The sequence below is a fragment of the Liolophura sinensis genome, chromosome 6, assembly GCF_032854445.1.
Source record: "Liolophura sinensis isolate JHLJ2023 chromosome 6, CUHK_Ljap_v2, whole genome shotgun sequence".
NCBI classification, from domain to species: domain Eukaryota; kingdom Metazoa; phylum Mollusca; class Polyplacophora; order Chitonida; family Chitonidae; genus Liolophura; species Liolophura sinensis.
The window spans coordinates 32754283-32887771 of NC_088300.1; the positions used below are offsets into that span (position 1 = coordinate 32754283).

Genomic DNA, 133489 nt, shown 5'->3' on the forward strand with positions numbered 1-133489 from the left:
AGTCGTCATTCATAGGAAACTCTACAGGGTGTATCAAGACTCTTTAGAACTTGCAGGCGTCTTGTGGTGTGAATAAGCATTAATCAACCATGAACGAGTGGAGCAGAACAGCAGTGAATATAGATGCTCTATATTTTCCATTCTCTGAAGTATTGTAGTGTTTGTTCCCTAAATTACCATTGGTGGAGATACAAACACCGGAGTGAAAGGGTCCGTTTTGAAGACGCCAAGGTCACCTTCCTGTTCAAAATGGTAAAATATCTCCGCCATACCGATCATTTCCCTAAAGAGGCTGACACGTGATGCTGCTGGTTTCTAAAAGTATCCACAATCGCTTTGCGGGCGTTAAGGAGAACCTTTCCCTGGTTAAAGTAATTCGGGTCCAAGCTGTGTAATCTATTGCTTATTGCCGCTTTTTCAATAGCGATTTGTCAGCGAACATTTAACGTAGTACGCATGCGTTATTGGAGAAAAGCGGTTAGTCTGGCTTGGAAGGGGCCTCTGTAGACGAGGTGGCCTATGATCCAAGAGCCTCTCACAAATGCGGTGAGTTCAAGTCCAGCCCATGCCGGCGTCCTCTCCGGACATATATGGGAAGGTCTTCTGGCAACCTGCGGATGGCCTTGGGTTTCCCGTGGGCCCTGGCCGGTTTCCTCACACCATATTGCTGTCCACCGTCGTATAAGTGAAATATTCTTGAGTACGACGTAAAACACCAATCAAATAAATAAATAAATAAATCAGTCCGACTTGGACATAAATTGTCATTGCGTGGGAGAATGTATACTTGTAGTTTTTGTACAGAGAAAGGTGTCTTTGGAAGGAGCTTTAAACATGTTGTGTTCATATGCAGATGAAAGTCAAAGGCAGGGGGAGCACAGGGATAATGTATGCGTTCGATAAGATCCCATTGAATTTGTTTATTAGTTTATGTTTAAGAATAATTATTTTTCTTCGATGAAAGCTCAGTGGCATTATTCGTTTGTCCTCTAATTTACTTTTGAACAGGTATCATAGAGAAAAGAAGAACACTCATCAAACGCGATATTGTGATGTGCGAATAATACACGCCTGAAAACACCCCATGTCTTTGCTTAATGCACGAACAATACTCCGAGCAGATCCATTTTTTCGGCTTTTATGACAATTTTTTTTTGCTCCTTAGATCGTATTTTCTTCAGACATAAAGAAAGAGAGCCTTGTAAAGAGGAATCCATTACTCGCAGTTCTAGCACGCAACAGTTACAAGGAATATTCAGTTCAGGACAAATCAAGTAAAGTGTGTGAGATATTTCCTCTTTAAAAATCCAGCTGGAACGAATCCATTTATCAGCAGTATGTCTTCAGTCAAAACTGCGGTACATAAAGTACACAAACAAATGCAGGTATACTTTAGCTGTAATATTTCTGATCTATAGCAGGAATTTCTGATCTACACGTAGCTGTAGGACATAGCTAAATTATTACCATGGATATCTTTAAGATGTTCCTGAGAAATCTTGGACGTAGTTCGAGTGAAGGTTCATGTCGTTGTGTTTTTGAAGGGGCCTTTGCATCTTTGAATGACAAGTCATGAAATCACATGAAACCACATCGCGCGCACACACACACACACACACACACACACACACACACACACACACACACACACACACACACACACACACACACACACACACACACACATACATATATATATATCTTCGAGCAACCTGCGGATGACCGTGTGTTTCCTCTGGGTTCTGTCCCTTTTTCCTCCCATCATAATGCTGGCCTCCGCATAAAGGAAATATTCTTGACTGAGAACACCAATCAAATAAATAAATAAATAAATAAATAAATATTTATATATATGACATTGGGGTAATTATATAAATTGACGTCCAACACATTCACCACTGTATAACTGCTGGAGATAATTTTGTTCTACAAACGTAAATACTTACTGGAGCAGGCCATTTACTGACAAGGCAATCAATGCAATATCCCCGGATTCCTAACACCGAAAACATTTGATCTTTCATCAGGCCAAGTCTCTTACGTTTGCAATTGATTATTTGCAGAAGACAGCTTGTGAGGAATCAGTCGGCTAGAAGTGAGAGCCTCTCAATTAACTGATGATTTACGTGTCTCAAGTAACGGCAAGTGTCCTTTGACAGAGAAGATGTGACTTAATTTTCCATTGGTTGGCGAGGATTAAGTGCCTTTTTTCTTACAGCCCTTGGCTAATGGGAGTCGGGCTAAAGATATATGAACATAGGAGCCTCTGGCACATGTCAAATAAGCCAGAAGAGTGTCGCAAAGCCTGTGGTAAAACCTCAATAACTTCTACCGTGACCCAGCACCCGAGATGTAGTTATTAGGCCAGAGCAGAAAATCACAACCCATGTGCACATAATTCTGTTATTAACCTAGTAATCATCGTCATACTTTTAATGGTGCATACGTTTCTATAGGATGGATTGGGGTGCGCAAAGCACTCGATTGCTTGGTCTTCACCAGTTGTTTGACGCCAGCATCGGCTTCGCTGTCCTCGTCATCTCCGTCATCGCTGTCATCACTCCGAGTACCATTCCACAACAGCGGAGTGTTCATCGTTTCCCCTCGAAAGGTTTCCTTGGTGTTTTGATAGTTGAGGTCCAGAGTATAAGGTGGGCACTGTGATTTGTTACCGTTATTGCTCAGAATGCCACCCGCCAGATCTTTTCCGCGTCCCCAACTCTCCTCACGAGGGTCTTTGTGATTTCCAAGGGCCTCGCCAAATGAGGAGTCACTGATCACTGACATATCAGTCGTGCTGCTTATACTGACGTCTTGGCTTGTTTTTCGATTTGCATCGTTCAGATTTGTCCCCCTTCCTTTCTTGGGCAGAGAACACGAAAATCCGTATTCACTAACGCTTCGGACTCGAGAAGGGTGTTTACCGTCAGCGAACGACGAATCCGCAAATTTCTCTGACTTAGAACCCTGCACGTATTTCATGTCGAGGTCAACGTCGTCTGATACATGCGAGGCCTCCAGAACTGTGCTTAATTTTCTGCCCTCTTTGTTTCGCTCACTACCATGCGGTACTAAAACTGATAGTAAGTTTTTATCAGACGGCTGTGGAGAGGACTTGGGTGAATCCTGCGTTGGTGTATGAGGGCCACTCTGGGGTGTTGTTTTGGGGGTGCTGCTGCCCAGAGAGACTCTCGACCCTCGATGACATTCGGACCACTGTGTCGTTACGGACACATCCATGGAATTCTGCTGCATATTGTGCAGCGCTATACTGTTATTTCTTGAGTGGATGATAGATCTGGATGATACTGCACCTTTATATTTGTTGGCCTGCTTGGTACAAATGCCGTATTTAGCGAGTATTATAAATAAATCTCTCCTGAATTGCTTGGTCAAAATTGCGTACAGGAATGGATTGGCACACGAATTAAGTGGATAGAAAAACACAAGCAGAACTTTGGAATTGGTAATGTCAATAAGAGGCAGTCCTGCTGATGCCGTCAGGCCAAAAAATGCAATGGGTGCCCAGCAGGCAAAGTTGGTGAAGACTAGCAAAGCCATTCGCTTGGCTATAGTGGCGTCACTACTACGCGCGGTAGAGTCACTGCCCCTCACCCTCCAGTACATATTAACATAAGACGCGCAGATCACAATAAACGCTAGCCCGTTAAGAATGAGGATTGTAAGGACGTAAGCGATATCCGTATTGTTGGAAATTTCCATAGGCAAACAAATGCTCACAGTTCCATAGCCACTGACGCCTGCAAGCGGAAGCGTTGCCATGGAAATTGCGTACAGCCAGCCGACGGCCATGATGGCGCAGGCTTGGCGCATTTTCAGTCGCTTGGTAAGATGGATCGCGTGACTGATGGCATACCATCTTTCCAGAGTAATCACGGAGAGAGTGTAAACCGACAGCTCGCTTGAGAAGACGGTTAAAAAACCGGCGGTTTGACACCCACCTTCATTCTGCCAAGCTATAGCATGATTAAAGTATTCCCCAAGAGTATGAATGTCAATGGAAGCCAATATAAGAAGGTAGGCTCCCATGAGAAAGTCTGCAAAAGCCAAATTGCACATAAGAAATTTAGCCACGCTGAGTTTACTGTTGTTACTCAATAGCACTAACATGACGACGGTATTGCCTAGCAGAGCTGCCAGAAGAACGAACCAGACTATGACGCGCAGCCACTCGTACCCCATGACGTCCTCGCAAGGGTTGAAGGCGTCCGGTTCCGGAGTACACTCCACCTTGCGCACGTCTCGGAACACCTTGCCACAGTTCACCAGCGTGTGGCTGTCGTTAGGCGGAATCGTCGTACCTTCATGGTACAGTCCATCTGGGCGATTCGCAATCGGTTCTTCCTCCACTGGTTTATGGCTGTCATCCGGGTTGATCGGTACAATGTGACCAAAACCACCACGTTCGCCTCCGGTGTCCGGATAATGTCCGTCTAGAGACGGTTTAGGGGTGAGATCGGGAGGGAACAGACCGAAGTCTAAACCGGTGCCATTAGCATTAATATCTGGCGAAAGAAAGTCTCCAAAATCAATGGGGTCTCCTTTGTCGTCGAACCCCCAAGCATTTCCCTCGTCTGACACACGTTTCTTTCTGTGGACCCCTTTCCGACGTCCCCCGCCGGAAGCGGTCAACTGCTCCTCTCCGATGGTCGTGTGCTGGTCGGTGGATGGGGACATTGTAGTAGCGCACTTTGCCCTTACCGACTCTTGAAGTCTCTCGTGCTTCTCCCATTCGTCCGGGTTCTGGATCTCTGGGTTCTTGAATGCACAGCAATGGTGGGGGTAGGTAAGCTTGGCCACTGTTAACTTCTGGTACTTGACCACCGACGGGAAGTGCCTCAGGGACGGGGTGTTCTCCAAGAGGAGTTCCTCCAAGTCATCCAGACCAACAGTCGGCAGTGTCCTGATGCTAGTGGCTGACAGGCCCCTGGATAGACAGATATTGAGAAAAATTAGACAACTGTGTGATGCACAGTATCATTAAGAATCATAAGTCTAAGTATATTATGATATTCATACATATGTTTATTTATTTATTTGGTGTTTACGTCGTGCTCAAGAATATTTCACTTCTGGGTGGGAGGAAATTCACGACCATCGGCATGTTTCCGGCAGACTTTTCCACGTAGGACTGAACAGGAAGACAACACCAGCTAGACTTGAACTGACAGTTTTGTTAGCAACAGCCGATGTTGTTGAGCATTCCTTTAAATACCATTCTCCGCATGGGCAACATACGTGACAAACCTTGACGTCACGATAAACAATATGACGCGAAAGTTTTGATTAGTTTTTCTAACCAAAACCATGCTAGGGAGTGTCTCAAACATATAAAAGACGCATGAATGTGGTTGTCATAAAGAACTGGAAAACTAAACAGGATATGTGTGCGTGGACATTTCTTAAGAGTTCTGAATTGTAATTTTTCCTCTTGTAGATCAGGAAATGTGAAATTATTGTACAGTAGCAAAATCAGAAGAAAGACAAATGTGTGGGATACTGGTAAACAGCTAATTATGTTCACACAATACTGTTTTCAAAATTAAAATGATGTAGAATTTGTCCCATGCAGGATAAAATAAATAATGTTTCAACTTAGGAAATTTGTCTCTTCGGGGAAAAATGTCATGAATTTCGGAAAACAATTCTTGTGGGAGGGACAAAAAGTGCTTCAGTTGTAAATCCCTTATTTGGGACTGGAGCATGTTGAAAAATAAATAACAGTCGCAGTTCAAAAGGAGGGGAAAACTTTGAAACTATACTTACAAAGTATTGAGTTCCTTGACGCCTACAAAGGCCTCTTCACCTAGATCTGTCAAAGCCACGTTTCTGGTAAGATATCTGTAAAGACAGAAAGGGAAAGTTATTCCAAAAGTTTATTCGGCATCCAGTAACCCAAACGTAAACCAAAAATGAACGTTCCAACTCCATACTAACAACATATATTTCATAACACACCGATTCCCCTCTCCTCAAAAAAGATATGCATATAAAACAAGACTTGTAACATATCCGATAAAAGCTTAGGGACGCGATGCAGCTGGTTTTGGCCAGAGTCGGTGATTTTCGGACCAAAACACCCACAAAGGCACCGATTCGGAACATATGGAGGCTGAACACTTGTAGCATGGCGATGAATGAATGAATAGTTAACCTTGCCTGAACGCCACTTCGTTGGAATGCAATGGAGGGAAAAAAACACTTTTTGCCGCTGTCGAGCAGGGATGCTTGACCTGTTGCGCATTGTCGTGATGGACTGCGACTGGCGAGTACTACTGACAGTTTTCTGACAACGCCAAACTGCGAATAACTGGCGAAAGCTCCAGACAAGTTGAACCAAAACGATCAGTCTTGACTGAAGAGTTCATTTGGTCACAATATATTTATTCATTTCAGAGGTGTCTTACGCCGTACTCAAAATTATTTCATTTATACGACGGCGGCCAGCATTATGGTGGTTGGAAATCGGGCAGAGGGGGGGTGGGGGGGTGGGGGGAGGTGGAATCCCACGCTGACGTGCTAACCTCCTCGGCCACGGAGGCCCCCATTTGGTCATAAAGTCATGTGTAAGCTGAACTTAAGAATGTGGGTTTTGTATACATCAACTGAAGATAATTACGTGCTTAAGCAGCAAAAATTAAAGGTATACATGTGCCCTACTAAAGCTTACGAAATAATTTTACAAAAAATGATAAGAGCTGCTCAAAGTGATACCTTAAACAATAGTGTTTTGTAAGGATTATACTTAAACCATGCAGGTGTACAAATATCATTTAACAGAGTAGCTACGACACTATTTGCCTGCAAAATACGTCAGCATAGTGCTATGATTAATCTTTTCCCAAAATAAAGCTTTGCATTCTGGGTGGTATACGAATGTCTCTTTTGACACCTAGGTTCTCTCGATTTCAGTCAAAGAACATGCATATAAAGCACAAATTCAAACTTAACTAGAACACCAATATCCAGTACTAAACTACTTAGATCTAACTTACAGCTTATTAACAAGTGCTCCTCGAAATGCCATGTTCTCCACTTGTCTAATGATGTTATTCTCTAAAATTCTGAAACAGAAAAATATACATCTTTTGGATGTTATGGAAAGGTATTTAAAGAAATAATTCTATATAATAATAACAATATTTAAAGCCAGTAAGCATATTCACGGAAGGTAACCATGTTACCCCTCTATTTAAGCTCAAGGACTCATCCCCATTTAAACGGTGATATCATTTCGTCTTGTAATAACTCACAGTTTGAAGGTCTTGACTCCTTGGAAAGCATCCTTCTTCACAGAGGTGATGTGATTGACACTGAGGTCACTGCCAAGGAGAACAACATGTCACGTTCATGTTCATTATAGGGTGATATAGTAAACCTTGGAATAAACTTGATTAAGACTAAATCAGCGATTTATGCTCAAATGGAATCAGAACATTTTCACGGTTTTTTAGGATGAAAAGTGTTTTTTTCACTGTCAGCCAGCAACTTTTACCGTGCACGTGCATGCTTGGTATGAAGATAATGCAAATAATCTAAACTTTGGGCCGGTATGAGTTTTATTGATGAAAGTTTGAAATTCTTGGCGAGAGTGTTGAAGTTGTTAGCCAGTGATGAAACCCCGAGTGACGTCCCTTGCTCGGTAAAAGTATACCTCTCCTTGCTGTAGTAATAGGAAGATCTCGATTTTGACCTTCAACATATGGCAAGATTTTTACGCCTGCTTTCCCTGATGTCGGACATGGTATTCACCAGCGCGATGTCTGGGGCTAAGTTACAGAGCTAAACGGTAATTTTGTCGCTTATGCAAATTAACAAGGATCTGAGGCCAAATAGCAGTCCGCTTAATTCTTTTTAAACCCTAGATGCCGCTTACTCTCCGCCCCACTGCTAATTAGTGCAACAGTGATAAAATGCATTTGAAAAAGGAAATCAGTGAATAAAAAGACAGTGAAATCTTGGATCTGAGTTCATACATACATTTCTTGCATGACTCCAAGGTTCTGGTAACTTGTATTGAATAAAGAGAAATCAGGAACTTCCGTAAGTCCACTTCGGCGGATGTACCTGTGATAAAAAGGTAGATACGGTAAGAAGTCCGTGGATCCCTTGATAAGAAACCATGAAATATATGTTCTCATTCCTGATCTTGAACTGACAAACAAAATTAATACCATTCAACCATTTAGTTTCCTTAAGGGTATTTCATGGAGGCCAATTTTTACTGCGACTGCTTGCGTTTTTAGCTAACTATACAATTATTTATTTATTTGATTAGTGTTTTACGCCGTACTCAAGAATATTTCACTTATACGACGACGGCCAGCATTATGGTTGATAGTAAACCGGGCAGAGCCCACGACCACCCGCACGTTGCGGATAGACCTTCCCACTTACGGCCAGAGGGGAAGCCAGCATGAGCTGAACTTGAACTCACAGCGACTGCATTGGTGAGAGGTTTCTGGGTAGCTAACTATATAAGTTATGTTTAAACGTCTGAGGACTCATTTCGCACAGCGATTTTCGGCTTCTGCATTAAACTGTCCAGATTAAACTCTTAAATATAAGCATAAAATCGATATAAAAATTGCCTGATTCTTTGCTGTGGTAGTTCAATTTCGATCAAGATTGAGCACCAGTTTTTTCTTTTGTAAAGATCGTTACAGTTTTGGAGTTTAGCGCAAAATGGCTTTTAGATGGAAGCGGCCTCCAAGACAATTGTTGGCTTCAATATTCAAACTGACCTTTACAAAAGCATATTTACTATATATCATGTGTCCTTAAATGTGCCTACAGGGTGATCGTAAAATGGTGGATGTTCCTTGGGAGAAAATTAGCCACTCATGTTTTAACAGTTAGAAAAAGTGACGAAGCATACGCGACAGAAAATTTGTCTTCATGGAGCACTGGGTATAAGAATCTGTCTAATCTCGATCGGCTAGTATCTCTCCTTGTCCTGACAAATCTCCGGTTTGCTGTATCAATTTCCGGTCATCCCTACGGCTATAACTGTATGATAGAGTGGATTGCTACTCGCGTGTCCCCGTGTATCGCCACGAGCAGACAAGGGTAGAAAATCGCAAGACTGGCTAAACCGCTAGCATTTGAGTCCAAATAAATTTAGATGGGATGGTCATCAAAAGTCGCTAAGCACCCAAACGTTTAGCTCAGGAATTGGTCGCTCTGACGGGTCGGAATACTTGGCGGTCAGACACTTCGGCTACAGCTATACCGCCCAGACACGCAGAGCTCCTCGGTGTGTTGACACAATGCTGCCACAGTCGGAACCAGTGGATGGCATGCATAAGACGTTTTTTCTTGCCTAAGAAATGTTTCAGGCCTCTCATTTCAGGTGCATTTCTGTACATCATTTTTTGTTCTCCGGTCAGATACCACACACGGATTTATATATAACCAAGACTCAGTATGACAGTGGCATGGTTGAAATTTTAAAACCATTATTGCATCTGGGACCACTTTCCTTGGTTTGTGAGCGCAGTTCTACGCTTTGGGCTCAACATATCCCCAAGTTCATTATTGTTTGCTTCGTATTACATATATGCTGACGTGCCCTGATTCGATTCAGGATTTTTGCTATAAATTTTCCATTCAATATATCCCTAGAATAAAGGCGTAAAACTGAACATATTTGAGAACACTGTTTTTTTCAGCAGATATTTGGCGGAAAGTCTTATTTTTGTGGTTTATGAGGCGGGTAATGTCGTCCGATGTATATAATAAATGAACACGCTAAACAAAACAACAGCACAATTTTTAAAGCAGTAAATATTTGGGCGACAACGAAACAAAACAAAATCAAGGTAAAATGAAAACGACTTACTCTGAAATTTGTGTCCAAAAATCAAAGGCAGTGCGCAAATTCTGTACAGAGCATGAACAAGATTTGTCTGTTAACGCATAGTATACGTCAGCATATTTGCATGACAGCTCTAAGCTTGTGTTGAGCTACAGCTGTCGATATTGGTAATTGCTTAGTGTTAGTTGGCAGTTTAGTGGATGAAATGTATCTAAACGTCCCATACACTTACAGTGTGTGGAGTGACTGGAACGAGTTTAGGACGCCATGACCAATGCTTGTCAGTTTGTCACAGCCGTAGATGGATCTGAAACAGAGAATTTATTTATTCATTTGATTGCAGTTTTAGAAGACCATTTCACTTATACGACGGCATTCAGCCTTATTCTGGGAGGAAACCAGGCAGAGCCCGGCGAAACGCACGACTTTCTTGCTGGCTTGTGTTGAACAGCGATCGCATTGGTGAGAGGCTTCTGGCTTATTGTGCTGCGCACAGAGATCTAAATAAAGCGTACCGGTTTTAAAACACAGTACAGCACTATGCATCTCGTCTTATGAAAGGTCACCAACGACCGTCCGCAGGTTACTGGCAGAACTTCCCACTTACCATTGGTGTTTGACGAGAGAAAAGTATTGCGGCCCTTCTTCTATAATTCTCTCCTATTTGTGTTAATAGATCAAGATGACGAAAGACGCTAATAGACGCTAAACATTGTTTAAATCGTTAAATAAACAGTTCGTCATAAGGCAGCTTTTGAAGCAGACATTCTGTATTGTCAGAGCTTAGATATATAGATCCATTTTTCTGCCATGTTTCAAAGACTAGACACATTCTAAACTTGAGCTCTATGCTGTTCGTCATGTAGCTGTTTAATTACCGTTGGGGGTCTGAGACTGTAATTAAAAGCGATGGTCACATCACGATTTCTTCTGTGATGGATTGCCTAAAGCTGTGACAAGAATACCCGGGCTTTGTTTTCTTATTCTGGATCCCCTACTATGAAATAGCCCTCCCCCTTTACGCAAATCCTTGGAACTATTCCCTATGGCATCGGTTGCAGTCCTGAGAACAGGCGTCTGGGAAGGCAACTGATTGGCTTCCTTGCAGCGTATTCTGGCCAGAGAGACATGCCCGATGATGGAGATACCGTAGGCTAAAGACCATCTCTCGGGCTCTCTTTCTTTCTCTTTACAACAAACTGTGCCGGACCTTCTACAAAGCGTGACAAATGTCAGAGGAAATACCATATCCTAGTTCCCCAGACGGCACTTCAGTCAGCACTTCAGAAGCTGAGCGACAAAACAAACCGTCCAATTCTACAGGCTTAAACACCTCATGAATCACCCATGGAAAGGAGTTGTTACTAATTGAGATCGTGTGATTCGAAAAGTGCGAATCAACAAATTATACAATGACCGTTACTAAATCGATTCTGATTGACTGGTGTGAGAGATGGGCATGTCTAGGATATGCCAAGTCTAAGCTGAATTTTAGGTATGACAGAGTTATTCAAACGGCATTCCATGACTGTAGGGTTTAACCCAGGAAACCCTATCTCCACTGTTGGCCAGTCAGCGTCGATTCTATATCCCTGTGAGTAGTCATAGCGCCTGTCGCGTAAGGGGGTATAGTTAAGCAATTAGCACTTAGCATGAGGTAGGCCAAGTATTGTTCAACGCACTATACTCGAGGAGAGAGGTAAGCAATATACTCGAGGGGAGAGGTGCGGAGGCGTCAGCGTCATGTCTGGCGTCTCAGTATGTTGATGAAAGAATACTAAAGTATTTTAGGACCGAGTTAAACTTAACAGTGACGTTAATACGATACCAGCGAGAAAAAAGAAATTTTTACAGGTATAATGTTTAGGCGGAAAGAGAATAATGCAAACCCGGCATTGTCGCATACCATGCGGTTCGTAATCAACCGAAATATCAGGTTTACTATATTCACCAAAAAATTTCTCGAAAATATCTTCATGAATTCGTGAACCTACATGCTATCATATGAACTGTGATGAATTGAAATTTTCGACTGTGAGGCAGTGGCTTTGTGATAAAATCTGTGCTACGACACACCAAGGGTCAAACCATAGCCTTGACTTTTTTTATACATAAAAAGAGTCACTGTGATATATATATACGGAAGTGCTACATCTTCCAATAGGTGTTTTAGGCTTAATCCTCATCCCTTCCTTAGTTTGTTTCTTTCTACACTTGATCACGAAGACCTGCGATCATTAATTCGGATAAATGTATGTTGACGCCATAAATTTGGTATCTTAATCTGTTTAGACGTTCTTATTTTCTCGACATAGTATAAAACATCAAAGCCTGAAACCACAAAATCTAACTTGGTCACAGCTACAAACAGATCACGTTAGGCTTATACACATAATCACGGTGGTCGCTGGCGCTCAGACTTGCACGGGCTATTGTTAAAAAACAAACTACCTTGAGTGAAAAAGCGATATTGCGAGATATAAACAACACATTCTTAGTTATATAGTGTTAAGATAAAATGCTAAAGACTTGCGTTATAAAATCAAACCGACCAAAAAGAAAGTGGTATTGATGTATGGAAATAGATTTGTATATTATTTGGCCATAGGCTAAAAGAAGATAGGAACCATAGTTCCCCTCCCCCTTTAAGTAGTGTCTGGGTCTCGCTGACTTCCAATGTGTAATCGATGGAGGAGTTCTCAACTTCTCAACAACATCACGCATTCCTGTAAGATTTGTCAATCAATAAATCATTTCACTGATCACTGTCCTTACAGTCTGTTCTAAAACTGCACGGCTTAAAAAAAATGTAAAAGATGAAAATATAAACGCGCTCAATGTGCAAGGCGACACAAAGATCCACTACATTTCAGTTTTATGCTTACGAACAAAATGGAACTCTATTTTAGCTATCAGTAAATTGGAGCCAGAATTTATTCTTCAAAAAAAAAAAGAATGCCCTGTAAATTTATGTTTTATGTGAGCATGAATATTTTCTAAAACATAACTTACAGAATTTCCAACTTGTCTAAACCAACAAAGGCGTCCTGTTGAAACTCTTCGAGTTCCGTGGCATCTTTAATGTATCTGAAAAATTAGTAGGTTACATAAAAGCATTGTAGTCGTGGCATTCCGTGAGGTCTCTCATTAGCCACCATGATCTGCACTCCACCTCTAAATCTCCCAGATCTTACAACAATCGACAGTCTGGCAAAGATCACTTTTAGTGATGGCATGTATAAGATCCTAAGTACTGTCACGACCTCTTGAATAGTTGATGCTGTTGTTATTGTAACAAAGCTGATGCCTTTGTCTATTACTTCTTAAAAATACATTCAAGATTATTTACTATTCTTGAACACGGTGAAAAAAGCGGATTTTATAAATAAATGAAACCCTATGACGAACTAGATATGATACTAGTGCAAGAGTACTAAGACTGGAGATGAGCAGTACATATAAGCAGCACATACAAACAAAATAACACTTGAACTTACAGTTCCTTCAGTTCCGGAAGATGGACGAAAGCGTTAGATTTGATGACCTTAATCGTTGACTTGCTCAGATGTCTGTAAAAAAACATAAACTGTGATTAGTAAAACAATTATATTACAAAACACACTGGTAACCAGGGTGCCAAAACGAACACACATTGGTGAATTATCATGAAACAGATTTGATTTAGTTCAAAGCAAATTGAATAATAATTAAATTATTTCCTGATAATTTTCAGCAGATCACGTTACACAATGAGTAAGTTGGAATGTCATTAATCACAAAATAAGCAACAGACCCCGGGATCACGAAGCAATATTAGACTTAAGTCAAAATGTCGGTTATTAAATTTGATATTTTCCATTCTGTTATTTTGGCTGAAATTTGTCGTACAATAACTTACTATTGTACGACGGGGCCAGAAACTCAGAGAGCGAAGAAGTCTGGCCCCAACTGTTCAAAAGAGTACGAGAACTTTAATACACTTTTGAAGAACTTTTCCCTAGTCACAAGAGGACGATTATCGCATTGTTTGGCGTCACCACAATACACTGTCGTTTGTTTTTAGAAGACGGTTAGAATGTTGGGTATTATTGCCAATAAGTGTAAAAGGCACTGTCAATCAATAAATGAAATCAATCTTTCAGTTCACATCAGCAATAGGGTTGTGTCTTACTTAATATAAAACGCTACAGCGTGGACAGTAAAACCACTGCAGGAACGTCAGTGTGAAAGACGATAAACTGTCCATGTAAAAGCTAGTGGCAAATAGTGGCAAATTAGGGCAAGTGCAAGTCTTATGTTGTTAAATGCGGCCCTTCAAAATTTCAGAAAACTTATCTTGAAGAGCTAAACAAAAGACGTCCAAATGAAGGAACTAAAATCGGTCGATCAACTAAGTTTATTTCATACATTGCACTTTGTGTGCAGGCTTCACATAAATGTAGAAGACAGATGAATGTGGTGAAGTATACGACTTGGTCATTATCAGAGAGAAGGTTGGACACGAAGCATTATCTCATTACAGCGAATTGCTGGTCTCGATGGTCACTGGTAGAAGACGTACAAATGGATAGGCAATGTGCCAAACGGACAGAAAGCCAAACTTGTAAGGGCAAATGTTATGAGAAGACCAATGACCACATACGAACATCGACAAAAAAAGTTTCCCAAAATAGAAATGTAATCAAAAAGTTTTTGTCCAACCATGTGCGAGATTTTTACAGCTACTGGAAGGCAAATGTACTTGTATTTCCAACAATAACTATCATTTTCATTTCATTTCATTTGATTGGTGTTTTACGCCGTACTCAAGAATATTTCACTTATACGACAGCATTATGGTGGGTGAAAACCGGGCAGAGCCTGGGGGAAACACACGACCATCCGCAGGTTGCTTAAAGACCTTCCCACGTTTGGCCGGAGAGGGAGCCAGCATGTGCTAGACTTGAACTCACAGCGCCAACAATAACTATCTTTAGATAACTGAGAAATCATTCTACTTGACAAAACAGTAAAACTCGGTCCTTTTGACGGTATTACCTCACAATCGACCTTGGTCATGGCCTTATTTTCAAAACGATCACCTCGAAGAAAAAATTAATTGCATAATATTGCATTGTATTATCTTTGTTTTCAGGTTTTGTGACCTGCTTTAACTTTTCTCCATTACTTCTTTGTGTAACAATTCCTTGACAGAGGAAGTATTGATTTTTATAAAACCTCCATGACATAATTCACAAAACGTAACTCTTTTCCCGTCACGCTCGACGCCTTATTATGTAACCTCTTTACCGTTGTAATCCAAACATCAAACAAAGGTGATCCCGGTAGAGAGCTGTTGTTGCACCATGAGGAAACATAGCCTACATGTCGGATATTCCCTGACAGGGTTCACCCTGCCCAAATGGACATTGATTGCCCGTATTATGATCATTCGCGTGACAATCCACACCGTGTTTGGCTTTCACTATTGATTACTTTTCGTTGTTGTTCCAAGGAAGCTTTTTCAACTTAGCGTTTTACAGATATTTCCATAATCATTGATCTTTCCATCAGAGCTACCACTCTGGCTGCACTGAGCTTCTATTAAGTTCCAGTTTGCAAGGGACAAGAACTGAAGTACGTCTGTTCAGCTGGGAACTCTACAGCTGTTCTACCTTCATCGTTTGTTTTACCCGCCAAATAAGTCATTTTCTGACTGATATGGTTTTGTATTTATCACCCAACAGTTCATAACGCCAATACGACTGCAGGTAATTTCGAAAACATGCAAGTCTTTTAAATACAGGAAGTTGTGTTAAATGCTTTAAAAATAAAATGCAAAAATAATCTCCACATAACTTTCCGCGTTGGAAATTTGCAATGGTTAATAGATTTCCATCAGTTCAACCGAAAATCTAAAGACTAAATTTGGCAATATATTGCTTAGTTATATTTTCTCTCAATTTTCGACTTTCCTTTTGACTTTTCTAACAACTAAAATCGGAGTGTCCACCTTACTAAATGTCGACAGAACAAACAAACAAGAAAGGTAGACATTTATAGCTGGCTGCATGAGTTTTTCTTAATTTTGTAGCAACATTCGCCTTCTGTTATAACTCGTCCTCTTGCCCACAAGGAAATATCATACTGTCATGAGCTGAGACCCGAGATTTTCCATTACTACGTAACACCTGAGTCCTGAGACATGCGCTTCGCCAAGCGGTTCTTCTCTACCATGTAACTTCAATGGAAAACAGTTTCCATGTTTGTGCATTACGGATTAAACTGTTTCTGCTCACGAGTTAAGCAGAGTAAAGCTGTCGTTACCCATATGATGAACCATTTCACATGGTTACTCCAGTACCTTTCTACCTTGGTACTGAGTCGTTGTGTGAGCTGCTGGTGGACTAAACACACCAGAGGTTTGCCCTTTGCCTTGTTTTAATGCGATTATAATGCGATGACAACACATCATTTTTAATAACGCTAAGTAAGTGACGCCCTACAAACTGAGACTGCTTGGATTGCCTAATAGTGAGAGCATTCGACTCTAAGTCGGAAGACTTGGGATTAAATCCAGGTGGGGTCACGCTAAAAACAAGAAGACACGGCATATACATACACGTAATTATTCTTCGTTGTCGTATGTCTGCAGAATGGGGTCCTCTTTTTTATATTGCCATGTGTATTGATATTCGGTTCACCAGACCCAAGAGTAGGAAATTATTACTGCCAATCTGAGAATTGAAAAACAACCCTGTGCAACAGCAAACGATCAGCAGTCTGGAGCAATGTCCCCTGTTAGCATTTCATGTATTTGTGCAAACATATATTGGATTCATTTCTATTTCTATGTTCAGTGTTTCTATTACAGCTTAATGACAATCTGAATAAGAAACAACATGTTATATATGGTGCCTCTTGTAGCATGAGATCTTTACATACTAACGGGAAAGACGTAATCGTCCGTTACTTTTGAATCATAATCTGATCGGTTAGGGTCTGTAACGCTCGTCATTTTCAAACTGTATCTAATACCGCTTAACCTGGGGCTAGGGGCCGTAAAGGTAGCCATGCTAATTACATCAGCATGATGCCTTTATGAACAGTTGCAATTAAAGCGCGACTGAAATGCTTGTTTAGCTGTTATTTGACATAGAACTCATTCACGGACTACGAATTTGAACTTTGATATGAAATCCATGCCTGGAATATTCATTATCTGCCCGGCATCATTGAAAACTGATGATCGCTTCTCTCTTGTGTGTTACCGGCTTTATTTCTTATTTGTATAATTTCTTACATACCTTTGTCTTCGGGAGTTAGTGTGAAACGTTGTTGTGGAAATGGATCTTGATATTATCGACTTGGAACGCCTTTTACGGACTACGAATGGTATAGGAATGTCGGACTTGACGCTTATACGTATAATTATTAATTGTTATGACTTGTTTGGTTATTTTTATTATTTCTCGCATTTACAATCCTGTCACAAGCATCTTAATTCCAGTGCTCAGTATACAGAGACAAAATGATTTATTTATTACTTTGATTGGTGTTTTACATTGTACTCAAGAAAATTTCACTTATACCACTGCGGCCAGCATTATAGTGGGAGTAAACCCATAACCATCCGCAAGTTGCTGAGAGACCCCACGCACGACCGGGAAGAAAGCCAGAATGACCTGCACTTGAACTCACAACGACAGAATTGGTGAGAGGCTCCAGGGTCATTCCAACGCGCTGACACGTTCAGCACCTCGGCCACGGAGGCTCCCACAAATTGATATTCAAGACCGACAATGGTGTGTGACAATAGTCATTAAAATAAATTAAGCCATTGTGTACATGTTGCATTACCTTAGATAATATTCAGTTAGATCTATGGTCCGGTCACCATATATAGGGATGGGAAGAAATCTTGGAATATATGCACTTATCCAGCTATGTTTAAAAACAATGACAGCATTTCGTTATTTTGTCCAAAATGTCTTTATGTCTCAATAAAGTTACGGGCTAGGAATACACATTCAGTTTAGATAGATGAATTGATAAACGAATAGGTTTGCACTAGAAGTGTGGACTATCGAATGATTTTGAGATAGAGGTAGGTGTTATCAAATGGATTTGAACTGAGATAGAGGTATGGGTTATCGAATGATTTTGAGATAGAGGTATGGGTCATCAAATAATTTTGAGATAGAAGTATGGGTTATCGAATGATTTTGAGATAGAGGTACGGGTCATCAAATAATTTTGAGATAGAAGTATGGGTTATCGAATGATTTTGAGATAGAGGTATGGGTTATCCAATGATTTTGAGATAGAGGTATGTGTTATCGAATGATTTTGAGATAGAGGCATGGGGTATCAAAGCTTTTGGGTTAAGGTAGGTGTTATCAAATGGATTTGAACTCTTGGTTTGGGTTAAGAAATGAACTGAAATCAGGGGTATGACTTAACACAAGGAGGTGATACAGACCTTCGTGCATAGACGTGATTCATATATACATAATCGCAATGACTTGATCGTTGTATGTGTATAGTTGGGTGGCTATTGTGGCTTCCATAAATTTGGACTCAACGCTTTAGCAGCGCGTTGGATGTGGCGATTGCTTCTCGGATATGTTTTGTGATATTATATATGATGGGGAGTATCCTTTACATGCAAATGTATTACACAATAAACTCGCTGACGTGTCCAGTCATCTTTCATCGTGTTCAGATCTGCATGGCGTCTGCCAAGGTTATACTGACACGTGAAATCATATTATCTGAGCTGAAGACAATCACCTTTAGCAAAATGTTTCCAACCGTGCAATGGTGTTTCGTGTTCTGTCAGTTTGCCATGGGGGATCCGCACTCCGCAACAGCTCTTCTCGATAGCCCATACGCAGCCGCGGGCGTGTGGCTGGGACCCCTACCTATTAGAAGGCACGCCCTTGTTTAACTGTTATGTGGCGTCATTCAGATTTGCTAAACAAATGACAACTCATTAGCCACGCGAGATACACATATGTTACGTTAACAATTTCTTTTCAGAAACAACCTGGGATTCTTTATGGGTGGGTGGGGCTTGGGAAGCGATGTAGAAGACTGTACAGAGGCAATGAACTACTGTTGTATTCATTCATGGCTATATGATTATAACGCGTTATTAGATAATATAACGCTCATTTATTTTATCTCACTGGCCAGAACATCATGAAAGACTAAGTGCATCTTGCTCATGAAAACACAAAAGCATTTTACAAACACATCTACTGAAACCAGTTCGCCCACAGCTACAAAACTGCTACCCTTATATTGCTTGATCTAGCCATCTATAAGCACTGGCTATACTTGGCTATAAAGCCTAGTACATAGACCTTGCAAACATCGTTAACAAGGTACACCTGTTATCTCAACTGAACAAATTTACTCGGTTAAGCATACATATGATCTAAGATATAGGGCCAACACGTAGATATCAAAAATAGCTGCATAGTTTGCCCAATCCGCTTATCTCTTGTCTGCTGTTGCATAGCTACCAACATTATTCATTGCCTGTATGGTTACATGTACTTTGCAGACACAAAATGAATATCAATAGTTAATATTAAATCATAAAGGGTTTTTTTGTTTTTAAATTCACAACTACATGTTGTGAAGACTGTAAACTTCTGTATGCAATAAGGCTTCTGACAAAAATTATTAGACAGTCTCAGTTGCTTAAACGATGTAGGAAATGACATAATAAGTTAAATTTTGCAGAGGTTGTTGAAGGTGATACAGAAAAGAAAATATGCATGCAATTTCATGATCCATGCTTATTGCCAAGAAACATACGCGAAATAAACAATGATTTAATGCGGCATATACACTCAAAGCCTTATACGGATTCATCTTAAATATGTATACGTAGGATTGTACAAATACAGTGTTCTTATCCTTTCCTCACTAGGACGACATATATCACTGGTGTAATGAGATATATTGCACTCCCAATGTCACTGTTGTTCGAAATAACGAGAAAACCTCCGAATGAGGTATTTCTGTGTTCGCCAGAGGATTTTGACACGATTGTTCAAAATGTTTAAGAAAGTTAGATATCCTGCACGGTATTTCAGGAGCTGATTGAACTGATAGCGAGAGGGTTTGTATTACCCCCTGGTGTCACATACATCTGACAGGGGGGACGTGTGAGGGCTGATAACACAAACATACGATTCCAGGTGCTCGTCTCGAATCAAATTTAATGGCATGATTGCGGTAGACATCGAAAAACTTTTCCAGATGCTCGTTTTTTTCCACGTTTGAAATTTACGACTACTGCGAAGGGTTGACTTTAAGGACGAATCAAATCCCACGAGTTTGTGTCTGAGGCCGTCAGGGCAAAGGTCATCAATCCGAATTAGCTAAGGACTGCCTGCTGTCAGCAATACTTCGTCACGACAACAAGCCATAGCCTTGTATCTGTAAAACGGATGTGCACTGGTTAATTTCCCAGGCTGTGTCCTAACCCATGTGTCTTTGCAACGAGTAATATGTTTCGTTCCGGCCTTTAAACGAGCTTTTGTCCACATCATGGAATTATACATCTGGGACTTAAACCCGCTCTCCGAGTTCCGTTACGGCAATCTAAGGGATCTGGCGTAAATCTGCCCTTGGCTTTTCTTCAGGTGACGCCGCAAACATCTGAGCATGACACGACCGTAGAGGTCTTTACAGACTGGCGTAGTTTTCAGGAGCTTACATCTAGACGTCTGTAACAAGCGATTTGTAGTTAGTTTATAGATTGCACGCGATTTAGGCTTCAGTAGAGAGGATGAAACAATCTTGGAGTCAGTATGCAAATTAATCTATACTTTACCTGAATGGAAATGTAGTCTGGATAGAAGACGTGGACGCATAACGGCTGCGTGCAACACATACATGCTTCAGTATTTCAGTTCTATTCAAAAATTTTCTAAAATGACTCAAATAAGGCGAAACATGATTTAATATATAGATTTTGTTTATTTCATTTTGGGACATGGTTTAAATAGGGTGCGACTTGGTTCAGTATTTCGGTATTATTTAAACCATGTTAGACACTGGTTTAAATAAAATCGAAATATTAAATCATGTATCGCTTTGCGTGATTTGTTGGAGTGGGCACAGTATACTTTACACGGAGACATGATACTTGCATTGTGATGTATATGTCATGGTTAGTGTTAAGAGAAAAAAAAACCGTTTTGATTACGCAGGCAATTGCTAAAGCTAGTACGATTCACGTAGACTGAACTTCCCGTGATCCATCCAAACTCAAAAGCAGCTCGTTTGTAAACGATCCCAAAAAAAAAAACGCTTTTTATAACAGCGTGTTGTACTATTACTAATGTGTTATGTAACGCTGACTAAAACTTTCGTGATAATAATGATGGGTTTTGTCACAAACTTACGTCGATGGAATTGGTCGTTCCAAATTCAGGGATGTCAAAATACCTACAATTCCTATTTACGACCACCTCAGTTGTGAGAGGGTTAAGACTTAAGAAAATTTAAAACTCCTGGATCAGTCTTAAACCATTAAATATATATACAGTAAACAGACGCATGGTGGATGTTCAAAGTAACGGTTTGTACTAACCCATGTACACGGTAACCAGGAACTGAATCGCCCCGCGGATGTGTTTACGGTAAAGGCGAATAAGCGGCCGAACCGCTATGATACATTATTCCGCATCTGATCGAGGTGTTTGTGTAACACACTGAACCACAGCTGTCGTTGACAGGCGAAAGAAATGCCTCCAAGGCCTTCTCAGCAGCTTTTGCCGATTCCTCAGAGGCGAGTTCGGTGAACTCGTAGCCTGACAGAGTGCTTTAATCACATCTGTACAGTACACACACCGTGTCCCTAGACGTGCCACTTCACTGCGTGCGAGTCTCGACTGTACTATGACTATAAATCTAAGTAGTCTCTATACCAAGCAGCGCGTTGGGAGAATCCAAAAAGAACAACACAAAGATCAAAGAAAACTTTGTGGAATCAAATCTGAAAGAATGTAGGAAAATCTTTTGTTTCTTTGGATTAACTATATCTCAAGGAAAGAATCTGTAGTATGGTTTAAGCACCAGTGGCTTTTTTACTTAACAAATATCAGTTTTAATCACGACGGATTGAAAGTACAGCCCATCAATTCTTGTGTTAAATCTATTTAAACCATGTATTGTAATTTCGGATACAAGACCAGGACAATTTTAAAGTAGTTGTTTATTACTCCAGCCAAACTTTTTAACAAAAAAGTAAATTAATTTTACTCTGATGTACTTAAAGCTACCAGCCGCTGTCGTATTCGGATAATCTAATCAACTCAACCGTGTAATTGGGCACTCATAAATCACCAATTTAAACTCTACATTGTTGGCAAAACAGGTCATACGAGCCTTCCACAGCATGTAGAATTGGAATATTAGAACTCTGTGGATTTGTTGAGTTGCACTACAAAAGATTTCAGCAGCAAAGGGAATAGTTCTGGGTGGAAATGAAATTATTAACTTTGTCCAACAGCAATAGGGACCTTAATTTTCTCATCGACTGGATGTCTGGGCGACTGGGTCGTAGGTGTGCGAGATTTGAACCCTCAGTTACCCCGACTGCAGGGAAACACCGGTATTACCCTCAAGGGAGTCGGATGAAATACCCAATTTATCCAAGCTGACCATCGAGAATCGGAAATTGTGACCCCAGCGAATCTGGGAATCACGGAAGAGAGTACATCATTCCTGGCTGCAGCGACGCTAGGAGACGGCTTCCGAAAAAGCGCATGGCTGGAGGACTCCAGAACGTACTGTTTGCTCTAATATATCACAATGGCCTTTATACTCACTTTATTTCATTGCAATTTTTAATATGCTGTGCAGTTTGCCGGAAGGCAGGAGAATAGACTGTATTGTTTAATCGCCTTCTGTTCTCATATTCACCCAGTCCTAATCATGTGAGACTAGTCCGAGTCTAAAGAAAGCAAATGTACAGACATCTGATACGAACCCTTGTTCTCCAGGGTATACAACAGATGATAACTATTATAGTGCAAACGCCGTAAAGGCTAGTTTGCTTCCCGCAATAGGTTTGAACAAATTAAGAATTGAATTTGTCAATATTTTCATGTGAATAGGAACACAATCAAGGCGACAGCAGTTATTCCTCCTCAAGAGGCGTACTAAAACACGAGTCGCCAAACTCATGAAACACCGCGAGACTGAGACACGTCCTGACTGAGAGTCCAGCAAGGAACAATCCACAAACAGCTGAGCAATGGAGGTTTCCCTGCGCTCACCTAGATTGCTGGCTCTGGCGTGTATAAAACAGTTATTGATCCCAGGGGTATAGAAAGGTCTGAACTTAATATTTTCAACAATTGGTTGTCTACGTGGCGGGAACTGACGTGACTAGACTTTGTTTCGTGGAGATAGCCGCCTTATCGGAGCATGTTTCCTCAAAACACAGACCGTTCTCAGACCAATACCGATTCGCGCGATGTGAGCGGACAAAAGTCCAAACAGCTCAATAAATCTGCATACAAGGATGTACGCAGGCTTTGTTTATCTCCTCTTTCACTGAAAATCGTGATTGACCAAAATAATGTAAACATCACGACTGAGAATCCACCAGTTTCTCCCAGCTTCCACCACCATTTGTACAAAGCACGCTATTTCGGAATTCCAGAAGACATTTGTCCAATCTTTGACAGTCCTAATGCCTGACGTGCAAGACCACTTCCATTACTCATCGCGCCGATGTACCTCATCTATGATCGAGAAATACATAAAGCGTGGTGCGTAATTGATTAATTTATTTGATTGGTGTTTTTCGCCGTACTCAAGAATATGTTAAGAATATATACGACGGCGGACAGCATTATGGTGGGAGAAAAATTATGGTTGGAACCCACGACCATCCGCAGTCTGGGGACAAACCTTCCTACTTATGGTCCTTAATTGATCGAGATGTCGTAGAGTTGTGATTGTTGTCGTCATTTGTTGGATTTCTTAAATTCGACGTTTACTCCGAAAGGTCAAATATCATATTAGCCCGCTACTCTCTACACTGGCGGACTGGTCCCGACAGCACGGTTTGTACAGCGTCCTCTTCGGGGGACGGCGGATTCAGGGTTAATCCTGGGCCTGGTTACACCTAAGGCCTTAAAAAAGAGGAAGTTGTAACTACCTCGCATGACGTTCAGCATCATGAGGACAGTGCAACGACTGGTTGACTCATTAAGAGGATAATACAACGACTGATTGACCAGTATCAGTATAATAGCTCGGGCGGGGCCGCTTACTTTTCTTCGGTATGTGGTCTCAGTGAAGCAGCACTAGATAAAAGAGTAGTGGAAATACATCCTGCAACAAGGAGGCACATTACATACAACTTAAGGATTCCTTCGTTGTTATGTGACTGGAAAATTGTTAAGTACGACGTTAAACCTAAAGAACTCACTCACTCACTCTACACTGGGGATTTACAACACATGTTTACATGATTTAGATAAAATATGGCGTCAATTTTCTTTCGCCTCATCTAAAGAACATATTGGCGCCTAAATTATCTGTTTTCACCTCATCTTTGTTAATAATAATGTGCAACATGTGCACTGGGCGTATGCCGCACACTTTTTTCAAAGAACCCTATGTAACCAATTGTGGCGAACAGATGTACGAAACTACACGGTCCAATGTCCGTATCTAGACTTGATTCCCATCAATTCCCATTGCGCCCTATCTCAAATGTGGTTTGTACCATCGCATCCTCAAGTCCACAGATAAAATCACCATATACAGAAGCTCTGAGCCTAATGTACACCGGTTTGATTTACTGCGCAAGTAAGGAACAGCGATAATGACTCTGGTACTGTATCGTGTAGCAGTAATACCTTCTTGCTAATCCCAGCTTTATGAGCTACCCACAACCGACTCTTGCACCGCCGTACCGATATGGTACACCACACACGTACACCGGTTGAAACAGTTGTGGACATACTCTATTTCATTGCTCTCCCGCCCGGCTTAATAGGGCCAGTAAAAATGTTTACAGAAACCAGATCGCTACTGATCCGATCTTAATCAAACTACAAAGTCAGAGGGCAATTCCCCAAACTGCAGTGCTGCACACCTGGAGCAATCGGGGCGTCGTGAATTGAAGACCTACGGGTTGTAAGCTAGGGCACAGACGTTACACTGGCGGGCTCTTTAATAGAATAAAGTACAATACGATGGGGGTTTCCGTTCAGCTTTGGCGAGTCTGGCGAGTCAATTTGGTTATATGGAAACGTTAACTGTAGTTCCGATAACAGTCCTGTGGAATATTTTACCCTTACTTTTGATTGGAGAGCATGAATAATTACACCCAATAGAGAGAAACTCGGCAAAACTGCTATAACGGTTAATTCATGAGGCCGTAATAAGACAGACAACATTCCTTCCGGTGTCTGGTGCTTTCTCTAGCGTCTGGCGATCTTTCTGGCGTCTCAGAAGCTGGTTAACCGGCGACAATATGTACCCACATGCAGAGAGGAAGGAATGGCAACCTTTTTGCCTTCAAATAGACATTTCATCAAAGCGGTCGACCAAACGGTCTTTAAAGGTCACTGCCACGCGAGATACGTCCACTTCCAACCAAGCTATTGCCACTGCCAAGCAGATGCATGTTTGTCACTGTCAAGCGAATTTATTGTTATTGCGACAACTGCAAAGACTAACGGCCAGTGTCAAGCAGACTTCCCACCACTGCCAAACAGACTTACGGCCACTGACAAGCAGACTTACAGCCACGGTCTGGCAGACTTACGACCAACTGAAGTAACGGCCACTTAGAACATGCATGCGCCATTTGACGTGACTGTACGCCACAGGTTGGTGTGACTCTACACCACAGATGTGATGTGAATACACTCACGGTGCGTAACAGAAATGACGTGACTGTGCCTCGTAGATTTGGCGTGACTGTGCCTCATACATTTGGTCTGACTGTGCTTCACAGATCTGAATTGAATAAATTTACGGTGGGTCATAGATTTTGGCGTGTCGAGTTATCTTGTAAGCTTAAGCTGAACATTTCTTAAATGAACAATATTCCCATAATCTGCATGCAATTTGTATAAGAATCGCCGTTAAGTAAATTCTGATGTGTATTAATAGCTCAAGTTGGGTCATCACCAAGTCGAGCTGTTTCTTCAGGTAGAGCTTAAATAAAAAAAACGGGGGATAATGAAAAAAAAAAGCAATACCCAAAATCATGTAGCATATGTCCAAACTAACAAAATGCTTTTCGATGGTGTTACGAATCCCGTCTTTAAACATTGTATTGTATATATTTTTTATTTCTTCATGAGTCATTGTCTTACCTACATTTTCCGATTTGTTTACGTTATAGCCTGCACTGTAATTGAGTTCAACGTTCTCGAGGCTTCGGTGTTTAGTTTAGTGTCGTAGTACATAGAGTATACATTCTGGAAATAGGTATCGGTGTTGTAAACATGTTTACGCTCAAACCATCCAGAATTTTCTTTTACTTTAGTCTATAAATATGAGCGACGGAGTTGTGAAGCTCACAGTTATTTACTGATTTTAGTCCAGTCACATTTGTTGCCATTCACTTTAAAGGATTTGATGTGTTTCTTCTCTTTCTATTTTTGGAAGACGTTATTTTGGAGCTTGTATCGCTCATTGTTTCTGTGTACCATTACGTACACTTCATCCCAATTACTTTGTGTATATTTCCGAGGAAACATACATCGACAACTCGACATCACGGACGCTACTGTCAACCCGTCCGCCTTGAGAAGTTACACATTCACAGGCAGTTGGGGAATAAACCACTTATTGGGTTGTCATCCTTAGATTGAGGAATTCGTCTTAACTGTGGATTTTATATTTCCGTGGACTATCTTATTCAAGCGTCTTCATGTTTCTTTGTTTGATCTTGTGTAAGGTCTATCGTTGAACTGAGAGTTGAAGAAGCCAGTTGTTGCTCATATTTACTCTCCGATAGTGGTACCCTTACAGATGGTCTTTTTATGAACAACAAAAGCAACGTTGTATTACAAGAAACTTAACAATGGGGCTTTTTGGTTTCGCCCGACACGCACCTTTATGAAAACTCACGGCTTAGGACCAATCCCCCAGTGATACATCGTAAACTTGTACAGCGGTAGTTAAGAGGCACCAGAAGACGTTCGCCGAGCTACAGTGGATATATGGTCTACTCCGACATTCTCTAGGGACAGAAATTACCATGTTGTTAAAGTCAGTGCTGATCAGAATTAGATTAAGATTAATGGTTATGGTAGTGGTCTGATACCAGTGTTACTCCTATGGTACACATGTCGGACATGTTAATCAGTCATTCCACAACGATACAGCAGCATTTTGGCTTTCCTCCAGCTAAATTGTGCACTGAAATGTGTGTCACTTTCGTCTCCTGTAGTACTGTATGTCGCCCAAACGTATTTTTGGATCCATTTTCAGTGGTAACAAAATGCATAATCAATGCATAGTCTGCTCCAATTACTAACTTAAATCTGTGCACGGACAATATATCCAATCAGCAAATTTGATTTCAGTAGTAAAACAATTCAAGTTTCTAAATTTTAAAAATCCCCTGAAAAAAAAATTCTTGTCAATTTTTATGGGTCTAAATGCCCATGAAGTATTTATTTTATTAATTTGTTTCATTATTACTCAAGACCATACTCAAATACTTTTCACTTATTGAGTTTATTTGGGTTTAAATATCCATGAAATATATACACATTGTATTTATGTGATTTTTATTTCAGGTTGTAGTCAAGAATTTTTCGCAATGAGTTTCTGCATGGAGGACACCGTAATGCCCAGGTTAATCCACGAATGTTTGACATGTAACTGATGAATTATGATGTATGCTATAAATTCACATCCATCTTGTTGAGGTATATACCTTTCTAAACAATACATTCTCAGGTTATACTGCAATCTGCAACAACAAACTTGTACAAATTGCAACAACATAATATCGCAAACTGCAACAGTTTGAATCCTGTTCAGCTTATTCTGCAGCTAAACTCTGTCTGCTAAAATGATGACTGGTAATAAGCTACCAATTAAAAGTAAAAGCTATTTGGCACCGGCAGATGTCCGTCAATACCTCACAGCTTGTACAGGGATAAGACAGACTCATCTATCTCGGCTCGGATAGAAGCCAACTTATGTTAGTCCTGGAAATTTGACCAAGTCCAAGTGAAAGAAAGGTCTGCTTTTTACAGATTGATTAGCAAATCGACTGATCGAGAAATAGATATGGACTGGGGCTTTTCAGATCTATACCTTAGGGTTTAGGGTGACATGGAACGTGTCTTATATATACACGTCTTTCGAAGTCTTCTCTGGTTTTACTCTGTATATATATATATAGCTACGCATATCAGGATTCTGCTGGCAGAATACGAGTCTCCGAGGCCTGGCCCTTTGCAATGTTTTATTGCGAATGTTTATGAGCTGTGACATAACATTTTGAGTAATTCTAGACCGATTACGTCGAATAAATTAAAATTAACATCGCTGCATTTTTCGTTACCTAGTTCTACTTAAGACATGCTGCTAGGGGTTGTGTAGGCTAATGCTATTTAAGCATTTGAATGGACAATTAGAAAAAACAAGAGGTCAAATTTCACCGCTTTACGTGAGGTTCATTTAACAACTATCACGCTGCCATCGTCCCTGTGGTTTTGTTCTTCATGTTGAGAATAAAATGTGCACATACTTCTGTGCTGACGTAGGCAGTAGAAATATTTTTGTATATGTAAAACTAAAAAGTGCCCTTTTTTCGGGCTCTTCAGTCTAACATGACTTAGAATCCATACGTCGAAACCACATTCGTGTACCAGACGTCAATCAAAATGGGCATTGCAGGTGAATAATTGCAAGACCAATTTCCAAAAAAAGAGTTCAACACAAACCACTAAAGAAACAAGGAAGTAAATACAGTAGAAAATTAGGATGGACTCATCTGTAAATCGGAGTCTTTATCTCAGCGGCGCTTTGATTGCACCTGTTCATATATTCAACGTGGCGATCACGTTGAACACGATAAATATAGGATCCCTAGCCGGAAGACGATCTGTTCCGCCTTAGACCTCACAAATATTTTATCTGCCCAAAATCTGGAGCTCTTTGCGATAGTTCCCTTAGAGAGAGATTGTTTCATTTGGAACAATCCATGTTAATTTTAATTCCTTTCTCTTCTCTGCAGTATATACTTCAACGCTTTGCTCCCTTGACCATGTGCAAATGATAAGAAAATCATAAACAAAAGAGCCACCAAATATTATACAGCCAGGTAATTAGCGCGAACCATGTAATAGCATTAAAAACCCTCTCTTACTATCGTATCATATAAACAATTAAAGTTCGAATCTAGTTGGGGCCAATTTGTCTTCAGTATCAGGGATATTTATCACTTGTTGGAATAAAGCAATGCCTACACACTGTGACAACAGTTCTCAATCCATCCAGTAACAACGAAGTATATACTGCTGGACCACAAGAACGGGTTGTCGTACGACACCTTCTAATGCAATTACAGTCAAAGCACTCGTATTGGGAAACATCCAGCCTGTCACAAGTCTTTGGTAATATAGTCCTGCTCACCATTCTGTTACATGCATTTTGCGGACTACCCATGTATCAAGCTGTATAGCCCGGGGAATGCGATAAATAGCCTAACACCAAACTATGCATCATGCTGTTCTCCAAAAAGATATGTGTACATTTGTACATCCACTACCCGGTATGATGCGGAAATATCCGCAAGTTTTAACATTGGGAATAACAGAATGTAACTAACCAATAAAGAAAGTTGCATGAGTATTTTTGCTACTGGTACACGGTATTACTTTTGTGCAGGACGTAGCTTTGTTACAGTGTTTCATCATTAAAGGAAGTCTTCAAAAGCTGGCATTTACGCAGAAAGAGGCAACAAAATATTTGGCTGACAAAAACAGGGAATCGATTTTAGAGATTGGATGTCATTTTTGGAATTGTCTTTTGAATATACTTTCTCTATTGTCGTTCTAAATATTAACATTTATGCTTAGTTTCATTACAGAAATATGCTTTCTACATTTGCCCTATTCATATATAGAATGGTTCACATAGTCAGACAGATGAAAATCCCGATTGTCTCAGCTCAAAGGTAATCGGCTCCTTTGCGCGGCTTTCATGGAAAAAGTGTTCTCAAAGCGGAGAGTCTAATGAGACAGGAACAGGCTGTGAATCACAGATTGGAACCCTCGTGTGATGGGACAAAGTGTACGGATCAATGCCTAGCGGGGGTGAGAGACGAGGCCTAAATGACGCCGAGGGTGGGTATTGGATCGAATAAAAGGTCCATTCCACAACACCTTGTGTCAGTGTCAAGTAGGTATTTAAGGCTGTCAGGCATGTCGATGTCGGCACTACTCTAACATATGCCGCCATAAATATGTATAACACCAGGTCTTGATTATACACTTCTTTTCTGCGAAGGCGAATATTAGTGGACTATCGATTATTGGTCATGTCTGATATTGTGCGGAGGATTTCAACAGCTTTTAGATTGGTTCGAAAGTTATAAGGGTTCCGGCTAAGTAATCGCCTCGTTCACAACACACGCATACACTGTAAAATTGTCATTGTCAGTTTGTCATGACGTATTTGTTTAAGGTATGCTCATATAAATCGACTACTTCATCTGATATTTGTGGTAAGATCAGCATGTGGATGCCAGCTTAAACTGGCATTATGGATTTGGCTGTTGTTGTAAAATAAAGGTAGACATAATGGATTATGGGAGGTCATCCTCAATGACCCAGAACCCTTTCATCAAGGCGGTCGGTGTGAGCTCAAGTTCAGCTTATCCTTGCTTCCTCTCCGCCCTACGTAGAAAGGCCTGTCAACAACTTACGGATGGTCGTGGGTTTTCTCCGAGCTGTGCACGGTTTCCTCCCACCATAGTGCTGGCCTCCGCCGTATACGTGAAATATTCTTGAGTATGACGGACACCACCAATGAAATAAATAAATGTATAATTTGGAAACAGTGGTAGAATCTAACCTAAACGTCGTCCCCGAAGAAATAAATAAGTTGTTATACCAAAGCAACTTGATACCATTTCAGATCGCAAGTGCCTGACGATATCCTGCATATAATCAGTACTCGTTCATTTATAATTTAATTCATCAAACTTCTAACAGTATACAATCAGGGATTCCGGACCACGAGATACTCGTGACTGAAAGCTTCCCAGCAGTGTTCATCCAATCATAACAGATTAGACGTACTTAGGGAGGCAATTTAAGTAAAACGTTCGAAGACTAAAGGCTAGACCACATACTTAATTCTGAAGGGTTTGTTGCATGTGATAAGGAATGTGTTGAGGGCGAGGCTATGGCGCCGTGGGGGATTATGGGATAGCCCCACATGATAGCAAGTGATCTTGTGAGCGGACCGTCAGTAGTGCCAGCTTATCAAATGCAGAAATCTAATCACTAGTGTACTTCAGGCGTAGTTGTACATGTGTACCAGGCGCACCGATAATCAGGAAAAAGAATTAATAATTTTCATGTTGCTGTCAGGGCTGTATCTGCTGCCTTATGGCGCTATGAACGTCTGGAAGTCTTGAACCTTCATTCAGTTAATATTAAAGTTTTTCAAAGGTGATAAAATTTGACGGAATTCTTTTAATTTAAAACAATTTGATTGTTGTTGTCAATTTAAAACAATAACATAACTTATTTTTATTGATTTCATGTCAGTAAATGGTAATATTAAAATACTAACCTGCTGTAAAATAACGCTGATATTTTAGGAAATTAACGCTATCAAATCATATTGTATATATATCTATACATATCTATATGTTACATACAACCTAAAATCTGCTAATTCCAGGCAATGAACAACCAAGGTTAGAGCTTTTGATTTAGCGAGAAAGACTGTGCGCAGCGAAGTCATTATTGAACCTCAAGCCAAATAATCTTAGTCTTTAAGCTAAATGGAGATCCAGTTTAACTTAGTTAAACTAAATCTACAGCTGCTTATGGCTGGTTCTCTCACCTCTACTGCGCACTGAACTGATTTGAAGAATAAAAAGGCATTGACTACTGAGGACTTTGCAGAATAATTGGCATGGTGCCACCGTGTTTTATCACCACCACCTCTTTGTGACCACCCTATTTCGAGACGAATGGGTCTCAACCAAATTATAAAAGAACAATGAACGGGTAAAATGACGACCACGTAGACAACCAGGACAAACGTAAACACACACACAGGCACAACCATTAATGTCATATGATATCAAGGGCTTATATATCCTTAGCTTTATACCAAAATTCAAAACATGTTGTCTGCACAATCTGTTCTGGTAAATGACTGTATTCCGCAGATTAATCAGTGAGCATCGGATACCTTTAAGTTGCAATAGAATTCTTAATATCGCCATTGGATACTTTTAAGCTGCAACAGAGTTCTTAAAATATCCCCGGTCAGTGGTTACTTATTCACCCCAATCCGAACCATTCCTGTCTTCCTCTATAGTAACAAAAGACGGGAAGCTTGTTCTTACCACAAAGAGAAACTTCCGTTCTGTGCAATGTTACACAGATCTAGTTTCAGGGCCGTACTGGAATTCTCTGGGGTTATCTGGTGGTTGATCCTTTAACCAGATACAGGCAGCAAGGGAATGTCAGATACGAGACATTTAAGGATCTGACCCAGGAACCTTTGTCGCATCCACAAGATGTTGTATATCGGCGAAACCATACAAGCATTGGTGATGCCCCAGATGATCCGATTACTTAACAACTGAGACCACATGCACGATTTCGATCCCAAATTCTTAATCCCTTCAACTAAGTCTAATCTTAAGCATAATCAAGCAAATTCATACACCACTCTCACACATTTAGCCTGACACACTTTTCCTCACATTATCACGTAATTCGTACGAGTCTAGCAAATTTCCTCTGTTTTTATAAGCTAGACAGCGGATTTAGTAAATTACGAGAGGCTATTGGGGTGGGGGAGGGGGGGCAGACGGTGATTATTTTTTTTTTACTCCTCACATATCTGTAACCATAGTCCATGAAACTTTTCCAAAGTAAGATGTTTTAGTCCATCTGGCAATTTTGCTTATTTTCAGTTTAAACCATACTGCTCTATGATACAGATGAAGAATCACACATCGACTAGCAAAATAACGGAATAGCATTCTGTGCCACCAGCTATTAAAGTTTTTTTAGCGCAAATTATGCTCCTAATTGTGCTTTCAATCGCCTAGTCGTTATTTAAAACGCAAAGAAGAAATAAGGGTTGAGACACATAAAACTTGAAGGCCAAATCAGAAGCGCATGTGCTGTGGTAAATATCTGAGGTATAAGTTCTCAGACAGCCGGTATCCGTGTCTCGTGATAATGGTTACGATGACCTCACACCAACTGTTATTGCGATGCGTGTAACTGGTCGCGGGTGTCATGTTGGAGTCTTCAAGATCGAAATACCAGATATTTTATCAAACCTGTATTGAAGTTACTAAAATGGGTTAGTCTTCAAGATTTAAAGGGTCCAAATTAGCCGAAAGCCTTGGCCTCGCCAATAACCGATCGGCACCTGACCATTGAGGTAGTAAACACAAATCCAGCTGTCGTTAGTTTTGCTGCAGCTTCAAGATAGGAAGTTTGCCAGATAAACCTTAAACATCGACCATAAACAAATATGTAAATAAAAGTGTGTAAGAATAAAACAGTTTATAGATTAGCTGAAAGGTGTTTCAAGTTAACTTTATGATGTCATTAGAGGGATATCTTTACATGGACGACAGCTTTGGGAGTTATTTAAACGTGCAGCTGTGTAAAAGAGATGCGTGCTGACCACAGTGAAGAGCGTCACCAGCAGACGACATTTAGTTTTTATCACGTGACACTCACAATAGATCTCCCTTTTAACGGTCGACATGGGAACACCTCTGGTTGGATATTATGTAACCGCCCAGCCGACTTTATCCCACTTTTCTGACCTCAGCGTCTGAACCACTGAACAATGAGTTTAGACTTCGCGTTGAGACTCATTTGTCATTTATGATAGCCATCAACGTTCAGATGGCCTTGGGTAAGTTTTCCAGACATTTTTGCAGTGCACTCGAAAATACCACTTCCTTCTAATCCACATCTTTCTCGGTAATCAGCATGGCCTGTTCGAGCCAAAAAGTAATTTGGGAAGAGCTTAATCCTCATAGCTACTGTCAATATGTTTGACGTGAATTCCATTAAGACGAGATACAGGCCATTGGGAGAGAAGTATTTACTTCTTCTTATCCCTGGTATTCGAATAGTACCCACGGGGTCATTTCTTTGTGTACATTTATGCAGTCCAGACTAACACATAAAAAGCTCAATATTTTCAATCCTGCCTTCCCTTTTTGGAAGATAAAAAATAGTAGTTCCATTTCTAATTTTTTTTTGTTTCATATGACATATAACTTTGGAAAAATCAATAAAAAATAAATTTCTTTGCAATATGATAAAACACTGCAAAAGTTTTGAGTTGACATGTGTATTAAGTTTTCCCAACCCTTCATCTATGGGGGCCAGAATATCCGGAAGGAACGTGGTGCTAAAGCAGTATTTCAACACGTATCTAGTGCATTGCCACGCTAAGCCCATCTTCGTCTAATACATCAGGCTGAACAAGAAACAATAACCCAATGGATACCTGCTGGGTGTATAGTTTACTTCAATTAGCCACCCGGCAAGTAACCTTACTAAAACACCAGATGTCAAGATCAAAGTAAAACCATGCCATTATAAGTTTTACAACCACAAAGGAAGCAAAAGTCATTGCTTGTGCACCAGTATGATTTTCTTGATGTATATTAATTGAGCCAAGCTTCGTTCGTACGAGCGTAATACTTACTTGGGACTGACCGTCTTATTTCCTAAAAGTAAGGAGTCAGTGCGACCAGACGTTTCGATCAGAAGCGTCAAAAATGTTTCCTTTGCTCCCAGAAAGCTTTGTTTGCCCAAACTGATTTTTCAAAGAACAGCGTGTTCCCAGAGCTAGATTGGTAGATGCCATTTAGAAAGTGATTTTAAGGAACAGCATTATAGTTATTAGGAATTACATTCTCTGAACAAATCACATATTTTAGTGCTGAAAATTGGTGAAGACCAGTTTAAGTTTCGAACAATATCCAGGAAATGTAATCACTAATAACGAGAATATCGTTCTGTGCTCCGGAGGTATAGTGACACACATTGGTATTTAATAGGATATTTGCAGAATTTGCATATGGTACGGCAATGGCGCGAAAATTCGCAATTTTCCACAGCCCTGCGTACCACTCCAGTGTCGAACGTCTTGTGAAAGTACCGGCGCCTTAACATGACAAGTGCTTGCCTATTTAGCTCCAAAAGTTATCTTACTTTTCATCATTCCATGATTTGGGGATTATTGACTAACCACAGCAATGTGTCATTCTAATTTATATCAAAATTAGGGTCTTGTAAATACTTTTAGCATTGGATCGTATAGTTTAATCTTTACATTATATATATCATACAGACAAACATGAATCCAACTTCAGCAATAAGTAATTTCCTTACAGTAGGCTATGGCTGGTGTCTGATTATTGTGTGTTTAGAGAATGCCCGTATGTAAGCCACAGACTGAGAAGGACTATCTAAAAGTCACACGGACCAAGTTTTATTCTTATTTATACATATCACAATTATCTCTCTGTCTCTCTATGTTAGTGGAGAAGACTGTGTACGACTTAACCTTATGAAGGCCTATTAGGCATACTATCCACATTGGAATTAATTAACTGTGGTAATATGTCATTACCATAATATAATTACCAGCATTATTCAATGCGGCCTGACAATGCGGAACTCCTGAGCAAAACTGTAGTGGCCAAGTTGTATTGGACGAGTTTTTATTGGCCAAGCTATATTGACTGAGTTGCTGTCGTCTTGGCCGTGGTGAAAGTGGTATGGGCCGAGACCAGAGAGCACAGCTAATACGGAAACCCTTGTGGCAATACAAGGAAAATGCTATATTAATAAACACAGTGCAACACACCGCACCATTTTCGCACATTTTGCAAAATAACAAACACATAGTTTTAGATTCTCCTTACGTGAACTTCTTACTACGTACAGAATAGCTACTAAATTAAAATTAACGTCTCATTCCAGTATCGTGTGAGATGAGTCGCAAATAAATGACAGACAGTACGAATAAGGAACAAATCACACTTCCATATGTGGACGCCCCATGCACCCGATCTTTATGGCATTAGTATCCGTATATCTATGTAGACGGTTACAGAAACGTTGCCCACACAGCTTTGTTCGATATGTTACGTAGGCATTTCACATGAGAGCGATTGCCATACGTAATATATTCTGTCTATTATGGAACAAACACGGTAGCAGGATTTACAAGCTAACATCTGCTTGCTCATTACCAATGGTGCGTATATTCTCTCCTTGCTTTTGTACGAAACATCGGCCAACTTTGTTGTCAAGAGAATAAGTCTAATACATCATCACTCAGCTAACGTAGAACCTGTCTGTTGGACCATTCACAGAAGCGCTAAGCAATGCTCCTAATTAGCCAATTGACACAGGGACGGTTATGAGCCGTATTCTCATTATCGCCTGTAGTATATTACCCCCTTTGGTCTCACTCTCACCCAGACAATGGCAATTCTGGACGCTCTGGTTCCAGACTGAACCAGATTGATACCGGTGGGTTATTTATGACAAAAAAATTACCGAGCAAAGACGGAGGAACAGCATTGTGTTGACCGTACAAATAAACGACGCTCCAAATCCGTGTAGGGACATACCAGTTTCCAGCCTCGGTTATGCATACCGGAAAGCCGTCCAGGGAACGGATCTGCCACAGACAGCATGCCATCACCTCTTTAAAAGCAGATCAAGACACAACCCCAAGTGTTTACTGTTTCTGTTACGGCAAACGACTTGACAGTTTATGCTGAAGGCTCCCCCCCTAATTTTGGTTCAACAGAATAAATATTTCAAGGCACATGTCAACAGAACACCGGCATAAATAAATGAGGGCATGGCAGCAATTTTGTTCCATATAAAACTTTCAGCATTGCACGTACGATACATTAATAATGGCTTTCGTTTCGGCGCTACGGATTGCTTGTATTCGTTAGATGCATGCAATAAAATGCAAACGGCAACATCGCTGCATTTTTTCTTATCATGTTTTTTTGTGATTTGTAATAAGAAAACATATTGGGAAGGTTATCTTTATCATGGCGATTGGTTTAATAATTTATTACCTCGTTTAACTTCCTGGTTCAATGTTTTTTTTTAAATAAATATCAATGCATAATCATACTTTTATATATGGGACTTCGTTTATGTGCGCCTAAATTTAAATTCATAGTATTTAAGTTAAAAAATCTTTTTCTGACAAAAGTACAAATCCTTAAAGTACGTGAACATAATATATTAGTTCAATGAGTGTTTCAGAATGTCTGCTAATAATGAGCACATCTATCAGACTGTGTTATATTTAACATTACAGGTTAAAACATAGGCAGTCATAGGGTTCGCCTTGTCGGTTTATCACCCTACAAACAGATTGGTTAGACTGGGTTGGCATGCATTTTCCATCTGTCAATACCACCAAGACAGACAGGCCCACACCTTATACACTCCTAGCACATTGATCATGTCTCAGTCGTGCGGAGAACTCTTCAGTGATGGAGGTGCCTGTAGAGAGCTGCGCCGTAGAGATATCAATCGTTCAGTGCCTTTAAACGTGACGCTCTAACGTTTTTACTATGCCCGACAAATGAACTGCCTGGGATAGGCGTCTTTCTGGGCCGACATCACTGAGTAGACCCTATTGATGCAAGGTTAACAACCGAAGATCACTCTTTTTTTTACTGCAAGTTAAATTTTAAGCGTATTTTCTGTCAGTCCTGAATAACAATGCTCTGTCGCAAGAAAATCATTTAAATTATCAACACAAAAGCAGTTCAAGAAAAAAAGAAGAAATCGGCTAATTTTTAGAATATATTGATTTAATCGAATTGTCATTGTCAAGAAAAGTGCCATGTTGATAATATCTTCCGCTCTCGCAGAGTTTCATGTAAACACGTTTGTCAGACCCCTGGTGTTGATAGTTTTGGAAGTTTCAAGTTTTACCTCTTTTATTGTTAAAGGTAAAACATGTTTTGTTCAATGTTACAGGCGTCTATAAAGTTTATCGAAGAATTATTTTGAGTAGACGAACTATGAAGAAAGTTGAGGAACTGAACGTTTGTGAACACAAGAAGTTCATGAAGCCAGCAGGTGTCATTTGTGCCTCAGGGAGACGGCGAGCTAGGTGATAGGTAATTTAATGTCAACAGAAATCGACTCTTTCATGTATTTCATAACGTGATACGAAAGGATTTTTGCGTATAGCGATACAAGCAATCAATCTAATATTAAGTCAAGATTTGAAACTTGATATACATTCTAATTTTTTAACCTTTAGTTTTAAAACTAGAAACAGAAACATTATGCTAAGTGTAGTTTCAAATTTTAAATCAATAAGTCACAACTAAGAATGGAGTGGAAGCGCGATCGGATTTTTGTCTTCTGATTGAACTATTCAAAAGAACGGTGTAACGTTAAGCAAATAAAGTAAAAGATGAATAAATTTGTCCCACTATCTGGAACAACACGCGAAGACGTTGTCAACTCCTGTGGCCAGTTAGGTACAGCTTTGTTACACTTGTGACTTCAGCTTTATACATTGATTAACTCCTAGCTTGGGTTCTTATTAAACAACCATGGCTCAAGTCGCGCCTCATGTCGTTATAATTGAAAGTAAGTCATGATTAAATTTTCTTGTGGCAGGTTAGTTCGCGAAACTACTGTGCAAAGGTCTGCATACTGCGCTCCCCTCTGTCCATCGTATAGTTATTACATTCATGAACTTGTAAATCTAACGATTGTGAGCGTGTGTGTGTCGAGAGTGCATTGCCTAGGCAGAGGCAATAAAGGTAAAGTAAAACACCTGAGCACAACTGGGAACAATATCGGAACTGATTAAACTATTTCTGAACAAAAACAAAGCCCATTGCCATAATGATATTCGCACACAAATCATAAAGAGTCTGATAATATCAGCTTTATAGAATGATAAGGTTATGTGTAATCTTCTTATGTACAAAATTACCGTTATCTTTCTTTTTCAGAGGAACAAAATTACCTCAAAACCTGTATTTGTCGCCAAAACCACCGGGTTAAAGAGCTACATAATAGCTAAGCTAATAGATTTAGTGGCTGTTTATGAGACTGCAAATGGATCGATTTTTTTTAATCAGAGGGATCGATTCACTGTAAAAAAATCTTTTCTTTAAGGATTTAAAAACTTTAGATTCCTTTATTAGATTTTACTCAAGTTAACATCGTTTATAAAAGAAGACCACCTTCCAGTTTGGAACCAATCCTGTGTTTATTTAGTTACCACGCTGATAGGCTTAACGAGGGATGAGCGTGCGGCGAAGAAGCTGTTCTCGTTGCTGTAAATCGCCATTTGACAGGGAAACACGGCGTCCCGCCTTATCAGGGACATTAGCTCTAAGACAAATGCCGTTACTTTAGACTACACAATTAGTCTACGATACTGGTTCACTAATTCTTTGTCCTCAGACATTTTATTGCAGATACCCTGGATCCATTTTTGCATGACCCATCAGTACAGCGACCCGTCATCATCGTGCAGGATTAAAACGTACGGGTACTACCTAGTACGAAGGACTGAAAGAATGATTACGGCTTAAGGCGGAAATATTTAATACACAGAAGCCAACTGTAGTTTTAGCCTACTGTTAGATACATGTAAAGATACTCTGACAACTCTCAGACTGGTATTATTTCATTGTCTATTTGCTTTCTTTTTTCTCCTTGTATCAGCTAAGGTATTTCATTTTGTCTTAACCATTGACGTCTTATTTACACAACTGTACCCTAAATGTTATAATACCCAATGTAATAATAATTATAATACTCAATCTTCAATGCACAAACTAGTTCGTGTCATGGTTCGTGCCTTCAGATGTGTTTTTTCTTCTCCATTGAGTTTTTAACTATTTTTGAGTGTTTCATAATCTATAACTGTGCAAGATTGTCACAAGTGAAAAAATCGATAATAAACGTTTTTTTTCTAAGACAATTATGTGGTAGACTTAAACAGGGCAAAAATCGTACCTAAAATATTCAGAACGATTTCATGTCAGCTTGCGTAGTTTTAGGAAGGCTCAAGACGTCCGACGGGATAACACGATTTAATCAATATAATATAACTACTTACGGAATGACATAAAACTGTTTGACAATTCTGGATGGATTGACATAAAAATGTCTACTTTGGACTCAAACAAATCGATGGTTATTGTGTCAGGAGATTTACTTCAAAAAGTCATTTAGATTGCCAGTTGTATAGTCTCAGCCAAGAATGCCAATTCTACTGTCTTAGGCAGGATTGCCAATTGTATAGTCTTAAGTAAGATTGCCAATTGTACAGTCTTGGGCAAGAATGCAAATTGTATAGTCTTAGCCAAGATGGCCAACTGTATTGTCTCGGGTATTGTCTCAGGCAAGATTCCCAATTGTATTGTCTCAGGCAAGATTCTCTATTGTATTGTCTTAAGCATGATTGCCAATTGTATGGCTTTAGTCAAGATTGCCAGTTGTATTGTGTTAGCCAAGACTGCCAATTACATAGTCTTAGTCAAGGTTGCCAGTTGTATAGTCCTGGATAAAATTGTCAATTGTATAGTATTAGACAAGATTGCCAGCTGCATAGTCTTAGCCAAGACTGTCAGTTTTATAGTCTTAGTCAAGACTGTCAATTTTATAGTCTTAGTCAAGACTGTCAATAGTATAGTCTTAAGCAAAATTACCAATTATAGTCTTAGGCAAAACCTGACGTTTGCAAGAGGCAGATTATAGCTCGACCATCGTTGTACGACAAAAGAGGAAAATATTACGTTCTGATTCCGCTGAAAGTAGTGTAAACAAATTCGGCCAACAGTTTAATGTGACTCTCGTATAGACAATGTCTTTGGATTTTATCCGACAAGAACCTCGCTCGAAGTAAACCACTACGATGTTAAGTGCCACAAAACTAGAAAGGTACATGTCACTATACTGTTCGTTAATTTGTCTTCATGTGACACTGTCTAGACACGGAGATCTGATGTCGCAGACCTTTAAGAATTGAATATGTCATATCGTTGTTGGCCTGGCCACACTGCCCAGACTCGGACAATGTGCAAAATCCAGTAGCGTGTGGCATCAAAGAATATAGAATGTAAACTGAAGCGGGTAACAAATCTGTCAAGACACGACTCTGTCTCCCGAACCGGTAATCACCTTTCCTGGGCAACATCTGTGCAGACTGGGAAATTAAAACTATTTACTTCGATTGCATCCTGATACAAAGCTATACTAGATTAACATCCATGAATGAGAATGGATAAACTGTTCGCAGGCTGATTAATGTCACGTTGTTAACAGGGTTTAGTTTCACTAAAATCCGAGTTTAAGTTAATGCACGTGCATGGCGGCTAGGTGAACACTGTTATGATCGGTACAGCTGTGTGACTAGCATTCACTAATGAACAACATCGGATCGTGTCTCTGGACTCGTCGACATGTGCGCGAAGCACCGAAATAACAGCACATGTGATACGTCAAAAGTATCTATCACCTCACTGCACAGCTTCTAGGCCAAATCGAGGCATGCCTTTGGTGATCATCTTAATTGCGTGGTTTGATTGTCAAGATATTTTTTTATTTTAATTAGAACGCCATAAATTCACGAAGTCTTCTATTTAGAATGCACTGGAAGGAAATCAGTCCAAGCTAATACATTAATTAAAATAGATCGTTGACTAAGTTGTAATTGTGCCAGAATTGAACGAATGAAATGAAAAATCGTGTGTTTCAAAATGGAATGACCCTCTATTAACCATACCACCAGGTTTCATTTCTGGCACAGGTCAACGCTAAAGTTTTTCAGCTGGCCCACTTGGTATTTACCGGCATTAAGCATGCGCTGGAGCACAGATACAAAACAGCCTAGCGCATCAGTACGAACCAGGCGCTTGGCACGGCTCGGTTCGTTAGACAATTGCCAGTTCTTATCGCTGAGTAGAAGTTTATGGTTTAGATGGACATTTCTGTGGCATGCTTTCCCTCATTCCCTGTTGAACGGACTAACATAAAAACATTGCACCTGTGATATGATGTTCCTGAAAACATTCTCTCCGAAACCTCATTCTCATGCATAATTACAAATATTGGAAAACATGTGGCTAGTTTAGCTACCTATGATTATTTAAGTTGTGTCAGACATATGTACCACTGACGCATTATGGAACATATCAGTCAATGGAAAGAAGCCGTCAAAAATCTAAAATCATCATCAGCAAACATTCGGCCGAGTTCTTCAAAATGTTTTAATTATGAGAAAGGCAAAACCGACTACGAACACTATAACAAATAACTAAGGGCATAGTATAAGGCAAATTGCAGTGATATGTTACTAGTCTGATAGTTTTCATATTGGCAAATCCTGTAGGGTCATTCAGTTTACAGGCAGAAATATGTCTTACGTCCTATTTGCCGACTGACCGTAATAGGTGTACTACACATTTCATTGCTGACCACACTATATCACACACGCCACATTCCGGTTGACCCGGAAGTAAAATCCCGAACACCTCTCATAGGAATAGGAACCTCTGACAAATCTTCTGTCTGCAAGTCTCTCGACGTGGATACGACACATTGTATTCCTTTCATACTGTCTACAAGCGAACCCTCTGATAGTAATGCGGCTTAAAGACTGTCTATCAGTGGAAACGCGATCACAGTGAGTCAGATAGCTGCTCAGTATTATACAGTAGATCGACAAAACAAGGTAGCTATATCAAGGTACCGTATGTGGTGCACGGATTATAAACTAAGCCTCACTGTAATACTATAAAAGACGTACGGCACAGAGAGTAAATACAGAGTGTGATAATGGGCAAATAGTCACACGTAGCCGGTGAAATATGGCCTCTTGTTAATTAGACATCTGCCGTACATAATGCAGACAAGGGTACAAAAGCTCAAACATTTTATTAATAAAAAAACCAAAGTATTACAATGTAACATAGTCAGTGATATGGACGAACTGCGCGTACTTGATATAAGTCTTAGACTTAAAAAAAAAAAAAACAAGCAAAAAAAAAACCTACTACGGTTTCAAAGTCTAAACGCGATTGCACCTAAAAGTGTTTTTTTATTTAGCATAATATCACTCCTTTAATGTGAATTGTTTAGAACGAAATGTGATAGGGGCATTCAAATGGCTGCACGGGGGTTAGGCAACAGATGATTTTATATTGTCTGTCTTTCTCACTGATCTTTTTATTACAGGTTGGCTATATTAACTGGCTAAGACCTTATACCTTGTGAGAGAAACCTACCGATTAGTGAAGAACCCCCAAAAAAATACTACTTGGCACCTGTGATGTTTATAATATGTTCAGAAATGGACAGCAAAGAAACTCATTCCGAGTTTTCTTGTTTCTTTTCTTACACGTACAATTGTACAAATCACCCCAAAATTTTCCAACGGATGACCTATTTTTAATAGCTGAGTTTCTTAGCTTAGTTAAATGAAGACTTGACTGATCGACTGACACACTGTGTGTCACGAATCGACTGCTTTAAAAGTGGAAACTATCACTGACACCAGTTGTTCTAAAGCGATGCTCTTGTCGAAGCCGATCCATTTCAAATCAATAAGGTGACAGGTTCTAATCCAGATCTCGCTCTTTCGCCAGCAGTTTAGTCCACATTAGTCACCTGCTATGAGTGACACATGCGCCGAAAAATGGTGGAGAGGGAAGGGGGGAAGGTGGGTGTATGTAAATCAGACATGACAGAAAAAAAGAGACAACAATGTTGTTCTAGAGGAAGGCTATTGTGATCCATAAATAAATAAAGACAGCTTCTGTTGCCTAGTGGATAGAGTGCCCGCCTCGATCCCAGGGGGAAACCTGGGATCAAACCGAGTTGGGTCATACCAAAGACTTTAAAAATGGTACTTGTCGCTCAGAACTGATAGGTTAGAGCAAGAAAAGCTGTTTGGCTCAACGCCTACATCCCGTAGTGTAGGGGACGCCGGCAGACAATAGCCTTTGGAGAAAGGTGAAGGGCAGTTGTACTACTACAACCTTTGAACACGATCCCGTGGTCTAACACTGTCATTTCACTATTAAGAAAATCTAAATAGTTTACATTTCCCGCTAGTTTTTCTGTTTTTCCCCACAGGTATCAATTTATCTGTGTTAAACTTACAGTCTACGCGAGTTACACAAAGTGGAAACCTTCAATATTTCATTGTTTATCCAGCATTAAGGGTAAAGGCATTCAGGACACTTGAAATCAAGTCTACGTGTTTGATTCGATTGGACCGCCGCTGAGTGAGAAATGATGTCAGTAGAATTTACTACCATTTTCGATGTTTTTCTATGAGGCGACCGACCATTAAAGAAACGCGCTATTAATTCTGATACTAAATTAACCAGCTGATTATTCTGGATGTTTTCGTAATTGTGCAAGTTTATGACATATTGCGACTATTACTGTATTATAGATAGGGTGTTTACGTTGCTACTTCGCACGTGGGAAGGTCCTGCCAGCAACCTGTGGATGGTCGTGGGTTTTCCCCGGGCTTTGCACGGTTTCCTCCCACCATAATGCTGGTCATCAAAATAAATAAATAAATAAATACATTGCTACTTTTTAGGCACTATAAATATGTATTAATATCATTAAATTCTATATATCAGCAGTTTGAATAAAACCCCCAACTGAACTAAACTGAGAGGTTTTCGAATTTCAGGGGCAATACATGTGACTATTTGCCCTCTAATTACTCTCTATGATGTAAAGGAATCCACGACCATCCGCTTGTAGCTGACAGACCTTCCCAGGTACATGTACGACCGGAGGGAAGTCAGTCTGAGCTAGATTTGAACGTGTCCAACCAAACTGATGAGAAGCTCCTGGTGCTGCGATAGGAAGATGCCGCTTGTAGGTCATAGTCATGGGCGTAAGGAAATTTTCAGTGCGACGTTAAAAGCAATCAAGTCAGTGAGAAAAACTTATACTAAACTTAATAATTTTATTTTAACTATGAACGCGTCTAACCTACGTTGAATACAGGCTTGTCTGCTACCCAATTGCAAAGGTGTGAAAATAGTCCTTTTTGGCTAGTTACATTAATGCTTCCGCCTTATGTTTTTTTTTGTCCACCTCTAACTGATTTTAATGGAGTAATTATGTACATTTAACTGACAATCTGCTCAGTATTGCTTTTTATCGCCTTGCCGCAAATTGGCTCTAATCGATTGCTTAAACACAACCATTAACCATTGCCTTGCACAGACCGTTTTGAGAGCCTAAAAACCTCACATTTTTCATTTTACCTGCCCGCAAGAGATAACATTATGTAATTGAAAAGGAAGCCATTCATATTTGAAAATCATATATATTAATTGGATGAGACAGAAAATATCATAAAAAAGTAGATTTGTCAAAACGTTTGGCAGGCACAGTTTAACTTAATGGTATGACGATCGGCACTGTCAGCAGTAATTGTAGATATCTAATATAATTTCGTGCCGGTTTCCTCTTAGAATGCGCGTGAACCCCACTGAGATAACGCATAACAACAAGTTACACTGTACACTAAAGATCTCGATATAAAGATTAAAGCCAAAATCATCAAAATGGAAACTATGAAGAGACCGACGAGATCAAAAGGTTTCTGTAAATCGTCTATTACATTTGCCACTATTCTGGACAATGACAAAATTTGAAAACAGTAATTATAAAAATATTTACACTGAGCTTACGTCGTTTGCCAAAGGTCTGCGGTATGAGTGAGCCAGTGACTGGGGTACCGACAGATTTTTCTTTCACAAAAGGTGGCGCTAGTGTGACACAGTACTTGCACGTCACAAGTTTTTTGTTGTGCGACACGAACGATGTTGCGAGCTGAGGTTTGATCGGTGACGTATTTGGTATATCCACTGTTATTTCATGTTGTTGACGCCGCCGTGGAATGTCCAGCGTCACTGAAAAGTCCCACTTCGAACTCTGGTGGTATCCCATTAAGACGAATATTCCTTGATTCAAAGGACGCCCTAATATAACACAATACTGATAGAATATAGAGGTTCAAATTGTACCGGATTCTTTAACCACCACGGTGTTAACACATACCATAAATTGTTATAAATCATGCCATATAGCATTTGCTGAGCGAGTGCTTGGGGTTTAACATCATACTTAACAATTTTTTAGTCATATGACGACGAAGGAATCCTTAACTGCAAGCAATGTGCCTCCTTGTTGCAGAACGGATTTCCACCACGCTTTTATCTAGTGCTGCTTCACTGAGACAGCTTACCGAAGGCAAGTAAGTCGCCCTACCCCGCACCACCCTTAAGCATCTTTTAAGGTCTTAGGTGTGACTAGACCAAAGATTCATTCTGGATCTACCGCTTCCGAAGTGAACGCCCTCTACCAACTGTGCTATCGGGGCCGGTCCATATAGCATTTGCGTTATCCATTCAAATGACACTACTACAAGTAGGGCAATATGGTGAACACCATCGGGAAGACATAAGCGTATCAGCACTCACTCATCTCTCACTAGGGATGAAATGTATATACAGTGGGCTTATATTAATATCCACTTTTAATTTAATGTGCGGTAAGAACCGGACGTCCCAAAACCGAAGCTAATTCGGGGTATTTGAGACGATTGGGTGGATCACAGCGGGGTATCACGTGGTTTCCAGTCAAAATGTGTTCAGCGTAGCTGGCTCGCGTTAGTCATTCAAGCGATAATGGTTAAGTCCAGCCGCGCCATACGTGAGGAAGAGCAAGGATTCGGTACAACGGCTGTTCTGAACATGGAGATAAGCGAATAACTGCAAATGTGATAAATAGTCCAATTGGCACTGGTCATAATGTTGGATTACAATGACAGCTGGTTAGTGGGGGCCACGGGACGGTCACAACGCTAAGTCCCTATGCCGCTTTTTTCATCGCGCTGTGAGGAGACACGTTTATCATATCTAAGCCGCCACCGTCTATAACACGTAGTCCTGGTTAGTACAGTCAAAGGTAAAATAACCCGTGAACAGCCCGAGTCTGAAAGGAAGAACGGTCTACTGACCATCTCGTAGGTCTGAAAGTACTGACAGATTTACAGCAGGGTCCGAGGGTTCTTAGAGAAGGTAACCCGATAAGCCACTGAATAATGGCGGAGCAAATCCAGGTAACGAGAAACGTAAGGTTACACGAGCGCATTCATTTTCCTTACTATTTATGTAGTAAATTTGTCAACTTTAACTTCAAAACAAATACATTCTCTAACTTCCCCGTGGTACCATGCCATTCCACCACATGCAGCTTGCACTTTTCTCTACAACATATCAAAACTCCGTCTAGCATGACTACCATGTTTTGAACTAGAGAGCAATTTCTCATCATTATGACTTCCAGGGCAGTGGGCAGTAAGACAGGGCAAAAAGTTTTCCAATCTATCCAAAGCAGACAAAGTTCTGATATATTTAACTAGGTGAAATTTATAGTGTATCAGCAGCCTGTAATGTCTTTGGATTCCTTCACTCTTCATTTTGAAGGCAAATATTGCACCCAAATGCAGGAATGATATACTGGTACCCTTAATTTACAGGAAACAAATAATTAATCGCCTCGAGGATCTTTACATTCATAAGTGGGCGTAAGTAGGAACTTTGCTGGGTTATTTTGACATAACTGGAAGAAGTATAATTGTACTGAATAACGGATTTAGACATCTCAAGGTTGGAGTTACATAGACTCTTTGTAGACAGACAAACCTGCTTAATCCATTTGGCGGATAATGACGTAAATAAATACCATGTGACGGTGTGTCTGAAACGGATACTTACCAATGTTAGAACAAACTCCAGGAAGATATCGTTTTCAATTTTCTTTCATTGCATGTTCAACATGATTTGTCTGCACAGATTGTCAAGAAGTACTTTCATGTAGGGGGTCTTGTGTTAAATAACTTATATTCTGGGGACATTGGAGAGGTGCTTAATTGTGAGAATGTTAATAAATCTTTTCACAGACGCTATTAATTCAACGAGGTAGACAAAAGATCTGCCAGATGGTAAAGCTATCAACTGTACATCCTCGTCTTGTGGAATTCGTTGCTGCGGATTTCAGTTGAGAATTACCCTAGTACACAGGACGCATAAAGAGCAGTAATTCAAGACACTTGAACAGGATTATTTCCTGGGTAGACAGTTCTATCGACAAAACGCTTTGAGAATACTAAAGCGCTGCAATTTGTTTGTCAGTTGGAGCTACAAAGAACAATGACTAATGGAGTCTAATGGACTATCATTCTGATCATACTGTGCAGTGAAAACACTCATTCGTGATGTCTTCTACAGGGGGGCAGGCTGTACTTTGGTATAAAGTGTACCTATGCTCATTGTCAATAAAACATACTCCAAAGCTTTTATATGTGATTGAATATAAGTCAGGAAAGTACAAAACTGAACAGTTTACACAAACCTGGAAAGAGCAAAACACTATTGGAGCCATAATGCGGATGGCAGAAAATTTTTTTTTTGTTATTATTGTGCAATTACACCCAAATCGATTCCATCAGAGCAAACATTTAAATGTTGTTACATTTGAGATAAGTTTGTGCGATTCGATGTTTTGTGCGCAAACATGCGCTGTAGGCAGATGGTTCGATCAGTGAGTGTACAAGGCGAAACGCGGGTAGATAAACATGGGAGGTAACATGGGAGTCGTGTAGACTATTTGACCTTTTCAATAATTGCAATACAAATATATATCGAAAACATCATTCCACACAAGTCTTTGAAAAATAAACTGAGACAATGAAAAAGAATTCAACAGGTATAATATACCAAAAAAAAAAGAAAAGAAAAAGAACATTATGCACTGAATTGTTTTTCTACGTCAAGTATCCTACATGATCATAAATTTCGTCAATGACTAAGTTGCCCATTTTGCCCTGATTCTGAGAGTTCTGTTGATTTTAGACAGGTGTGTTGAGATTTGTTTGGATCACGGGACGATATTCCACTGGAAAATTGTAAGTTTCATCACCAAAAATAATATTTTGGGACATTTATTTGCCTCTAAAAATGCACTTTTGGGGATGAAATATTTGGTCATTTAAGATACTTTCGGTGACTTAAGTTTGAGATATGACCAGCAGCTCTATAAGTCTCTCTGCCTTTGTGTTGATCGGTCGATCGGCCAGTTGGTCAAATGTTTGACAGTCTATCTTTTAACATGTGTCATTCACCTGACGAGGAACCTGCGTGTAAGACATTTTGCGGTGTGTCGCAGATGTAGCTAATTTGAGCTTGTTTATGATACCTATTTAAAATGAATGAATGAATGACGATGGCTTAACGCTACTTTGGCAATATCTCAGCCATATCGTGGTGATACGTAGGTAGAAATAGAATAACTATATATATAGTGATTCAAAGACACAAACAAAGAGGTCGGTCGTGGGTTTCCCAGGGCACTACTCGGTTTCCTCCTGCCATAATGCTGTCCGCCGTCGTATAAGTGAACTATTCTTGAGTATTACTTAAAAAAAACCAATCAAATAAATAAATAAATAAACGTAGACAAAGAATGTATGCCAGCAACCTGCGGATGGTCGTGCGTTTTCCACAATCTCTGTCCGGTTTCCTCCCACCATAATGTTGGCCGCCGTCGTACAAGTGAAATATTCTTGAGTACGGCGTAAAACACCAATTAAATAGATAAATAAATAAATGAAAGAAAGTATGAAACTCAGACAAAGCTGATGTTCAACAGTATATTATCATGAGCGTTCATATAGAACGGCGTGGGATCGAGTAATTACATTAAAGTTAGAGAAAAAAAGGAAATAAATAAAAAGTCTACCATTTACCAAGCACCAGTACATGTTTAAGCTGGCAAGCATGGAGAAGACCGTAGAATGTCTTAGTTAGAGGTACAATTTATAACCCTGGAATCCAGGGACAAACGCCAGTCAGTCCAGTTACCTTGTGGTACGCGAATGTTCTACCTGTATTCGAGAAATAGCATGTGGTATATGGGTGTATTAAACAAGACAGTTTTGGCGGTGAGTAAGGCAGTCTGACTAGAGGTAATTGATATTCTGTATGTAGTTAAGCTAATCAGCTTTTAATTCACCAGACAAGACTTAGGGAGCTTTGGCCAAAATGTTAAGAGGTTTACTAGAATTAACGATAGGAAGTTGTGGAAAGCTCGGTTATGGGTCCGTACACATATCGTCCATCTAGCCGCTTCATTTCCCGTTCCGTGTTTTCAGGATCCGGTTAGTGTACTCCCTGGTGTGAACCATCTCTATAACTAAGCCTTAGATGAACGTATTTATGTCTGAAAAGCGGAATGACAAATTAACGGAGACTATGGCTTCTACCGGAAATGCCGCTCTCTGAGGGTTTGCACGAAACTTGGTCTTCAGAACTCCTCAATCAAGGCCGCAGTTGATAAGCATACTAACTACATAGATAATAAAACTTTAACCGCAGTATCTTCCTCATTAATGTGTGCTCGATTACAAACAGGCTGTGTTCAGTCCACATGACCAATACTGATCTGATCCCACTAAAACCAGATAGATGAGGCCAAGAGAAACAAAAAACATATGCAATGTTCTCTTCCGTAAAGAAATAAGAAGTATATAACAGAGTAACGCATGCGTACTAACAAAAAGCTAGACCGATGAAAGGCAATCAGAGAAAAAACTGGACATCTCATTAAGAGGGCATGATGGGAATGTACTGACCTTGCTTGTTACTCGATGCACTAACAAACCTTCTGTTCTCATGATAGTTTTATACGAGAAGAAATTCATTGCTTCTAATCTGCCACAAAATATAACATTTATTAGGTTTGGAGAATAAGAGTATCATGTGAAACTCGTAAAGGGGCAGAAACCGCTAAGCTTGAGTAACATTTCGGAATCACAAACCATGACTGTAAGCGATTCGAGTAGAAAAAATTAAAAGCAGTCGTTAGAGAGGGATTAGGGTTTTTGTGTCCAGTATTTGCATTATTTCGTCAGGGCGTTCATCCTTCTTGGTGAGATGTGTGTCCAAATGACGAGCAGCTACTGTATTGCTTAGAATTGCTGTGCATTGTACTTCGAGTGCAAATAAATTCTTTTCTTTCGAACCGCCCAGTCCACATGTGGCAGAATGTGTTGTCGGTATATTGAGTAATTATAATTAATATCATTTTCAAACTGCACAGACATTATGAGTTTAATTAAGTCAAACACATTTTGTTTTATAAAACGATAGTTATCTATTTATTGATCGATTTATTTAATTATATGATTTTTTTCTCGTAAAAAATGACGGCCAGTTTTCCCAAGTGAGACGTACAGATTTGAACGCTACAGTTTTGAAAGATAATCGATTTCAATGCATTTACGATTGTGCGACCCCACGTAATCCGCGTGCAGCTTATTATGTATTAACAATGCCTCATGAACAATGGGAAAGTGGGAAGGTCGGAATCATAATGAAGAACGAACCGACACCTCATGAGCCTTACTCAGAGTGCAACGCCTCGCTCCACGATTAGAAACGAATTCAGTTCCTATAACTGAAACTTGAGACCTTTCAAAAATAGGATACTCTAGCTGACCACAGTTAGGCAAAGGGAAACATAATTTGTAGCATGACAAACGGATTATGTTCTTTTAGCAGTATCATTTGATGGATCACCAATACCACACGATCATCATTTTCATAGTGACTGTATGGACAGTTGATCTGGAAGTTGGCAAAACAACAGTTATGCATTCAGGTTAAAAGGCGCTTGCATAACGGAGGTAAGTGTGGCGAAGCATTTCAAGACAAATGTCAGAAGTCAGACTCATTGTGCATACACTAGACTGACTATGGATTTTTGTTTTACACAGTCGGCTAGATCTGTGGCCAGAGGTGGTATGTTGTATGTTAGACTAGCGTTTTCCCGGCCACATGGTGTTTGTTGTGTCACAATTAACTATTCCTCTTTCCCCCAGGAACATTTCTGTTTTCAAGTTCTCTAATGGCTGGCGGAGATCGTGGCAGTAATCGAGCGAGATTATCAAGCCGAGTTTATAGGCACTCATAGTCTAAATACTATTTATGTTATTCAACTTGGTGGCCGCTAGCGTCGGTTGTGTTGACGCGGATCACAATCATCCAATGTATCCGGAAGTAAAACGAGTCTTCAAGAAGAAAGATCATTGGAGGAAAAGACATTAGCTGAAAGCAAATTACACCGTCGCGTTATAAAACCAAGCTTAAGATGAATGTTCCAAGAATGGAAAATACCTTTTAGCTGGCTTCTGTTTAACCTATAGAGAGAGGTTTAAGGAAAACACCTCAAATCTCTCCGGTGGAAATCGGTTCTTGGGAGACAAAAAAAAAAAAACAAAAAAAAACAAAAAAAAAAACAAGAAAAAACCAAAAAAAAACAAGAAAAAACACTCCCCGATGTTTCGTTGCGTAATTACTTCATTCCCCATGTAGACAAAAGCACTCGCATGACAAACGTATTAGAGAAAATGAAGTCCCATGTTCGGTAATTCACAATGGCACAAAGTCCCTAAGCACTTTCCTTTGTTGCTATTCTCCTAGGTGCTGCAAAAATATCAAGGCAGAATCCTATTTCTGGTTTACGATCAAGATGTACAAGTGATAACTTTCCTGCTTTGCGAAATTCCCGCTGGTTGCAAATGAATTATCATCAAAAGGACGAATTATCTAAGCACATATTTCATAGGTGATCCAGACGTCTTGATGGGCTGCATTGAATAGACAGGAAGTCACTATGAACTGTGGTGTAGGTATCGATCCGAAATGACACACGGCACATCATATATCACCGAATGAAATGGGGTTCTCTTTTCACAACTCACCATTGTTACTACGGACACAGCACGCATCCAGCAAAACACCGTTGTCAAATATACCATCAAAACTTTCCCCCGTTGCTAAGAAAAGAACTACTCAGCCTTAACTAAAGTAGACTTGTATTTGATAACTTATAAGGAAAATCGTCGTCCCTCGCTGTAATGAAGTATTTACAGCTAAAACCAATATGTATATATCCAAGCGTAACGGACATATTTGAGAGGTTTCTATTAAGAGGATAAATGAACCAGTGAATAAAAAAAAAATGGTTAAGAGAGAGTAAGAATAATGGAGAGACTGGCAATTTACAATCCATAAATTTGATCTTAAATCAGATGAAACATTCACCGCCATGCGCCATCTACAATCCTGATTGATCCGCCCTTCTAAATCCAAAAAGAAAAAAAGAAGGAAAGAAAGGAAGCACATCCTTGCCATTAACTTTAAAAGGACCCTACATTCGTTTAAACCTACCTATGATAAACACCGAGGTGAACATCACAAGCTAATCGAAATCCGGAAAGGTCTAAACCTTAGTGCGGTGTGCTGAAAATTAACTGGATGATCGGCGATACAATTTGTTAAAGGTTGCTGCGTTTTCCGATAGATGACTAAATATTGTTTTGCATCCATATCACATCCCATTACTAGATACCAGGGCGAAGGGATAAAGATGACAAAGTGCATCAGTTGATTATACTGATCCATCGTCTAGGCTTTGAGGTTACTGGTACACCAACGGTGAAGAGATGACATAGACAACGAAAATCGGTTAATTTTGAGTTCAGGTATGCACCACTTTAAAACAGGTTTTCTTAGGAAATGCTCTATACAAAATCATGATAAAATTTGACTTTTTCTAGACCTGCTCATTCTGTTTTGTGATGGACTAATAGCTAAGTCATGCCCCAAAACTGGCAATGGAGAGACGGCCACCTAACAAGGATCTCCTTCCCTACCTTAACTATCTCATGAATCTAATTTGGCGGGTTATTTTTTTTATCTAGGAATATGACAAAAAAGCAAATTGCTTGCAAAGTTTGGCGTAAATTACAGTAGTCAGATAATCCCCTGTTGATGGGCCATGTGGGAATATGTGACAAAGTGATCAGTCAGTAACGATCCAAGCAGGAAAAAAACCCACATCTGTTTGACCCAGTTTTTTTATGCTGAAACCGAGGAAGAATGTTATTCAACGTATAACAATACCTCTTTTTCACCAGCTCGACCATGTGGACATATCAACATTGAAGGTACATTTTGATTACACATGCGCAGATGCGTACAGATGTGAAGTTCCTCTGTAGAACAGAGCAATGTGGTGTTCAGTTTTATATCCGGGTTTGGTAGAAGCTAGAAACCTAATACTTGTCCTATACATCTTTGATGGTTTTCATCTGCGTACTTGAACGCACGGTTAACATCATGGTAAAATAGTTGTCAGCGCCAATTCATAATTCAATTATTTTTTGTCGTTGTGAAAAATGTACATTAGCTGTTTTATTCAACAGACCTATAGAAACATATACACCTTCTCCACCACCTACAAATATAATACACACCATTAGGTGTCCAGCAAAACATCTGACAGAGGGGCTTTAAAAACGTTTTAAAAATACAACAACTACAAACAGGGTTTTTTGGGGATGCGCTTCGAGTTCGGGAGACCCGGGATCCCTTGTCACTCAGCACTGAGAAGTTAGAGCAAGGAAACAGGACTGGTTGGTCCTTTGTCAGTATAATGTGAATGGGTGGGGTGTCATGTCTGGTGTCTTCGGCATAATACTTCAGTGGCGGCAGCACTTTGGCGGCATTGTCACGAGGCTCGCCCTGCCACAAGAAGACACAGTATATGTACACACACCTAATGACTCCTCGTCGTCATATCACAGTAAAATTGTTCAGTACGACGATAAACCCCAGGCGTTCATTCATTCATTCTTGGGGATGAAGTCATTGGATTCAAAATCACTTACAGCAAATTTATAAAAAATCTAACAAGCTGATGCGCAGTAACCAATCAGAAGTCATTGGGAAAACTTTTACACCTGAAGTTTGCTTTGGCGATTCGTGTGCAAACTGTTGACGTAGCACTCAACTGTTACAAGAAAAGAACTGTCAATTCAGCGTGAAATCCAGAAGTTAGCACTGCATAGTTTTTTGGTTATTCGAACATCAACGATAATTCGGTTTTGTAGTAACGTGCTGGCTACATAGAACAAAGAAGAGGGATTCCATTACGCCGTCATTTTAAACCACTACAGTTGTTGAGCAGATAAAAATTCTTCGTCATTCGATTTCCAGTGACTTTCTGATCAGCACTACATACGTTTTTAGTTATTTAAATAACGAAAATTGTGCCACCACAACATTCCTTAGTCGGTTCTCTGGTAGCGCGATGGTTAGACGTTAACATCATATTCGTTTTGGGGTCTTCAAATAGTGAAAATCTTTAGCACAATTAACATCTGATGTTTATTTCCTCTGTAAGGTTTCTCAGCTTAAAGTATGGTGCTTAACAGTTGTTGTTGTAACACTTTCATAAGAACGGTTACTAAGGTAACGCAAGACAAAAATGTGTTTTTTAGAGACTATGATTAATGCTGTCTTTCGGCCACCACGTGCTCTTCAAGTGCCACAGTACCAATATGAGGAGTCTGTCAAAGGCCCGCAGAATATTAATCCGGGTCGATGGAGGTTTGACCACAATAACAAAAGTGTTAATCCCACGTCCCTTGAACTCAAAGAGGATAGTATAACTTCAAACACCTCACCACAAACCTATAGGACAAAGAATTCCAAATTAACAAGTAGAGTTGGTGCGATTGATAGTATCGGCAAACCGATAGTAGCCAGGGAATCCAATTCGGACAGAACAAAGGATCTATTGTTGCCGGAAATTTACCCGAAATTGGAACTAAATGAGAGAGTAAATTGACCTTAAACACGATCTCTGCATCTCTAAGTAAAAGTTCATTACAAGGCACTATCATATAACAGTAAGTAGGCTCATCTTGTTTTATTAACTTATTAGTTATGTGTAGTATAACGAAATGTAAGAAAATTAGCAAATCAACGGTGTATTGGCAATATCTGTTGCATTGCTGATCAAGTCGATGGGGTCTTGCCCATCGACCTCTCATTATGCAAATGACCGAGGTTAAAAGATGAGATGCCTGAAATTTGATCGACCAGCGCATGTTGAAAGATAGAATATGACAAAAAGAGATAGCGACATACAGAGCTGCTTGTTGCAGCTAAAAATACTCTATCCGATGTTAAATTTAACCTTTCTTCATAAAGACTTAAATGTACGCGTCGAAACAGATATTCATATGCTCGGCCGTCAAACAAAATGGACGTTCAGTGGATCAAATGGGACGTGCAGAGGGTGAAATGGGACTGTCAGTGGGTCAATGGGTTAATCGTAATCGTAATTGTACGGCCAATTCGCGAAACGAAGCGTAGAACAAGGCACTAAAGAACTAAGAAGGTATATAAAGTAAGGAATTAGGACGGAATCACTCAAAGAAAAATTGTCAGTATATTTCAGTGATGGCGCAAAAGCGCAAGGAATGATCTAGGTGAACAAATGAAATCAGTTCCGGTATCCAAATCGCGTACCACGTCAATTAAAAAGTTGTCAGTAATTAAAATCATGTGTCCCAGTTGAGCTTTGATTGCAGCTGTTTTTCTAACGTCTAGGTACACCAGGTATAACCTCTGATACACTGTTGTGAGTATGCACGTCTCAGTTTACTTGGCGCCTATTTCACCGGAGACAAGCGGACGACGTACGTTGCGTGAAACAGCACTTTGAGGATACATATTTTATTTACAGCTTTATCAATAATTAGGAAACATGCATCTATCTACTTTTGACTTGTGGGTGTCTTCCAGTATAATGAAAGGAATATTATTCGTGATAATCTGTCTGCGAAACGATGTTGAGAATGTTAAATCCGAGATCATTGTTTATACATGAAATCAGAGACTTTGCTAGGCACATTGGCTCTACATACATCCTGACTGTCTACATCTGACAATTTTTTACATAAAACGCTTTGGGGGCATCCGTGGCACAATGACCCAGGAACCTCTCACCAATACAGTCGCTGTGAGTTCAAGTCCAGCTCATGTTCATATATACCTATATTTTCCCGTATAGAATGGTTTGTATATGCATATACTGTTCGAGCTCGGCTGATACGACAGGTCGATCTCAGAAAACTCAATCTGATGCACCATAGCAGATCACATATTGTTATGATAATCTCTCTACATATATACCCATGCTTGATAAGAGTATTTGTCGTTCTCCCACCTCCAACACATAACTCGTATTATACCTTTTAAGAATACAATGGAGTAAAATTAGCGCAAACGATACGCGTTCTTCCTAATTGTTGTTTTACAAGGAATGTTAAGATACTGTACTTTTAATCATGTGCCCTAAAAATAAAGAAGACAGAATAAATACATTTTGATTTTTCTCTCCAAGACAAATGTGCTTTTCAAGATTCGTGATTATCTGTTCAGAAAAGTTTTTTGGCGTATTTCTTTGAGGCGGACACGTTATATACGGCCTTCAGATGGGATACAGCCCTTGGAACGACTGACATTTCGGATTCATACAGACAAAACGTCACAATTTCATTAAAACTCGAGGTTGTTTGCCCTTACTTAATTCTGGTCAGACCATAGCGTCTGTAATCAAATGGCGAAAAAATATGTCTTTTGTCACGATTTCACGATGGGTTTTAGGCTTATCTGGAATTACTACCAGACAAAGTGTAGGGTATCATCAGCTAGTAGCAGGGACTTCAGGGATCTACAGGGCTAAATAACTGGTATACCACCCTGATAAATCATAAAGCCAAAATGGGTATGATCGTAGGTTTACTTGTGTTTGTCCTCGAGGAAATAAGTGGAATGATTATCAGGTCAGATATCGGATGAAACAAAGTGGTTGGTTGTGTATTGTCCATTAATTTTTTTAAAGAAGTAATAGATTATGATTTACAGTCTTCAGCAAATACTTTTTTTGTATTCTGTTATTAGCATTGTCATTCCAGCGGTAAATTCGCAAAGTTTTATCCTTGCTACAAGAAATAAATATTCCTGACATATATCATAGCAATGAATTATATGTAGAAATCTGATGTCGTAATTTTTTGTGAATAAAAATGCAACTTTTTACCCTAAGATCAATGATCCATTCAAACATCACTGGCTGTTTGATAATAGTGACTGAATGCCATGTGCAAAAAAAAAAAAAGAAAATAATAATGAACTAGAGGCGTTCATCTCTCAATTCGGAATCAATTCTTTGCTGCAAGTTAACGAAATAGCGTTTTACTTTTCATGAAATATTTAAGGTTGAAAGATTTATTTCCCAGCAGGCATTGGCCATTTGTGTTTACTCTGTGTCAAAAATTTCACAAGGTTTATTTAGGGTGTGCACTTCTACATCATAGAGTTCGGGTAATACTTAGTCAGTAGATAAAATAGACGAAGGCACATCCTAATTCTTCATTTTGTCAGTCAAGTAGACAGTGACATTCCTGAATAATGGATCATATATTCCACCCTCATAAGCGGTTCCCAGTCCTTTAAGCAGTAAGTAAGTTAGCTACTGATAAGAACATGTGGGCGTTTTTGATTATTGCTTAACATATCGAAGAGTTTTTTTCTTATCGATATGATTTATTTACTTATTTGATTGGTGTTTTACGGCGCACTAAAGAATATTTCACTTGTACGACGGCCAGCATTATGGTGGAAGGAAGCCGGGCGGAACCCGGAGGAAAACCACGACCATCCGCAGGTTTTTGACAGACCTTCCCACTTAAGGAAACCAGCCTGAGCTGGACGAACTCATAGCGACTGTATTTGTGAGAAACTTCTAGATCATTACGCTGCACTAGGGCGCTAGCCAAATGGGCCACGGAGGCCCTCTTATCGATATGATGACAGTCAGTTTTTTGTCGGTAGAAGAAACCAGGGTGCCATATTTGTGAAAGATATGTAGTGCATATTGTCTTCAACGAACGTTAGGCGACACCAACGATCAAACTGGACCGCTTATTATGGCCACGGCCCCACCACATGTTAAAGAGAGGGAACTTACAAATTCATTGTCTTCGACCGATTAAAGCCTCACATCTTGTGCTCTAGAGACTGAAAGACAAGCGTCTTAACCGCTCGTCCATCTGTCGCTCCCCAACAGAGATATTTTTGATACAGCGGATCAGACAGGAGACCTTTAATATAAGTTCCAAGTCATTCAGCATTTGTCAGCCAGTATGTGGATGGTCTTGGATTTTCGCCAGGCTCTATCTGGTTTCTCCATACCATAAGGCTGGTGGCCGTGATATAAGTGGAGTAGCCTTGAGTATTTCATCAATCTCCCCGATAAAACTAATAAATAAAAAAAAAACACAGAGTAAACCATACTCTGTGTACTAAAAATAACAAGAATGACTAAGATACATAGGCTTGAATATTACACTCTGCGCTTTCGAGGTATAGTGTTACAGCTTTTGATGTACAGTATAAGCATGTTGATATATACAAAAAGTTTTGTTCACAAGTGGAACACCACAATAAAACATTATAAATTGTTCGCTGGTGCACAGTAAGGCGTTAGGCATTGTTCGCTGGTGCACAATATAACGTTAGACATTGTTCCCTGGTGCACAACAAAACGTTAGACTGTTCACTGGTGCTCAATAAAACGTTAAACATTGTTTGCTGGGGCACAATAAAACGTTAGGCAGTGTTTGCTGGTGCACAATAAAACGTTAGACATTGTCCCCTGGTTCACAATAAAACGTTAGACAATATTGGATGGTGCAAAATTAATCGCTATACATTGTTTGCTTGTGCACAATAAAACGTTAGACATTGTTTGCTGGTGCACAAAAGACCTTACACATTGTTCACTGGTGCACACTGGTTGGACAATATTGGATGGTGCAAAATTAATCGCTATACATTGTTTGCTAGTGCACAATAAAACGTTAGACATTGTTTGTTGGTGCACAAAAGACCTTACACATTGTTCATTGGTGCACAATAAAACGCTAGACATTGTTCGCTGGTGCACAATAAAATGTAAGACATTATTCGCTGGTGCACAATAAAGCTGATATGTCCAATATGTTTGTAGTGACAGAAGTGGCCTCGTTGTTTGAATAAGGTTTCAGTTTAAAAATATATAGACATTCCTGGATTTGGTGTAAGTAGTTAGAGGAGCGTTGGTTCGGAATTTTGTGAGAAAATAGATTAAGGTTGTGGCCAAACTGAGGACAATGGGTTTCAAATGCTGATCTCTGATTAAATTTGGAATCAGACAACGAGTGTTTAAATACATGTATGTAAGAAATGAAACAATTTAACCACTTAATTAACAGTTACTTTTACTGCTAAGCATTACGACACAGTTAACACACAGTGGGAAAGACCGTGCACTGTGGGACACAGGATATAAAGCAGGACAAGGAATAATTCATGAAATGAAACAGAATCATAAGCGACAGATTGCAGAGGGCACCTACCGACAATGTACAGTACTACAGACGATAAACAGTGGAAAAGGCAACGTATGGTGAAACAGCCAACAAATAGTGAGACAGATCCACCCTATACATATACTGGGACAGTCCACATGTAGTGGAACAGACGACACATTATGGGATAGACGATATATACTGGGGTAGTCGTCTTATAACGGGACAAATGGCATGTAATGGAACAAACGTCATATAGTGAGACAGGCGGCATGTAGTGAAACAGCTATAGTGAGACAGACGACACCTAACGGGACACCCGACATATAGTGAAACAGACGTCTCATGGTTCCCATGGACACAGTTTGAGAGACGATCACTTAGTGAGACAAAATCACGGGCTGCACATAATTTGACAAGCCTACATAAGTCAAATAATACGGCTGGTGATATTTAAAGAGACAGGCGATACATAAAGGGACAGGTTGGATAGTGGGCACATTAAACACTTTGTGGGACTAACGCAAGGACAAGTGGATTCTCCTCAGCGGCGTTTCAACTCTTGGAAGTAAGGTTCTATTTAGACATCCATTCAGTCAAATACTTCATGCGTTGAACATAGCAGTGGCTGTCCTAGAATTACGTCTCTTGGACATTAAATGCTTTCATCTTAGTATATCTTTCGATATGCTGTCAGCTACACTAACGGTGGGCCCATAGCCATTTGCAGCTTGACATCAAACAAGAAATCTCGATGAGATCTCAGCCGGTCTTCTTCGTTTGTTATGTGAAAATGTTAAACAAACCACAACGAGGGTGCATTTAATATTGACGCTTACATCCCTGGACTGCCAAACGTCTCAAGTGTGCTTTTTAACCTGATATTGCAGGGACAACAAAACCTGGATCAATAGTCTATCCCAGTGTGAAATACAGTCCGTATATCACAAAAGGTTCGCGCTCATCTTTTGGGCAAAATAAAAGATCGACGCAATGAATAATCCGCCATTAGTGTAGCGTTATGTTTTCAAATTTGACAGGGACACGGAGATCATTTTTGTTGCGCCCGTTTATAAAAGCGGGGCCTATTTTTAAAAGAATATAAATCTTCATGAATTTAATATAACACTGTCAAAAGTAATCATTTTCAGGGTTTAAATGGTGATGGATAACAGTTATTTGGATAGGGTTAAAATTCTGTCCAAAAGAAAAAAAAGCCATCTCCCTTTGATTTTCTCTACGGCGTCTGGTTGTGAGGTCTGCTACGTGACGTGAGCGTATGACAAGTTGAGATCTTCACCGGATGCTAGACCTCACGTTATCAAACAGACCTTACTATTGTAGTCAAAAGTATCTGTCTTTCCGAAATTCTATCAGTTTTCAGGTGAAACAAATTGCGACCATAAATATGGTCAAGTAAAGTGTTAAACAGAAAACCATTTAGGCCTCAGTGTGAAGTTATAGTAACAACAAACAGCCTCCGTACTGATCCTTAATAAGAACGGGTGGGGAAAAGGAGGGGCTCAGACAATAGGAGAATGGGAGCTGTTACGGTCGATGACGGATGTAATGTCGAGCACAACTGGTAAAGCGAGGCACCCCGCACACCCACATGACTGTGTCTAATTTCAGCTCAGCATTGTGGTGGGAGGGAACCGGGTAAAGCTCAGGGGAAACCCACGACCATCCGCAGCCTGCTGCCAGACCTTGCCACTTACGGCCAGAAAGGACAGACAAACAGAGCGCTTCTAGTAACCAGTCACGTGGCCGAGTTACAACTTACATGCAGATCTCATACCCACCCACATACTCACACACAACGCGTAAATCCCATTGCGTAATGATAGGAAACATGCCACTTTCATGTATTTTATATCATAGAAAACTTTTTTTGTAAAACACACAATTCCTGCTCCAGAATAGCGTATCTTATTGTTAACATCATTATCAGTTTTATGGGTGGAGGAGACCGGAGTGTTGGGGCAAACCAACATACTGAGGAGATTTCCAGTGTGAGACGTAGAGGTAAACGCACCATAAGGGTGGAAGACCATTAAGTGGTTTTATACACACGCCAGACAGCACAAACGGCTTTACAACCGTCATCAAAGGCTTATTATCACCAAGGCACAACAAACAGTGGGAATCAAACAAAGTCCCCGACCAAGGACAGGACTGAACCCGCAACTGAAAACTGAGTATCTTAATGACTTGGCCACGACTCGCTCGCTCCTAAATGATTACAGTGTAATGGCCTGTCATGGTGTATAGACAGAGGACACACATGGGTACCAATAATCAGGCTGACGATTTTAAACTAAATGACGTCTTTACTAAATGATCTTAAACCTAAAATTTTTTTTTTTTAAATTCACTTACTAATATGCATTACTTTCGTGTCTGTGCAGTCAGTGGGGGCAATGTCGGCTAGGCATGAAATCCGTTTAACACAAAGTCTGTTTTGCACCGTGATAAATAATGCACGAGTCTAAAGGAGAACAAGAGAGAAACGAATTAGGCTATAGATACAATGTCTGGCAATTTAACGCGTTAACACATTCAAGTCTGCATACCCAGGTCAAATGCAGCCCATCCGGCTGGTCCACACTGTAATCATTTATATTCTTCAAATCCAATGGGATAGTCTCGAAATGGAAATTATCTGATCTAAACAAATTTCTTCTCCTGAGAATAAGAAACAACCCAAAACTTATCTTCAAGTATAAATTTGATAAAATCTGTTTTTCAAACTTGCCGGCGGATAAGTAACTTCAACACCTAGATATATCGGATCAGCTCTTGTACATGTATGAGTCTATCGCTGACAACTTTATTGAAATGGACACAGGAAACTTTGTTTTTATTTCCCTTTTGATTTTACACTTGTTCCTACATTTACCAAGCAACAGCATGATAATTTGTTTTAAGAAATTTAAATTGTATTTTCCTTTGCTTTCATGACGCTAGTACTTATGTTGATCAGTCTAAGTTAAAATTATTTATTTCTGGTTATCCGCTTTATGAAAAAAAAACAGGTTCACATGCATATGAGTTATAATTCAATAAGCCTGAAGAAATCGTGTCATTCGTGTATTATTTTTTGTGAAGAGCAAACACTCAGCATTGCTGAAAAGCAAAAAGCTCATAACTGTCTTCAGTAACTCATTGGATAGGAAATACATTTATTTATTTGACTGGTGTTTTGTGCCGTACTTAAGAATATTTCCCTTATTATGACGGCGGATTAGAACACATAGCCCGGATGTCACGAATTTTAACTTTAAGTGAAAAGTGCACGAAATAAACTTACTACTAAATTATGGAGCAGTGGTAATCCAGTGTTATCAGTGGGAAAAGTTAATTCCACTTCATCATCCAGAAATAGAGATAAATCGCCCAGAATCGGTATACCACGCCCCAGTATGCATAAATGTATTGACCCGTGAGAAATTCTTTATCTGTAAACTGCAAAGCTTCTTTAAGGCGAACGACAAATAGCGTACACACACGGTGGGTTATTAAGTCAACAAATACACACTTGACCTGTACAGAATACTTTTCTTGACAAGAGAATAGCGCCCGACCTCTCCCCGCATAGCAAGTTCTGCAATTTGTGCCACACAACCGGGACATGCAGGCCTCCAGCCACACGTATATATGTATATTCCCCTTCATAATACGATCGCCGCTCTAAGTTTATATTGTCCGTAATATAATCCTACACGGGATGCCCCAATATCAACATCCCCCCTTCTATCGGTGAGAACAAACTCCCAAACGTTATGCGAAACCATGCCATCTTTGACTGAGTGTACTGTTGGGGGGTTAGATGATTAGATTGGGCCAAAGATGGTGACGAGGAGACTAGCAAAAACTTAGTCCAACTTATCATGCGCATACACAGAAAACTAACAGTTAACGGTCAGTGTTCAGAAACTCCGAGGGGCCATGTAATTAGTAAGATGCCACGCAGGCTTATATCGACATCAGTCAACATCCACCAGATTGTTGTATGGAAGCCAGCAGCTGCAGACGATGAAGTATCGCGGATAACCTACCAGACAGAAACTGGCAGACGTAGAAAAGCTTGAGCCCTTTGTTTGTGTACGTATCCCCGTACGCTACAAATTACTTTGAGACAACTTTTATACACAGCGAAACTTTGTTCAAAGCAAATCATTTGCTTGAAGATTTAACAGATGTGTAGAGCTAAGAGATTATAATCGAATCTAAGTTTAATGTAATTATACAAGTATACGTTCTATAGATGACTTTTAAATGTTTCACATAAACCAAGGCTTGTACATACTGAAAGCAAAACAGAGAAATACTACTTACAGCGACGTGGTATTGAAGGGAATGTTTTGAGGAACGCCTGTTGTATTCCCACCGGGGCAACTCACGTCTGTTTCCGATTCTCCAAGAGTACAACGACACATCGTCTCACAATCACTGAATTCGGATCCGTCTGTGTTATTTGTCAAACACTTTACACATGGGACCAAAACCAGCACCATCAACAAACTACAGTAACAAGTTTGAGAGTGTCTGAGATGAACTTTCATTGTTACTCTTCAAAAAAAAAACAAAAAACAAAAAAAAAAAACAAATCCAACCACACAACTGGTCAAGGATGGGTCTTTCTAGACCGGGACAAAGTTAGTGGCTTCATGAACTCTCTGTGTTGTAGCCAACGTTCTTTCCGAGAGAGCTTCAGAGCTTGCCTTTCCCCAAACTGATCGCTGAGAGTCATTCCAAACTATTGCCTCCTCGTTGCGTGCTATGTTCTGAGAAAGGTAAGCTGCTCCTGGCTGCCGTTGGAAGCGTACCTCACAGTGAACAGCTTTTGTCTGACCAATAGTTAAAAGGGGCCTCTGTGAGAGGGTTAGTATTGCATCGACTGGAGGACAGGCGCGATCGACAGCGGCGAACGACTCTGTGCGACTCGGCACTCCTGAGTACCTTATCGATTACTGAAGACACTCGAGTCCGTCGGAATATTAACATAGCCAGTCATAGTGAATAACAGTCAGTGTAGGGCTAATATCTCTTGATTTTTATACCCAGCCAACCGATGAATGAAGGCTGTCATATATATTCATTCATGGATAAGCTATATCATTTTACAGTATTTATGCTCCAAAGGTACAAATTAAGGCGGTGGGTTTCCGTAAAGGGGAATAGGACCAAATAGTTAGAAGTAAGAATCTAGGCGCCAAAACAGACATTCGTATACCAACTGTCAACCAAAACAGACGTTCCAGGTCAATAATCACAAGGCCAATTCCCAAAACATCGTTTAACACATTCCACCGAAGAACAAAAAAGGTGTATAACATACAAAATTAGAACGGATTCATGCAAAGAGAAACGGTCCATAGCTAAAAATGACGTTGGAAAGGCACAAGGAATATTTTACTCACAGGAATCAAATCAGTATCAAAATCGAGTACCATGCTAATCTATGTTGTGGATAATCAAAATATCGGTTGCTGTTTTATACCGTTCATTAAATTCATACTGCATTATTTCTAGAATTTCGCTTTAATCCATACTTGTTCAAAGGCGTGAGCTTCCATTTTGACATTTATGTGAAAGTGTTCGCGTAAAGTGTCGATAATCAAAATATCGGTTGCTGTTTTATACCGTTCATTAAATTCATGCTACATTATTTCTAGAATTTCACTTTATTCCATACTTGTTCAAAGGCGTGAGCTTCCACTTTGACGTTTACGTGAAAGTGTTTGTAAATTATTTATTTGACATTTATTAACCACCCACAGTCAACACCACCTCCCTTTGAGCTGGTAAAGTTCCAGGGAAGGATGGAGTCGAACTCACAATCACATTATTAAATCTCACGACCACATTGTTAAAACTCACAAACACACCACACCATGTCAAAAAGTCGGTGAATGTCAATATTCGGTGGGTTACATCGGGCAATTCCTCTAAATCAAAAAAAAAGACATCGGACAAGTGAAAAATGTCTGAGCTTGGCGTTCAACAGCACTCAAATAAATAGATAAATTGAAGCCCATTCTTGAAAGGGAATTATTCTCCGACTGATAGCATACATACCCAGATCAAATTGTTCTTTAACAAGAACATGGAATATATATCCTTCAGTAATAATGAACCAAAACCGTTATTTTATCAAATTAATATTAGATGCACACAGAGTTCCTGATTACATAAAGCCAGGGCGCACAAGCATACCTCTATTTTATCAAGAGACTTTTACTTTATCAGTCGCATAGATTATGTATTGGAATCATTGCATACGCAATAATCGTGGATGGCGTTGGAGATATCTGGGATCTCCATTAACAGTCCGTGTGGTGTGAACTTGTTTCTTGTACAGAACAGGGTCTATCAGCAACGTACGGATGGCCGTGGGTTTCCCATGGGGTCTGTACGGTTTCCTCCCACCATATGCTGGACGTCGCCGTATAAGCGAAATATTCCTGAGTTCAGTGTAAAACACCAATCAAATAAATAAATAAATTGTCTAGAACTTTGGTACACCACCGTGATTCTTTGTGGACTTACATATCAATGCTAGTACGGTACTAATTAAAGTGTCACGGCACGAATCGAGTGGCCATTCGGCAAAACAGCTATTGAAGACCAATTTCCAGAAGCCTTGTTTCATTCATATGGTTATCACGCCTGAGAGCAGAAGTGGTCAACAGGCTTCAGTTACATAGGTAGCCATGTTACCTAAAGATTTACCATCGACCACGTGAAATCTTGTATGCAGTATGTAGCATTATTCCTACATTGTGCTATTTAAGTTGGACTGCGGATGGTCGTAGGCTTCCAGCGGGCTCTGCCCAGTTTCCACTCACCATAATGCTGGCCGCCGTCGTATAAGTGAAATATTCTTGAGTACGGCGTAAAACATCAATCAAATAAATAAATAAGTAAGCTGGAAATTCTTAATTCAGTATTTCCCACAATAAAGTGATTATATCACTAAACTTGCAATGTCTTCCCTAAGGCAGTTAGAGAAACAATATTTTTGAAAACGTTGACACAGCGGTGTTTTCGACTTTATATTGAGGAGGGTAACATCATTATTTGGCCGTCCTCACTATAACGCTACAAGAAACGGTTGTTTAAGTAATTCAAAATGCATTTATTGAATATTGTTATTGAATGCTATTTGAACCAATAGTGCATACTAAAGAGAAATCATTATTCGGCCATTCTAGACACGTCTAAGAACAGTTGACTTACTTAATTTGAAATCCTTCTAAATGCATGATGAACAGAGAAACTCATCACTTTATCATTCCAGACAAGAAACACTTAACGAACAGTTAAATAAAAAAAAACGAGACTAGTAAATTTAGTCAGCTGATCTGATGAATACTGGGGGAAATCTATGAACAATGGCACAAACAAAACGCTAAAACGCAGGTCACACCATGGTAAAACTCTGTTTATGATGATACTCGGGCAATTCCTTAGATTGCGGGTAACCTGTGAGTTCTGCAAAAAAAAATTCGTGAAGCATATACTGGTATTAACATACCTAAATAAAGCCAAATGCAGCTCGAGATGAAGCTATAATTGGACCCTCATATTACAAAAAAAAAACCAAACAAAAAAAAAACAACACGCCTTAAATTCAGAACCTAGACTAACAAACGATATCAAATTCTGTTCCAAATTAAATTTTATTTCTGTCGGAATTTCGATACAAAAATAGCTCATGCTTTTTTTAATCTGTAAGATACATTTTCTTCGTGGCCTCGGGAGAATGTTGACACTGATATCATTTCCCGTGCGGAAGTTGTTTTCTGTTTGCTGGAAACAGGAACAGTATGGGTTTATATTTCACATAATATGAAACAGGTAGTGGTAATCCCTCAGTATTAGAGCGCTGTACTTCAGATGTGTAGATCTGGGTTCAAATCCATGCCTGACCCACATAGCAAATCCTTAATCCATTAGACTGGTGCTGCGCCAGCACAGTTACCAAAGGGAGTGCGTCTTGATAGAGGGGGAGCATTTAAGTGGGCAGGGATTTGAAAGTATTAGCTTTCCATGGCTGGTACTAACAGCAGCTGTATGAAAAATTGCCATATACAACTGCCGGACTTCGGATGAGGAGGTTCGAGTTCAAATCCCTGTGTGTCCCACAAAGTTAATCCTTTATCCATTAATGCTGATATCAGCAGTCGGGTATATAATTCCTTTCTAGGGTACATACATGTACTAGAGTGCTGGATTTTAAATGTGTAGGTCAGAGTTCAAATCCCTCGATACAGATTATTTTTGCAGGGTTCATATACTTTCTGAGCACCAAGACATTCTTTTGATGCAAATCTTTAGTTGTTAAAATGAACATTTACTTTTCGCGATTAATTCAAAAACCATAATGACAAAATGCATCCACCTTCTCAGCTTAATTGTTCTTTTAATTTCCTTGGGTAAAATGAATGGAAAGAATGATTGTGAGAACATCTTTAGAGTAAGATGCAGTAAATGGTTTTCTGTATTATGATGAAAGCATCCAAAAATAAACACTTACGATGATGGGCTTTAAGGTTAGAGGAAACTTTGTGTAGAGCCCTGAGGAAACGGAGGCCCTTGTTAAGGTACTGTACCTGATACCTGATAATCTGGTCACTAAAGCGGAAGCAGAGATGGAAAACTAACCTTTGGTATCCAAGGGCTTTCTGACAGAACTGAGACGGCACAATGCCTTATACCACACACTGTCACCCACATCCTAAAGCAAGCATGAAATCCGCACACCATAGAAAGTCGATTCGTGTACTGATTTGTACATGTATCTTCTAGAGGTCATCTAACTGGCACGAGAGAAAAAGGCAAGATGATAACGTTTTTCCTGTAAGAAATAATCATCTGCCTTGGAGATTTTAGAAAGATTTCATATAATTTATTTACAATTCGATAACCCTGCCTCTGTTATGGAAGATTTTATTTAGTAGTTGCCGATAATGTTGAAAAAGATAACTCAAAAAATATCTAGATAACTGATGACGTATCTACATGTGGAATGAAATTACAAAAGACTAAGTGTACAGGAGGAACAAGCAAATGAAGGCAGCAGCCAGTAATTAAATCGATATACTAAGCCGAGAGACACATTTTAGTTTTTAAACCTTTACCCTTGAAGTTGAGGTATGTTTGCCTTTGGCTATTTTTAGATTTCAATCATTTTGCTACATTCGTAGACGAATAGTCATACACAGCAACAACTTGTTAAGGGGAATAAGCCTATGTATTGGCCCTCAGACATCAATGGGACAGATTTGTTTTGCCGTCCTACCAACGTTAATTGTGTGGAAGAGTATTCACAAAGTAAAAATGACTTCTGAGAAACAAATGCGACATTCTTATGCCACTCGTTCACCATGAAGAGACGTTCCAAGTCGATAATTGCTTCACCCACTTAATCCAAAACAACCAAAGTTATCATTTTCCTTTAAGAAAAAATATATGATTATTAAAAAGACCTTTAACATGTTAATGTAATTAACACTTTTCAAATATAGGTATTTCAATCACGCTTTGATTGCAACTGTTCTTAAAGGTCACATTTGAATTAAAAGCCAAATGCTTCATCGCTAAATTTGCAAGCACGTGGCATTAGAAGTTGTTTTGAGAATTGTTGTTAAAAACGGAGAAAATTTATTTTATTTGTGGTAACTCCCCTGTGTGTGTACTCGCCGAATCGCCCACGTGCTGACGCAGAACTATAATGTCGCTGGGAATTAAATAAGGTAGAATTGTTTCGAGATGATAAACCGAGTGCGCGAGATTTCCTTAACAATGGCGTGATGCAATGCTGGGAACGAACGTGAGTTGCGCTTGTAGATCTTCACTTTGATTTCTATTGCTCCATATTTAGAGACAGCATATCAGCATACAAAACAGCAATGGGTTAACGTGTATTTAGAAAAGTACAAACTAGAGACATGTAGTTGAAAGAGCTCAGAAGTGGGAGGATCTAATGTAAGCTGTTGTCTTGAGACAGCAAGTGGACAATTTTTGCCTTTGGAACCTCTCACCACGCGTCTGGCGTCAGTCGTTCGTATGGTTGAACAGCCGTGGTATAGCAAATAATACGTTGTTTATATCTATAATCCCAAGAAGACTACCAGAGAACTACATTCTACATTTGCCCGAAGCCAAGCAGTGATGTCAGCCATTCCCTCTATTATCCCACGCTGAAGGAGATTGCTGTTACAGGCCAGATGCGGAATTCGACACCTGTTTTGTCCAGCGAGACGCCCTTTGTCCTTTTTTTGATAATCCGCCATGATTAGCTGGCCGTAAGCGATTTCGTCTACACATATTTTCTAGTCCATAATGTCGTCCGCAGTACACTACACAGTTGTTAATCCAGCGCAGATGGAAACTGGAATTATAGTTTGCCTAGTAAATCATGATTTGGTCTGCTCATGCAACCGTCGAGGTAATTGGGTCTATCATTGTTGAAATAATCAGTCTATTTTATACTACAGTGTGCGCAGCTTTATGTAATCTAGGGAAAAAGTGCTTTCTCGAATAAAATACCTTTTACATACAGGATAATCAGATTGGATTGTGTACGAACGTAATGGAACAGTGGAATATCGTTCAGGTTCGCCACAGGTAAAGATATTAGATCTTTAACTTTCTGGTTAACACATCAAGGCTTTTCTGGCGCTACTGATGCTTTTTGATTTCAAAATCTTCGCTACCCTTGCGCGACGTCCTGAGCACACATTCACAGCTCGTGATGCCGGGGGTAAGTATATGTGATAACACCGAAATAGAAAGAAATAACACCTTCTTGCCGTACATAGAAGGCTTGGGTTTCTATATTTATACTGAAATGCAACAAAAATAGACGTTCGCCGACAACTGACTGTGATGACAACCGGAAAACGTGGGGGAGACCAATTTTGGCTTTGATTCGTCAGTGCTCTAAAAACATTTCTATACTAATAGAATTCAGATAAAACCCGACGACATTCATCTAAAATCAACAAAAAATCTTAAACGTGTTTACAATTTTTGATTCCATCCACGTATTCAGACAGACTTACTGGTGTTTTTTTCCCTTTGAGTTGGCGTTCATAATGTTGTAAACCTTGGTGATGGCTGTACGTTAGCGATTCCAGGTAAGCAATCCCGCGCCTACTTTATACAGTATATAAACACATAGGTCTATTATATCGCCTTAGTTCAAGAAATGCCAAATACATCAGTGTCTCTATAGCTTTGTGTATAAGTTATATCCGGTGATATACATTTCGAGAGTGATTAACAATAGGAATATGTAGACTTAAAGACTGTGATCACAGACTGCAACCCATGCGAGTTCCAAAAATACACAATCAAGAAGAACAACACCATCCCAAATAACAACAACTCCTTTAGAGCTGGTCGTCATACCTGATGAAAATGGAATTAATTGCTGATGTAAATCATATTCAAAGTTTGTACAGGCTTCCTGTTTAATCGACTGGCTGATCCATTTACTGTGGAATCGATATGTAAAAAAAAGAGACGCTAAATATGACAAACCCAGAGTGGGTCCGCTATGAGCTTGGTTGTGTATATGCTTGTTGACGTGAGCTTATGTATAGCTGTTCACATCTGCAGGAAGTATTGCTTTCACCATTTCTCAGGAAGTATTGTTTTCACCATTTCCCAAGTAGTATTGTTTCCTTCTTCTTACACATGGTGACCACGGTGTGTGTTTTTAACCATACCGAGGTGAACAGTCCACTGTGGCGTCTTACAGTGCAAGTTCAACTTTATGTCCCATCAGCGCGAGACGCACACTCCAGCCCACGACTGGAGGATATTCTATTCTTAAAGTCGAAACGCATGGTTTATGTAAACAGAACATGCTGATGGGAATTAGGTGAACTGAAAACTCGTTCAGGTCTTATCGTTCTGCTACTTTTAACAGTCATTATAGAGTCATTTAATGTGTCATCTGAAGGTGCGTTGTCTGATATTACTCAGTTGGGACCCAAACTCACCTGAAGTTAAAAAGAACACCTAAGAGAGAATGTAAACCGCTGAGGTGGCATAATGGTTAGAGCAACCGCCTCGAAGTCGGGGGACCTGGGATCAAACCAGGGTCGGGTCACACCAAAGGCTGAAAAAATGGCGCTCAAAGCTGATAGGTCTGGAGCACGGAAGCAAGACTGGTTGGTCCTGTGTCAGTATAATGTGACTGGGTGGAGTGTCGTGCCTGGTGTCTTCAGCTTGATACTTCAGTGGCGGTAGGACTTTGGCGGCATGGACTCGCCCTGCCACAAGAAGACACAATATATGTACAAACCTAAAGACTGAAAAGTAGCCATGTACGACGTAAAAACCTAAGCATACATACATATTCGTTATCATGTATTGCCTAGATATGTTCAGATTGGAAGGTCCTAACCAGTTTAAAGGCTACACGCAAGTTTTAATGAGAATAGGTCATGGCGTGAATTTGTATTCATAATTATTGGTTTATTTGACTTTTTGACTTTATTTAAAGTTTTAACTTACAGAACGGTTTATGCGGAAGGAGAAACCCGAGTCTCCGGAGGAAACCACCAGTTACTGTTACCAGTAACTTCAAGCCGCAGTTGAAGCAATGAGACCTGAGTTCACTATTAATCACAATTTGGATTTTGCTTGAATGAAAAACAAATATATATATATATATATATATATATATATATATATATATATATATATATATATATATATATATATATATATATATATATATATATATTAGAGGCTGTGTGAGTTTAACATGAAATAATTCTTTACATGCAGCTGTTTAAACAAATTACCCTTCTGTTATAAAGTACACACAAAAGGTAAACCAAATACATATACAATACACTTGTCACTTTAAAGGTAAATTTTTCACGCATTTATTCAGTAATATTGATGAATGTGTTATGTAGAGGATAAAACGCACTGGACAGGTTTTTGTTTTTCTTTCTTATTTTTCACGATGTGTAGCGTCAGGGGAAGGCTCTTAATTTTGTATAACATGACTCAGTGATGGAGTAGCGTTTGTAGCAAATATGTTGTATTGGTGCTGTGTTTTACTCAGTGCCATTGTCTGGTTATCAGTAAACATCCAGTTTGATGTGGTGTTTCAAACCATGAAAATGGTTTATTCATCTTAAATGCTAAATAATAGCAACAATGCAGTATTGCTTCGTCTATTGATGTAGCATTAGTACCCGATTGAGGCACTAATCTGAATGTTAGCAAGCATATCCTGTAGTTACGGCCTCAGTTTCTTACCTAAGCAAACCATTTAACTGCAGTAACAACTTATTTTGTAGAGGTATGACTCGCACTTAGTAGCATACGACTACTTAAAACTAAGCAGTCTGCAAGACAGTGCAAGATCCTCCATGGTACTAACTACCTGTATGTGCATATATATGTCTGAATCGGTTTCAAAATATCGCAAAAACATACGAAATTGATATCGTGAACTGTGCTTAACTCGGTGCCAAAGGATATTAGCAATAATGCATCTCTGGCACCGTGCTTAGTTCAGTACTGTGTTTGACTCACTTTACTAGCAGGAGTATTGAAAACATACGGTGTTAATGTGTAACATAAACGAAGAGCTTAGGTTTCCATAATTATTAAAAGGTTACTTAACTAACAATTGAAAAGTGATCTATGGTTATCGTAGCACCATTTTTAAAGAAATGTTGATACATGCTCTTTCCAAGATATGTATTTTTTACAGAGACATAAACTTGCATATTAGAATAACCGCTGTATACATATATCCTGTAACACCATCATCCCAACAATGCAAGATCTCAAAATCCCCTGACGTACCATTACAAGTTAGTTGGCTTTGATACAGTGAAATAGCAGAGCGTTGTAGCATTACTTGAAAACGATGGCGCATGACTGCAAGAGCACGCGGCAACTATCGCGTCATCGTTTCACATTATCGCGTAATCGCTACAGCGCTACATTATGTGTTTGTAACATCTTGCACCGCAAACCTTTATTGGGTAAAAGGCGGTAAGGTGGGAAACGCAGGCAAAATTACGGTCATGTGGGCTTATATATTTACACTTTTCAAACTCTTAGTAACATGATGTTGCTTTACCTTGTGCTTAAGGTAGATCGCTATAGCTAAATAACAGTGTGGGTAAGAACAGCCTCTTTATTCTACAGATGTCTACATTATTTATTTATCCACATCAAAGGCCAACTGGCATACGAACAATAGACATGAAAAAAGTATTATACACAATGCATAAACCACAAAAAATCATACAGTTAATATGACAAATAAAAGCAAGTTTACTAAAAGGACAAACATTGAATGCGAAACATTTCACGTATAAACACTGCATGACCAGACAGACAATGTTAGGAACAGAAAATCTGGGATGCAAAAGAGTAGTTTACAAAAGCTAATTAATGTGTAGAAATTTGTGCATTTTAGATCCCCCCTCCCCATCTTTTTACTGAAGAGAGAGTATGTCCGGGAAACCTCTCCCGACTTGTTCCGGATTATGTGGTAAGGGATCAGCGCCATCTACCATTGCTAACTGATGCCGAATTGTTCACCAACCGCACCGTAATCTTCATCAGCAGATCCACCATTCATTGGTGACTGCACAAGTCAGTCGTATATGTTTTGATTTATAACACAGTTGACGTCATTTCATTTACCATGGCTGAAAATTCCAATAAATCTCCCATTCGTCGAAGCCAGTGCACGGCTGGTGGAACTCGACACGTACGGAGAGAGTATCGCTGTCACGAATGTGTGATATGGAAGTGTGGACGTGAGCAGGATGATGTCTTCCCTATAACGACCACTATTTGTGAGACCCTGGCAGAGTTTGCTGATGCAACACACTGGGGTAATGTTCGGAAAACAGAAGGACCGGAAACAAGACCAGGATAGATGATATTGGGGTTCGGGGGACAACGAAAGACAACAGCAAAGTTAAGGGGTGACGGAGATCGATCGACGGATATATTGAAAGACAAAGCATTCAAACAGTGCCGAACAAACACGGCTTGATTAGATAATTGATTTGTCTGTATCTAACTCCACTATTTCAGCTTTGATTTCACCTATCTAATATCTTTGTTTCATCTTATGTAGGAACAGAGAGTTGAAAGAGGGTAAAAGACTTTATTGCAAAGTCCTTACTACAAAGTGTAAATGAAAAATCGATGAACTCATCAGGCACAATCAAACTGGATCACAACGGACCTTTGTCTAAAGAGTTTTAACACTCAGGAATACACTGCAATGAAACAGGTTTTAGATATGTTTTAACATTTGTGAAATTTCAAAAACCATACGGTCTCATAAAATAACAACCCTGTATATATTTGTCTGTTGGATGCCGAGTGGAAAGCAGCTGTTGGTTCGCTCTAGAATGCCGGACTACTGCTTGTCAGATACTTCACATAAATTTGCACAGATGTACAATTTGGTGACTACGTGCTTCACACTCCACAGAGGGTATCAGAATTCTGATCCTCTAACAGCTCAACAAGTAATCAGTAATTTCTCCACTTAAAATAACGCGTAAGGAGGCTTACAGTCGAATGAACACAAAGTGTAGAACACACAAAAAAAGCATCCGCAAGATCGTGATAGCATATAACGTAACAAGGGAAGGTTTTGAATTACAGTCATCTTTTCTCTGGGGCTTACCGATTCGTAATGCAATAATACAGCTATTTATTTGCCCTAACACTTTTATTATTAAAGAGACGTTTAACGCATTCGGACGATTACAGATGTTATTACTTGTGCTGTCATAATAGGGTGGATCAAAAAATATCTCAATCGATATCACGAACACACAGAAAAAACGCTGCACGGATCATCTGTTTTGATTGATAACTAGGTACACTTACTTCTGCTGTGTTTTTAAAATTCTCAACTTGGAACAAGCATTTGATTTTCCTTAACATGATCATCCTGACACATTGTACATCATCTCTGGATAGACTAACACATTGAATGATATCCTTGTCAAGGTAATGTATTAATTCTATTTCGATTTGCAAAAAAGCGATGGCTGTGTTAACATATTGTATGGCATGATAACGTTTTCTGACAAATAGATATATTCGATATGCGAATTGTTATTTTCCTTGAGGTCACTGGATGAAGGTCGGAATTTGTTACATCTACTTGAACTATAGTTTTATTTTATTGTCCCATTATAAAGCTTTCCTTATTAGCTGTGCAAATTTTGTTAAAAGAGAATGACATATCTATCACTCTCCACCAGCCTTCAATCGCCACAAGAGTTCACTCCCAACAAACCTTCACTCCCTACAAATCTTCACTTCCCACAACCTTCACTTCCCACAAACCTTCACTCACCACAAACCTTCACTTCCCACAAACCTTCACTTCCCACAAAGTTACATTCACCGCAAGCTTTCACTCCTCACAAGCCTTCACTCTCCACAAGCCTGCTCTCCCCACAAACCTTTACTTCCCACAAGCCTCCACTTCCCACAAACCTTCACTCATCACAAGCCTTCACTCACCACAAGCGTTAACTCCTCACAAACCTACACTTCTGACAAACCTTCGCTCATCACAAGCCTTCACTTCTCACAAACCTCAAAAGCCTTCACTTCCCACAAACCTTCACTCCACCTTCACTCCACACAAAAATTCACTTCCCACAAAACTTCACTGTTAACAGGCCTTTCCTCTTCACAAGCCTTCACTCCTCTCAAACCTTCACTCACCACAAGCCTTCACTCCCCTCAAGCCTTCACTCACCACAAGCCTTCACTCCCAACAAGCCCTCACTCCTCACAAACCTCCACTCTCCACAAGCCTCCACTCCCTACGAACCTTCACTCCCCTCGAGCCTTCACTCCACACAAATCTTCACTCCACACAAATCTTCACTTCACACAAACCTTCACTCCCCACAAACCTTCACTCACCACAAACCTTCACTCACCACAAACCTTCACTCCCAACAAGCCTTCACTCCTCACAAGCCTTCACTACCCACAATCCTCCATTCCCCACAAACCCCCACTTCCCACAAACCTTCACTCCCCACAAGCCTCCACTCCCTACAAGCCTTCACTTTTCACAAGACTTCACTCCTCACAAGCGTTAACTCCTCACAAACTTTCACTTCCCACAAACCTTCACTCGTCACAAAACTTCACTCCACACAAACCTTCACTTCCCACAAATCGTCACTCACCACAAGCCTTCACTTCTCACAAACCTTCACTCCCCAAAAACCTTAACTCATCACAAGCCTTCAGTCATCACAAACTTCACTCCACACAAACTTTCACTTCATCACAAGCTTTCACTCATCACAAACATTCACTTCCCTCAAACTTTCACTCATCAGAAGCCTTCACCCACCACAAGCCCTTACTACACACAAACCTTCACTCCCCTCAAGCCTTCACTCATCACAAGACTTCACTCCTCACAAGCCTTCACTTCTCATAAACCTCACAAGTCTTCAATTCCCACAAACCTTCACTCCACACAAACTTTCACTTCCCACAAAACTTCACTGTCCACAGGCCTTTCCTCTGCACAAGCCTTCACTCCTCACAAGCCTTCACTCACCACAAACCTTCACTCCCCTCAAGCCTTCACTCACCACAAGCCTTCACTCACCACAAGCCTTCACTCCTTACAAACCTCCACTCCTCACAAACCTTCACCCATCACAAGCCTTCACTCTCCACAAGCCTGCTCTCCCCACAAACCTTCACTCCACACAAACCTTCACTCCCCACAAACCTTCACTTTCCACAAACCTTCACTCACCACAAGCCTCGAGCCTTCATTCCCCATAAGCCTTCATTCCCAACAAGCCTTCATTCCTCACAAGCCTTCACTACCCACAATCATCCATTCCCCACAAACCCTCACTTCCCACAAACTTTCACTCCCCACAAGCCTCCACTCCCTACAAGCCTCCACTCCCCACAAACTTTCACTCCCCACAAACCTTCACTCACCACAAGCTTTCATTCACCACAAGCTTTCACTCTTTCACCTTCACTCCTTACAAGCCTGTATTACCCACAAGCCTTCACTACACACAAACCTTCGATTCACACAAACTTTCACTCTCAGCAAATCTTCACTCTCCGCAAATCTTCACTGCTCACAAACCTTCACTAAACACAAACCTTCACTAAACACAAACCTTCACTCCCTAGAAAGCTTTACTCACCACAAACATTCATTTTCCACAAACATTCACTAACCACAAACCTCCACTCCCCACAAACATCCACTTTCCACAGACCTTCACTAACCACAAACCTTCACTCCACACAAACCTTCACTCCCCACAAACATTTACTTCCCACAAACCTTCACTAACCACATCACAATCACAAGCCCTTACTCTCCACAAGTCTGCTCTCCTCACAAGCCTGCTTTCCCCACAGGCCTTCACTCTCCTCAAGCCTTCGCCACAAGCCTTCTCTCCTCACAAGCCCTCACTCACCACAAGCCTTCACTCTCCACAAGCCTTCACTCACCACAAGCCTTCACTCACCACAAGCCTTCAATCACTACAAGCCTTCACTCACTACAAGCCTTCACTCACCACAAGCCACACAATGATAACACACTGGAACATAAATGGTACCTCTCAGATGCGTATAAATCTACGTGAGTGAAGTTAGACTGCGGTTCGCAGTTGGCAGTTGACTATTCAACGGGGACAAGTCCTTATTTCTATAAATATATACTATATTCGCCTATATCTCCATTAATACTGCACCTACAGACATCATACGTGCTACAAGAATGACACTTAATGCGGACTATGACGTCATGCCCATGATTCCCGATTCTGACGCCAGGGGACGCTTATGTGAATAGCAGTCTCAATAGCAGTCTGGCCCATATGATGTCATACAAAAATATAGGCAAATATATAATTTATAGAAATAAGGACTTGTCCCCATTGAATAGCTAACTGCCAACTGCGAATCGCAGTCTAACTTCACTCACGTATGAATCTGGTATCTCTCAGATGCGTACAAAAATAAATGAATCATGGTTTCTGCCCCGGTGTGGGAAAAATGGTACGATGCAGACCATAACAAATGGCTTCAGAAGATTTTCTCACTTTGATGAATCCCCAATGCTCAAAGAACAAGAAGTTTCACTGTGTATAAACTTGATATTCTAAGTCTTCGTGGGGTGGTTTTGCACCAATCAGCCTCCGTGAGATAATTCATAAGTGTCTCAGGGTAAGAAAAAATGTTGATAACGTTAAATGCTCGGAAAATATACACTATTGCCTTCATTTGGTGTGCAGACTAGAGTGCGATTAACCCGTTTTTTTCATGATGATAAACGCCTGTGTTATCGTTATTTGAGATTTCCCTTCCTTCGCGTTTTTTTCAAACTGCCGCTGAAGCTTGGCTGATAGGTGTCAGCCCGTCCGTTGACTGAGCCATAAATCAACCTCAAGCCTTACACCTCCGATAAAAACCAGGGGAGGAATTCATTCCCATTACCCAAACGGTTGTTTCTAGTGCGATACCTCTTATCTACCAGTTAAGTCAGTCTCGACGCTTCACAGTGCCCCTGGCATGACAGAGTATCCAGTCGCATCACCGATGGTCGCTACAGTCTCGTCCTCGGCGTAAACCCGTCACATATCATCGAATATATTCGGACAAATAGCCGCTGTGAACTCAACCGGCGGCAAAATGACTTGGGTCTATAAGAAATTTGACCATGACTTGGTCTTCATTGTATTTATTTCATGGGTGATTTATACAACAACAGGATTTAATGATATTATTTTTTTGAAAGATGCATTGGTTCAAAAAATGATACAGTGAATTGATTAGTTGCATAATGAGCAATACGGATGGAAACGTGGCGATTCGGGGGATTCCTTGCTCAAGTATATGTCGGTTTTCTCGGTTGCTTCCCTTTTTAAATGATTGATAGGTGTGGGTTTTTTTTTTCTTGTTTTGCTTTGCTACAGGAAAAGTTCCGTTAGCGCATGGTTTGAATTTACCTAGCTCAGCTAATAATTGGGCTCAACAGTCTGTATATACTTAACATTGATTGAGTATGTGAAATGAGTATGATTATACGACCAAATGTCAAACTGACGCCTCTTTTCTGGGCTTGTCTCTCGTTTTCAGTTGTGTAGTACACTGTGTTAATTTTACTCACCCAAAGTATTAATCCTTTCATGATTTGATGACTGACAGACTGAGGCAAGGCGTTTGTAAAGTCAACCGACAATATAAACGTATTTTTTCCTTATATAAACCTTTGATTTGTAAGAAATCCGCACCTTTCGAATATGTGTTTTTTTGCGTGTCGGGACGGTTTTTGTGGACTGACGTGATATTTATGTATTTATTTATTTGATTGATGTTTTATGCCCTATTCAAGAATATTTCAATTACACGACGACGGTCAGCAGTAAGGTGGGAGGAAACCGGGCCGATCCTGGGGTGGAGAAACCCACGACCATCTGCAGATTGTTGACGAGTCTTCCCACGTATGATCCGAGCATGAACTGGACTTGAACATACAGCGACAGCATTGGTTAGAGGCCCCTGGGTCATTGTGCCCCCTGACGTAATATGGATGAGTATTCACGATTGCTAGATTTGATGACCCATGGTATTTTTGATTCGTTGAAATAGAAATAAGAAATGTTGAATTCCTGAATTAATTGATCCAGTAAGCTGCCCGTTATTTTCCTTTTTGATAATTCATGGGGCCATCTCATTTTTTGTGTTTTATACTGCAATAATAGCTCAGTAATTACAGTGAAATACCAGTGAAAAACAGAAGGCAGAAATGTGGGTCATCTACGTCGACGATTGATGTATGGTGGTTCCGCCGTGCCACATTGACAAAAGAGCAGTAATCGTAGCGATAAATGAAAGCATTAATATTCTAGATATGGGTATCAAGGGCTCTAGAAATAATAAAATAGAACGCAAAGTGGACAGTCATCACTGGTTTGACAGGATGTCTTTATGATATCTCGAGGAAATTGTGACCTGGGCTTGAGAAATACTTGTTCATAATTGGTCAGTGTAATCAGATCGGTATGACATTGTGATTGATGGTTCTGTACAACGATCCACAACGACTTAACATGCAGCTTGAGATGATATTTATCTTCGCATAACAGTGCCCGATTTGTTTTGAAGCATTTGAAAGCACGGCATCGTACAAGTAGTTCACTAATTTGGGTCCCTAGAACTAAATGAGTCATGCTGACATTTTACTGGCTCTTTTCAGAACAATATTTGTGAAATTTGATTATTTTCAGTAGAAACAAACTTCATGTGAAAAATGTTGTTTTTTTTTTCAGAATATAATCTTAATACTGTATTTTACCCAGAGTTTGGTACATAAAAATGCATTTTCGAAGCACATTAAGGTCTTTAAATGATACCTGTTGTTGTTGCCAGCACCTAACTATTACTGATAAGATTTTAATCAAACTTTACAAAAAACTCTTATTTGAACCCATAGAGATGGACAAATCAATCAAAATCAAGCGAAATGTATGTGACTTAAAAATGCTTTAAGTGAAATATAACATTTTAAATACGTTATAGGGCTGACAAAATCAATGTGAAATTATTCTACCAGACGTGAACTAACCAATCAATGCAAAGGTTTCAAATCATTTATGGTTGACTGGTGCCCATGTAATATCCCACGGCCAATAACAACAATGTTTACAGCTTTGAAATATATGTTTTATGCAAAAAAAAAAACAGTTGACGTACTTTAATGACCTCATATAAGGAAAATAATTTCTTGCCTCGTCAAACATTATTTATCTTCTTGTTTCTTTTCCTAACAAAACTGCTGTTTAATGTTCTATTTGTAGATGTTTCATGGAAATTGTGTAAGCTCAAAATAAAAAATGCATACATACAAATCGTGGGTTTCCCACGGGCTCTGATCGGTTTCCTTCCCCCCATAATGCTGGCCACGAAACGCCTGTATTGCTACACTCAGAGTGGTTTAATGAAGTGTAATAATGCAACTACTTGCTCATGACTCAACCATGGACTTTTACTAACGAATAACGAATTACGCAGGCTGTTTATATTTCTTCCAGTTTTAAAGGTGATCGAGGAATACGTTCGCTAGAGAATACTTATAAAACAATAGTTTTCATCATATAAAATAACTATATATAACTACATATAAACATTGCGTAACCCCAGATTCTCAGCCTTGTTGATCCCATCTATATAATAGATAGACAGCGCAATGTCCTGGCAGTTGCCTATGTTTAACTAGATCTAGTAATGACTGCCTGCTAAACAAGGTCAAGCCACTTTGGGCTTCCTGTCGACTCTTTATCACATACTTCATCAAAACAAAAAAAGACCCAAAAAGACTCCATCATTAACTTCTCACCGAGGTTCTTTCCCAGCCTCTGCCAATAACTTATAAAAAGGTTCAATTTTTTTTTAATGTATTAATCTTACAACGCCAATTTCCGACAATGATTGAGCCCATTTTTGCAGGCATTGGCAGCAGGGAACGGTTATCAAAGTCGTTCTCTGTCCAGGAAAATCCTTGAGAACGAGAACTCAATAAAACCAGCTAGAATCAAATGAGATAAACAAGCACAATCAGAGTTAGCCCAGGCGTTTAGGGTGCTGTACATGTCTCTGTAATATGAATTGTGTCTTACTGACGGTAAACTAAACAGGACTGGTTACTCAGATTATAGTTAAACCGCCTGTCGATGGTGGAGTGTGCAATAAAACGGATGATAGCGATACCAATTGTAATCATGTATGTATTAAATTGATTCAACCAGATATTGACGGACTGAATGAAATGAACGGTTAGAGAACATTTCATAAAGATTCACACGCAATCACAAAGCCATGGGTGTTATGAATGGAAGACTGTAGGCCCTAAAGTTTGATTAATTTCCAAAGACTGAGGTTTATGTTTATATAAATTTCAAGAGGGTATCGCATCATTAATGACGGATATCATTAGTTAAATGTAAAGGTGGTTGTTTTATACAGAAATATACGGAACGGATAAAAGCGCTTTATTTCCGCCGTTTATTGGCGCATTTTCAACGAGAAGAAGGTTATTGCGTTCGACAAAATTGATTTATTGCACCCGTTTCACTATAACTACCTACACAACTGGAAGCAAGACATAACAGAATGAACTCCGCACGTCTAGCAGACAGCAATGGAGCAAACCCAATGAAATCTACATGGACTGGAGGAGAACGAGATGGTGGACAAAGAACATTCCGGCAAACCAAAGCATCAAGTATTTATAAGACTGGAGCTATATATAGTCGATTAGGAAAGTTCTTTGACGTGGTCAGTTGGCACCACTAAAGACTAATTGTCCCATCCTATAGCCACTACGTTTAGCGCCCGCGTCTGAGGTAACGCTTTCAACGCCCACGTATTTGCGTAATGAGTATTGGTGCATCTTGTACAGCCAGAGTAAATGGCATTTTCTAAGCATGGACATAATGGTTAGGTGGCAGACAGTATCATGCAAGAGTCAGTATCAACGTAAAAATGGGGTCAGTAAACAACTGAAAATAGATAAATCGTGAGATGCAGAATGCATATACAGCGAGTGAAATATGTAGTGCGAGAAATGCGTTAGTGAAGCGGCACAAAATGTGTCCGAAAAGTATAAGTGCAAAGGCCGTGTGTGAAACTGTGGCTGCTACCACAGAGTTAGCTTTTATGGTACATCACAAACGCTATTGTCAACCCGTCCGCTATGAGAAGTTACACCGTCACAGGCAGTCGTGGACCAACATCGTCTCCAGTTTGTCACTTATAGGACTGTCATCCTTCGATTGGAGAATCCTGTTAACTGTGGATTCTATATTGACGTGGACAGACTCGCCTTTGAAAGCCGGAATATTCCCACCGGATTTGGACGCTGTCATCCATAAGAGACTATATATTTTGTAATTACTTGTTTTGTTTTGAATATTATTGTCAGTTGTATTATTTGTATATTTTGTTAGAATATATGCATTGAACTTATTCAAGCGCCTTCTTTGTGTGATCTTGTCTAAGGCCTATCGTTGATATGAGAGTTAAACAAGCCAATTATTTCTGATCTTTACTCTCCGATAGTGGTACCCTTACAGCTCTCTATCACCATGCATATATGTGAAGTTAGTTTGCGTTCTTTCGTGCTAGTATGTCGCCTCTGTGGACAAAAGCCAATACTAAATTTCACCAAATTGTGCGCAGAGAGCCAGGCAAGAGTTATGCAAAATATTTTTAATTAGTGTTATGTACTTCATCGGGCCACATATTTATTTTAGATAAGCTAAAGCACGACTGTCATCACTTGGGTCACGTGGTATTCACATTTTAGTCAGATGCGATGCCTGTCTTGTTTTGTACATTATTACTGCTGCCAATGAATGATCATTCCTTGTTCAATGCTGAGGTGTAATCAGCAAGGAAATTGGCATTCACATGGTGATTAAGAAAGCTTCAGCTTTGCGACTCCTACGATGAAGTTTATTTGACAAACGCCGTTTTGCAGCGATACATTAGAAAATGATAATACTCATAAAATCATTTGTGGAATATATGCTATTTTTGTCATTTGTACGATAAATACTGTCTGCGTCATGTTGTTCGACTAATGCTGTCTTTGTCATTTGTCCACTGTCTCTGTCACTTGTGCAATAAATGCTGTCTGTGTCATTTGTGAAATAAATACTGTCTATGTCTTTGGTGCAATAAATGCTGTCCCTGCCATTTGTGCAATAAATGCTGTCTATGTCTTTTGTGCAATAAATGCAGTCCCTGTCATTTGTGCAATAAATGCTGCCTCTGTCACTTGTGAAATAAATACTGCCTATGGCTTTTGGGCAATAAATGCAGTCTGTGTCATTTGTGCAATAAATGCTGTCTGTGTCATTTATGCAATAAATGCTGTCTACGTCATTTGTGCAATAAATGTTGTCTGTGTCATTTGTACCATAAATGTTGTCTGTGTCATTTGTGCCATAAATGCTGTCTGTGTCATATGTGCCATAAATGCTGTCGGTGTCATTTGTTCAATGCATGATTCCAACACATCGATGGGTCAGGGCAATTGTTTTGGCTACTTTACAGCTAACTTTCTCTCAATAATGGACATACTCTTGACTGAACTTCAGTCAGATTACTTTACAGTGTTGTGCCAGTCTGACTCCTATAACGAGACAGTAGACGGAGCATTCTAATAAAGCCTAGATATAAACAGAAGAGCTACATTAACGACCATTACCATTTTCCCTTAGTGGGTTACTGTAGACTCAAGCATCCTAAACTTTTCAACCCAACCACCGATAAGAACCCAGCGTGGCAGCCATTACTGGCTGTTGCTATGTGGACTGCCTAATGCAGTGTTCTTACCACAAGCTATTGTGCAAGCTGCAACGTCTGCACGCACGTGGTTTGTGGGCCGTAATGCTTTGCATTTGTGCTAGGCACGTTTAGAAAATAAGAGTACATCCTACTAACCTAGCAGCCTTTTTGCCATAGTGTACTACTGTAGATTGCATGGCTTGACTAGTGTAAATTATAAACGATAACAACATGGAATTAAAATAAGAGCCAAGAGGACGGTGTGGTAAATAGAAAATGGTCACGCCCAACCGGTGGAATATGGCTTCTTGGCAGTGTACTCAGTTGGGGTTTAATTCTAACTACACATGCAAATTCTTAAATGTTATAGCCAACTGTACGCTATATAGTATCAGAGAAATTTGTTATTGCTACACATTTTGCAGATATGTAAATAGGTATAAAAATATTCTGGGTCCCAAGAAAGGGAGCCTCTTGAAGACTTCAGAGTAAATTTGAACAAACTAGCATTTTCACACGCCAATGGCTTTCTAATTAATATCACGGACAGACTAGAGTAAATAAAGTCATCATTGCGACTAAAGACAACACTAGACTCACTACGACTAAGTGACGCTGAATGGAAGACACATCATTGTTACCATCATTGCTACCAAAGACAACACTAGACTCATTACAACTAAGTGACGCTGAATGGAAGACACGTCATTGTTATCATCATTGCTACCAAAGACAACACTAGAGTCACTACCACTAAGTGACGCTAAGCGGAAGACACATCATTTCTACCAAAGCCATTACTGGACTCACTACAACTAAGTGACGTTGAATGGAAGACCCATCATTTTTATCATCATTACTACCAAATACAACACAAGACTCACTACGACTAAATGACGCTGAATGGAAGACACATCATTGTTATCATCATTACTACCAAATACAACACTAGACTTACTACGACTAAGTGACGCTGAATGGAAGACACATCATTGTTATCATCATTACTACCAAAGACAACACAAGACTCACTACGACTAAATGACGCTGAATGGAAGACACATCATTGTTGTCAGCATTACTACCAAATACAACACTAGACTCACTACGACTAAGTGACGCTGAATGGAAGACACATCATTGTTACCATCATTGCCAACAAAGACAACACTAGACTCACTACGACTAAGTGACGCTGAATGGAAGACACATCATTGTTACCATCATTGCCAACAAAGACAACACTAGACTAATTACAACTAAGTGACGCTGAATGGAAGACACATCATTGTTATCATCATTGCTACCAAAGACAACACTAGACTAATTACAACTAAGTGACGCTGAATGGAAGACAACATTGTTATCGTCATTGCTACCAAAGACAACTCTACACTGACTACAGCTCAGTGAATTTCTTTTTTCATGGACGTGCACGAGGCATGTAGTCCCGGAAGTCCTGGCTTTGCATGTAGAATAGAAATTCTTGTCTATCATGGAAAAGCCATTTGTGTCTTCAAACATGTGGTTGTGGTTTTCGATATAGTCATTTGCCATCAGCAGCCCCATGAACCAAATACACCGCGCTTAGATCAACACAGGTGAATAGGGGACGTTCTGTTCGGAACGTTTTAGTTTTGTGCAAACTACCAAAATACGGGCCGTATTCTACCGTAGCACCAGCAACAAAGTCCTGGTTTGTATGTGGCACTGAGAAAGCGTATTTTGCGATATAGTACTTAGTCAAACGCTAGAGGACGTATATTTAAGTAATGTTGTAGATGACCTCATCAGGGCAAAAAATATTCGTACTATGTTATTTGAACATGAATGGCCCATGTTTTGTACAAGAGATATCAGATGCAACACTAAAACAAAGCGTTCCAAATATAGCTTAAGACTTCACAGCCTGGGACTTGTTAAAAGAATTGTGATATGCTATAAGGTTAATATCGTTTTTTTCATGTATGATTTATTAAAAGAAGCGTTTGTAAGAAATTCCTCTCATCTCTAGTTTCGCAGCTCATTTTCCTCTCGTAAGCACATGGTGCTTTTGCAGAAGGCACATCGCTGTTTTTTTCAGTAAGGCCACTGCAGGTGTATGATTATAAGTTGCCAATATCCGTCAGAGAGCAGCAACAAAGGATGGTGTGAGGGATGAGATGTTGATCATTTCTATAGGGGCTGAAGACAATGGTTATCTGTCAGTTATCACAATGGAAAGTCAGTGAGTAATTACTCCTCGCTATATTTACTTATTTATTTGATTGGTGTTTTACTCAAGAACTTGTTTTTACCGTACTCAAGAATATTTCACTTATGCGACGGCGGCCAGCATTATGGTGGGAGGAAACGGAGCAGATTCCGGGGGAAACTCACGACCATCCGCAGGTTGCTGCCAGACTTTTCCACGTACCACCACACGTATAAAGCAGGCATGAGTAGGTCTAAACAGGAAGCAATGTGCCATAGGAGTGATGACTCCACCTTTCCCCGCGTGAAGTAATTCGGGTTCAAGCTGTATAGTGTTTCATTTGCCTTTCCTACGTTGACATTTATTTTTGGGAGGAAAGTGGTGTTGGCAAACTGGTTGTGCGGTACTAATATTTGCTAGAAATCTTGCTATTTTAGCTTGTTCTCTAGTCGCCATTGCACACGGATCTATTAAAGACGATGTGTAAAGTAGGTTTCATCTTAACTTCCTTAATTATGGAAACGTCTTCGGCCGTACGTTGGAAGGCCTGCAGCAACCTGCGGATGGTCGTGGGTTTCCCCCGGGCTCTGCTTGGTTTCCACCCACCATAATGTCGTATAAGTGAAATATTCTTGAGTACGGCGTAAAACGCCAATCAAATAAATAAATCAATTATGTAAAACAATCTCCATGTTTTTAACCAAATGACATCACTGTTATCTGCATCATACTCTATCCGCACGTTTTCCCAGCATCAGAATCTTCAGGAATCTGACAGGAATCTGAGAGGAATCTTCATCACTTTTCATTTCAATCAAGGGGAAGGAAGCCCCATGTGACCTTGACCTTAACGTGGAACAAGTATTCAAGATTACCAATATCACACGCGGGCTTGACAGGAAATGGAGATCAAGAAGTAGGGTTTTTAGCACGTCTCAAAAAACCATAACAGAAATAACAATAAATGGTTGGGTCGATACATGTAAGCGTTAAAAAACATTCGTGTTGTCGATTGGATTCGCCTGGTAACAGCCGATTTCAAAAACAATTACCCACTATAACGTCACACCTTTCGTCGTAAAGAACCATTCTAAGCTTGTAGCAAGGATCAAGCAATTTGATTGGGTAAGACCCATGGAAAAAGCAGGGTAGGCCGTCTGAAAGAAGTAATCTGAAGTAATTTTAATCCTAAAGCAGATATTTTCCTCGTCTGTGCTCAAATGAGCATATGACGACTGGGTATGATATTGGGGTACCGTATATGATGGCTCATTTGGGAATCTACTTTCGGAAACTAATGGATTCTGACCTGAATTCAAGGTTACAGTGACACCTTTTGCACCGCTAATAAAACATTACACAGAAGCTGGATCTGCAGATTTCCAGTCCATGGTCACTGGTCAGTCACTAGCGGGTGCTTAACGATCCCCTACAACGTTTACAAGATTACTTCAATTTCCCCTGATCAAATCTTTCCGCTCATTTCAACTGATCGGATAACATGATACGCGCCGTGAGAAAAGATGACATGTGAGATTGGTAAAAGACTGGTCAGCGGTAACTGGTAAAGATCGTTAAGTGAAGTTTTCCCTTGGGGAACACGTTACCGTTATCCTCACAGCAGATTTTCTGACATCTCGTAAGGAAAAAGTCTTGACTGCATTGATTGTGATGTAATGCCATATTTATAGGCCAGTATTGAAATATCTGGGGAAATGAAGAGAGTATGATTTCAACACGAAAAAGACAGCACAGAGAGCACACTGAGAGCAGCCACGACAGTGTGACTGCTGGCAAAGGGTCATTATTGTTCATGTGAATGCTTAAAAAGTAGCAATTTACATGAATTAACATTATTTGGCCCAAATCTGAAGGTAAAGCTCATCACTTCTTAAAATTTTCCAAAAAAAAACAAAAAACAAAAAACAAAAAAGCTATGTTACCTATTTAAAATAGTCTCTCTCAGGCTTTCTAGATAACACATTTAGTCAACATCTCAATATAAATAACGGCGTCAACAGTTAAATCAAATCAAAATCAAAATATATTGCAGTTACTTCTGAAATCTTGAACTGTGGTCTTTCCATGTAGCCGTGAATTCCTATTTCCGCAGCCGTTTCTCTTTCTTACAAGGCAGCATTAAGAGAAAGGGGTCGAAGAGGACACTTTGCACCGGAATTGCTTCTACAAAAGGACTATCTGTTTATTAGAGGAATAGCGAATTGCGGTGTGAAATTTTTCGAGTGGCCTTCAATTTCCTGACTTGGCCCAAATCTGAAAGTTTAGCATTTATACATGTATTCATAGGGTATATCAGATTAAAAAAGAGGATGGAATCCATTTCAGCGGACTGCTTGCTCATGCGTTGATTGTAGGTTTGAATCTTACTAATCTATTGTACACTTTACTAGAATCATCCCCCGAATCCTCAATACATTAACATTTTAGGACAGATACACCAACCGACAAAGATATTAGGAGAAAATAAATAAAAACGGTATAAACGACTGTCGAAAAAGGCTTACTTTAAGACTTCCGGTGGTAGCACGAGCAGCCTTACAATGGCGGTTATTAAAGGCCGAGGATGGAAATGATAAGTGACTTGGCCACGCGGGAGTCTCACATGTTATAACTTGTCTACGGCTTCGCAGCAGCAAGTTCACCATGGAATCCCGATACGATGATGCACAGTTGTCAACATAAACATTACGAAAAGCGGTATGGACAGGCTCGGAATATGACAGGCCTGCCTTGGATACCTTCAATTAGATTAATTGCCTTCTTGCTCTGCTTTTCTCAAAGGTTATTTTCCTTCCCTGGCTCGAAAATGAAGACGAAACTGTGTTGCTGAGTCATTTTTTTACTTCAAAATAAGGTGGGAATTGCACGATTCTGTTACTTCAGTTGCAACAAAAACCATTGACAAATCATAATATCTGATAAAACCACATGAGACTAGAACTCTACTTGTCATGAAATGATAGCTATGTGACGTCCCCCTTTTAAAATCTTTGTTCAAGCTGATATCTAACACCATATCAATTAAATATCAGTTTAAATATCAATTAAGCAAATGTTCAAATAGTATCACCATACGAGAAGGGACGGTAATACCCATAAAATCCATCCTGTTTCGAATAAAAATTTATAGTAAGTTACAAACACACACACTGAACATACCAGTTACATTTTTAACGGAGTTTATGGACTAGGAAATAGCTTAGTGGTAAGGCATGCAATTCTCAGCTGTTGACACAGGAGGTTCCCGGTTCAACCCTGGCCGAGACTGAGTATCTTTTACATTCGTTGGAGCCCACTGCTCTTCTATCAATATCTCGTGCAATTGTGTGGGTCAAGGCTGGGGAAGATTGTGATTTTTTTGGCAAAGGTGGTTGGTTTACCAATGAAACTATGGTGTCCAACTTCATAAAACTGACCGGCATGGTGAGACATTTGTCATTGCTGTTATCTAATCTTGAAGCTTTAGTCGTTGCTGTCATCTAATAGTGAGGCATTAGCCGTTGCTGTTCTCTAAAGCTCAACATTGGTGAGGCATTAGTCGTTGCTGGTTCTCTAAAGCTCAACATCGGTGAGACATTAGTGGTTGCAGTCATCTTAAGCTCAACACTGGTGAGGCATTAGTCGTTGCTGTCATCTAAAGCCCATCAGTGGTGAGGCATTAGCCGTTGCTGTTATCTAAAGCCCAACAATAGTGAGAATGCTTCAATAGAAGAACACCATCGATAACCAGTTAGGCCAATATGCCGGTTCGAGCTTACGAACACTGCCTCTATTATTTATTTTCTAATGATGCATACATACGGATTTGTTTATAGCATGCACTAGGAAGGTGTCTGGGCACGTTAATAATGACCCGGTTGATAATCGTCTTGATAGCGCCACTAACTACTAATGACAGGATGTTAGTGGGATTCTTCAAAGTAGTGGTAGCAAACAATGTCCGGATGTGAGTACGTCAAGTCAGTCACAGGGATAGTATAACACGCATTACAGCAATACTGCAGATAATGTATATATTTAGGTAGCACTGAGCTCTCACTATCACCATCTACTACATGGAGTTGCCACACGATTGTAGCCTGCATATCAAGAGCTACAATGGCAATTGTAATAAATGCCTCATTTGGATAAAGTACATGTTTAATTGACAAATAGGTCAGATAATATACTATTTTATAATATTCGCTGCAAAAGCCTCTTTTTCGATTACATATTATTCGCGGAAATAATCTGTTCAATTATGTTTACAGCTTGTTACTATGATCGATACTGTAGTACTGTAAATAGCCGTTAACCGGCAAAAGAAGCTACATATCTATTGCTGCCATTATCGCTTGCGGTACAGTCCATGCTCCTTTGTATCATCTTTGTCAGATTAGCCCTTCAGCTTTTGCTTCCTCATACCATTATGCAACTATTATACTTCAATACCTTTGCGTTCTGGCAGGTGATCAATGCCGGTAGCCACAGCTCAGGCAATCGCTACTGAGACTCGCATGTTAGAATGCAAACGTCAGGCAAATTAACAATCCAAGTGAGGAAATTTCTCATTCATCGAGGACTATAGTATTAAATAAAAAACAATTTAACAATGACACCGCTGGATCGAAGCAAGCTCAATGACCCTGCTTCGGCTCAAGGCTAGAATGTTTGCTTATAGTATCTGATACGGTGCAGACGGTCCTCTTTTGACTCCCTCTGCAAACCTAATTCCCTTAAGCCACGGAGTTAGGGACGTGTAACTTGCTACTAAGTAGAGCATTTACATGAACAGTGATAAATTCTAACTGCGGTAAATTGATATGATTCACCGGTTACGTTTCACCATTTGCTGGCTATCAACACTGCCCTCGCTGCTCTGGCATATCTGGTTTTACTCTCTATGGCGTAGTCTTCTTATACTGTAACATGACAAGGCATACTGAAGACACGGCAAATGCGCTTGACGCAATCTTGCTATAGTTTTGTGGAAAGAACCACTGATCCACGAATTAATATATTCTTGTCTTCGGCCAGTAATATAAACAGTATCAATGTACCTGTCGTGTAAGCACTATTATCGGTGGGTACACGTGCATGGCGTCCAAAAAGCAGTTGCTTGAGTGGGGGGCTCGGTTTATCAAATTTCCCTTTCAGATGAATCTGCGTCTTGGCCAAAACCATGCACGGACAAAAGTGAAAACAAGGCAGTATTGCGCACCCCGGCATTCTGTGTGCGTACTGCGTAAAAATCTGAGACAATGGAAAGTGTGGTTATAAAGGTCATTTGGAACACTGTTGGTTCCTCAAAGGCAACAGGTTCATTACCCTTGGTTTCTTGGCCGAAAGAAAAAGTAAATAGTGAGTGAGTGAGTGCCTGGGGTTTAACGTCGTACTTAACAATTTTCAGTCATATGACGACGAAGGAATCCTTAGAGTGCATGTAATGTGCATGTAAAGTTTCAACTTCCTCTTTTAAGGTCTTAGTTGTGACTCGACCCTCGAGCTCTTGATAATGAATGAAAGTAACTACATGTGTAATGTAACGACGAAATGCTTACCGCGCTTATGTACCTTGGGTACTATTCCCTTACCCTATGTACCGAAACAGACATTCGTATACCAGCCGTCAACCAAGGTGGACGTTCCAAGTCAATCCTCGCCTAGCCAATTCCCAAAACGACGCTTAACACAAACCCCCAAAGAACTAAGAAAGTATATAAAGTACGAGAAGCGGTCAGTGATGTAGGAAAGATGCAAGGTATGTTCTAGGCGACTGGGTGAAATCAGCATACAAACCGTGTACCATGGTAGACTGTAAGTAGTCGATAATAAAATAAGTATCTCAGTTTCGCTTTGATTGCAACTGTTCATATATCGAAAGTGGCGATCTAATTCAACGCCATGAATGTACAGCTTCAGCCCCGGGTTTAGCGGAATTACGCACAATCATGCAGTAAACTGCCAAAGATTCTAGACGTCACCATGGGCCATAAAGCCATCATGGGCTAGGTTGTTTGTAAGAGCCATGGGAACACATGTTAAAGGCGTATGGTAGAACTGGTCGTTACAATCAGCTTCCTCAGTTCTGCAAATCTATAGTGGACTGGATTCTGTGTAAATACCATGCCTTAAAGACACAACTTACCTTGGTATTTACGAACAACTTAATCAGTTTTACTCACACCATAGACAAGTTTGATTGTAAATGTTGTACAATGAACCTTACCTTGGTATTTACGAACAACTTACTCAGGTCTACTCAGCTACCATAGATAGACAAGTTTGATCGTAAGTGTTGTACAATGAGCTGTGCCTTGCTGTTTACGATCAACTCTCCCAATTTTACCTAGCTACCGCAAAAATTATTTTGGTTGTAAATGTTATACAATGAACAATTAGTCCACGCCACTTCCGTGTAACCTGGAGACTGTGGTAACGCTAAGAACAACACGGTAATCCAGTTAGCCGCATGAATTGTGTCCAGGACGTCAAACTATAAAAACAATGAGAAACCATTTGCCTTTATTTCAGTGATAAGACGTTGCCTGTGTTTTTTAATATGAGTTTGGATAACAGCTTCTTAATTGCTCTGTAAACGAATATTTATAAATCCGTTCATAAATGCAAAGTTATCGGCACAAAATGCAAATTGGCGATAGTAATATAAAACTCACTTTGTTACAAATTGTTTCTTTAAACGCACAAAGTCGGTAACACGGTACGAAACAACCACGGAAATATAGAAGGGGATTTCCCTCAATCCTGAGGAGAATTCTTCCGGCGCCAGGAGTTTGCTCAAAGAACCAAATGTCTGTTTACATAACAGCACACATGTTGGGGAGTTAGGCAGAAATTAGCTGGTCCTTAGGCTAATTCAGGTTTTTATGTGAGTTTTTTTTTATGTTCCGCTACATGTATCCGACAAATGGGGATTTTGTTGCTGACGCAAGTCTCAATCGCTTTCTCAATGGGCAGCTTTGTTTAGCTGATCACATGCAGTGCCTAGTTCTGCCGGATGATATCGTTACATAAATGATCTGAGAAAGCGCTCCAAAGATTCGCGGGTTTCCAGCGACTTGAAAGATAAACAATCATGCGGTGCACTCAAGGAATGAGTGCGCCTAGTTTAAGGACCTTCCCTGTGGGTCCAGCTCACGTATCCGGGTTGATGGCCAAGGCGAAAGCTTGTGCGATTACATGATGCCTTCTAAAAGGAATTACTCAAACCAAGCTTCGGGGTAATTACATCTCCCTTTTACACAAGCATTTTATGTTTTTCTCCTATAAAGAAATTAGTGCTTTCTTAATACCAGCATCAAAGACAGAACCCTAACTCACCTCCTATAGAAAGCATGTCTATGCTAGGTAACAAAGTCATGTGGTACAGGCTGTACAACACTTAACGGAACGAGTCCAAAACGAAGGAGTTAACAATGATTATGCTGCTGGGTTCGTGATCGATAATAAACGCTTTTCCATGAATCACAAATTTCTAATATTATCTATGAAAAAATACATATAGGGACAAAATGTCACAACACTAAAGTTTTGCCACAACACCAAAGTGTTGCATATTCGTTTTTGTAACACGACTTGAGGCTGGTGGACACATAATCAGCTGGGCAATTCTTAGCTTGAGTTCTTAATTCAGTCAAATACAGGGTACAAATTAATAGACCGCCTGTCTTTCACCCATATGCCGTGCAAGTTTGTAGAGCACACGTGGGAAAGTTCATCTGTTACTTGCCAAAGGCGGATGGTTTTTTCATTACCAATTCGGATTTCACCACACATAAAACTGATTCCCATAATGTTCGTGACAAATGCTTCAGTAAGTTGCTACACAATAACCAATCAATCACTAAGGAATTCTACCCCACTAGGACTTTATAACCATAAACATTCCCCCGGGCTCCGCCCAGTTTCTTCTTACCGTAATGCTGACTATAAGTGAGGTATAAAACCAGAGTCGGATAAAACCAGGGTCGGGTCATACGAAAAATTTTAAAAATGCTTCTTGGTGCTACCTCGCTTGGCGCTCAAAACTGAAAAGTTAGACAAAGGAAGCAGGACTGGTTGGCTCGGTGTCAGTATTATGTAATTGGATGGGGTGTCATGTCTGATGTCTTAGGCATGATACTTCAATGGCGACAGCACTGACGAAATGGACTCGCTCTGCCACAAAAAGACTCCTCATCGTCATAAAACTGAAAAGTTGTTATGTGCGACGTAAAAACCTGAACATTCATACATATATACATACCTCGTGGATAATTCGATGGCGTATTCGTATCTAATTCTATAATAACGAATAGTCCAAAAGAATGCGACAGGGGGACTTGTATCTGGATACAACTTTAAAATACAAACATGAACCTTTCAAAGTTTAAGCCTAAAGTGTTGTTAGAATAAACATGGGATTTGGCGCATCGGATACGACATTGACGGAAACCGTTGACTACTTCTAATTTCGGCACAAGAAACCGTCTGCCGTTAAAATAATATAAAGCTTTTCGAGAGACAGTTATGGTTTTTGTTTTATTAATTTGATTGGTCGTTGTGAATATGACTGATTGTTCTACCGCTTGTGGTCTGAACTGTGATAATGATACTAGGCTTACGGGTCTACATGTTTCCTTGACATCCTTTGTACTTAATATAATTGGATAAAAATCAGCCAAACATGGTGTAGAAATGCCATAAGGCAGAGGTAGACTCAGAATGTATTGGTATGCTTCAACCGTTTTTTAGCTTAGCCTGCTGTATAGTTATATAACCATGACAGTAGATTCATTTTGATTGCATAGACGGTATGAATGTATCAAACTGATTAAACATTACAGCTAGAAAAAATAATTTTATAGAATTTTCATTCACGTTGTTATCTTGTTTTGGTTTGAATCATTCTAATGAAAGAAACGACAACAATTTTATGTCTGTCCGTCTGTCCGTCTTGGAATCCCTTTTCAAGTACAAAAGGGATGGAACATGCGTTTTTGACTCTATTTGGGTCTCACGAACAGAAATCTTAAAGGATGAAATTGAAATTTGGTCTGTATACTTAGGACATAATGGCTTTTGAGTGGGTAAATTTGGGTAAAATTAGAAGCTGACGTCAGAGGGTTTCGGAGATATTAAGTGTCAAAGTACAGCCCATTTTTTTTATGCCTACCTGATACTTCTGCGTGTAAGTTATGCTGTGTGAGTAATATTGTTGCAATAAATGTCTGAATCACTTCATTATGTGTTTAATTATTTCACACTATTTTGAACCAAAGTAATTAAGAGATTGCGTTTTATTACATGTCTTTATCTGTTTATATCTCCTAATTTGAATATTAGTAAATAATACCCTATAAGGAATACATAACATACATATTCATAGTGATATTGTTTTTGGATTGTTCATTTATATACTTCTTAAGAACATTCACTTATGTGATGAATGAGTTTTGCTGGTGGAGGAAAATAAAGTAAATGGAGTAAACCATCAAGTTTCGGTAATGTTTCGGTAATATTTTGGCATTGTTGACCTTGTTACCGCTGGGGTTCGGGTGAAAAACGATATTTGCATAAGACATAGTGCATGTAGTTTAAACAGAGCAATACATTTCTAAGAATAGCGACACAAATATTTACTGGCCTGACAACCGGGTGGATCTGAGTGATACCCCGCTTATAAAATAGGAATAAACAACATCTGCATCCCGTTGGGGCTGGTTCGATATAGAAAGATAAGACACTTAATGCGCTTTTCCATCCGCTTGCATTTTAGTTGCTGCAGACGTAAATTCACTCACAGTAAACACGTGGACGTTTTCATCACTAACTCGCACACAGTTCACATATACAGCACATAGGTCTACTAAATTTAGTTTCCTCTCGATGTAATAAAAAAACAATGAACCTGTAAATACAACAACAACAACACAAAAAGAAATGTAAAATGGCTTCCGGTTGTTAAAGATGGTCGTTAGAGCAAGAGTTGGACAAGCATACCACAAGGCAAAACTAACAATTTATACTTTTCGCAAAGAAACAGGTTGCAAAATTTACCATAAAAAACTAGTGCTAACGCATTCCTGGAAGAGGTGAGTCGAGTGTAGGTTCAAAGCGGAAAGAACTCCGTTTAAGTCGTTCCTACCAGAACAGTCAACACCTTATCGATCGCTCCATTAAATACATGTTTGTGAGTATTAGACCTCCATAATTCTCCGTACATATACAGGTCTTTCACGACTGATTGATTTTAAAGACTGACTCAGTTTACTTCCCAACCAAGCGAAGTATATCAATCGTAAGTGTTAATATACGTTCAATGTCAGTAATCGCAACAACCAAAATTTAATTCCAAAAACCAAAGTTCAAGCACAATCCACCAGAAAAGAAAGTGCATCGAGTAACAACTTAGGATAAAATCGTGCAAAGAGAAACAGTCAACAGTTTACAACACAATGAATGTCTATGTGCAAAAATAAAATCAGCATCCAAATCGCTTACCACATCAGCGTATAGGTTGTCCTTCATCAAAACTGTGTGTCTTGTTACACTTTGATTTCAGCTGTTGCATATATCCCGTGTGGCGATTTATGAATAAGGCGCATATACTCTCCAAGATTCGACACGCTTAATTTTGACCAATGACCAGTGTGGAGGACAAAATTTGTAAGTAGTATATAAATTCTGCAGGTTGTGCGCCCAGGATCACGAAGCTGTCTCAATCTTCATTTGTTGTATTATTCCTGAACTTAGATTTTAACTTAAGCGCTAAATTAAAGTATAAATTGTATAAATTATAACACTGGTCATAACTGTAACGCAGTAGGCAATATTGATATTAATACTAAGATGGATTTAAGTGTAAGTTAGCTTCGTGATCGTGCGATCTGCAACTTTTTATCAGCTTGATCAGTGTGACAAAGTACGAGCAGACATGACTGGTACTCACAGTTTTGTGGTGTTCAAGGGTAGATCTTGTGGAATTTGAGAAGCGTTTTTCCCTTCACAGGTAACCAAAGAATTGCCCACGTCCCAACCACAGGTTAAGTTACATTCCTGGGTGCCTTCTCCCGCGGCCAGCGTGAAGCTAAGGACGTAAAACACGATGGTCAGTAGCAGTACCATTTCCTTTCTAACACAATGACACCAGAAGCGCCTATATAAACACAGTCTCCACCGTCTTTATGCTTGGCCGCCGCCTAAAAGGAAAATGTCGCGATACAACGCATCGGCGACCAGTGTGCTCGTCCCCAGACACGTCACGCTCTCAGCGCTTCCTGGCTGGTCATCATCTCACCAATGCGGCTTGGTCAAGCAAGACTCGCCATCTGGGGTTGACACAAAGATTATGGTGCAAAGACAAGTGCACAGGCAATCTCAATTTCAAATGGCCTTCCTTGATTCGGAGCAGCTTCACAGCGGGACTATCACAGGAGCACACAGATCTGTCATTTCCACTTGAAGAGGGCAATATATGATCGCCACTCTTTCAAAAACCGCCTTACTTTATGCGCCTGTCCGTAGGTGCAAGTTTGGTGTGTATTGGAATCGATGTCACCCTACTAATGTGCCTCTATGGCCGGTTTTGCCCTGCATATTAACTTGTATAATCCCTGATGTATGGTTTGCATGCTGCTTTCCTAGGTATTTGCCCTTAATGCAAGGTAGTGTGAGCCGATTGCTGTTTTCCTGTTAGGTTGTTATATATGCTTCCGGCTTCAGATTAACATATTTCACTGAAAATACTCAACATTGCACGCAGTTACTTTTCAAACTGCATTGTTCTGCACTTTAATGATCTCAAACTTTTTATTTTCCCTCGGGGCATGCATGGAGGACTTAAAGCGGAACAATCTACTGGTGCTTACTTAGTTTATGAACGCATGCTAAAAAACAACAACAATCTCTGCCTGAGCTAACTATCCTACATTCTATGAATTCCACGTACCGCTCTAACATATTTACACTGTGCTTACCAGAAGTATGCGTTGTATCATGAGAGCGTAAGGAGTATTGTGTACCAGATTGACAATTAAGATAAACATCGCGACCTAAGACCTTAAAAGAGGAAGTTATAACTTCCTCGCTTAGCGTTCAGCGTGAAGGGGATAGTGTAACGACTGGTTGACCAGTATCAGTATAATGGCTCGGGCGGGTCGTCTTACTAGCTTTCGGTAAGGCGTCTCAGTGAAGCAGCACTAGATAAAAGAGCGGTGGAAATCCGTCCTGCAACAAGGAGGCACATTACATGCACTCTAAGGATTCCTTCGTCGTCATGTGACTGAAACATTGTTAAGTACGACGTTAAACCCCAAGCACTCACTCACTCATGGTGACCCGTGACTGTCAGTCAAATCAAACACATTGTTCGTGACAGATGCCCACTAAAGCCCAAATTAGGAAGTAAACATAATTGTGTATATGAACGGTCAATAAATCATTAAATCAATCAATCGATCAATCGATCAATTAATCAGTTAGGCGTTGAACCGCCTAAATAATTGTTTATTGAGCGAATAATTGATTATCAGTATTCATTGATTAAATATTGAATTTTAATAAGTAGTGTAATATACAAGCGTGTCAAAACATACTAAATATTAAAAATCCGGTGTTAATAAGCAAATGGTGTATCTGGTATTCTGGGTCAAATGTAAATTTTATGATTTGGATGTCACCTCTATTGAATGATATATTTTATTATAAAATCACGTCAAAACAGCAGTATGGAAGATATATTTTATGTTAACTAACGCTCGTGTGATTCAATGATATTCGCGAAAACAGTTAAGGATCCCCAATATTGCACGAAATATCGCTTTCTTTCTTTATTAATACGTCTATTTTCATTCATAACCACCAATCCACAGTTATAACAAGTAAGCGATTCTATGATATCACCTGTATTGCGTATAGACCTATCACTCCATTAATGAAAAATGGGCATGGTTTAGTATTAAGTTAGTTGGCCTACTCCAAGCTATTAATTCTTATTAGAAATGTAAACCTCAGAACCTAATTTACCTTCGACATTGTTAGATTGGTAATCCAAGCGATTTCTAATTAACTAAATGAACATAGCAAATGATAACAAGTTAGCTTTTATGAAAACGTCAGCACATTAGTAAACTAGCATTGAAATAGCTCCACAAGTGTTCCGCTCTTGCCACCACCGACACAATTGAACACGGCTGAGCATTGCCCATTGTGCGTACCTCTCAGGTCGTGTAGAAAATCACACAAATGGCCTTTTGGAGTGTTGTTTGGACGGTTTACTCTCGGGTCTTTCTTTGTCCAGTTTGATTTGAAGCACAACTATAAACTCCATCGACAACGCCACTTCGAGCTATACCAATGATAAATACACAGACACTTAGATATACTCATAAATAGATAGGACGACATCGGGCCGTGGTCTCGTTTTTTCAAGTAGAGGCTCAACACCGGCTTTGGACAGGGAATTTTTAGATTCCCCCACTCTCACTGCTGTGGAACCATGGTGACAATAATAAAGTTAGCCAGTAACTTACCACATGTTCGTGGTTTACGACGGGCACCCTGATTTCCTCTACCCATGAAAATTGTTGCCATCGTATATACATGTATAAGTAAGTGCTCCTAATTGAGCGTGACGTTAAGCATAAATGAAATACGTAATTAAGCACACAGATACACTTTAAAATGTTGACAATTACAAAATTCTTAAGGTCGATTTTGGTCTTGACACTATAGCAGTATACTGATAAGTAGAAAGGAAATATGTGGAAATTGCATTTGTGGTAATTGTGGTTATTAATCATGGCCATTTTACCTGCAGAATCCCCGTTTACAACCTGATGCATACACCACTTCCTGACTGTATCAATGAAACCGAACTGAGTCTATCAAGAATTCTGTCTTACAACTAAATTGTTATAATTCATTTTAATGAGGTTGAACAAAATAGCGTTGCAGTAGTAGAGGGGGGAAAGCAACACCACCAGTTGCCTTCCGCTTTAAACACGAAATATACAAGTTGGCTGTGAAAAGTGTAGCTGTTACCTGTTATTTATTTATTTGATTGGTGTTTTACGCTGAATTCAGTAATATATCACTTATACGACTGCGGCGTGCGTTAAGGTGGGAGGAAAGAGGGCAGAGCCCGTGGAAAACCGACAACCACCCGAAGGGTGCTACCAGATCTTCACACTTACGACCGGGAAGAATGAGCTAGACTTGAACTCACAGCCAACACATTGGTCCCTGGATCATTGAGACCTCCTCCCGGGCGTATTCAATTCGAAAACTGATTTCTATAGGTATATTTGAGTAGAGCTGAAAAACTTGCACCATTGTCTTTTAATTGGTCTGTCTTTTACTCAGTGCACCCGGTAGTTGGGCAACAAGCTTTTACCAGCTTTAACGTGTTGACGTAGTTGTAGCTAGGATTAATTGGTGACATTTAATTCCAGGTTAACCCATTAACACAGGGACAAAGCTTCTTAACCACCGCTGAGGACCGCTGATTGTGACAAAACCTGATGCTTGTTGATTCGCCAAACATGACCTGCATTCGATGACTGATGAGGAGTTCCGCACAGATGTTGGTCACTTTGTTTGGCTGCTGTATGGTTACTGATAATTGGGTACTTTTTGTTAAAGAAAACTTTGGATCACAAAATTGGTATTGTATTGTACTGTATTGTTCTGTGCTGTACTGTATTGTATTGTATTATACTGTAATGTACTGTCTTGTATTGTATTGTACTGTATTGTACAGTACTGTGCTATACCATATTTTATTACATAGCTATAAATGTTGTCCAATGAAACCACGAACCACGTGACCGCCTTGAACTTGGGACGATACTGCATCACGAAGAGCCGTATTCTGTATGCATTTTGTATGCTAGTAAAGGGATGTAACTTTTTATACTAAAAGCATTGGACGAGGGCACTTCTGTGTTCATCGTTTGCTCTCTGCGTATTTGTAAACATTGACGAGGAAATGTGAACGAGGAAATAAATTTCATTATTTGTTGATTTCCAAATTCACCAAAATACTCAAGCGAAGATCAAAGGTGAGGTAGGAATATACCAGCGCTGAATACAGAGTGCATTGCCCGCCAAGAACGGGGTGACCGAAAGATCTTTCTCCAGGCCGTGGCTGAATCTGTACGCGTATCTTCGATCGTTATTTTTGCGCGAAGTTTAAAACCTCAACTCGAACAGGTAAAGCTATATAATAAATAGGACATTGTGAAGTGTTTTGTACATTATGGAGTGGTATATTGTACCCGTTCACGTTGTGTTGGAAATTCGCATTGGCCTCGACGCCTACAGATACGGATTTTCAACACAACATGGAGTCTTATAATACCACCCGATAATGTAGGCCTACAAAACACTTCGCAGTAACCTAATAGTATTGTATTGAACTGTATTGTATTGAATTGTATTGTATTGTATTGTATTGTATTGTATTGTATTGTACTGTACTGTACTGTGCTGCACTGTACTGTACTGTATTATATTGTATTGTTAGTAGTAATATGAAAAAATAAATGTCTACTGTTCATGGAAGAACATGAATCAGTGGACAATGTTTCCCAATAACTAACAGAGTTTACATATACAAAAAATCTTGAACAAATGATAGGTAAATACCAGAATATTTTACGTCGAGATGGAAACTTCCATGGCCTATGGATCTTCTTGCAAAGTGTTCTGAGCAGTGTGATAGTTCGTTTAGAAACGGAGAACATTTCCGGTGTCCGTGCTGTGAGCTGGAAGATAGGAAAATATGAATCAAACCAAAATGTAACAGTTAAATTCTTGGCTCTCGTTTACGTGATTCTGTGTTCTATGGTCACCCTAATGAATAAACCTATCTGAGGTACTCCCACGACATGGAGGGTTGCGACATAGATGAAATGAAAATTTTGTACCCCACCTCAGTGTTATCTTAAGACAAATGTGTTCAAATTTCAACTTCCAGAATCAAAAACTAAGCATCGTATAGAGTTCTAAAATTTTGTCTTAAGTCAGAATCGGCCCCTGGTAATTGGTTCTGACTCAAAATTTTGAAACTTTGAGTTTCTTTGTTTGATTTTTTGTCACTTTCGTCACTGTCAACCCATTATACATGATACATGTACTTAGGCTCCGGTAGTTGTGAACTCATATAGATCCTTGGTGAGAATGTCAGCTGGAATATTCCAAATTTACAGTTTGGCTTGGCGCTGGCCTTGGGCAGGCGTAAAGACACCTGCCTGACAAGATTGTGTAGCTTTTGCTTCTGTAAGTCTGGGAGCGTTTACCAATATCCGCACGTGAAAATGAGTGCCAATCGCTGACGTCAAGATGAAAGCCGAGCCCTTGAGGTATACAAGCGTATGTTACGACGTCTGTGTCCGTTGCCTTGACAAGTTTGTTTTCTCGTGGTCTAAATCTGTAAGAAGGCATCAGTATAACTGCATTACTATTGGTTAATATGGAATTATATTGTGTGCAACATCTATCTAAAAAGTGTTCGTCACTAATATATTTCCTTTCCTGTTTAGGTTATCCAACCACTGAAATGGCTTTGTGGCACAGAGCTCTGTTTTCATTTAGTAACTTATATGGATTATATAGCAAGAGTACAAGGCGACTTGTTCGAATCGATCTTAATGTAATTTGTCATCATGGGACTGATTTACATCTGCGAATCTGGTTGATCAAGCTCCTGGTCTAATCCTGAAATATTCTCACTGTCTTGGGATTTTCAAGCCATGCTAAATTTACTGTACTGTCGACCAACGAGGTACGGTTTAACCAAATTGACACAGATGGCTATTGGTCACGTGATGTTGACTGATAACTGGCCGAACGTGAAGGGTATCCAGCGCAGGTTCTCTGTCTCCGTATCGGCTACCATCTTGAAAAGAGCCCGTGCTCCGAGTTAATCAGAGTGCTATACCAGTCTCGACAACAAACGGCCGATTATCGAATTATCACAATCAACTGAGGCACACGGACAACCATAATGGACCAGGCTAATTTCGCTGCCTAGCGGTCGGCTGTCTGTTTGGCCCGTCCAAGCTAATATCGCTTGTTTTAAGTAGCGCCTTTTCGTATGCAGCTGTAGAATGACATTATAGTTTTCTATTATTTATAGATGGTTTCCTGTCGGCATTCAAAAGAACATAACAGGTCGTCAGTCCGTCAGTTGCTCTGAAGAAACAAATATAGGGCGAATAATGATACTAATCAACTGTGGTGCCACACTCGTTTCTATCCGAAACAATAGAGTGAGTTAGTGAGTGCTTGGGGTTTAACGTCCTACTTAACAATTTTTGACGACGAAGGAATCCTTAGAGTGCATGTAATGTGCCTCCTTGTCGCAGGACGGATTTCCACTTCTCTTTTATCTAGTGCTGCTTCACTGAGACGCCTTACCGAGTAAGCCGCCCCGCCCGAGCCATTATACTGATACTGGTCAACCGGTAGTTGCACTATCCCCTTTATGCTGATCAACAAACCAGTATTATATGATGCTTAAGTTGATTGTCATATAGCGGCATACCTTATCTTAACGCTTCTGACGTATACCCAGTAGCAATTGGGGCCTACAAATAATTGTCAAGTTAAAATTTCAAATTTTGACTATATAGCACTGCAGAGTCGGCCCCGGGGTGCTTTAGGCTGCATTAGTTTGGACGCAGCATCAAAATACACCGTAAAAATAAAAGCCAAAAATATACTTTAAAGCTGCTTGAAGGACATGCATGTTACATGCCATTTGCAAGCCATGCTTGAAATTACTTTAAAAATAAATTATACCAGTATTTAATTACTGTAAATGATCTAAAATTTCGTTCATGACAAAGTTTCGCGTTTTTAACCCGAACTTCGTCATGTAAAAATATCTATAGTTTCTAATTAACTTTCCAAAAACATGACAACGCGCTGAAAAACACTTAAATCACAATGTCCCGGTGTAAGAAATGTTTAGCATCCCATGAGAATGCACACGTATGATGTAAAATAAGACCTTGGTTGCTAAAGTAATCAGGCGATGCTGAAAACAAATGACATCAGAGGAGAGCATGTGGGAAATTTCCTGTCAACCGATAAATCAGTATAAATTTTTATCTGTTTGTATTTGTTCATTTATCTATTTGGTGTTTTACGCCGCGCTCAAGAATATTTTACTTATACGACGGCGTACAGCATTATGGTGCATGGGAGGAAAGCGGGTAGATATCCCCACGTATGTCTATTGTGTGTGATCGTCATCGTTCCTTTTGGTGATTTTTGTTTGGTTTAGTTTACTTCAGTATTTAAACGGGTTAAATTTAATGCACGTATCTCAAACTCAAAACTTATCCATGTCATAGTGTCGCTTACCATGGGTGTATTGCTCAACTGTAATAAAGTTGATATTGTAATAAAGCTGTGTTGCTCAAACTGCAATAAAGTCCTTGGATTGGTCGAACTATGTAATAAATTGTGTTTTGTTTATCATGGATTGGTATTGTACTCGTACATGTTTGTTGGGGTTCCGCATTGGAGTATTATTTTGCTCTTGACCTAACTTTTCTCCATTTTACAAAGATGTTACAATGATGCTATGCGCATTAGGTATGGTTACGTATTACTGTATTACATATTTTTTTGTACGCAGGATACGACAAGCGCATGTTATGACCGCTTCGTAAAACCATCCCTAGGTGGTATGCAGTAGGGCTTGAACTTTCAAACTATTTATCAAACCATGGAGACTTCAACAGGGAACTGCCTCTGTCTGATAAAACCATAGTTTTCTTTAAGCACATACATCATTGTCTCTGATAGAACGGTCGGATGTTTTTTTCCACTTCACAATCTGGTGGTTTCTGACTAATCTATCATGGCCGACATACATACACCGTTAGACGACAAGAAATCCGTCCCCTGTACATTATCAGCTGTTCTTCTCCGTGCTCAGTGCTGAAACCGTGACTGACAACCTGAAAGCATCCATTCAAAGCCTCACCCTTCATCGCCTGCATTTCCATAATAACCTGCTTTCTTACTCAGTCTTCATGTTCTTTAGGGGATAAATACACCAAAGAAAAACTGCAGCGTGTCAATGCTAGAACTAACGATGAGTGACATTTAGACCTCAACAAGTCCATTTTTTACCTTCTCAACCAGAAATTCTTTTTTTCCCCTTGATGTTTATTACTATCTCCGTCTGCGGATTTTATTACAAGGACTCTGATTCTAATTTATCGCACCACAAAAAGTCGAAGTGCGACTGGAGAAAGAAGGCATGTGTCTTAACACTGACTTGCCACAAAAAAGCCAAACAAGAAGTTACCGATAAAGAAGTGTGATATGGGTTTTTTTTTCCATTCATGACAAGCATATATAAAGCAAGCTATAAGGTTTCAAATGCCGACGTTCTATGTTGGGTGAAAGCATTGACTTAAGAAAAGAACTGTGGAAGACTCCAATTATTTACCTCTGCGGTAGAAAGAGGTGGGTTTCAGAAGTTTCTGAAGATAGTTATTAAAAGCAAGAACTGTACAAGATTCAAATTTTATACTTCTTTTGTATAAAAAGAATGGTTGAGTAAACAAAATTGTCGGAATGTGCACTTTTCTACTTTGTTACTGAAAGCAGGAACTGTACCAGATTTGAATTATTTACTTCTGCTCTAGAAGAAGAAGAAGGTTGGTTTGAGATAATGATATTGGTAAATACACCTTTCTTGACAGATATAACTGGCAAATGTTTAATATGTTCCAGGAAGGTTTATCAACGCTGAAAATTTATACCTTTATTCTATTGAATCTTCTCGTCAATAAAGTGTTCGGCAGCAGGATACAGATACATATATCAGCAAAGCAAGGGGCATTTTCAATTTGTAAGGAAAAAGGAGGTCCCACAGACATATTTTACGGTAAATACACCTTGCATATATTAAAACATCTTGATGACATTATCTATTCCTGTTCATTCCGAAACTGAAATGCAGAAACAGAAAGAGGCCTTAAAACAGTTAAACAGTGAAAATGTCCTAGATATGATGGGATGTCAGTCGAATTCTACGAAAGAAAAGACTGTTCAGACATCAAAAATCTAGTATCAGAGAGTTTACTATATATGCATTGTTGCGTGACAATCTCAATCATTGCCAGCAACCTGCGGATGGTCGTGGGTTTCCCCTCTGCCCGGTTTCCTCCCACCATAATGTTGGCCGCCGTGGTATAAGTGAAATATTCTTGAGTACGGCGTAAAACACCAATCAAATAAATAAATAAATAAATAAACAAATAAATAAATCTCAGTCATCCTAGGAACTTATCACTATAAATACTGGAACGTCAAAGACATTCCTGCATCAAAAGCCTGCATTCTTAGCTTCTTAAAATTTACAATGAGTGTAAATATCCTGTGAATAAACATATCTCTGACATTCTACATGTAACTCATCACTATACTCAATTCGGTTCGATCTTGCGCTATAGCAGCGTTACATGCACCGTGTTGACGAAAATCAATATGTTGGAATGAATTAATGAATGATTATGGCTTAACGCCACATCGGCAATATTTCAGCCATATCGTGGCGATGGAATGAATTAACGATTATGGTTTGGTACCATTTTTGACCATATTACAGCCATATTGTGGTGACACCACGTTGGATATATAGCTATAACAGTTCCAAGATATTGAAATATATGTACATATTTTTATCTAAGGCGGAGAAAACATAATAATTGCATAAAGTTCGTATAAAAGAGTTTGAAAAGTTAGTTGTGAATACGATCTATATTTTTTTCGATTTTCTTTAATCAGAAAAAGCCATTTGAAAATAATTTTTATATGGTGGGTTTTGGGACCATTGTATATGTATATGTTGTCTTTCCATAATACTGTTATAAATAAATAAATTATAAAGATGTAACGTATGCTTAATGAATATATTTATGCGAGAGGATTGTCTTTCAGCTAACAGTTGTGTTCAACCTGGGTTTTAATCATGTTTACATATTCCTGAATGTTATTATAGTTTAGATTAAATCAACAAATTAACGTTCAAATACATTTCTTTTACTAAACTTTTAAAGACAAGCAACAAATTTGTACATTTACAATGGATATTTACGACCGCGGCTTTATTACTGCAAATAAGCTGAGCGACTACCATCGGTATAAGGGCGAATCAGCTCTTGAGATTTAGAGGCTTTAGCATGTAATTTAATTCATGCGATGCAACTGCAGAGCTATGTGCATGGCAATATAAAGTGTATGTACCTTGGGAAGCACCAAGGCTTCCAGGGAAAATCGTTTCTTTCCTGGGGAAAAAAAGAAAGATTAAAGGCGCAGCGAATGGAAAGCCAAGCAAGGTAAAATGCATAGCAAAATATATGTAATAGCGAAGGTACCCCTTGGGTCAACCAAGCTAGGTAAAATGCGTAGCAAAAATAATAGCGAGCGTTTAGCTTGGGAATTGCCAACCGATAATTCCGCGCCATGGGAAAATCCAAGATACTTAGAATGATCTCAGTGGTTTACATCGATGACCAGTAATAATAGCTTACCTACTGTCTGGAACTTACCAGGTCTGCCATGCTTTTAATTTCCAACGTTTTTGTTAAAAGTATTGCAAGAATGCAGCCAACAGAGTATGTCTACACACACTCTCCCAAACAACTAATTATTTTCAAACTTTGGTAAATTTAATAGAACACTTGCTGATCGGAAGTTACGAAAGACTCCAGAGTTCCTTGCACGGTGTTCAAGAAAATGTCATTTCCTATAGGCAACAGGTGTACTCCAAGATTGTGTGGGTTATATCTGTATGCTTAATCTCCCTGCACTCCTATATCGCTCTTAAGGCCGATTCGACTTTCCTGTTTACGTTGTGTTGAGCTCTCTCCGAAGCTCTGAAGCTAATTGCCCATGCCGGTTTAACACTGGCATCATGTCTAACTACACGATAGTACACCCCAGTACTAGTTTGAATATTTCCTGAGCACATAGCTCGCGGCATTTCAAGGTCACCAAATCATTTGAACGTGTATAACAATGATGTGATGCTTTCGGTAGCTCTTCGGGAAATTTGATATGGCGTTAATCAGAGCATTTAACTTCAAGTCTGATTCCCAACAGAATAAGTACGCTATACTTTGTGCAGATCTAAATTAGGTTGCATGGGGCGCTCTCTAGCCCTACGATATAACTGATATGCGATGAGCTGTCTAGCTGTCGCAGCACCTTCTGAATGCATGCGACTTGAACTGTACTGGTGTAAAACCACTGAATTTGATCACTATTCTTAGCAAATCTACATCTTTTATTTCAGGTTAAGCAAAATCTGAGAAGGGATTGCAGTGCGGTCTCATGCACACCCCTGGTATTTTCAGACATATCAGCATCTAAGGGACGTTCCTTTTCAGCATCTATACATCTCCCACAACTGAATTGGAATAGAGGTCGGCTGACTGTCTGTTTTGGGGGCTAGCTCTCTGAATCTTGCCCATGGCTCACGAGAAATTGAATCAGCAATGGAGTCATTCATGCCTGGAATATGCTCACTTTTAATGAGAATATCAAACTGTAAACATATCATGACAAATCGTCTAACTAGACGATTCATGGCTTTTTCTGACCAGGATGAAGTATTATTAACCTCCACAACCGCCATGTTGTCCGTGTGGTACAAAATTTTCTTGTTAATAGAGTTTCCCTATAGGACGAGCGAAGCATCTATCAGGAAAATATCCCAAGAATGTTATGTTACCTGTTAGACCTGACTTATGCCATTCTTTGGCCAATGGCTGAATGCCCACTTTTTCTGGAAATATATACCGAAATCGAGAGAACCTGAACTGTCCATGTACTTGTGAAGTTGTTCACTGGAACGCCGGTGTACCGTCTCGGAATACACTAACTCAATGAAATCTCATGAAAAACGACAGCCTGGTTTGTAGGTCTTCTGTCATTTCGTGTGTGACTCTGACTTGGTGACGCAATTTTATAACTGAGCAGGTAGCAGCTATTAATCTGCAGGCAAAAGGCCCTACCTGGAGCAACAGCTCAACATGCAAAATTTAAAGATCCAATTAGGGACTATAGCTCTTTCAGCTTCACCTTTTTCACACTCAGTAACAAATGTCTTTTGTTATTTTACAACAACTTTCAGCTACTTTCCGATGTGGAGTTCTTATCACCATGTTAATCGTGTCTATTTCAAGTCAGGAAATGTAAGTGAAGTGTCTGGACCAACAGTTTTTATCATCAGATACAGATACCCCAAGATTGGCACAAACTTCCTTGAAAATCTTTAGATTTTGTTTCCACTTCCCTGTATTTGACCAATCACAAAAAAGGAAGTCATCTAAATAATGTAGGCATTTACCATCAGCGGCCTGTCTTTCCCTAACCGCTCCAAGAAACCAGGAAATTTCTCGAACACAGCACAGGAAACTGAACAACCCATAGATAGGCATTTATAAAATAGTACTGGTCTTTTAGTTTAAAGCCACAGCTGATTAAAATCACTTGGATTACCAGAAAGCAGCCGAAAAATGGATGCAATGTCGGCTTTAGCTAACAAGGCCCATGAACCTAAATACTGTATCATACGAACGACTTCGTCAAATTGTACATATATTACTGAACAAATTTTAGGATCTATGTGATCGTTTACTGAGCTACCATGTGGGTTAGAAAAATGATGGATTAATCTAAACTCGCCTTCAGTCCTCTTAGGGACTAAGCCTAAAGGTGATATTCTCACCTTTATCAGCAATAAATACATCAAAAGTAACAGGTTTTGTAGGGCCTGTGCATAAATAAGACCCAGATATTCTGCCCACGGAAATTTTTAAAAACTTTTTAAACACACCCTGAAGACAAATATCTGTACCATTTTAGCATCAAATCCATCTCGACAAACTCCCCTTTACAAATGTTTTCTTTTAGAATTTCGGGAATGTCTGCACCCAATTAGTCAAAGACATTTATCTTTGGCGTTGGGGTACAACTAGTGGCTATAGCAGATTGGGGCGGCAAATCATAACCAACATTTATATTTACAGAACCATATTCTGAACATCAACACTCAACCACAGTCGCAGGTTTTGGGGGCACACTGCTGCCAGAAGCTACATGTACCTCTCCAATCGCGTAAAGGTACGGGTCCGGCTAACACTGAAATCGTAGGAGCGGGTCAGTCTGAAAAACATACAGATTTACTTTAAATAACTGGTCGATTGCTAGAAAAATTCCATAACAACTACAATTTCATTATGCATAAAAATTCAAGATTAAATTCAAGATTAAACTCTCATCTACAAAAATTACAGAACAAGAAGGGGAGCTAACTCCCGTTGGTACCCAAAAAACACCCTCGCGTAAAACTCAAGAAAAGAAAGTGGTCTATACAAGATGAACTCATTTATTAGACATATATTGCTTCCTTTTTAGAACATCATTACAAAGATGAAAAATACCAAATACCCGCCATACAAAAATACTTTCAAGTACATTCTTGTTTTGAAAGAAAAAGTAGAAATAACACCATTAAAAAGCACATTTCAAATAACTTTTCGCGCTCTTTTTTCTTCTTTATCGACAACTTATGAACCGGAATGGTACGCGCTTTCGATTCTGATTAAATTATTTTTGCGTCTTTCTTGAATTGTGAAATGCTATTGTCTGCAGGTCTTTACAATACTGTATTCTAACGTCTTAAATATATCTTCCTTAGCAGCACGGTGTAATGGCCCAGGGGACTCCCACCAATGTGGTCGCTGTGAGGTCATGCAGGCTTGCTATGCGAATGGCCGTGGGTTTCTCCCTTGGCCTGCTCGGTTTCCTCCCACAATAAGGCTGACCGTCGTCGTATAAGTGAAATATTCTTGAAAACATCAATCAAAAAAATAAATAAATGAATGAAATAAATATATTTTTCTTGGTTGAACGTTGTTTTGGAGCGAAATGAATCTGGCTATCAATGACCAAAAGCGTTGAATATTGTTGACAAATGGTATACTAATGTCCGTTACAACGATTTAGAACTTGGCCTCTCAGTGACGATGTATTATGACATGGATACCTTAGAACGACCGCAACACGACCAAGTGAGGATCACTTACCTTAGTGAATATTGATTTTATAATCGGCTGGGAGGTCTCCGTGGGGTGAGCACGCCAGCACGTCGCAGTGACCGAGGTGCCTCTCACCCATGCGGTCGCTGTGAGTTCAAGTCCAGCTCATGCTGGCTTCCTCTCCGGCCGTAAGTGGGAAGGTCTGCCACCTACCTGCCGATGGTCCTTGGTTTCCCCGGGATCTGCCCGGTTTCCTCCCACCAAAATGCTAGTGGACGTAGTATAAGTGAAATATTTTTGAGTACGGCGTGAAACATCCATGAAATCAATAAAATAAATATAATCGGCTGAATTTTGTGCCAGCAGGAGTAAGTAATGTCTTCCAGCTAGTTTTCACTGAGATCCAAGTAAGCTCGTTAGGGAACAAATACGTGTAGAAGAGAATGTGAGGTTGACTTTTGACATAACACAACACAGAGATATAATAAATATATAATAAACCCCAGGCATGGTTTTGTATTTATAGACATTCGATAAGCTATATTGGAATTATCTGTGTAAATGTGTGGGTTCGGGGATAAATTTATTTGCTACACGCAAACCTTACAAAATCACACGTCTTATTGGATGGATGCAAATAAAAATCGATTTTAAATTTCTGCTCACTGACTGGAAGCTTCTGAAGAAATTTAAACTAGGCTATAAGTCTTAGATACATTTTTTGATCATTAGTAACTTAAAAACAAAGCATGGCACACGATTTTGATACTGATTTAACTCATTAGTCTAGCATATCTTGTGTTTTTCCGTCACAAACTGTCGGCATAAATCAGTCTTAATTAAATACTCTATATACTTTCTTACTTTTGTGGTTTACGTTGAACGTTGTTTTGTAAATTATCTGTTTTGATTTAGTTTGAATTGATTGATGTTTTACGTCGTACTCAAGAATATTTCACTTGTACGACGGCGGCCAGCATTATGGTAGGAGGAAACCGACGGAAACATACGACCATCGGCAGGTTACTGAAAGACCTTTCCACGTACTATCTGTTTTGATGTATAGATTATGAATATCTCATATCTATTTGGGTCACTGTATATTATTTAGTTTGAAAAGCATAATTTTGTATATTTTGTAGAAATAATGCAATGAATACACACTTGTCGTTTTGTCTGGCTAACACTCCAGTCAACATGGTCTTTACAGCTGTGCAATGCATGTGAACATGTTCAGTCACATGAACAATTACTGTACCAAATGCCGAACTACAAGGCGTTAATATCGCATCTGAGATGTGTCAGACACATAAGAAAACAGAACTAAAGATCAGCTTCGAAGAAAAGAACTTGTTAAAAGAACTTGGGGAGAGTTAGCTTAGGATTAAGAGATAGACGTCTGGCAACACCCCAGACTAACGGAGGGGTTATTATGATTCCCCGAACTGATTAAGACAGACTACAACAGTACGGCTATAAAAAGACAGACTTGGCTAATGAGCGGAGTAGATACTGGCAGTAAATCTACAGACGTCAACTGATGCTGCCCGAAAAAGATTGCCAAGGTTAAAGAGAGCTTCCTGCTAAAATTCTGTCTCTAATTACTAGATAGATAAATCTGTCTACAAAAGATGTTAAGACAAATTCACCTTCAGTAGCTGATGGGCTGTCAATTAGAGGCTGGTTAATCCATCAAACCGAAAGTCAATGCATTGGGTGATTCTTTATGTTCTGGTTGTCAGACAGATACCGGTGAGGGACACTTTAGCTATAGTTTTATTATTACAAATGCTTAGTGTTGTGTTATTACGAACACTAATTTTACATATGCATGGTTTTTGCAAAATTCCAGTCTTTCTAATTAGAATAATATGGTTTGAACAGTCATCCCGTTTGTTATGATCGTGAAAACGTTAAGATTAACGAAACACCTGCAGGTAAAGCGTTGAGGGCGAAACACGCATCAGTAATTGAGATCGCTGATATTTGTTTGAGTGCTTTCACTGAACATCACATTCACCATATAACGACACCAGTAGACAGAAGGGAATTCTGCGTGGGACAAAATTGTGCAGTATGGAAAATAATAAATAATTTTACTGAATTCTGCTGTAAGTTCAATTATGGGTTAAAATGTTTAGGTAATTAAAATCGAACACCTAGTTGCCATAATCCTGATTTGGACAGGAAATAAGTTCTCAGGCACATTGCTCAAGCTTGTCTTGGTGTAAAATGAGACAATGAATATTTTTCCCATCCCACTCCCCACATTGCCTAATTCGTTTATGTGTCGTATTTTTCACATGGAATGAAAACAGTAGAGTGGAAGCAGAAAAGCCATGCCGAAGACACCAGGCACGACTCCAGACACCATGTACTGACACAATATCGATCGAAACTTAGCTTATACTTTCTTGATGCTGAGCTCCAAGCGAGGGCAACTAAGGTTGCCAATTTTATGATCTTTTGTATATTACTATTATAATTATTATTGTATATTATATTATTAAGTTTGAACCTCGGATCTACCGCAATACAATGGTGTTATATGGCAGACGCGAAGGAGGACAACCTGTGGGAATAGATACCAATCATAATCCTAATAAACACCCCCACGTGTTCTACAGTAAAAATTTCAATGAACTACAACCGAACTTATTCCTTCTTGGCCCAGTTGAACCTGACATGTAGAAAGATATATACTCACGAAAAAAGCGGTCAATTATTTCTCTTTTCCCAACCTACTAATTTGCAAAGAAATTCCAGGGAATCGCTTTCCGAATGTCGTCGATGAAATGTCCGTCATAAACTTTCCACAACGAGGCACTTCAAAGCCTTCAGGGGAAATCTGTCGTCTTCAGAACAATGACCAATTGGCTAAACACAATTGGCAGTTTCCGACCTTAGTTTAATGTGAGGTTTCTGGCCACATAACTTCATTGTGAGATGATTTGCCGAAACTTTGTACATGTACATGTTCTGCTCCTGTGTCCAACGGGCGTCTGTGCTCGCTGCTTTACTTTCAAGGGTTTCTCAAATGAAATGAAACCCTTCTTGTAAATAAGCCATGTTAAAATTCACGGAATGTGTTTACCAAGACAGAAGGTAAATTTGTACCAATGTAGCGACATATACCATCGCTGGCAACATCTGAGAATTTTGTAATGACATTTATAGACTTATACCATTCCACAGAATTAAATCTTCTGTATGTCAAAGCTGTCTTCAAAGTTATTTATGGGGTATGTGCACTGCGTTTTTAAGAATGTCTTAATTTTCGATATAGATTTAAACATTTAATAAAATCTTCGTGTGTGAGGTACGGCATTCATCGACTCGGTCTTGTGGTTTTTGCCCGCTTTCTGCAAATCAGCCTGATCGCTACTATACCAGCTATCACATTGTATCTTTGTATCTATTGTCTTATTTATTTATTTATTTTTTTGATTGGTGTTTTACGCCTTACTCAAGAATACTTCACTTATACCATGCGGCCAGCACTCACGACAACCCGCCTCAGTAGGTTGCTACATGGCAGACTTGAACTTTCAGCAACCGCATTAGTGAGAGGCATTGTCTCTTTGTGGTAAAGTATTCGCCACCACTATTGTGAAGCATACCACCATGGCTATACATCTGGAATGGGCCTACAATGTTACCGTAATGCGTAGTTTACGTCTAGGCTAATTTGTTTCAAACTTAAGTGAACAAACAAGCAAAAATGCCTAAGGGGATCCAGGATATTTTTCTGCTTTGCTCAGGTTGTAATTCTCTTCTCGCAAACATAGGCCAAGAAAACAGCCCCAAACCATGCTTAGAATCGCTGATTGGATTGAGCTGCTTAGATCTAAAGCCACTAAATTTTCAATGAAAGACCAGTTTTGTGTTTTTCCAACGTTTGAAAGTAACCAGCGTCAGGCCGTTGTAGAGATACATTAGTTGTTGGCAAAATATTTTCTGTGCTTATCAGTTGGCTGATGTTGAGGCAGAATGTGTGTGCCAATTTTAAAAAAAAGATTAAACTGAGTGAAAGGCATGGTAGACATGCAGCTAGACGTCGCAACGTACAATCGTATACGGGGGCATCCGTGGCTCAGTTGGTTAGCGCGCTAGCGCAGCGTAATGACACAGGAGCCTCTCACCAATGCGGTCGCTGTGAGTTCAAGCCCAGCTCATGCTAACTTCCTCTCCGGTCATACGTGGGAAGGTCTGCTAGCAAACTGCGGATTTCCTCCCACCATAATGCTGACCGCCGTAGTATAACTGTATGCGATAAATATTCTTGAGTACGGCGTAAAACACCAATCAAAAAAAAATGAAGAAATAAATACAATCGTAATAATATGGTACTTGCTGCCGTAGCGCTTGGCGCTCAGCACTAAGAGGTTAGAGCAAAGAAACATGACTGGTTGGCCCAGTGTCAGTATAATGTGACTGAGTGGGGTGTCATCTTTAGTGTTTTCGGCATGATCTTTCAGTGGCGGCAGTATTTTGGTTCCAATTTCACAGTGTTATGTTCACTAAAGCATAACAATATACCGAATTGTCCGATTATCTCGTGAACCTATCTGGCCTTGTAGCATTTGTTAGATTCTGTGTGGTGTGTGACGACTTAAATCGACGTCACAACTTATTGCCGATATCACAAAAACTACTGTCTGAAGAATGTTCTATCAAACCTCTCCAAACTAAGTCTTCTTCAAATTTACGATTACAGTTTTCCATAAGTAAATATGAAAGGAGAATCCGGAATCTTTGTCGCTGTACTTCACAATTGTGTCCACGCAACCCGTGTCTAAAGGGCTGTATCTCCATCGAATTGAATAAAATCGCAACGTTATATATATGAATAGTTGCAATGAATAAGCAACTCAGGTACGCTTTCATTGACAAGTTATGTACTAGCATGGCACACCATTTGCATTTTGAATATTCGTTGCGACTTTCTGGTATCTTTAGACCAATACGCCCTTAATTTCTTACTCTTATAATATTATCTTGGTACTTTCATGGTTTATGTTGCACGTTGGCTTGGAAAATGATTTTGCCATTATTGACCTGAAATGTTCATCATGGTTTTGGAATACGAATGTCTGTCTCGACTCATAGATAACGAATTGTCGCGTCAAATTTATCCTTGGACACTTTTACTGTCACATAGGACAGATATAGGTCTTGTTACAGCTTCTCCAATGTACAGAGAGGCACATCCGGTAGATTGCATCGTTGTCGACTATTCCCATACCGCTGGCTATCGTGCCTAAATATGCTTCCTTTGCAGACCATTTGCTGCTGTAGTCATTCTTTCCTAACACGATTTATCAGCTATTTCACAAAGACATTAAAATCCAGTTAGTGCCATTTTCTCCGGATTATGAAATTAACTTGGCGTCTAAAACAAACTCTGCGGTTTCTATTTTAATAATAGCCAGTATTGCAAACACTTTGAGTGCTATCACCAGTGAGATAATATAAACTTATATATAGTTTGTTGCATTTTAAGCGTGTTTTGTTTTTACTAAAAGATATTTTTTTAAAGAAGTTGATTTATATTTGATAAATAAGTAAATTAGACATATCCTAAGATGACAGTCCGATGATTCTCGAAAGCTGAGTGACGGCTTGGCAGAAAAGGTTGGCAGAAACTGGGTTAATAGATGGAAGCCTGATCTAACGGCGGACGAAGCGAAGGTGCATCGCTGTCCCTCTCTCATCTATCTAGTTCTTAAGCCATTCTCCGCCTTGTCTCTCCTTTACAAAGACGTATTGATGCTCTCGAGTAATGACTAGCGGTAACTGACGCTGCAGTAAACTCTCTAACAAGCCTGACAAATTCTTATGCCAGCTATTGTCTAAGTGTTTCCCATAATAGAGCCTTAAGACACGGGTTAATTTCAAAGCGCGGTCTGTTCTCTCGTCTGAAAGAGTCGGGAATAGATGGGGTGCTCCCAGAGGGGAAAGGACTTGTGTGGCTTTCACCGTGTATTCAGTACGATAAGACTGGAGAAGATGCCTTGGTTGACTGGCTCCTGTCTCATTAATACATATAAGCTAACAATACTTAAGATCAGTATACGTTATTGTAAAATAGTATAAAGCCACGAATGCCAAACGTCTTTAGGTGTCGTTGAAATGACTGTTATTTAAGCATTTAAATCAACACTTGGAATAAACCTCTAACTTAAGTACATGTAAATTGAAAAGACGTCAGATTTCAAAGGCTATGTATGAAATTTACTACTATCTTTATCACACTGCCGTTGCTGCTCTCTTGTATCCCCAACCTCACCACAGAGAGAGTGGGTGCAAAATCACCTCGAGTTTTCTTCGTCAGTTCAATTCGCCTAGGTTTCGAATCCGGTTTTTGGTCAATTTGTCTGGCCTATTCTTAAATGACACTCACTCGGTATCAGTCAAGGAATCCTTCATCCAACGATTTAAGTTTCGGGACAAACGAATCTGAATACAGAAATTTATGAAGTACATTGTGCGTCGTAAATAATTCTGTAGATTCAATGAGTTTATCACAGCTGTATTAATGACAGAGGAAAAGGCCCAACGTTTAAACTTTTTAACATATACAAATGTATATAAATTATTCAAAATATGATTAATAAATGTTGATAATTAATTATGGAGCTCAGTCCAGAAGTATCACCATATCAAATCTGTTACTTGCTGGTGCTGTGATTTTGCTGATATAAACTATATGTCTGGCATGCAATTAGATACACTGAGCACGTTTGATATCAGCCCAATTTATGCCACAGGAAGTCGAATAGTGAAAGTGAACAGTTTTATACAGGTATGAATATAATGGTGCCATTTACACTCAATCGGATAAATATAATCAAGTGTCCCAATTCTTGAGAATATTTGTCGGGAGTGGGGAATGAGACGTCTGGAATTTATTCTTGATTAAACCGTATCGTATAACGCATTATACTGGAGTCGTTTGGTGATTAGCCATTAGCCATCAGATTAACGGGATCAAAGCAGTCGATTATCTGCACATGTATATGTATCATTTATCTTTACACTTTTACGTTCCATACTTTCTGTTCTTTCCCATAACACACCAGCGTTCTTTGACGTCATTGAACTCGCTCTGATCATCAGTCGTGACATCCCTCAGGGATATACATCATCTACGTTCTCTACACGGAAGTTAATCCAGCGATGCCCTTCAATTCCATACCGGGAGCAGCAGTCATTAGCCTTCCGCGCTCGTAAACTCAAAAGCTCTCCAGCGATTGGACGAATCCAGTGAACGTCTGCAAGCTGACAAATACAACCAGGAATGCATTCGCGCGCATAAGACCATAAAATACTGCTGTCCTTTCATCCATTGATACTCAAAGTCAACCAGTTAAGAAACAAATGAAAGATGTGAAACCAGTATTGCCTATATCTGGTACTTAACGAAAAACAGAACGTACAATGAATGTGGAGCATCAGGAGTACAAATTAATGAAAATCATGAAAATTTGATGCATTGTAATAAATTTATCATTCAGTCATTCAGCGAGTAAAGAAGAATTTGTGAACAAGTAAACAAGAATTTGTGAAGGCGGGGGTTGAGTTAATCTTGAGGTTTTTCACCCAGCCAGAATAATGTGTACATTCCTTTATGACTAGCAACATTCTAGCCATGTCTGTATTGGATATTTCAGTATTGTTGTATAATAAAAAATCTAAATCAAAATCTAAACTTTGGTGAATAGCCCACTGACCAACCGATTACTCAGCCAGTGATCAGCTACAAACCAAGATATCAATCAACCAATGAGTATAACTGGTCGACTGATTTTCTTAATCGGTAATCAGACCGGATAGCTGCCTAAATTCAATTCACTATAAAACCAGTCACATTCGCTACCAAAATTGCCTTTAGTCAGTGACACGTAAAAACACAAGCTCTACACATGAATATGTTGGAAACCCATATTGTTGCAAGGTAAATGATGCCAGAACCCATTGCCTCGAGTGACGTCATAATTATTCAAAAACCATGCTGGGGTATTAGACGGAGTTCAACGTGTTTTGACGGACACCAGTCATTTAAACAGCTATCGACTTAAAAGTAAACAGTAAACTCTGTTATTGACACTGCCATATTCGAAGTTGTTTTCACGCTTTAATATGATATAACCTCAAAAAATGATTGTTATGTTATCTGTTGTAGTATATAATCTCACAGCGGTGTGGATTTAGAAATGGATGTAAGGAAATTAAAGCCGTGTAGTCTATTCCCAGAGACGGTAGTGCAGGCTGTGTTACTGTATGGAGTTCGTTCTAACCGCTTGTTGGTTCAGCCATTGTAAAACAAATTACCCTCCACGCCCATTGTCCAGCATGCAGCTTGCTTTTAATTATGACGTCACCCGAGGCAGTGAGTTCTTGCTATCGAATTGAATCGGTCAATAATTGTCGACCAATCGGGTCACTCAATTCAATGCGGAAGACAGCAAAAACGCAGTAAAGTGCCTTGCGCGTGAAAGCATCGTTTTTTTTTATTGTTTATTAAATGTGACGACAACACAGCATTCTCATTTTGCGTGATTCAAAACAATGTCGTTTAATAAATTGCTGTTGACATCACTGCATTATTTATCTAATTCTAATCAAGTCATGGAGCTAGACATCGTGAATGTTGCGAACAGTTGGAACAAATACCTGAGGTAAACTGACAAAAGCCCGCGACGGCGTATGATCATTTCCCATATCACACAGCCGTCACTGATCTTTTCCTTAGATTTTTATTCACGCATTTTTTCAGTTGTCATTTAACGACATAGGCCTACTCAGGCATTTTCGTATACTGTTACTGATTTATGCGATCAGTATGAGGGGAGGAGCCAAACCACGTCCTTCAGCACATTACTAATGAACTTTCTAATGTGTGACCTACAAACTTGCGCGACACAATGGAAACTCAGTGGTCTTCAACGAACGTAGAGCCTAGCGCACACGAACAACATCTGTTGTCGAAAATATGATTTTCAGATCCCGGTGTCAAAAGGTCATTTTTAAGGATTACACCGACGGTCGACGGTCTTATCTTCTGACATTGCTTGCACATGATTATCCGTGGTACAAGGACAATATACGGACCTTTTTTTTTAAACTGATGCTTTCCGTCGTCACATGCCATTAACATCTGTTTGCGTTAATTTACCTTTTCAGAACTATTTATTTATTTTTGTTTGTTTGTTTGTTTTACACCGTTCTCTAAATTTTTTCACTTTGTACGTCCGATAGTTTTATGGGTAAAAGGGAACCAGAGTATCTGGAATAAACCGGCATCCTTTGGCAAGTGATTGGCGAACAGTATGACAGATTTTCATCTGCACAGCAATGTCAAGGTATAGGCCATACGTTTTTTTACGTAATTCCGCTGAAGAAGTGCTAGAGAACGTGTAATTTGCTACTATTTAAGAAAATACATGCACAGGTCACACAAAACGTTAATGTTATGCAACATCGCAAAAATAACAAAAATGTGTTTTTTAATGTATGGGATACTTTATCGATGCATATATATATTTGATCAAGTGGGTTTTTTTTTCTTTTGAGCTAAGTAACTTGAAACGTGAAGGAAGTATTACTCTGTGCGACTAAATATAGACTTTAACTCGCAAATTCATGGCAAATCATCAGTTTCTTTAAAAAAAATCTTTATTCAGGGCAAGGCAAAATGAGAAAGTATTTTACAACATATCTAAGGATCAACGCAGTTGAGAAAATATCATGTGGTCACAGTTGTCTAATAGTTCCACTTGTACTTCTCGGTGTCACTTTCGCAGTCAACGTAGTCTTTGTACTTTTTCACCATCTGTTGATTGATGCTCATCAGACCGAACTTGTTACCTCCCCTGCTGAGTTTATTGATGAGTGCAGCGACCTCAAAGACGTTGTCAGCCTGAGTATTGGTGAGTTTCTCTTCAATGTATCCGAGAAGCTGAGGAAAAATATAAAGGGAATTCAAACCATTAATGGAATGAAAACGTCATCGCTGTCTATTTTTCCGAATAGAAATCCTAAGCAGTGTCATAAGCTTTAAGTTACAGTCAGCCAAAAATCTGATGCCGGAGTTTTCTTTCATATTATCTTGATTTAAACTGTACAGGTTAAAATTCTAGACCACTGAAAGTGATGTTTGGATTTTTTGCACGCAAGAACCAGAAGCGATAAGCTGTTGTGAATTGTTTACATGATAGTCGTTGTGATTGGCTGCATGTTTGGCCAATTCGTTCACTTTATCTGCGATTCCCTTCTCAGTACGAAGTGCCACCGACAGAGCTGCACCCGGGTCCGCCCACTGCGTCTCACTGGGTTTCTGAAATGAAAACAGACCGGAAGTATACGGTAAGATTCTTCTCAAAGCTGATCGGCTGCAGAAATTGAGAGTCTCAGTTTTGAGATTCGTCAAAACTCTTGAAACAATTCATATACCCAAGACATGCTGTTCATGTGTATTCGCATTTATTCCCTCTATTCATATTTACTTAGGTTCAGATCGAAGAATCATAAGACTGTATTGATGACCATCTTCTTCAGGTATTCTACACGTTTATAATGGTAATAACTTTCAAGTAGTTTAACGTACACAGACATCAAAAGTGACCAGAGTTGATTACTTCAATACCAATGTCTACTTAATTCCAAACACACGTATAATATAAACGTAGATTTGTGTACATATGGTCTCACCTTCACATCTTTGAACTCGACACCTGCCCCTCGTTTCACCAAGTACATCATCATGTCCTTAGCCAGGTTAATCTTCATTCTCGCCCAGGCGTTGAACATCAAAGACATGCCGATAATGTCGACATCGTGACGCCGGAAGAATGTGGCCTGAAATAAGCATTGCGAGCTTTTATTGGTGACATGTGACGATGAGTTTGAATGATGGATTGAAAATGGACTGAAGCATATTTTCCTCAGTTACATCATGCTGCAACGGACACTATGCTGGGGTTGTTTGTTAAACGAATGAGTATTTGGACAGCTCAATCTTTAAATAGCAATATTTATGTATTTGTTTTACGCTGTACTCAAGAATATTTCACTAGTACGACGGTGGCCATCAGTATGGTGGAAGGAAACCGGGCAGAGCCCTGATAATCCGCAAGATGTTGGCGGACTTGAACTCACTACTACCGTATTGGAGAGATCCTCCTGGGTCATTGCACCGCGCTGGCACCTTAACCACCTGGCTACGGAGACCCCTCAAATCGCAAAAAGATAATGGAAGAAATATCGATGCAAGGGAGATAATGCCGATGATTAAGACTCCGTTAGTATGTAGGCATCGAAACAGGCGTTCAAATACAAATCGTCAACGATAATAGACGAAGCAGATGAAGCTGAACGCCAGAGATTCTGGCCAGGGTATCTATATTGATGTGATTATCTTAATAATTAAAAAAACTAAGAGTGGAGGCACATGAAGTAATATCATTTATACACCAGATCTGCAGTAATAACTTGGAAAAACTTATCTAATCGATTCACCAAAGAAAGGAAATCTTACAACCGATAGAATAAGAATTGTCGGTGATCACTTGATGAACAAAACAAGTGATTCATGACTACATCTGTTGTTACTAAAATAACTGGTAGTGTTATTAGAGTAGGACCAGGACATTGGTGTCTCAAGAGCTGTTTGCTTCCCTTTGTAGAAGGCTGGTAATGCGATACTGGTAAACTTTGGAAGGTGGGGAACACTGCTGTTCTTAAAGCTACAGGATTTACTTCCTTTTGTAGAGGACTGGTGGTCCCATTTCAGCTTAATGCAATCCTGGTAAACTTTGGAACACTGCTATTCTTTGATTTACATGATTTACTTCCCTTTGTCGCGGACTGGTGGTCACATTCCACCTCAGTGCAATCCTGGTAAACTATGAAGGTGGAGGACAAGATTTGCTTCCCTTTATAGAGGGCTGACCATTCTCATTCAAGATTTACTTCCCTTTATAGAGGGCTAACCATTCTCATTCTAGCTCATTGCGATCCTGATAAGCTAGCCGACAATGTGAAAGCTAAGCAAAACTACGGTACATTACTGATAAGTCTGCTAGAGGAAAACTCAACTCCAACAAACAAGCGTTTCTATAACACGCCAAGAAATGTATGTATGTACTATGGCTCGTTATGTCAGCGTTGTTTGTTATTTGCTGGGCATTTAAACGCAAACAATCATATGGTACAAAAAACGATTAAACGTTGAACGCAAGAATTTTTTTACTTCTGTGATGGCGGCCAGATGTATGGCTAGAAAACTACTTCCCTTTTCTATGTTCATGATAAACGCACTGAAGACACAGGTGAAATAGCGAGAGTACAGACTACATTTACAATACTGAATTAGTAAGTCTTGACTCGTATCATAAACGACTTTTTAAGAAATAAACATCCTGTCACGTGAGCGGATTGTCACGTGAGCGGACATTGTACTTACAATGGCGATGTACTGAAATGTGGTCTCGATCTCAGTGTGAATCAAGTTGTTAATCATTTTGGCGCAGTCTGCGTCCCAGTTTTGTAAGATACCAGGGCCAGATTTCCCTTCTGAAACATAGACACATGTATTCAGTATATGTCAGTTCACCAGCAGATAAGTGCAATCTCACATCATCATTACGTATATAGTATATTTGTTATTTTAAAGTAATATGATATCAACGTAATGGCGGTAGAGCTGTTAACAGAGAAATCTTCGTACTTAATATTAATAAACAAAATATTTCATAAAAATATAATAAATTCATGCGCACAGAAAGTTGTTGAATTAAAATGAATACTAAATACCATTTGGAGATAAAGATTCTTCCATGAAATGTTGATTAGTATTTATATGATCGTACTTTCTAAATTTCACTAAATTCATGCTCTGATGGAGGGCATATACGCCTAGTGATAAAAAAGAGTCTAGTTAATGTAAAATTAAGTACCTCTATTACAAAGGAAACCTCTTACCAGTCTGAAAGAGAAATTTCAAAAAAAAAAACTTGATAAACGGAGCTGTCTCTTAGAAACCAGCCATTATTAACCTAGCTATATTTACAGTAGCATTAATCTTTCCTTTCTGACGTTCACCTGAGCAGGTGTGAAGACGAGAAAGAAAGTCTTACCATCTCCCATCATTTCATCGTCCAGGTCTTCGTGTTCATACTGATATCTCCGGCCGTACGCCACGGCAGCTAGACACAGCACCGACACCAACAGCCAAGTCTTCATCTTGTAACACCTGAGAATGCAGCAGATCTGAGGGTATCGACACTAGGTGACTACTTGTTATATACTCATCTGACTTTGTGGGCCGGGGGTAAAGTCTAACAGCTGATTGGGCCATTCCATTGTCTCCCAGGGACGAAGTCGAGCTTTTTTGACCTCCACCTCAGACTGTTTGTTGTCTGGGTTCATCCATGTGTCACAGAAAATACTTCAGTCACCCTCCTTCAGACAAAGAACGACCCTACGATAAACGTAATTTGCATACAACCTTTCATTGCTGGTGAAGTCAAAATGACACATTTTAACACCTGACGAAATCCAGCGTCTGGTTATGTTAGACTGGACAAGTTCCCTCCTGGACAGTTATGTTTCAAACATCAAATGCCTCTCAGGTAAATTGACATACGATTGATAATTGACATATATGGTCAGGAAACCAGCAGTACCCATCGCTCTTCGTTGTAAAATGTTTCATATTAAATAAAGTAGTTTGCTGGCAGACCTTCCCACGTTCGGCCTGAGAGGTGACGCTATCAACCTCGGCCACGGAGGCCCTGCTGAACGACAATATAAACATGCACGTATTGGTTCTACCTGTAGCAAAATCTGTTTTAATAACGAACAAATTCTGACAAAACTTGTTTTACGCCTGACTGGAGCCTATTTTATAAACTCATATAAACTCATAGTTAATAGGTAAAATCCGGCAGAGATTGGATTCCGTGGTAACAAAACAGTTCGAATTTCTTGAATTATTGTCATTGGGCCATAAATGTTTCAATTGGTCAGGTTTATGTAAAGAGGAAACCAAGCACAGTTCAAAGGAAACTACTGCACATAGTTAGGTACCTGACAAACCTCCTAACGAAAGGTGGCAGTCAATCTGGCAGAAGGTAGGGGCCTGCGTGGCCGAGTGATTAGTGTCAGCGCGGTACCATGTGATCGCTATGCGTTCAAGTCCATTAATCAGAAAAATAAATAAATAAACCTAGCCCTAAGAATATTCAAGGGCGTACAAAAAAATCAGCTTTTTAGTGCAACGCCACTGAGAGCAAATGAAACCTGCTCATCGACGTTTCAGGTATACTGTACTCTTAGTTCACAATGACACACTCAAAAGAACAACTGCAGATAAAAGCGAGGCCTAAAGGCGAGGTCAAAAGCTCATGTCAAAAGCACACCCCTTCATTTGTATACGAGTGATGGCTCACAAGATCGTGGAAGTTTTTGGATTCATATAGTATACATATATCGATGGGTACTTCGTTGTACACGACCAGTTAAACATTTTCAGCTTGTTTTGTGTTTTGGCGCTCAAATTCGTTTTACAGATTACCACACAGAACGTATTCACATGTCCATATCCAATAATAAAACTGATTTTAGTTTTGATTTACGTCAAGTAATGTTACTTTGTTGAGGATACATTTGCCTTTGGCCAATATTATTGGCATATTGTTTTACCATGCAATAGATCGGGGGACCATACATCGCTCTGGTCCTGCCGTGAGTTCGAGTCCAAGCAGATAAACACATAAGTTAAAGCCAGTGTTTCCCGTACAAAGTAGTATTCCCTCAGTCGTACGATGTTTGATTAAAAATAATAAACACTTTTTTCACATTTCATCTCTTACACTAACTAGGTTATGGGTTCATAGTGCCAAACGTATATTACCACTCACAAATATTTAACAAAGCATTTTAGTTCTTAAAAAAATTTCTTTATTCAAAAAAGTCCAAAATGCGTTCTACAAGTTGTCAATGCAAGGTAAAATGAGAAAGTATTTTGCAACAGGTTTACGGAGTTGAGAAAATATCATGTGGGCACGGTTGTCTAATAGTTCCACTTGTACTTCTCGGTGTCACTTTCGCAGTCAACGTAGTCTTTGTACTTTTTCACCATCTGCTGGTTGATGCTCATCAGACCAAACTTGTTACCTCCCCTGCTGAGTTTATTGATGAGTGCAGCGACCTCAAAGACGTTGTCAGCCTGAGTATTGGCGAGTTTACTTTCAATGTATCCGAGCAACTAAGGGAAAATATAAAGGGAATTCAAACCGTTAATGTAATAAATGCGCTATCGTTACATTCACATAGATAAATTCTGTTATTTACCGAATAAGTGCTTCTGTGCAATAGTTTGGTGAGCACAACAATAAAGTTTTAAATTCGGGTTCTACAAAAAAGTCTGCTTCTTAAAATTATCTTGATTTTAAGTGCTTGGAAGTCTGTGGAAGCAAACTCTTTTGTCAGGTGAATCCAGGAGTCTGCGGAAACATTAGTATAGCAGTTCTCAGTCAAAATAAATGTCACTGATCGATAACCGCGAGACCCAATTTCCAAAACAACGTTCAACAAAAACCACCAAAGAACTAAGAAAGTATATAGGGTAATAATTTGACGAAAGAGAGTCTGTCTACAGGTTTCAATGATGGTTGAAAGAGGCAAGGAATGGTCTATGCGAATGAATTCAATGAAGCCATATATTCTTTCTGAAATATATCGTCAGGAGTTATTGTCCGTTTTGAATTATATCAAATCCCGAAAGAAGATTTTGAACTTACATGATGGTCGTTGTGATTAGTTGCGTGTTTGGCCAGGTCGTTCACTTTATCCGCGATTTCTTTCTCAGTACGGAGTGCCAGCGAGAGAGCTGCACCCGGGTCCGACCATTGCGTCTCGCTGGGTTTCTGAAATTAAAAACGTTACGGAAATACTTCCTTCTCCAAACTGGTCTCCAAACATCAGAATTGAGGATTGCTAGCCCTGTTGAAAGCAGAATTAACAGATAACCGCAGAACGAGAATTAAACGTTTCTTAATTGGTTAAGTTTTAAAAACAGAAAAGTTACAGCTGTAAAAAGTTAGGCGAAAACTGCAAAACTATTCTAAACTATTTCCAATATATAAAGTATAGCACTTGGGTAGATGTGGTCTTACCGACACGTCCTTGAACTGAACATCTGCCCCTCGCTTCACCAAGTACATCATCAAGTCCTTAGCCAGGTTAATCTTCATCCTCGCCCATGCGTTGAACATCAAAGACATGCCGATAATGTCGACATCGTGACGCCGGAAGAATGTGGCCTGAAATAAACAATACATTTCTCTATTGATGACATCGGAGAGTGAGTTAGCATGAGTGATAGACTGATGTAAAGCTTGATAGCAAGAAGTAATCTTTATTCAGGTAAAGTTTCCAGGTACGTTTTAATGCATTATACACCGGTTTTATACACAGAAGACCTTCAAAGGCAATGCCATTACAACAATAATCCATGTCAGAGAATAATTGTAAAAGCTCTTTGAATAATGAAAGCCATTCGCTGGTTAACACGAGCACTTGAATTTCTAGACTCAGATCTTTGAAACGTGATTTCTTCAGATTTTTGTCTCATTTCTGTGAGGTGTTGTACATCAACAGCGAGGACTGGATTTGAAATCGCGTCCTCATTAGTCAAGTGCTGAGATACTACAAGCTGAGTCCATCTCTCCAATCAGGTCGTAATGTTATGACATATTAGTGGACAAAGACGGTTTTCAAAATATGCTAAATTTTCATTCATCAACGTCACTGAACAAAGAGAAGACCACCTTGCTTGATGATGTGACATTTGATGGTGGACAGATACCCATTTCATATTGGACATAGTGATGATGGGCACAAGTGAAACCGTTATATTAATATAATTAAAGACGTACAGCATGGAGAGTAAGACCAGAGCAGCGACGACAGTGTGTGATAGCTGGCAAATAGTCACGCGTAACCGATGAAATCAGGCCTCTTGTCAATTTACCTGAGTCAGAGTTTTATTCTAACTGTGCATGTAAATGCACAAAGAGTAGCAATTTACACGCCCCCTAGCACAACGACTTGAGAGGAATTAGGCCAAAAAATATGCAGTGGTGTTAACTGCAACTTGTTAGACGTCACTAGTCTAGAATTACTCAAAATACTGTGTTATCATCATAGTTAACATACAATCACATTAAAACAAGACCTGGTTACTTAACGCCTAATACGTTGCGTTGTACTTACAATGGCGATGTACTGGAAGGTGGACTCGATCTCGCGGTGAATAAGTGCGTTGATTTTCTGGGAGCAGCCGGGGTCCCAGTTTTGTAAAATCATGTTATCACCACCCTTCCCTTCTGAAAGTTAACGCAATATACTCTCGATTAATATTCCATGGAGTAACAGGCGACCGAAAGGTTTAACCGCTGAATGACACATTAACAGATTGCGCTAAGGCCATTTCATGTAAAGATACACTAGCAGATTGTAAATATCTTGAGAAGCTGAAGAGAGATAATATGTCACCACTGGCTTGAAGGCGGAACAGTGAACAAGCCATTTTATTTCCAGTTAAAAGAATTATTTATACAGTAAGCTGTCAAATTACAATGAATATCAAATACCTGTGTAAGAGTATATTAATTTAATGAAATATCTGCGGCTGATTAAGGGAATAGTTGGATGTGTAACAAAAGAAAGTCATGATCACTTGCATACAGTAAATCTAGCTCTCCATGAGAGACCACTGAAATTTTTTGTTAGAGATCCAACATGGCCGCGAGTCTACTGAGAGATAAAGAGTGGAAGTCCATTTTACCGTTGAACAGAAGTGATAATCTCATACAGGTAAGTCTCAACTATTGATTATAGTGACGAATGAGAGCTTTGACCGGAAGTGCAGATAAATTCCAATCGGATTTCAAAGCGTTGCTTTAAGTTCTGTCAATGACGTTTAGCATTTTCATTATAAAAATGATAACCAAAGATACAATTCCGTATTACGGTCAGAGAGAAAGAGAAAAAAAGGATCACCATTTCACTGGATGAAACGGCGGGAAAGAAATTTTCCATTCAGATTTCACCTGTTTGAGTAACTATTCAAATAAGTCCCTTTGTGAATCTTCCCATTTTGCCGATCGTCCAAGCAGGTGTGAAAAATTAAAAAACACAAAAGCACTTGCCATCTCCCATCATCATATCGTCCAGTCCATCGTCTTCATACTGATATCTCCGGCCGTACGCCACGGCAGCTAGACACAGCACCGACACCAACAGCCAAGTCTTCATCTTGTAACACCTGAGAATGCAGCAGATCTGAGGGTGTCCACTCCAGGTGACCACCACGTTATATACTCACCTGAGTCCAGGGCCCGGGGTCAAAGTCTAACAGATGACTGGGCCATTCCATTGTCTCCCAGGGACGAAGTCGAATTTTTATGACCTCTCCGAATATTGACTGTTTCGGGTCATCAGTGTGTCACAGAAAATACCCCACAATCCTTTGGAGAAAGAGTGATCCAACAAGATTTACATACAACCGTTGATTTCTGGTTAAGCCAGAATGCTAATTTTACACCTGATTAAAATATTTAACATCTGAACTAATCTGTAAAAAAAAAACTTACATTAGTAGTTGAGTGAAATTGGAGTTTTAGGCATTTTTGATCTGTATAATTTAATCGTGTTAACTACTTAAGCAGAGATGATGGTGATTCGGTTTGTTAGAGACTCCATTCGTATGAATGATGTGCGTCAAGGCTAAACTAATTAGTGTAAAACAGAATTATGTCTGTTATTTAATGCAGTAAGACGCCAAATGCAGGCCATTGATGTACATGAAGAGATGTACATGTGCGTGTGCACTGGAAAAAAAATTGTGCAGCAGATTTGAGGGTGTCCACTTGACGCATTAGTGTATGAGGAAACCGGGCAGAGGGGGAAACCTACGACCTGCCCACGAAGTTTCGCGTTAAAGGAGAAAATATTGCATTTTGATTTACTACCTGTTGATGAAGGAACAGTTATACATAGGGTCAATAGAGTGCATTTGCACTGATGCAATCTAGGCATTCGCGAAAACAATCACTCCTAACTGTTCAGTTTTACTGAATTCTTTCAGTAGCTTTTTTTACGCCCCGCAAAAAAGTGTTTAACATGACCTATAAGCAGATAGTTTGGTTTATGATTTAAGGAAATAAGCTTTAGGCTAAAGGAAACTGTCGCACATCGTCAAGTACATGACAAACCTCCAGACGAAAGGTCACAGGCAAACTATAGCGAGAAATCTATACGAAGACTCCAGTTCCAATACCGGATTCAACATGTGTGCAACTATCATAGCAACCATTATGTATTTATTCATGGTAGATGCGTGAACTGTAATGGCAGCTTGGAAATGGTAGTTACATACACAGCATTGGGTCAAGTTTTCTTTGACCTCTGAGAAATGATCAAATTTGGTCCCGACCCAAATCGAGTGTAAATCAGCGTATATAGGTATCTTCAATGTCAATTTATATTAACACCGAGGCACTCTAGAATATTTTATTTATGCGACTCACGACCGTCTGCATGAAACAGGCAGTTGGTCCCTACTCTTATTTGTACATGTTGTGTCTGTGAGCACACAAGTTCATGGTTAGAAATAAACAACTGGTTTATTTATCGACTTATTGATCTGTCAGCAGCCTGCGGATGGTCGTGGGTTCCACAGTACGGCGTAAAACATCAATCAAATATATAAATTAATAAATAAATATTGATTTATTTGTTATTTAACGCCTTATACAAGATTTTTTTTACTCTCACAGTCTATAAGTGCATCAGCACTGGAAACAAATGAAATCTTTTGGTTGTGGTTTCAAGTGGACTGGTGTGTTTTGATATTGGCTTATCTCAGCTCTCACTGACATACTCAAAAGACCAACAGGAGATAAAAACGTCATCAACACCAAATAAAGTGCGAGGTCAAAAGTTCATATCTTTAACTATAAAGCACCTTTCTTGTCTATACCTTACTTGTCTATACGCGAATTACTTATTTAATTCAAGTTCATTTTTGTGGAACACAAAATACGTGTACAGATAAGGAAGTCGATGTCCGCGATGATGTCCGCAGTTTATGATTTTAATGAAAATGGGAACATTTGGACACCTCACAGAAATGAGACAACTAGTTTTTACATTATTTTTGTGGTTGGGGTATCGGTTCGTGGCAGGGATCACGACACAGAAGGAACTTCATTTGCATACCTATATAAGAAAAATGAATGATTATGCCCTAACGCCACCTCGGCAATGTTGCAACCATGTCGTGGCGAGGTATCTGTATTG

At 39.6% G+C, this 133489-nt stretch overlaps 3 protein-coding genes across 3 annotated transcripts; all 3 read right to left on the reverse strand.

Annotated features, from left to right (window-relative positions):
* Window positions 1-2312: 2312 nt before the first annotated feature.
* LOC135467109 (thyrotropin receptor-like) lies at window positions 2313-110712 on the reverse strand. Its single transcript, XM_064744869.1, has 9 exons — window positions 110474-110712; window positions 13336-13407; window positions 12851-12925; window positions 10071-10145; window positions 8002-8088; window positions 7275-7343; window positions 7017-7085; window positions 5788-5862; window positions 2313-4948 (listed from the first exon to the last, which is right to left on the reverse strand). The coding sequence occupies exons 1-9, from the start codon at window positions 110710-110712 to the stop codon at window positions 2425-2427; spliced, it is 3285 nt and encodes a 1094-aa protein (XP_064600939.1). The 3' UTR covers window positions 2313-2424.
* A 12071-nt stretch (window positions 110713-122783) lies between these two features.
* On the reverse strand, window positions 122784-126417 carry LOC135469012 (ferritin light chain, oocyte isoform-like). The gene is made up of 5 exons (XM_064747528.1): window positions 126259-126417; window positions 125586-125695; window positions 123833-123979; window positions 123333-123458; window positions 122784-123080 (listed from the first exon to the last, which is right to left on the reverse strand). Exons 1-5 carry the CDS (start codon window positions 126362-126364, stop codon window positions 122886-122888), a joined length of 684 nt encoding a protein of 227 aa, XP_064603598.1. The 5' UTR covers window positions 126365-126417; the 3' UTR covers window positions 122784-122885.
* Window positions 126418-128195: 1778 nt separating this feature from the next.
* Window positions 128196-131443, reverse strand: LOC135467110 (ferritin, middle subunit-like). The gene is made up of 5 exons (XM_064744870.1): window positions 131338-131443; window positions 130400-130512; window positions 129301-129447; window positions 128926-129051; window positions 128196-128390 (listed from the first exon to the last, which is right to left on the reverse strand). Exons 1-5 carry the CDS (start codon window positions 131441-131443, stop codon window positions 128196-128198), a joined length of 687 nt encoding a protein of 228 aa, XP_064600940.1.
* Between the last annotated feature and the right edge of the window lie 2046 nt (window positions 131444-133489).

Coding starts and splice junctions, on each gene's coding strand:
- LOC135469012 (XM_064747528.1), bottom strand. CDS start 126,364: ATGAAGACTTGGCTGTTGGTGTCGGTGCTGTGTCTAGCTGCCGTGGCG. Junction 123,980..125,585: donor CATTTCAGTACATCGCCATT/GTAAGTACAATG, acceptor TGCTTATTTCAG/GCCACATTCTTCCGGCGTCA. Junction 123,459..123,832: donor TCGAGTTCAAAGATGTGAAG/GTGAGACCATAT, acceptor TTTTCATTTCAG/AAACCCAGTGAGACGCAGTG.
- LOC135467110 (XM_064744870.1), bottom strand. CDS start 131,443: ATGAAGACTTGGCTGTTGGTGTCGGTGCTGTGTCTAGCTGCCGTGGCG. Junction 130,513..131,337: donor CGATATGATGATGGGAGATG/GCAAGTGCTTTT, acceptor GTTAACTTTCAG/AAGGGAAGGGTGGTGATAAC. Junction 128,391..128,925: donor CTAATCACAACGACCATCAT/GTAAGTTCAAAA, acceptor ATTTTCCCTTAG/TTGCTCGGATACATTGAAAG.
- LOC135467109 (XM_064744869.1), bottom strand. CDS start 110,712: ATGGCGGTTGTGGAGGTTAATAATACTTCATCCTGGTCAGAAAAAGCC. Junction 12,926..13,335: donor CTTCCGGAACTGAAGGAACT/GTAAGTTCAAGT, acceptor CTAATTTTTCAG/ATACATTAAAGATGCCACGG. Junction 7,344..8,001: donor CTTGGAGTCATGCAAGAAAT/GTATGTATGAAC, acceptor TCTCCTTGGCAG/TGACCTCAGTGTCAATCACA.